At 34.7% G+C, this 144,179-nt stretch overlaps 1 protein-coding gene across 2 annotated transcripts; it reads left to right on the top strand.

Moving 5' to 3' along the window:
* The first annotated feature begins 52,762 nt into the window (after positions 1-52,762).
* KLHL4 (kelch like family member 4) lies at positions 52,763-137,089 on the top strand. Of its 2 annotated transcripts, none has more exons than XM_064483000.1 (11): positions 52,763-53,428; positions 103,027-103,194; positions 103,550-103,686; positions 106,605-106,801; positions 109,255-109,467; positions 114,241-114,427; positions 122,518-122,742; positions 124,652-124,814; positions 126,869-127,081; positions 131,536-131,707; positions 137,001-137,089. In XM_064483000.1, exons 1-11 carry the CDS (start codon positions 53,007-53,009, stop codon positions 137,064-137,066), a joined length of 2,163 nt encoding a protein of 720 aa, XP_064339070.1. In that variant the 5' UTR covers positions 52,763-53,006; the 3' UTR covers positions 137,067-137,089. The 2 variants fall into 2 exon arrangements, with proteins under 2 accessions (XP_064339070.1, XP_010974690.1); XM_010976388.3 differs by lacking the exon at positions 137,001-137,089 and adding an exon at positions 133,223-134,791 and having other exon boundaries at positions 52,765-53,428.
* Positions 137,090-144,179: the final 7,090 nt, after the last annotated feature.

Here is a 144,179-nt window from a genome sequence, read left to right as displayed (position 1 = left end):
TTCCTCAGCATTTTTTTCTAGAAATAAGACTAATGCCTCTGAATATTAAGCTTATTGTTTACATTTCTTAACATACGCTCTTTGCCATTTCTTTCTGAAAATTAGGAATAATATTATTTGTTTTATACTTCGGGATTATATTAGAATTAAATAAAACTATCAAGCATCGTGAAAATAGGAGACATCTATTATATTAGGAGGAGCAAAATTACTATTATTTGGCATACAAATGAAATGTGTTGTGTTTCTCTGAATACAGCTCCAATATGTGCAAGGGAGAAAAGAAATCACAAACAAATACAAAACACAAAACAGACAGATATATGAACTGTCAACATACATAGCAAATTATCAAAGGCACACAGTAAAAAGACAATTTTAAAAATTCTCAGTGGATTCTGTTAGGAAGAGCTACATTTATGGAAATTCTGACTTTAAGTTCCAACAGAGTGAAATATAATTTGATTTTCCACTGTGTGTGGGGCCCAAGCTAATGTTAGTGTTCAAGAAAAAATATAAGTTTAAAGGTTCAGAATGATCACACACTGACACAATGTTTTTATAGGATGTGAAGTAATTAATAGCTATTAACACTGTGTCTGGCACTAACTGCCTATGTGATCCTGGACAAGTCACATAAACTGTTTTATCCAAATACCTACTTCAGTTGTAAAGTTCCGTTATTCCTGTATATTCTTTGAAGTCATGTATTACATATCGTAAAGCCATCATTCAGCCTTAGCATTTAGTCAATAGTTAATATAAATGAAAACACATGAAAACCATACCACCATTCTCCCCTGGAGGCTTGAGTAATTGTATGTACTATGCAGAATACATTTAAGACAAATCATGTATATGCCAAGCTACAAGAATTAATATAACTTAAATGCAGAAATGCTTCTTTTGGTTGTTATCATCATAAGTTCAAAAGCACAGTTGCAGTTTTTGGAATTTACCACCCCCCAGAAAAAACAACTTCTTGGTTTGGAATCAACTGTAATCTGGTTTCTTCTGTGTATAAGTTACTTAAGTTGTAGGCCAAGCTAGTCATCTTTTTTCCTCTTTATTCTAGAAAAATGACTTCTATTCAGTAAATGTTTATTAAGTATTGTAATACATTGAATGAATGAATGAATAAATGAGTCTTATATTCTTTGGTGTCCTAGAAAGGAAACTGAGGGTCCCTTTTACTTTTTTCTGCCAAACTTAGAACAAACCTTAAATCTCTCAGTTTCTGCGTTCTCGCCCCTCAGCCTTAACCTGGCTGAGCCATCTATCTCTCCATGGTCTAAGTTGTCTCCCAAGTCAATGGTTCAGCTCCATAGGCCGTCAGTAACTCCAGCTCTTTGAGTTTTTCACTCTAATTGTTACCAAAGTTCCTGAACCCAAACCTTGTGATATGTTCAACAAAGAAGGTTAGGAGGAAGAAGGTGAATTTCACCCAGTCTCTGCCCCAGTGTTACTTCTCCCATTATTTATCTTCGTCTTATGGATTTATTATTTATTATTTTTTAATCTTTATTCAACATTTCTGTGATATCTCCTTTCTTCTCCTACAATTGGCGCTTGATGCTTTCTAGGACCACATCATTGGAAGGTTGGATGAGTAGAAAAGGACATGGAGTCTGTGTATTATTTGGTTACATAAATAGTGTTCCTCATGATCAATGTTGGCCAGGTTTCATTTGACACTTTCATCACTATTCTGGATACCAAGAAGCAAGCATCTTTGAGAGTAGGACAAGAATTTAAGTAGCTAATTCCAAAGGACAAACAAGAGTAAACAGCATTCGGAAAGTGTGTATAAACCCATGTATTGAAATTAGGTAAGGATTAGTATAGGTGTAATCTGTGTTTACAAACACAAATTATTTAAAATCATTTTAATGGATGGTGCATATCAAAAATCAAAACATTGCAGTATAGTTTACTTTAAAATGCAAGCATGAAAAAAAAAATGCAAGCATGCCAGCATTAATGATTAAGAGCCAGGATTTTAGACCTAGGTATAAATACTGGATTAACCACATCTTTCTTCTCTGTAACACTGGGAAGTTATTTAATCTCTATAAGACTCAGTTTCATCATCTGTAAAGTGGAGATAATATTGCCTCCATTACAGTAATTTTATTAGAACTAAAAGAGAGAATGCATGTAAAGAACATTTCCCACAATACCTGTTGACTAGTAAACAATACATAGTGGATGTTATTATAATTTCTAAAATCACTATGTCAATTTTAGTATAGTTTAATGTTAATTCTGGCTTCTGTGAATCATGAAGAATTTGGAAAATTTTGAGGAACTTCAGACCTGAGAAGAAAGACTCAAGTAATTTAAAGGTTGGGAAATAAGATCTAGAAGGAAGAGTATAAGAAACTGGAACCTTTTTAGCACGGAATGAACTGAATCCATCTTTGTTCTGTAACTACTGCTTTAATTTCCTGTTATTGCTTGGTGAACTACACCTTTTCAATTTCTAAGCTTCAAAAATCTGAAATAATTCTTGTCATTGAATTGTCGCCTACTATTGCTCCAACACAAACTCATGCCAGTTACCTCTGCAAAAACATTAGGATCTTGTTCTTCCTATGTTCACTTTGAAAAAGATGCATGAAAGTATTTTTGAAGTATAAAACCCTATACATGCTAAGATATTACCAAATTCATAATACTATGTCAATTCCTTTGGGAAACTTACCATCTTGTAATGTAGTTAACTGATTATGAATCTGTCTCCCTTCTTAGATTGTGAACACTTTGAAGCAAGATCTGTTTTTATATTGCCCGCATTTTCAAAAACTGCTCCCTCAATGGAGAAGGTATAGCTCACTGGTAGAGCTCATGCTTAGCATGCACAAGTTCACGGGTTCAGTCCCCAGTACCTCCATTAAAATAAAGAAAGAAACCTAATTACCTTCCCCCCAGAAAGAAAAAAGAACACAAAAACGGCTCCCCTAAAACACATATATACACAGAATACACACAAAGAACATATACACATTCACAGAGGCACACACACACAGATAGATGTTACTCAGGCTCAAGGTACTTAATAAATATTAGATAAATTAGTGAAGACTTCTAGCAATAGAACAGGATACAGTATAACATAGTGGTTCAAAACATGCATTTTTTTTCTTTTTTTTTAAAGAGGGGGAGGTAATTGGGTTTATTTATTTATATTTGGAGAGGGTACTGGGGATTGAACCCATGACCTTGTGCACACTAAGCATGCACTCTACCGCTTGAGCGATATCCTCCCCCCCAAAACATGCATTTTTAACACCAAATTTAATCTGAGCACCAGACCTCTCACTTATTTGTCTATGTGGCCTTGGAAAAGTTTCTTAATCCCTCCATTCCTCAGTTTCTTCATCTGTACAGTAGGATAACAGTGGTATCTACTTTAGGATTTCTGGAAAGATACAATTAGATAATGCATGGAAGGCACTTTGCACAATACCTCACACATTCTGAGTACAGGCATACCTTGAAGATATCCCAGGTTCGGTTCCAGACCACTACAACAAAGTGAATATTGCAGTAAAGTGAGTCAGATGAATTTTTTGACTTCCCAGTACATATGAAAGTTATGTTTACACTATACTGTAGTCTATTAAGTGTGCAACAGTGATACATCTTTTAAAAAAAAAAGCAATGTACATACCTTAGTTTAAAAATATTTTTTGGCTAAAAAATGCTAACCATCATCTGAGCCTTTAGCAAGTTATAGTAGTGACATCAAAGATCACTGATCATAGATCATCATGGCAAATATAATAATAATAATAAAGTTTGAAATATTGTGAGGATTACCAAAATGTGGCACAGAGAAAAGAAGTGAGCAAATGCTGTTGGAAAAATGGCACTGATAGGCTTGCTCAACACAGGGTAGCCAAAAAAACTTCAATTTGTAAAAAAAAAATGCAGTAATTATGAAGCACAATAAAACTAGATACACCTGTACTCAATAAATGTTATTACATTAATCCAGGGATCTCATCATGACACTCATTCATTTATTTTTAATTCAAGAAACATTATTGAAAACCAGTCAAGAAGGAACTGTGTCAAATTCTAGAAATTAAAAGTCCCACTCCTTGCCTGAAGGAATTCACAGTTTAGTGAAAGAAAAGGACACACAATAGTTACAGTAAAGTATATACAGGAAATAATGAGAGTACAGAGGCAGAGCACTGTACTCAGATTTGGGGAAGACAGCATGATGGCTTCATAGATCAATGATGTTGGGCTAAGTTTTGGAAAATGAATAATATCTGGATGAATGATAGTGGTGGCTGGAGGATAAGAAAGAAGTCTGGGCAAGGAGTATTTTAAATCTGAAGTTTTGCAGTGGCTTCCTAGTTGATTTTCTTGATTTACATCTGTCTATTTTTTAAGCTTATTTTTTAAATCATGTCCATCTTAAATCACAAAATTGTAGTAGATCCCTGCTGCATATCTGCTCCTGTTTTCATTATCTCTTTCTTCCATTTTATTTGGGTCTATTGTATTGCTCTTTTTCTCATTTCTTAAGATGAGCATTTGGCACATTAATTTTGAGCATCTAAAATTTTTTCTAGTATTTTTAAAGCTATGAGTTTTATTTAAAACACCCATTTTGTTATATCTCATGAGTTTTTAATAAATTATATTTTCATTAGCATTCATGTTTTAAGTTTTCATTTTGATTTTTTTTCTTTACCTCATGAGTTATTTAGCAACATATGTTCTTTTTAATTACCAGATGGTAGGAGTATTGTAAACCATATAGATTTGTCACTAATTTCTAACTTAATGTTGTTATGTTCAGAGATTTAATGTCTGATGCTTATTATCTGACATCTATTGAGGCTTTCTTTGTGGCATAGTACATGATCAGTTTTTGTAAATATTTCATGGGTGCTTGAAAATAATTGGTCCATCCACAAATTGTTGCTTCATATAACTCTCTATATGTTTGTCCATAAATTTATTACTTGTGTTTCCCAGATTGATTTTTTGTCTGTTTAAGTTATTAATAAGCAATAAAGATATGTTGACATTTTTCCCTATGATAGTGGATTTATCATTTTAATGCTATTTTTCTTAGGTGCACCCATAATTAATGAATCTTTTATCACTATTTAGCAACCCTTTGGATCTACAATAATGCTGTTTTGTCTTTAAGTCCATCTTACTGATACTAATCAGGATACACTAGCTTTACTTTGATTAGTGATTATCTGATACGCCTTTTTGCGGTATTTTACTTTCAATATACAGGTGTTAACTGCAAACAAGATATATTTAAATTTTTTTTCTTTTATCCCTACAGTGAACTGTATTATGTATCAACAAGTAAAATCCAAACTTCTTATCCAATGACTTCTCTAATTGTACCCTAGTCTTCAAGTTTACTAATCGTATTTCTTACTTTTCCTAATTTATCTCATGACTTACCTTATTTTGCTTATTTTTCTCTGAACATAATTTGTTTCTATGTCTTTGTGTATGTAATTCTCTTTGCCTCATAACTTGTCATTTATATTCCTCAAAATTTAGGTGAAACATTCACCTAATTTAGCTCTACAAAATCATACCAAATTTGTTCCACCTCATTTTGATTAGTCTCTTTATATGAATCTCCAAAGAAAACTTATGCCAAATTTCGATATTAATTTAAATATTTCTAATTATCTTTTCTATAGATTTGTTATAGAAGGCGGGGTGTTCAAGAAATTTAGGTATTCAAGCACCTAAATCATTTTGTGATTATGATCTGATTTGAAAACGTGGACCCATGTGATTATACTAGGATGTGTAGAATATGCCTGAGAAGTTCCTTAAGAAAGTGTTAGGTAGAAATACTTTGAATGACACCAGTTCCAGAAAATATTTAGAAAAATCAATGATCTATTAATAGTAGGTTTGAGCCATAAAAATAATTCTGTTATTAGCTGGAATGATGATTGCATTACTAAAGGAATACTAATTGTGTTGACAGAGAATGTTTCCAAAGCCAAAATTTGCATGATTTGGGGGTTGATGCACTACTATAAAGTATGATGTAAATTCCAATGATCATATTCTTTACAGTGGGATACAGTTTACATGTGAGTATTTAAGAAGACAGATACAAAGGGTCAGTGCCACCATTTAATGCAAAGAAGCCTGAAGATCAGTCAGCTATTACGTACTAAGTAGCTATTATGAATAAGGAACTTTACTTTGCATTGTGGGGAAAACAAAGACATATAATCACTTATGACCTAGTCAAAATGATGAAGAGAGTACACCTGAAAGGTAAATTTGCAGTGAAAGAGACCACAACTGCCCTAAACAGAATCTTTAAGACACTAGTTCTTGATCATTTTGGCTCGTTCATATCTTTAAAAATATGCTAAGCACTATGGGCTTCCTCCTCATAAGAATACAGACATTTTAGAGGATTCAAGAAACTCTTGAAACCCATTCATGAATGCTATAAGGAATAAGATAACCAAAATAACCTTTGCCTCTACTCATATAGAGTCTGTTCAAGTACCTCTCCCACCAGTTTTACTAGCATAATCTCTCCCCTCATTGCTCAGTGTCACTTCAAAAGTGCAGTTAGTGCCATAAACTTTAGGAAGTGGAGAATAACAATCCCAACTGGGTGCTGTTTCTACTTCTATTGCAAAAGAAATTTCTTGCCACTTCCGACTTAATTTAGGTCTAGCCTTTTAAGAGTCAGGCCTGAGGCATTATGTTTCTTCTCATATAGTGTGCTGTGAAAGATGTGAGCAATAATAGACCTGGCATTTACAGGAATTACTTTCAAAAGCACAGAAAATTGCCCACAGCTTTTACTCATATCAGAATTTCTCTCTTGATTTACTATGTTTTGAACTGATACTGGAGATTCACATTTTAGGGTGTTTGAAAATGTTGTTTGTTCTCTGAGAGAAAATGAGAGCTATAAATAGGCTGAGTCACTATAATACCTGGAAATTATAGTGATACCTATTACACTGCATCAAATAATTATAGCAGAAAGAAATCACAATTTTTTTATATTAATACAGAGAAGAGGTAGGGGGAAAACATGGAATAGGTAATCTGTGAAATCTCTTAGATTTTGTTTTGGGCTATAGTCAGACACAAATGGATGTGGATTCAGTATCTTTTCTGGTTCTCTGTCTTCCTCTGTCCCAAACACAGGATGGAGGTGAGAGGATTTGAAGACTTAGATGAGTTAGTTTTTGAGACAATTCTACTCCTCTTGCAGCATGTTCTTCCTCCCCTTGATTTCCTCCCTCCCAGCCTCAGGCTTTTCAAAGGTTTCATGCAGCATCAAGACCACATTGAAGTACCTATTCTCCCTAGCTCTCTAACTCTGCCACAGACAATGTAATTCCATCTGCCTACTGGACACCACTTGTATGTCTTACAGACACCCTGAACTCAACTGATTTGTTCATCAAAACCCCTTTTTCTTGTGACTCCATCTTGGTGAAAGAGGCCAAGTTAGGACAGAATTCTGTCAGATTGGGCATCTCCTCCTCACTCATCTCTCATAATAGTTAATAGATAAACAAGGACCTACTGTATAGCACAGGGAACTATATTCAATTTCATGTAATGAGCTGTAGTGGAAACGAATCTGAAAAAAGTATGTATGTATATGTATAACATCACTGAATCACTTTGCTATACACCTGAAACTAAGATTGTAAATCGACTTTACTTCAATAAAAAGAATTTTTAAAAAGTTTCAATGATGCTACCTCAGAAATGTGTCACACATTTGTCCTCACCTTTCTATTTGTATTTCCACTACCTTAGCTCAGGTCCATGTCATCTCTTAACTGTGGCTAATCTCTTTTCTGCCATCTTCATCTTGTAAAACCCTTCTCATTTCTTAAGACTCAGTTCAAATGCTCCATTTTCCAAGATTACTCTACCTCTATTTTTATTAATAGCTATTGTCTTTAAATGACTTTACAAAACTTTGTACATATCATATTCTGTCATAATATTCTAGCTTGGTGTACATCACTTTGTTTAAGCTACAACTAGATTACAGGATCTTCAGTTGAGACAGGCAGGAACCAGATTCTAAATATCTTTGGGAAAATAAATTGAATTTTACTTATTGTTATATATGTAAGTTTATAATTTTGTACTCTAGTGATTTTTACATATGATTTGTCTCCCCAATAAGACTGTATTTTTTAAAAAGCAAATTTATTAAAATGAGGTTGAACAGTGCATCATGAATCTCATGCTAAGAATAGACTGCATGACAAAGACAGTGGAAAATCATCACAGATTTTGGAGGAAAACAATGATGTGATTTATTCTCTGTTTTAGAAAGGTAGATCTGATGGTGAGTTGAAGGATGCAAGGGAATAGTGAAGACTGGAAACAGGAGATTAGTTAAAAGGCTAATACAGCAGTCCAGGTTAGAGATGCAATAGAGATAAAGAAGAGAGATCAGAGTGCTGTAGTTTTTCTGACTGGGAAGAATGGTAAAATTATTCTGCTAAAGAAAATTAAATTCTTTAAGTTATAAAGAAAATTAAATTCTTTAAGTTACTTTCATTTTGTTTGCATGGGTTAGTGTTATGAAAGCATATGACATTTCCTTTAGATTAGCTGATTAGAGGACTATTTAATAAGGATCATCAGGTATATGAAAGATATACTCATGCCATATTTCCAGTGAGCAGTGAAAAGAAATAAATGAAACTAAACTCTAACATGAGGGCTTAAATTAAATTAAAAATTACTGTGTATTAATATTATTAAATTCTAGATTATGTTTAACCTTTGAGTTCTTTTAAAAATCCTGGAGTATTCTTTAAAGATGAATTTCTTCTAAATTGCTGTGGCTTAGATATAAGAACAGCATTCTTTGTCAGAATATCTATCTGTGTGGAAATTTTAGTGGTGCCTAGAAGACCCTCCTCACATGTGCACATGCACACACACACACATACATCCTCATGTGATTCTCATTTTATCATTAATTTTATTTCAACGTTCATCCTCTATACAGATGTAGCTACTCTTAGGAGTGAATACGGCTAGATGAGAACAGGTTAATACAGACAATGAAGGAAAATGTAGGCTTTGAGAACAGTACATAGGAAGAGAAGGAAAACACAGGTTGAGTCTATCTGTGTAACCTAGGGCAGTATGAGGAGGATACCATGTATGAAGTTGTCACCAAAAGGCAAATGAGGGAAGGCACCAAAGATACAATTTACCTATGTCAAAGTTCTCACTCAAACTACTGGTGATAGCTCTACCTGAAAGAAGTCTGTGACTGCTAAAGGTCATATCCATATTTGCTTCTTGTAAACAACAACACCCATAGCTTTCTTCTTCCTTTCCATGGGTGTCCAGACAAACATTATGTCACAAAATAGGGAAGAAAGACAAACCTTTTAAGGACATGTGCAAAACTTACCATTCCTTATTTGTGGTTTAATTTACATTGATTCATTGTGGGTTTAGACCTGATAAATTCTGTAATGAGAAAATGAGACTTCATTGTCTTACTGGCAGTGAATTTTATAACCAAGCTTCTTGGGCCGACATGCATAACTAGAATTATTCTGGCTTATTTTTTCAGTTTGGACCTCAATGATTCTGGAACTGACTGAGAAAGTGCATACTGTTTTATAGTCTGTAGTTGAGATTTATTAGTGATAATAAAAACTATTGGCAAACTATCTTTAATAAATTATTTTTCTTCTAGAGATGAATTACAAACTATAACAGTGGTTGGAAGTGAAGAGAGCAAATTTCAAATATGACAATTCAGTTCAATACAGAACCACTGTCTAGAAATAATTAAAATTATAATGGTCTTTGTCATCTGATAAAACAGTTGAATATAATTAATTTCAATGTGCTCAGAGTGTGTAGGCAGATATGTGGCTTCTATATATTAGGAACTATGAGATCAAGGAATAGTCTTGAAAGTTTTTTGAATAATTTAAATTAGTAAAATATTTTGAACATATACCCACAAAAATGTATATTTGTTTTTTACAGTCATAAAATATATGATTAGACACTTAGGAATAAGATAAGGATGAAATAAGAAACATTTTGAATGTATTGACAGTTTTGATGATCCCACACTTTTGTTAGCATATATGTCAAAGTACAGTACGTACTTGAGTCAAGACTTTATCATTGAGTTTGAATTCATGCTTCATATAGTCTTTTTTTTTTCTATGTTCTGTATTCTGTATTCCATATTCTGTATTCTGAATTCTATATCCTGTATTCTATATTCTATATTCTGTATTCTATATTCTACATTCTATGTTCTGTATTCCATATTCTTTATTCTGTGTTCTGTATTCTATGTTGTCTGTTCTGTATGCTACATTCTATATTCTGAAATCTGTATTCTATATTCTGTATTCTATATTCTACATTCTATGTTCTGTAATCTGTATTCCATATTCTGTATTCTGAATTCTATAGTCTTGACAATTTGAAATTTTCTGGCTGACATTCTGTTATATCTGATTAGATATGTATTAGTTTTTTTTTTCTTTAACCTTCTAATGTGGCTGACCAATAGTGTTTTCAACTTGATTTTCCTGTTGTTTGCTTGCATTTGCATTATTTGTATCATTTTCAATATGCTATTTTGTAAGACACATGTACACAGACGCAAACTTGCATGCACGCATGAACACACAGAGTCAGTTTTCACTATTTGTAGTAGTTATGTTCTACAAAGTCACCATGAACATTGGATTAGTTAATACTGAAACATGGCTCCTTGGTGAAATTCAGGTCTAGGTTCCAGCGAGCCTCTAGTCACCTTTTCATCAACTTTTTAATACATAATCTTGTTTTATGTGTGTTTCTGTTTAAAGACACCTTATTTAATACCTAGTGTTGATTTGTAAACATTGAATTCATAGCCAACAGCAGCACTACAACTCATGGCTGAAGTAAAGTTATCCAACACACACATTTTTTTCCTCTGACGCACATTACAACCTTTTTGTGGTTAGCAAAACCAGACAACAATTCAGCACTTTGCTTGAAGACCATTATAAACAGTGAAATCATCAATAAAAGTGCAAAAATGCAAAAAAAGCACTAAATAGATTACAGAAGGGGCACTCATTTATACTGTGAGAGCCCAAACAAAAAGATAGAGCATTGCTTTCTTTGACCTCAGTTGGGAATATGCATGCACATGAAATGACTCAAAATGTATATATATACACACATATATACAGTTGATTCTCATTATAGACATACATATATGTATATATGCACATTAACTCTATATATAATGCTATATATACTGTAATTTATATACATACATTGTGTGTATATATACACAAACCCTATATATACTATATCTAAAATGCTATACTCTATATTATTTTATGCATTGCTGAGTATATTTCACCATGAAAGGTGTAGATATGCTATAATAATGTTACAGAAATATCAGAAATTTAAAAACATGATGAGATATCACCTCACACCTGTCAGAATAGCTATTATCAAAAAGACAACAAATAAGTGTTAGTGAGGATATGGAGAAAAGGGACTTCACTGTTGGTGGGAATGTACATGGGTGCAGCCACTATGGAAAATAGTATGGAGGTTCCTCAAAAAATTAAAAATAGAGCTACCATATGATCCAGTAATTTCACTCCTGGGTATTTAGTCCAAAGAAAATGAAAACACTATTTAGAAAAAGATATATGCACCTGTATGTTCACTGTAGCGTTATTTAAAATAACCAAGATATAGAAACAACCTAAGTGCCCATCCATAGATGAAGGAATAAAGAAGATATGGTATACATATACCATGGAATATTACTTAGCCATAATAAAGAATGGAATCTTGCCATTTGTGACAACATAGATGGACCTGGAAGCTATTGTTTTAAGTGAAATAAGTCAGACAGATAAAGACAAATATCAAATTATTTCACTTATATGTGGAATCTAAAACACAAAACAATTGAACAAACATAAAAAACAGAAAGAGCCATCAATACAGGGAACAAACAGGTGGTTGCCAGAGGGTAGGGGAGCAGAGGGATGAGAGAATAGATATGGGAGATTAAGAGGTACACACTTCCATTACAAAATAAATGAGTCATGAGTATGAAATGTAGTATGGGGAATATAGTCAATAATAATGTAATATCTTTGTATTTTAACAGATGGTAAGTAGACTTACCGTGGTGGTCATTTTGTAATGTATATAAATATCAAATCACCGTCTCATGCACCAGGAACTAATGTAGTGGTTTAGGTCAATTTTACACTTCAAAAACAAACAAAACAAACTCAGAAAAAGAGATCAAATTTGTGGTTACCAGAGATGGACTGTGGGGTGAGGGGGAATTGGATGCAGGTAATCAAAAGGTACAAATTTCAATTTATAAGATAATTAAGTTCTAGGGATGTAATTAATATACAACATGATGAATATAATTAACACTGCTGTATGTTATATATGAAATATATAACAATATATATGAAAGTTGTTTGAGTAAATTCCAAGAGTTCTCACCACAAGGTAAAAATTATTTTTCTTTTATTTTGTATCTATATGAGATGATGGATGTTCAGGAAACTTATTGTAGTAATCATTTCATGATATATGTAAGTCAAATCATTATGCTGTACATCTTAAACTGATACAGTTCTGTATGTGTATATCTTAATAGAAAGGAAAAAAGAAATTAAATATATAGATATCATCAATGTTTTCTGCTCTAATTTGTATGAAAAACAAAGTTAAAACATTTTTTGATATGAAAAAAATGTATTTTCTCAAAAAGATCTGTTTCCTTGTTGAATATATAGTTTAATATTTTACTCATGTTTACCATTTCTATTAATGTAAAAGAAATTATTCTTAGTAACATATAACATTCATTTAGTAAATTACCTGTTTTGAAAAGTAACCAGAGTCTTAAGAATCTTGCTGTAAATAAATGAGCTCTACTGTCCTCACACATAGAAACATTCCAGCTCTACACAGTCTTTATGCCACAAAGAACCAATTTTCATTTGCAGTGTTAAATGTAGAGGTGAAAATTCTGTGTTACTACAGTCTCTGGGAAGGGGAGAAGAAGGGGAAAAACGATAGATGGAAAGATGGAAACAGAAAATTTTCACTAACTTGTGAAGGTCTGGGAAAAAGTAACCTAGTTTTTTGTTTTGATTTGTTTTTGTTGGGGTGGCAGGGTTTGGTTCTGAACAGACACTATGATCATCCGACTTCTGGGGAGAGGGCAAGTTGACCCAAGCTTGAAAGACTGTAGTTGAAATTTATCAGCATAGCACTGAATAGTTCAAAGGCTTGAAGTGGAGAGCAAATAACAATGACTCAGGGTGAGAGAAAGATGCCGTATAACAAGCCAGCTTAGATCACAATTGTAAAGTGGCAGTTTCTCAAGCAGTAAAACGATCCACAAAGGCTGGAAATGTTTGATGTTTAGGTCTTTACTACCGTTGAATTTTGATTTCACCTGCAGTTGCTTTTGACTGTGTCATAATATTGGCTTGGTTTTGGAAAAGCATTTTAATATTGTGTTTATGAGGAAGTGGGTTTTTAAAAGAACAAACAACAGGTAAAGCTTTGCTGTGCTTTTTAGTTTTAGCAAACTTATTACAAAGAATTGCAATGAATTATGCCATAATTAAATTAATCTTAATGAAGTATAAGTGAGAGCATGCTCTCTATCACTGATAGTTAGAAATTAAAATGGATACACAAAGTTTACAAATTGCTGACATTAATTAAGAGCTTAAATTTTGGTATCTAGCAAATATTGGTATCTATCACTTGATTTTTATATTGTAGTTTTATATTTTTCTTATTGCAATTTATTATTTTATGTGGCTATATATATTTAGCTCGTATATATGGCTCATTGAATCAATTAATCCATTTCCCAATGTAAAGATTCATGATGTTTATGCATTTCTTATTCAGTCTCATCAAATTTGATTGTGAGAAATTATGTAGCAATAAATAAATGTAAGAAAGAGAAGAGTTTGGAGCCAGGCAGACCTGGTGCTTTGTATCTCTATTCCACCATTTAATTAAGTCAACCGTGGACAGTTGAATTAAGTATTGGTAATTGGGTTCCTCAACCATTAAAATGAAGGTGACAATACAACATAGAAAGGTTGTACTTAATATTAAATAATATATGTAAATTACCTGGACATGTGATGTAGTCAGAATGATCTATATCTCCCTTCTTTACATGTCCTTCTTCTTTCTTCCATCCCTGCTTCTCACTCAGGGGAATATGGCACCATATTCATATACTTTTTATGAGTCCTTAAAGAAGTTATATTGATACTGTACATGTGTCCACCCATCTAAAACATCAGAATCCAAGCTTTAAACAACAATTTTAGGAAACCCTGTGTAACTTTTTCAGTAACATTTCATTTTCATTCTCCACCAAACATTGATCTCTCTGGGGCTTCCTAATTTTAGATAAAATTTCAGTTGATAGTGTATAACAAATAGATATTTGCATAAAGGTCAAGTTTAGAGATTTGGATTTGGAATGAAAGCATAACCTTGAGCATATAACCTGCTTTTGTCAACTCTCTAACGTACGCTTCATGGAAGATATCTGTGACTGAAACAATTAGCTGTCCATGATGAAATTTATTCTATTCTCTGAGGTTTACTGACTAGCATTATTCATTTAGTCAAATGATCCATGCCTTGTATGCAATCTTTCTTAAGATTGATGGACAAGGTTGTAAAAAATATGCTGAATTTTCATGGTATTTGTGTGATTTGAAGTAAATTCTGGCTGTTCTTTTTGTCGTCATTGTATTTGCATGTGTTTCCTTTTTAAAAATAGCTTTATTGAGATACCATTAACAAATCATATAGTGCACCTATTTAAAGTGTACAGTATTTTTTGATATATTAACAGATATATGCAACCATCACCACAGTCAATTTTCAAACAGTTTCACTGTCTCAAAAAGCTACACTATAGCTGTCAACCCCATACCCATCTCCCCACGGTCTCCTCCCAAGTTCTCAGCAACAAATCTTTTATAGATTTGTCTTTTCTGGGTTTCATATAAGTGGATTCATATAATGTGTAGTCTTTTGTGACTAGATTTTTTCATTTAACATAATGTTTTCAAGGTTTATCCATGTAGCATCTAACAATATTTCATTCCTTTTTGAGGACAAATGACATTCTATTTTTTGGGTATACAATATTTATTCATCCATTCATCAGTTGATGGGCTTTTGAGTTATTTCCATACTTCGCCTATTGTGAATATTTGTGTATAAGTTTTTGGGTGGGCACATATTTTTAATTTTGGAGTATATACCTAGGAGTGGAATTGCTAAGTAATATGGTAACTCTATGTTTAATCATTTGAGGAACTCCCAGATAATTTTCCAAAATATCTGCACCATTTTACACCCCTACCAATAGTGCATGAGGGCTCTGATTTGTATGCATCCTCATCAACACTTGTTCTTATCTGACTTTTTGATTCTAACTATCCTAGTGGGTATGAAGTGGTATCTTATTGTGATTTCTTTCTCAATCTTTTATCTTTTTGAGGTGAAATTCACATAACGTAAAATTAGCCTTTTTAATGTACAATTCAGTGGCATTTACAACCTTTACAATGTTGTGCAGCCATCACCTCTATTTAGTTCTGGAGTGTTTTTATCATCCCCACAGGAGATACCATACTCATTAAGCAGTCGTTCCTCATTCCCTCACTTTCCTTAGCTCCTAGCAATCACTAGTCTGCTATCTCTAAGGATTTATCTATTCTGAATATTTTATATAAATTGAGTATCATAATATGTGGCCTTTTGAGTCTGGCTTCTTTCACTTAGCATAACATTTTCAGAGTTCATCCATGTTGTAGCATGTATCAGTACTTCAATCCCCTTTACGTGGCTACATAATACTACATTGTATGGATATACCACTTTTTGTTTATGCATTCATCAGTTGGTGGATATTCAGGTTATTTCCACCTTTTGGTTATAGTGAGTAGTGGTGCTATTTGAAAAAGCTTCTATGAACATATAAAAGTATTTTTTGACTGTGTCTTTTAATTCCTTTGGGGTGTATATCTAGGAATGAAAGTGCTCCATCATATACTAAAATCTATGTTGAACTCTTAGAGGGATCACTAAACTACTTCCCACAGCAGCTGCACTATTTTACATTCCCACCAGGTATAAAGAAGAGTTTCTTTTATTTTTTTAATATATCAATGTTAGTGGATGTGAGTGATAGATACCTCATTGTTGTTTTGATTTGGACTTTCTTAATGACTAATGATTAGTACTTTTCATGTGCTTGTTCGTCATTTGTATATTTACTTTGGGAAACATTACTCAAGTCTTTTGTCTGTACTTCAAGTATTTTCTTTGTCTTTTAGTTCTTTTCACCTAAGTAAACAAATATGTATGCATATAGTGTGTTCATAATATTCCTTATTATCCTTTTACTGTCCGTACAACCAGTAGTGATGAACTCTCTTTCAGTATTAATAATTTCTGGGGTTTTTTTTTCTTGGTTAGCCTGGCTAGAGGTTTGTCGGTTTTATTGATGTTTTAAAGAACCATCTTTTGGATTTTTTTACCTTCTCTATTCATTTATGATTTACAGTTTCATTTATTTTTCTAAAATTTTTATTATTTCTTTTTTTCTACTTATTTTGGATTTAATTTGTCTTTATTCTACTTTCCTAATATGAAAGATTAATTCTTTTTTCTAGCTTATTTAAGATATAGTTGACATATACCATTGTGTAAGTTTTGGGTGTACAAAACTTGTCATCATTAAAAAACCCACAAATGATAAATGCTGGAGAGGGTATGGAGAAAAGAGAACCTTCTGCACTGTTGGTGGAAATGTAGTTTGGTGCAGCCATTATGGAAAACAGTATGGAGATTCCTTTAAAAACTGAAAATAGACTTACCCTATGATCCAGCAGTCCCATTCCTAGGCATATATTCAGAGGAAACTCTAATTTGAAAGGATATGTGCACTCCAATGTTCATAGCAGCACTATTTACAATAGCTCAGGACATGGAAGCAACCTAAATATCCATTGACAATGTGATGATATGATACACGTATGTATTGTGAAATGATTACCACAGTAAGGTTAGTTAACACCTCCATTTACTCACATAAGTACCATTTATTTTTTGTGGTGAGAACATTTAAGATTTACTCTCTTAACAGCTTTAAGGTATATAATATAGTATTAACTATAGTCACCATGCTGTACATTATATTCACAGAACTTATTCATTTTATAACTGGATATTTGTGAGCTATGACTGACATCTCCCTATTTCACCCACTCCACAGTCCCTGGCAACCACCATTCTGCTCTGTTTCTGTGAACTCAACATTTTTAGATTCCACATATAAGTGATATCATATAGTATATGTCTTTCTCTGTTTGGCATATTTCACTTAGCATAATGCCAATCAAGGTTCATCAGTGTTGTCAGAAATGGCAGGTTTCCTCCTCGTGGCTGACTAATATTCATATATATATCTATACATATGTATTCCACATTTTCTTTATTCATTCATCAATAAATGGACAGAAAGTTATTTCCATATCTTCTCAATTGTAAATAATGCTGCAATGAGCATAGAAGTGCAGATATCTCCTTGACACCTGATTTCACTTCATTTGGATGCATTACCAAGAAGTGGGATTGTTAGATTGTATGGTAGTTCTATTTTTAATTTTTTGAAAAACTTGAGATATTTTTCGTAGTGATTGTAACAATTTATAATCCCATCAGCAGTGCACAAGTGATCCTTTTTCTCAATATCTTTGACAATACTTGTTTTCTCTTGTCTTTTTGATAATAACAATTCCGAAAGGTGTGAGGTGATACGTCTTTGTGATTTTGATTTTCATTTTCCTGGTGCTAAGTGATGTTGAGCATCTTTTCATGTACTTGTTGGCCATTTGTATGTCTTATTTGGGAAAATATCTATCAGTTCCTCTGCCCATTTTTAAATTGGATTATTGTTTTTTTGCTGTTGAGTTTTATGGGTTCCTTATATATTTTAGATATTAATCCCCTTAGATATTAACCCCCTTATCAGATGTGTGGTTTGCAAATGCTTTCTTCTATCCCATAGGTTACCTTTTCATTTTGATGATTGTTCCTTTTCCTGTGAAGTTTTTAGTTCGATGTAGTCCCACTTATTTGTTTTTCCTTTTGTAATTTATGCTTTGATGTCATTCCAAAAATCATTGCCAAGACCAATGTCAAGGAGCTTTTTGCATGTTTTCTTCTATGAATTTTATGGTTTCAGACTTACTTTGAAGTCTTTAATTCATTTTGAGTTGATTTTTGTGAATGTTGTAAGATAGGGGTCCAATTTCATTCTTGTTTCACCTGATTATCTAGTTTTTTCAACACAATTTATTGAAAAAACTATCCTTTCCGCATTGGGTACTGCTGCCTGGGCTCTGTGGTTTGGTGGGCCTGATGGCTGGGCTCTGAGTTCAAGCAGGGCCTCCCTGACCAGACAGGATGCAGACTGTTCCTCATGTTCAGATGGGAACACTTGCTGGATTCTGCAGTCACCTTCAACCAATTTGACAGACTTTTACCTAGACTGACAAAGAAAAGAGGGAAAACTTAAATTACTAGAATCAGAAATGAAACAGGGGAAATTACTACTGACCTTATAGAAATAAAAACATAGTTTAAAGGAATACTATAAACAATTACGCCAGTTACTAGATAATTTAGATGAAATGAACACACTCCTAGAAAAAAACTACTGAAACTGACAGAAGAAATAGACAAAATGAATAGACCTACAGCAAATAAGGAGACTAAATTTTTAATAATAATGATAATAATAGTAAACTACCTACAAGGAAAAACCCAGGACAAGATGGCTTCAACAATGTCCTTGGGACAATTTCCTGAGACTTAAAATGGTCGTTTTTGTTTGTTTATTTGTTTTAATAATTTTTAGCAGTTTTTCATAGAGGTGGATCCATGCAGCTCATGTTACTGTCATGCTGAAAGTTCCTCAATTCCTGCTACTCTTGGATATTTTTAAATCTAGCATAAGTATAAACATCTTTTAAAATATAATTAACTGAAAAGTTTGTAAAATCATTCAGTTTTTAGATATTAAGTGCCATAATTGCTAATTTACTATGAAGTAATTGAGAACCAGAAGAAAGTTTATGTGTCCTTCCTTTACCTGTGAAATAGCTTATGATCTTTTTTAAGAAGCAAGAACTATGAAAGATATAAAATGGTTAGATAATAATAAAATGTCTGAAAATGATTTCAACTGAATGGTATAGGTAGGAGTTTCCCAACTGTATTCTGGAAAACTTTATTAGAATTTCAGAGAAAAATGTGTCTGTGCTCAAACAAATTAGGAAAATGCTGCTTATTATAATACCTCTTAGACATTTGCAATGTATGTTTGCATATTTAATATTCCAGTAAGTGTTCCAATAAAGAGTCCTTTTAAATTTTGTTTTACCCAGTGTTTCCTATTCAATCATTGAAAACACCCCAACTAAGAATATTTAACCGAGTACTTATGGGACACAGTTTAAGAAATGCTAATGTAGATAAAAAGTGCTTGTTAAGAATTACTTTTCCTTTCAAATTATATTATTTGTTATAACACATGATTCCCTGTAGGTCAACTTTAATCACTGTGGTTCACACATAAAATTTTAATTTCCTATTGTGTTAAAATAGACTGAAAGCCTATAAGATATACTCATTAACTCTGGACAAGTGGCAAGAATGTGATAGGTGGAATTTGTTTGATAAAATAGATTGGGGAAGAAAAGATATTTGACCTACTTTGCAGCCTTTGGTAGTATATCAACTAACCTGAAATTAGATAAGGGATTAAAAGCAAAAAGTGGCTCTTGGGGGTAGTAATAGGAAACTTGTATTTAAGCACAGAAAGTCTAAGAAAAATAAACTCATTAAAGAGGTGTTGGATCAGAAACTAAGGGACTAACCTGGTCGTTGTTCATGTAGCTGTGGAGCAAAGAAAATAATTTTATTTCAAGCCCAAGGTGTATATACCTAGATACCGTAAGGGACCAGAGTGAGTCAGCTGACCAAGGTGTAAAGCAAAAAGAGACTTGAACTTGCCCACTTTTCTATAGTTTTCCAACTTCCTGATTTGTCATATGTATATACTAGTATGATATGTACAGAAATTATAGAAAAGTGACTGACTTCACCTGAATAAAATTAAAGGGATATACCCATGAGCTCTAAGGAAAATGAAAGATTTTAGTCACATAACTTTTTATAGATTAGCTTTCGAAACTGCTATGTGTTGGATATACTAGGCCATTAAATAGCTTGAGATCATATATAACATGCTTTCCTTCTCTATTGCTCTGTTTCCTTTAGCCAAATTATTTTACACTGATATATTTCCACTTATGCCTCTCTCAATAAGGATAATAACCACCTCATAGGATTATCATGATGGGTCATATATACAAAGGTATATAGATATGTACAAATGAAATCACTTACACAAGACACTTGGTATATATTTGGAGTTCAGTAAATGTTAGTTCCTATGCCCTCCTGCTCCTACATACCTCATTTTTAAATTCAGATGTGCCCCAGTAAAGAATTGGGTGGGATGATCACAGAGAAAGAAGACTTTTATGTATGCAACAGGTATATCCTAGGTCACTACCTCTCAGACTTGAGCATGCATCAGAATCACTGGGAGGGCAAGTTTTAAAAAAAAATTGCTGGACCCAACTCCCAGAGTTTATGATTCAGTAGGTCTGGAGTGGAGCCCAAGAATTTTCATTTCTAACAAGTCCCTAGGTGATCTCCTTCTGGAGATAGTCAATATATGTTGAGCTCACTACTGCATACACTTAGGAGACAGAAGACAGCATAAAATGGTAGAGGGCCAATGGTGGTGTTCTGAAATAAGAGAACACACAAAAAAGTCTGTTTTTTCTAACTCTTTTTTCTATACATTTTCTGTTTGATGATATATAAAGCTGTTCTTTCCTACCATAGGCGATTTTCCTAGGCATATTGTCCAGTTTTCTGCCTTCCTTATCTAAGTCTTGAATACTTTCTAACACTTCATCCGTTATTCGATCTGTAGCATCTGGCAAACTGCTAGATAGTCAGATTGAACTTCACTTTTGGCATTCTTTGACTTCTTGATCTGCTTCAGGCATATGGCCAAATAAGGCTATTATGCTTCATTTTGTTTAAAATACTGGTGACTTCTACAGTGAAATAAAACTACCGTTTAATTTTACATCAGGGAATCAACAGCTGTCTGAGAGTAGAAACTTACATTACAACTAATTGAAACCTAATTTGGTCCAGTGACCCAGAAAAGCAGCAGACGTAGGAGCCCACCACCAAGTCTCTGAACCATTTATTTCCCTGTATACTTGCAATGGCTGAAGAATTACTTAGTTAATGTCATATTCGTTTCTGAAGGATCTATCATCCAATGTGATTTACTATTAAATCAGTGAGTCCAGTGTTTTGTGATTAGAAACACAATGCAGTAAGGGATAGAGGGTAACATAATCATAATAATGGTGAGAACAATATCTCATTTTTTAGCAGCACACTCACTAGTAAAAAAGATAAATAAAATAAGGCTATTTCTAGGCCAAATAAACAAACAAGAACACATAGACAATGGTCGTTACTGAAATCTACGTATAGTATGTATTACCTCAGGAAAGCATTGTAAGAAAGAAGTTACTTCATATGCTGATATAGAAAAGACATTGTTATGTTTATCCACATGTAAACCTATGTTTTCAAATTGTTTTACTAAGATTGTTAGTTTTATTTTTATTTTCACAACTATTACTGCTATTATTAATCTAATATGATGATTTTCTTTAGAAGCTCCAGCTCTTAAATATTTTAAACTTTTAAGACTGGTCTTTAGAGAACTTTTTTTTTTAAAGTCAAGGATGGAGTTTTTTCAGATTATCAAATGCATTGTCGAGGAACAAACTATTTCTGGAAAACCGTGAGAGGAAGTGCCATCAAGATAATTTGGAGTATAGACAACTTTTTAAAAAGTATACTGGTATCTCTTAATTCCCTACCCCTACCACCTTCCCTGTCCCCACTAGTAACCACTAGCTTGTTCTCTGTATTAGTGAGTCTGTTTCTTTTTTTGTTATACTTACTAGTTTGTTGTATTTTTTAGAGTCCACACATAAGTAATACCAGACAGTATTTGTCTTTCTCTGCCTGACTTATTTCGCTTAGCCTAATACTCTCGAAGTCCATCCATGTGGCTACAAATGACAAAATTTCATTCTTTTCTATGGCTGAGTAGTATTCTGTTGTGTACACACACACACACACACACACACACACACACACACCACATCTTCTTTATCCAGTCATCTGTTGATGGACAGTTAGGTTGCTTCCATATCTTGGCCATTGGAAATAATGCTACTATGAACATTGGGGTGCATGTATCTCTTCAAATTAGTGGGGGGGGTGTTTTTTTTCTGGATATATACCCAGGAGTGGAATTACTGGGTCATATGTAGTTCAATTTTTGTTTTTTCTGAGAAACATCCAAACTGTGTTTTCCACAGTAGCTGCACCAAATTACATTTCCACCAACAGTGCACAAGGATTCCCTTTTCTACACATCCTCACCAATATTTGTTATTTGTGTTCTTTTTGATAATAGTCATTCTGACAGGTGTGAGGTGATAGCTCATTGTGGTTTTGATTTGTATTTCTCTGATGATTAGCCATGTTGAGCATCTTTTCATGTACCTGTTGGCCATTTACATGTCCTCTTTGGAAAAATGTCTTTAGTTCTGCCCATTTTTTAATCGGGGTTTTTTTTTATATTGAGTTGTATGAGATGTTTATAAATGTTGGCTATTAACCCCTTATTGGTCATGTAATTTGCAAATATTTTCTCCCATTCAGTAGGTTGTCTTGTTGTTTTGTGGATGGTTTCCTTTGCTGTGCAAAAGCTTTTAAGTTTAATTAGGTCCCATGTGTTTATTTTTGCTTTTATTCCCTTTGCTTTTGGAGACAGATAAAAAAAAAAATTGCTGCAATTTATGTCAAAGAATGTTCTCCCTATGTTTTCCTCTAGGAATCTTATGATTTCAGGTCTTACATTTAGGACTTTAATCCATTTTGAGTTTATTGTTGTATATGATACTAGAATGTTCTAACTTCATTCTTTTACATGTAGCTGTCCCATTTTCCCAGCACCACTTATTGAAGAGACTGTCTTTTTTCCATTGTATATTCTTGACTCTTTTGTCATAGATTAATTAACTCTAAGTGCCTGGGTTTATTTCTGTTTGTTTTCTCTTCTGATCCAATGATCTATGTGTGTTTTTGTGTCAGTACCATAATGTTTTGATTACTGTAGCTTTGTAGTTTAGTCTGAAGTCAGGAAGCATGATTTCTCCAGCTCTGTTCTTCTTTCTCAAGATTCTTTAGGCTATTCATGGTCTTTTGTGTTTCCATACAAATTTTTAAATTATTTGTTCTAGTTCTGTGGAAAATGCCATTGTTATTTTGATGAAGATTGCATTGAATCTGTATGTTGCCATGGTTAGTATGGTCATTTTAACAATATTAAGTCTTCCATTCATTTGTGTTGTTTTCAGTTTCTTTCATCAATGTTTTACAGTTTTCTGAGTATAGGTCTTTTACCTCTTTACATAAGTTTATTCCTAGATATTTTATTATTGGTATTTATATATTTTATTGTTGGTAAGTGGGATTGTTTCCTTAATTTCTCTTTCTGATAGTTCATCGTTAGTGTATACAATGCAGCAGATTTCTGTATATTAATTTTGTATCCTGCTATTTTACCAAATTCAGAGAACTACCATGTGATGCAGCAATCCCACTTCTGGGTATATATTCAAAAAAACCAAAAACACTAACTGGAAAAGATACATGCACCTTAGTGTTCATAGCAGCACTATTTCCTGTGCACTCCAAGTCCATCCGTGTTGCTGCATATGGCAAAATTCCTTTTTTATGGCTGAGTCATATTCCATTGTGTATATATAGACACCATGTCTTCTTGTACAAAATGGGGAATATAGCCAATATTTTATAATAACTATAAATTGAATAATTTTTACAAATTGTGAATCACCTATAACTGGACACCTATAACATGTAAAACTGTATATCAATTATACTTCATCTAAGTGATAAATTAAGCCACAGCCCTTCTTAGTGAAAGCTAGGGTTGATTTTGTAAGGCCAGTAAATGTTCTCAATCTGTAAAGAAAGAGTCAGATTTTCCTAATTGGATATTTGTAAATGATTTGTCAAACCTCTCACCCAATATTCTCTAGTAAAGAGGCATTGCACAAATTTTAGACTTTGCCTATGCAAGTATACTTGAATTGAATAAGGCTTATAGTGATAGGTAGGGCTCATTTCTGACACATATCTTTATATGAGACTCTGTTCTGCAGAGCAGAAATGTGAAAAACACATCCTGTAACTTTGTCATTAAGACATCCAACCTTGAATAATTACACCAATGGAGTATTTTAGTTATATGTAATAGATGTATCCAATAACCAGTTTAATAACTTTTACAAATTGCTTCTCTAAAGAAACAGCCTTGTATACACTGATATTTGCAAGGAACAAAGGAGAATAATCATACTGTTTCCTTAATTTAGGCTGAGAAGAGATGACTAAAATAATTTCTAAAAACTTTTTAAACTAAACTATTATCCACTGAAGGTAACTTAAAAAAAAAGAGTATTACTTTGATGTCTTGGATTAAGTCAATGAAAAAGACATCACTACCCAGTGATATTTCTTTATGTATATGAGCCTTCATATTTCTCCTTTCTATGAGCTGACAGATTTCTACCACATAAATTCCCTAAGAACTAAGATACTAACCATTGTGTTTGTGACTCATGAATTCTGTTTATGAATTTTGAAAGTATATTTCATAGTTTCTATTCATTAAATAGAGGATATACACTATGTGTTGAATTCACTCAAAAATCAATTCATAAAATATATATGCCATGTTATAGAAATGAAATATTTTGCAAGAAAGAAGTAAGTTTAATAATCCTTCAATTAAACTTAGTGATATATTTATCCTATTACCTGAACCTGAACTCAGTTAAAAAGAAAAAAAAGGCTCTTAATCTGATACAGGGTATCTCAACTTTAGCACTATTGATATTTTGGACCAGGGGTTGTTGGGGCTCTCCTGTGCATTGTAAGGTGTTTAGCAGCATACCTGGCCTCTAGTTATCAGTAGCAGCTTTTCACCATTTGTGACTACCAAATATGTTCCATTGTAAAATGTCCCTTTGATGAAGAATAATACCACAATTGAGCATCACTTATTAAAATAACCTTTAGGAAGTGAGAAATTGGGTCAAGATGATTGATGATGGTGTATTAGAACTGGTATTAATATCCTTAATCACTCATTCAACAAATATTTATGGATTTTTTATTATCCACAAGGCATTTTGATAAATGTTAGGGACACAATGATGAACATTTTAAACAGAGTCCCTGTTAACTAAAGTGGAGACCCATTAAACAAATAGTTATAAATTTATGTAATAATTTATGCTAAGTGCTATGGAAGAAAAAAGTATCACTTATAAGAAGACCAGAAAAGTGAATCTCCCATAGTCTATGGTGCTATGGATAGCTTCCCTGAAGAAGTGATATTGAAGTAGAGAACTGAAAAAATTGATAGATATTATCCAGGAAAAGATGAATAGAACTTATTTTTGCCTTTAAAAAATGCATTCATATTGATGGGACTCTCCCCACCCCCATCATTTAACATGTATGACAATGCAGTTTCTAAATTAGTAGTAAATTCAGTCATTTTTCTTTACATATTTTACATTATACTTTGGGGAGAGGTTACCATCTGCCATCAAAGCAAATGCAAACCAATGATGAATTACTTTTTTATTAAGCAAACAGAGACTTTGTTTTTCCCCAGGATCACAGCTTCTCTAATGTTAATTTAGCTATCAAGTTTTAAGAATACATTCTATCTCCTGGCTACCACCTTGGTTAATAAAAAGGTAGAAATTTGATGAAGTCTAAATACTCCTTTTCAGATTTAGTCTCATATCTTTTAGAAATTATACTTTTAATAAATTTTTGTCTAATTAGTTCACTATTATTGGCAATTAAGTATAGCTATACCATAGAGGTACACTAAGCATTGGCAAAAATAATGTTATTGCTTTGATCTTTTTTCTTACTCAGCATCAGTTTTTAATCCATTATTATCATTTTTACATGAATCTCATTTAGAAGATACTAAATATCGTAGCATATGCATGACTGCAGATTAAAATTAGTTGAAGAGATTGTCAACTACTCTGTGTATGTTATGAGGTATATAATATTTTTGTTATTAAAATTATATATCCACATTGTAAAATTTTCAAGCAGCAAAAAAGTGTATAAAGTCATAATTAAATGTCCCCTCCCTTTGTATATGGAAACATTATTTTATACTGATAAGTAATAAAATATTTTGTGACCAAAGGAACAACTAAACAAATGTTACAGCTTCTTCTATGTATATCAGTAACAAAGTGCTTTGAAAGAATAAAAGAATCATATTATACTTAATGAAGGTGAATAAAAAGGGACTTAATCAACTGGTGACTAACAGTGCCCAGAATAGATATAGATAATGTAATTTCCCCAGGTACTTTGACATTTATACACCTGAACTCAGTAAAGATTGCTTGTATTACTCAATTGATAAAAATTTTAAATTACTGGAAAGAGAAATACGACTTTAGAGAGTAAAGCTTAAGATAGAAAATAAATTTTAGAAGCTTTCAAAATTCCTATAAATCATTTAATTTTGTATAGTCAGCCTCAGAAAACAAAACCAATATCATTTCCAAAAGAATCAAGCTTATTAATTAAATAAGTTTGATTTGTATAGGCTCCTTTCTGATTCACTAAGAATTTTAATGGTTTATTAACATGGTCCTAAGGATAGGATTCACTGTTCCCCAGATAATGTGCCAGTTTTATTTTCATGTCTTCCATGTATTGTTTCTTCTCAAAATGTCTATAAAACTTTTCTTTATATTTACATGTTTATACTGCAATGTGCAATTTTTGAATTGTGAAAACAACTGTTTCTCTCTACTATTTGTTCATTCAAATGGAGTAATCTTATAAGCATCAAATTTATAAAAATGATAAGCTGCATGGCAGGACTGGATAAATGAATATATGGGATGAAAGAAACTTGCGCTGTTTGACTAAGCTTCTGTAAATATTCACAAGTGAGAGTAACTAGCAGAACAAAATGGCCAGTTACCTAAAAGATAACCAATCTTTATGGAATTACTCCTCCCCTTAATATTTAAACGGACTTGCTCTGTCCCTCATTCAATAACTGGTGGGAGGACAAGCATCTTTCACCTTCTACCCCAATGTTTTGGGCTGAATTGCGTTCCCCAAATTCATATGTTAATATCTTAACCCTCAGTACTTCAGAATGTGACTGTGTTTAGAGATAGAACCTTTAAAGAGGTAATTAAATTAAATTGAGACCATTAGGGTGGGCCTTAATCCAATCTGGTGTCTTTATAAGAGGAAATTTGGACACAAAGATAACAGGGATGCAGGCATAGACAAAAGGCTGTGAAAAGTTACAGCAAAGAGTTGGCCATCTGGAAGCCAAGGAAAGAGGCCTCAGGAGAAATCAAACCTGCTGACATCTCAGTCTTGAACTTCTTGCCTGTAAGAAAATACATTTCTGTTGTTTAAAGGCAATCTGTGGTATTTTGTGATATTTTGTTATAGAACCCCTAGTAAACTAATACACCCAGTATTTTGAGGGTCACTAATTTCCAGCACAGCAAACAGTTTAGAATATTAGACATCTCTATTCTTAAAATCCCTTGGACATTGCTATCACTGGAAGTTTCTCATTGCCCATATTTTCCACCATTGAGCTGCATCCTATCTCTTTGTCTACCTCATCTCATTTTTCAAATTTCTTCTTCTCTGTGCTTTTCTTACACCTCATTCCCACTCTCTCAGGGTGTCCCTAGAAATTCAGAACCACCCCCTTCTTATAAATTCATTAAGCAAAGCAATTCACTTCTTCAACTCTCTCCTCCTGCCCTTTTCTCTCTCTATGGGCTTCTGCTCCAGGATGAAAACTCATTTAACTCGCTCCCAGTTAACAAAGAGCAAAGGATTCCAGATATAAACTCTCCACCAAAATAAATAAATAAATTTTCTGACCTCACTGAGTATCAAATAAATATATAAATATAACTCATTATAAACTAATATGAATGAACATTAAAAAGTATGACTAGAAAGTTATGTGATTCACTATAGAGATTATTAACAGGGTGACCTGATTTAGTATAGTACATCTTAGAAGATTTCTTTGAGGAAGTGACTTTTAAGCTGAAACCTGAAGGATACTTAGGATTTTGCCAAGTGAAAAATTGCAAATAGAGTTGTCCATGAAGGAGAAATCAAATCTGTGAAAGCACTTGGTATAATTAAGGGACTGGAGCCAGTGTGACTGAAATTCAATGAGCTAGAGATAGAGTCAATCAAGGTGATACTAGAGAGTAGTATACATCAGACAGGGCAGCTGGGGGTGCACATTACTTCTCTTTTCTGAGCATCATTAAAGACAGTCTTAAAACTTGTCTTTACTGTTAATGCCTATGAAAGGTTATCTTGAATGGCCCTTCACTGGTTGAGTTGTTCCAGTGGATACATTTCTAGGTTTGACCCTGATAGATATGAACCATATCAAGGTAAGATTTTGTAGGCCATAGTAAATTTTTATATTTTAATAATTTTATCCTAAGTGCAATGAAAAGCCCTTGAAATAATGATGATCAATATTCTCAGATATCTCACATAGCACAGTTTCTGTTTTCTTTACCATATAATCCATTCCCTCTGGACAAGCTTCTATTCATCATGTATCTTAAGAGAAATGTGCCTAAGTCTGGTCTGACTAATAGCACAGAGTAGGTTTGGAGTATCATGTTCCTTTTCTGTACTTGATACTCTTATTAATTCGCCTAAGATCACATTGGTTATTTTTGCTGTCACATTCAACTATTGATGTGAAAAATCATAGAAATTTAGAATTTGAAGGAACCACTGAAATATTTTAATCCAGTCTCCTCAGTTTGCAGATACAGAAGCCAAAGCTCAGAGAATGAATTTATAATAAAATACAGTAGTAATTTTCATACTAGCTGTTTATATTTTGTACTTATTCTAGTAGAGGTATGTATTAAATCTCTTACTCATAGATTTGACCATTTTTTCAGCCTGTTAAGAGGTTTTTGCATATTAAATATGTCAAACAATGTGTTTGACCATCCTCTGAGCTTCATTGCATGTTTGAATGACCATTTCTGCCCCCAGTCAAGTCTTTCGCAAAAACTGTAAAACAGAATAGAGCAGAAGTTAGCTGTTGGCCACACCATAAGAAATGTTCTTCTAGTAAGACCTTGATACATTAATTCTTTGCCTAGTTATTCAACTAGTTACAGATAATTACCTGTTTTATTAACTTGCTCATGCACGTTATACCATCAAACAGGCTGTCTCTTCCCTGTACTCCACAAGACAGTACTTTCAATTCTGTGTGACTGCATATTCTATTTGCTTAGCTTGGAATAACTTCACTCATCTAGTAAGACTTCTTTATCTTTTAATGCCCAGACCGCCTCCATGCAGATTTCCTGGATGACTTCAGTCCCCAGTAACTTCTCTTTTTAAGGGAAGTCCCCTCTCCCCTTCTACTTCTAATCTGCACTAAATTACTCAACACATAGTTATATTCTGTCTCTTGTCTTCTCTAATCATTTCGTGTGTGAGTATTGTATTGTATTGTATTGTATCACTAACTTTTTTCATGACACTGAGTTGACTAGCCTTGCATTCCAAATTATTATCTCACAACTATATATATATATATCTTTGGAAATTAATTTATGGTGGGTCAGGACCACTTAAATCTTAAGTCATGTAGTTTTGACATTAAGAGCATGGGCACTATCTGGGTTTAAATCTTGGCTCTTCCGCATACTTCTTGTGTGAACTTAGGAGTGATTATCCTCTCTGTGCTTTAGTTTCTTCATCTGTAAAAAAGAAATAAAAATAGCACCAACCTTCTGGGTTATTTTTATTTGGAATGTTTAACAATTTACTCTAAAGTAATTCTTGTTATGGTTGAATTTGGACCTGCAAATTTATCATTTGCTTTTTTTTTTCTTTTCTCCATCTTTTTTCATCTTTCTGTCTCTACTCCCTTCTTTGGGATTAATTTGATTTTTTTAGAAATTCATTTTAATATGTTTATTAGATTTTTAATTATATTTTTGCATTTTACATCAGTTCATTTACGCAATATAATATACATCCTTACCTTTTTACCACCTAGTTAGTGTTAATATTGCCACTTCAAGTAAGATGTAAGAACTCTGCAACTATATATATCAATTTACTAATCCCTTCCTTTGACAATAATTGTCACATGTCTTACAACTACATACATTATAAATTCCATAGTAGAATGTTACATACATTTTTGGCTTTACTAGTCATACATAACTTAAAGATACTAAATTTATATTGACCGAGACATTTTTTTTTGGTAGCACAGTTCCATTAGTGATGAATTCTCTTTATTTTTCTGTAAATGTATATATCTGACCTTCATTCTGTTAGACTATTTCCTCTAAATACAGACTTTTCTTTCTTTCAGCATTTTAAAGATGATGCTACACTGTCTTTGGCCTTCATTTTTTTCCCGGTGATAACTCAGTGGTCAGGATTTCCTCTCTCTGTTTCTCTCTCTGTTTTCAGCAAGTTAATTGTGATATGCCTAAGTGTGATTGTCTTTGTACTTATTCTTCCTAAGATTTGCTGATCTTCTTGAATCTGTAGCTTAATGTCTTTCTTCAAATTTAAGAAATTTTTGACTATTGTTTCTTCAAATATGTTTGTTGTCTCACTCATTCTCTTCTACCCTTCTGGGATTTCATTTACACATATATAAGACATTTTCATATTGCACACATCAATGTAGCTCTTTTAAATTCTTTTTACTCTCTGTTCTGCAGATTGGATACTTCCTAGATTTCTATCTTCAGATTCTCTCTTTCTTCTGTTATTGTTTTATGCTATTCAGCCAATCCAGAGAATTTTGAATTTCAGATATTGTATGTTTTTTCAGCTCCATACTTTCTGTTTGATTCTATCTTATGACTCCATTTCTCTGCTGTTCCCCACTTTTATTTTCATCCTTGAATATAGTTTATAGTTTCTGCTTTAAAATTCTTATCTGCTAATGCAAACATTTGGTTCAGGTCTCCACTGATCTCCATTGGTTGCCTTTTCTCTTGAGTTTTGGTCACACTTGTTTTCTCATGTTTAGTACACTGGACATTGTGATTATACATCTGTATAGATTCTGAATTGTTATATTCTTTCAAAGAGTACCAACTGTTTCCTAATTTTAGTAATCACTAATTTTTGCTAAAATCAAAATTCAAACTCTGTCTCATTTGCAATGATAAACATGTTAAATCTTTATTCAGTTCTTTTAGCCTTAGCTGGGCTGCTGGAATCAACCAGCTCACATGCATAGTTCAGCAAAAACTTTGGGTAGGGTTTATACTCAGAATTTGTGGAACCATCTCTGTCCCTCTCTTGATGGAACTTTTCTCCCTTCCTATCCATCTTTTGTGGTTACCCTGAACTATATTCTCTGCTTATTGAAGACGGTAAAACCATAAGTTTATATCCAAGTGATAGCTACCCTGAAGATGTCTAAGTATGTCTTGCCCTCAGATTCAAATACATGAAAAGAAAAACTTATCCTGTGCTGTTCCCTTTTCCAGCTGTAGACTCCTCTCCAGTTTCTGATTGTTTTTTCTCACTCTTTAGCAACCTTAAAATACTTTTTTAAAAATCTTTTGTCCAGAGTCAGAGCTATTGGAGAATTGGTCAAATAAGAACTATTCTACCATTATTAGAAGTGGAACTACTCCATAGAGTAAATGATAAAATTCTTGGATAGTGTTTAGAAAAGTACTTTGCACAAAGTTAGGTACCAGCAAATGTACGTATTATTAATATTTAAATGTGAAATCAATCTAAGTACTGTCCACATCATCCAGTAATTATTCTGTCTACCAGGTTCTTGAGTGCAGGTCATGCTTCCAGCATGACAGGTGATAGACTAGCAACTAGAAGAAAAATATATACTTGGTCCAAAATGATTCTTATTAAATGAAAATTTAGAAATATTCTCTCAAGATTTTATTTCATCACACTTAAGCCAAACTGGTAAAACAATTCAGCAATATATTTAATTCATTTTATAATAGATACTTTGTAAAAGAGATGATTGCTACAACACTTATTTGTGTTATATTTTTTCATTAATTTAATTTAGTTTTATTGTAATAAGATGACTTAACATGAGACCTACCCTTTTAACAAATTTTTAAGTGTACAATACATTATTGTTGACTATAGGTACAATGTTGTGCAGCAGATCTCTAGAGCTTATGCAACTTATTTGCCTGAAACTTCATGCCCGTTGATTAATAACTCCCCAATTCCCTCTCTCCCTAGTTCCTGGCAAGCATCATTGCATTCTTTGAGTCCATTAATTTGACTATTTTATTGTGTTGTATTTTCTAAGTGGCTTCCTGATGCAGACATAAATCCAGTTATTCTATATTTTAGTGGTAATATTTTCCCCTTAATTTAATAAATTGAACACTTTTTTGTAGATTTAGATGCTATTGTTATAAATAATACAGAGATTCTGTATACTCTTTGCTCAGTTTTTCCGTTGGTGCTCTCTTGCAAAACTATAGTGTATCATCACAACCAGGATGTTGTCATGGATACAGACAAGATTAAAAAACAGTTCTTTAACCACATGGAACCCTTGTGATGCCCTTTTATAGCCAAATCCACCCTGCTCTTGTCCTTAACCACTGGCAATGACTAATCCGTTCTCCATATATATAATTTTCTCCTTTCAGTAAACTTATATAAATAAAATTATACAATATGTAACCTTTTGCGAGTGGATTTTTTCAGTCACCATAATTCTTTCAAGATTCTTCCAAGTTGTTATGTGTGTCAATAATTCACTGGCTTAATTGTTGAGTAGCATTCTATGGTTTGAATATACTATGTCTGTTAAAATACATCTGCATTATTTTCAGTTGGGATGTTACAAATAAAGCTGCTCTAAACATTTGTGTACAGTTTTTCTGTGAAAAGAAGTTTTATTTTCCCTGAAAAAAAATACCCACTATTGCAATTGCTGGGTAGTTGTACTATGGTGGTCACTCATTTAGTTTTATACAGAGCTGTCAAAGCCATCAGACTTTCTCAGAATGGCTACACCATTTTACATTCTCACCAGCAATATAGGAGTGATCTGCTTTCTCCACATCCTCACCGATACTAGCTACTGTTACAATTTCTTATTTTAGTCATTTTGATAGATGTGTTGTCAGTTCTCATTGTGATATAAATTTGCATTTTCCCAGTGGTTAATGATGCTGAACATCTTTTTCATGTATTTATTTGACACGTTTATATCCATTTTAGTGAAATGTCTAATCATGTCTTTTGCTCATTTTTAATTGGATTTTTTGTCTTTATATTGTTGAGTTCTTCATATATTTTAGGTTCTAATCCTTTATCAGACATGTGGTTTCAAATATTTTCTCTGTAACTTGTCTTTTCATCCTCTTAATGGGTTCTTTCACAGAGCAAAACTGTATAACTTTGACCATGTCCAGTTCATCAGGTTTTCCCCTCATGGATCATGCTTTCGGTGTCAAGTTTACAAACTCTTTGTCTACCACTAAATCCCAAAGACTTTCTCCTATTTTCTTTTTTAAACTTCTGTGGTTCTATGGTTTTTTAAAAATTTAAGTCCATTATTCATTTTGAGTTCCTTTGTGTCTAAGGTGTGAAATTTAGGTCAAGATTCATTTTTTTTTTTTTTTGACTGTGGTGTCCTGTTTCTCTGGCACTACTTGTTGAAAGGATAATCTTCATTTAATATTTTTCACAACTTTGTCAAAAATCAGTTGAGAACGTTTTTGTGTGTCTATTTCTGGGTTCTCTGTCTTGTTCCACTGATCTATGTGTAGTTCTCTCTGCCATTATCACACAATCTTAATTATTGTAGCTATGTAGAAGGCTTTACTATTAAGTATTTGGTAGTATGATATTTTCTGAAGAGTATTTTAGCTATTGTCCTAGTCTGCGTAGCTGCTATAACAAAATACCACAAACTAGGGGGCTTAAAATACACACATGTACTTATCACAGTTCAGGAGGTTGGGAAGTCCAAGATCAGGTTGCCAGCATTATCAGGTTCTGGTGTCAGCCCTCTTCCTGGCATGCAGATAGCCTCCTTCTTACTATATCCTCACATGGTTAAGAAGAGAGCACACTGATATCTCCTCTTATTCATATAAGGACAATAATAACATCATACAGAATCCACCTTCCTGACCTCATCTACACCTAATTATCTCCCAAAGGCCCCACTTCTTAATACCATCACATTGGAGGTTAGGCTTTAACATATGAATTTGAGGGGACACATTTAGTTCATAAAAGGTATTATAGGGACTGTACCTTTTCTTATCAACTTTAAAAGAAATATGTCTGTGTCAACAAAAGCATATGTCTAGTTTGCTAGAGTTTATAAGAATTTTATTAAATCTGTAGTCAGACCTCTGTATCTATAGGTTCTGTATCCATAGAGTCAACCAAAAGTGAATCAAAAATATTCAACAAAAATTCCAGAAAATTCTGAAAAGCAAAACTTGAATAGGGTGCATGGTAGCAACTACTTACCTACAATTTATATTGTATTTACAACTATCTACACAGCTTTTACATTGTATTAGATATTGTAAGTAACCTAGAGATTATTTAAAGTATACAGGAAGGGGTGTGGCCAAAATGGCACAGTACAAAGACTCTGAGCTTACCTCCTCCCATGGGCACACCAACATTGCAACTATTTATGGAGCAACTATCTAAGAGAAAGACCTGAAGACTAGCAGAAAATATTTTCCACTACTAAAGATATAAAGAAGGAACCACAAGACAGATAAGAGAGGCAGAGACATGGTATAGTCAAGACCCACATTCCTGGGTAGGCAACCTATAAATGGGAAATTAATCACAATTGCAAAGGTTATTCCCAAGGAGCAAGGGGTCTGAGCTCCACATCAGGCTCCCCAGCCCAGGGATCCTGCACTGTAAAAATGAGTCCCCAGAACACTGGCTTTGAAGGTCAGTGGAGCTTCCACATGGGAGAGCCAGAGGGCTATAGGAAATAGAGACTCCATTCTTAAATAGTGGATGTGAAATCCCACATGTTCTGAGTCCCAAGACAGGCAATAATTCAAAAGGAGCCTGGATCCTAACCATTTGCTTATCTTGGAAAGCCTCCCACAGAGGCAAGAAGCAACTGGGACTTCCCCTGGGGTTATAGACACAGGTGCTGCCATTTTGGGGACCATGTTCTACCACAAGAACACTTGTGCTAGCAAGAGCCATTTTGGAATCCTCCTTCTAGCCTACTAGCACTAGGGGTTTACCCACCCACCAGTGAACCAGCACTAGCCCCAGGCCCCTCCAGACCATGCAGCCAGCTGTGCCAGGATACAGCCCTGCAGACCAGAGGACCAGCACAGTCACAGGGTACCCCAGGCCCCACAACCAGCAGCATCAGGACCCAGCCCTGCCCACCAGTGGGCCAGCATCCACCTCAAGATGCAGGGCCTGGCAGCCAACCTGGCTTGGGGCCAGACCCATCTACTAGTGCAGCCACAGTAGTTGGCCCTGTAGCAACAAAAGAGCCCATGCAGCTCACATAGGGGGCGCCCCTAGAGCATATAACTTTGGTGAGCAGAGGAAAGTGTGTTGCTAGACCTTATAGGACTTTTCCTACATAAGGCCATTTCTCCAAGATCAGGAAATGTAATCAACCTACCTAACACATAGAAATAAACACAGAAATTAGGAAAAATGTGTAGACAGAGGACTATGTTTCAAATGAATGAGCAAGACAAAACCTCAGAAAATGAACTAAATAAAGTGGAAAAGAGCGATCAATCTGATAAAGAGACCTCAGGGACAGCATCAAGCAACCTAACATTCACATTCTAAGGGTGCCAGAGGAGAAGAGAGAGTAAAGGGCAGAGAGTTTATTTGAAAAATAATAGCTGAAAAATTTCATATCCTGGGAAAGAAAAACAGACATCCAGGTCCAAGAAGCATGGGGAGTCTCAAACAACATGAACCCAAAGAGGTCCACAACAAGACACATCATAGTTAAAATAAAAATAAATAAATAAAAGTAAAAAGAGAATCTTAAAAGCAACAAGAGAAAAGCAACTAATTACATACAAAGACACTCCCATGAGACTATCAGCTGACTTTTCAGCAGAAACTTTGCAGGCCAGAAAGGAGTGCCATTATATATTCAAAGTAAAGAAAGGAAAAGACCTATAACCAAGCATACTTTACCTGGCAAGGCTATCATTCAGATTTGAAGGAGAGATAAAGAGTTTACAGACAAGCAAAAGCTAAAAGAGGTTAGCACAACTAAACTGGCTTTACAAGTAATGTTAAAAAAGTTTTCTAATCAGAAAAGAAAAGACTACAACTAGAAATATGAAAGTTATGCAATAAATCTCATTGGGAAAGGCAAAAATATAGTAAAAGTAGTAGATCAACCACTTATAAAACTAGTAGGAAAGTTAAAAGACAAAGCTAGTAAAATTATCTATATTCAATATGTAGTTAAGGGATACACAAAACAAAAAAAAAGTGAAATATGGTGGCAAAAACACTAAATGTGGGGAATGGAGTTAAAACATAGGGTTTTTATAATGCTTTCAAGCTAAGAGATCATCAACTTAAAATTTTTCTCTATAGATTATTATATATGAAACTCATGGTAACCACAAACCGAAAACCTATAATAGAGACACCACAAAAAAAGAGAAAGGAATCCAACATAACACCAAAGATGGCCATCAAATTAAAAGAGAAAAGAGCAAAAAGAGGAGAAACAAACAAAAAAGTACAAAAACGACCCAACAGCAGTTAACAAAGTGGCAATAAGAATGTACATATCAATAATAATTACTTTGAATTTAAATGAAATAAATGTTTCAACCAAGAGATATACAGTGGCTGAATGGATAAAAGAACAAAACCCATATATGTGATACCTACAAGACACTCACTTCACATCTAAAGATACACAGAGACTGAAAGTTAGGGGATATAAAAAGCTATTTCATGCAAATTGAAGCAAAAGAAATCTGGAGTAGCAATACTTAGATAAATACACTTTAAAACAAAGACTATATAACAAGAGACAATGGCATTATGTAACAATAAAGGGATCAATCCTGTAAGAAGTTATAACAATTGTAAATACATATATATGCACCCCACATACAGATGGCCAACAGACACATGAAAAGATCAGTAATCATCAGGGAAATGCAAATCAGAACCATAATGAGATACCACTTCATGCCTGTCAGAATGGCTATCACCAAAAAGACAACAAATAACAACATGCCTGTTGGAGAGGATGTAGAGAAAAGATAATGCACTTACACTGTTGGTGAGTTTGTAATTTGGTGCAGCTTCTGTGGAAAACGGTATGGAAGGTCCTCAAGAAATTAAAAATTGAACTGCCAGATGATCCAGCAACTTCATTTCTGGATATTTACCTGAAGAAAACAAAAACACCCAATTCAAGATATATTCACTCCAGTGTTCATTGCAGAACCATGGCCAAGGTACAGAAATAACCTAAGTGCCCATCAATGGATGAATAGATAAAGAAGATGTGTTATGCATACATACATATATATGCCTACATGCAATGGAATATTGCTCACCCATAAAAATGAAATCTTTCCATTTGTGACAAAGTGGATGGATCTAGAGGGTATTATCCTAAGTGAAATAAGTCAGCCAGTGAAATACAAATGTAGCATGATCTCACTTAGACGTGGAATCTAACAAATAAAATGAACAAACAAAAATGAAAACAGACTCATAGATACAGAGAACAAACAGATGATTGCCAAAAGGAAGGATATGTGTGGGGTGGGTGAATTAGTAGAAGAAAGTTAAGAGGTAGCAGCTTCCAGTTATATAATAAATAAGTCCAGGAGATGTAATATACAGCATAAGGAATATGTCAGTAATACTATAATAACTTTGTATGGGTACAGATGGTTATTTGATTTATCATGGTAATCATTTCATAATGTATGCAAATATCAAATAATTACGCACTACACCTGAAATTAACATAATATTGTACTTCAACTATATTTCGATAAAAATTAATTGAGTCAAATATATGGCAGGATAGGCATAGGTTATATACAAAATACTATGATATTTTATATGAGGGACTTGAACATCCTCGGATGTTGGTATCTGTGGGGAGTCCTGGAATCAATTCCCTGTGAATACCAAGGGATACATACATCCCCCCACATGCACACGTGAATTCTTTCTCCTTAATATAGCTTTGTAGTAAGTCTTCACATTTTACCTTCATTATCTCACTGTGCTGCTTTGTTCTTTCATCCACACTCAAATACCCTTTCAGACTACAGACACTGTGCTACCATAAAGGAAAAGTCCTGAGTATTATTTTTGTACACACTTTATTGTATATAAGAAAGTTATTCTACTTTTCTACTTGCTCTTATGATTTTAAAATTTATCTTCAGGATTGGTTTATCTCTAGTTTGTTTATTTTCCCTTTTGTGTATAGTTTTATTGTATAACTGTATCAAAATTTATTTTTGTTGCCAAATCCATTGGCATTTGGTTTTTGTTCCAGTTTTGTTCTGTTGCAAACAGTTCCACAACAAGCAGTTTGGTACATGTCTTCTCATGCATAGGTATGAGAGCTTCTCTTGGTCACACATGTTTGGGAGAGGAATCCCTGGGTTATTAACTATGTGTATCTTCACCTTTCTTAAATGTTAGAGAAATGAAATTACTAATCACTTAAATGTAACCCTTGTTACATAACCTCACATCCTAGTCAATTCTTGGTATGTTAAGGCTTTTTAAATTTGTGCCAATTTTTTTAACATTTTTTATTGATTTATAATCATTTTACAATGTTGTGTCAAATTCCAGAGTTCAGCACAATTTTTCAGTCATACATGGACATATACACACTCATTGTCACATTTTTTTCTCTGTGAGCTACCGTAACGTTTTGTGTATATTTCCCTGTGCTATATAATATAATCTTGTTTATCTATTCTACAATTTTGAAATCCCAGTCAATTTGATGGGCATGAAATATGATTTCACTTTTAGTTTTCATTTGCATTTTTACTGATCATACATGATTCTGAGCTTTTCTTCACATTTTGGTGGAACTTTCAGGTTTTCTTCTCTTGCAGATTGTCTGCTTATGTACTTTGCCCTCCTTTCATACTTTTTGGCTAAATTTAATATATTTTTATGAAGGAGTTGCAGACAGTACCAATTTCCTATGTAGGAAACTGTGAGTGTAGGGTTGTGTGTGTGTGTGTGTGTGTGTACAGACAGCAGTTTTATGAGAACATAGTTTACATACTAAAGCAAAATTTAGTTAAAGGTTTTGAAAGTACAGATTTTTTTGTGTGTTTTAAACTAATAGTTTTAAAAATCAAGAGTAAAATGTTAGCTTTCTTATATTTTGTACTGAAAGAGGCTAGCTTGTTTTTTCCCTCTCTTCTTGGACAGCACAAATAGTGTGCTTTTCCACATTTCCTTACTACTTTGCTTTGATCATTCTAAACTGACAGGCATGCTTATGAGCTTACTTAGAAGAGATAAATGGCATCATTTAGGTGAACTGTTAACTCTTAAGAATATTTAATTTACCTTCTTTATAACATAATAGTAACTCCTTTTAACTCTCACAACTCTCAACCACCCTTCCAATCATTCCAATATGTTCTGCCCATACCATTAGCTAGCAATTTACTCAGTATTGAGGGCTATGAATTTTTGTGACTTTTCATGATATTCCGTAGGACATAGGGATGTGCCTAAAGAAATTTTTTCCAGCAACAAAATTCCCCGAAAAAATGGTTTTATAATGAGAAATTGTATTTTTACCTTGCCTATTACTAGACGACTATAAACACCTTACAGATTAAATTGCTTTTCTTATCTTTACAATATCTTCACAAGCTACAGAGAGGGCATATTGTTCTTTACTTTCTTTTACAAAAACAACCTGAGGCACAAGGCAGATTTTATGATTTTGCTCACACAACAGATAAGTAAGGGAACTGAGACTAGAATCAGCTCAAAGATTTCTTTCTAGATGACTATGTGACTTCCATTTTGTATCTTTATTTAATCCAGATATGACCTTGAAGCCACATGCCCTGATAAACCTAGGACATTCTTTACAAGTGGCATTTTATTTGAAACATTTTGATTATAAGCTAGCTATAAGCCTTTCATGGAGCTCATCATTTCTGTATGACCAAGGAAGCATTAATCAGATTTTAAAGAAATGAAACTGTTTAATAGAGCTCTTAAATTATTATTAACTTCAATATATACATGATTGTTCAGCCTTGATATTAACTGAGATTTCCAATTGCCTTTGGAAAGCTTCAGGGAAGATTTTAACATTTGTGTACACAGTTTCATCTGTCCTCACAATTCATATTTCCAAGGCAGCTAGAATTGTGGTTTACAGAATCTATGTCTTGTGAATTTCTTCAGCCTGCACCTTGGTATTCTAACAGATATTTAATATAAAAAATGACTCATGAAATGTGCTCTACTGTTGGTGTTTAGGTGAAACATTGTTATATCTAAGCAGCTACCAAGCACAGAGTTATCCTTAAAACTTCTGACCTTGTAACGATGAGCTCGTCTTCTGTCCTATATAACAGTATAATTTAAAACTGTATTAATATTACTCTATGAGCCTTGCCTATTATGCCTAGTTCATTTGGATTTCAGTGTAACAATTTTAATCTATGTTCTAATTCTGTATTTCTTTAGAGTGTTGAGAACCTTGGGCTCTCACTAAAAACATTTCTTAAATTTTTTCCTCTTTGTCCCTCGCTTTTCCTCTCCCCTCCACCCTCACAAACATCTCTGTGTGAATTGGTCTACTCATAAGCTTTGAATTATTAACTCTTAGGCTGAAAATTCCCAAATCCTCATCTCCACTCTTGCGTCTTTGTATCGAGCTCCAGATCCAAATTTATAAAAACTAACTGAACAGATCCATGCCAGTATTTCACTGGGAGATCAGACTCAGCCCACATCATTTTGCATCCTTGTCCTCTCACATTCCACCTAAGAAGTTGTTCCTATTTACTCTTGTATTTCCTGTTTCATCATCAACATCTCAGTTATGATGGGCAGAAATCAAATAACTATTTGTGACTCATGTCTTCATATCATCACCCATCTGTAATTAGTCATCAGATGCTGTTGATTTCTCTATGATTTTCTCCTACTTCCCATTTCCATCATTCTGATTCAGGCTCCTATAATCGCTTATCTATGCTATTGCAGCAGCCTCCTGATTTTCAGTTTCCCTCTCTTTATTCTGTAATCCATCCTTCACACTTTTGCTATATTTATCTTCCTAAAATTCTGATTTTTTTTTTCTGGGCTGTAAATATCTCCCATTACCTAGCAATGCTTTGTTCATAATAAGTAGTTGGTAAATGCTGCCTGAATTGAATAATCTGTGCAATCCTGGATATATGTACTTACTTCTCATAATCCATTGAATACAAGTATCTGTAGAGATGGTGAATACATTTATACCACGAATTTATACTCAGTAATTTTCTGGAGATATTTATAGTTAGTTTTTATACTTCAACTGTCAATTCTAAACCAGGTCTTGATAATCAACATATAGAGTAACTACTTGTGAAAGACATTACCAAAATGAAGTGGCATATATTAATGTAAATTGCTTTTCTATGTAATGACTATGGGAATGTACATAATACATATGCATATATGTTTAACTATTGTTTTGATTGAATTTCTTAAAGCCAAAATATGTTGCTAAACAGGTAACCGTGATTGTATAGGTTTGACTTGCATGTTCATACAATTGAGTTAGAATTTAGTAGATATTAAACTTCTTTATTTTCTTAAATTTCTAACTACCTGAAATCAATGTGTGTGTTTGTGTGTGCTTATATGTTTGCTTATCAGCATATAAATACATCTGTGTGCCTTTGCCAGAGTCTGTGTGCTTATCTGTGTACTTGTGTAGTGATGGGGAAAAAAAATTCTGTCATGATTTGGTTCATATTATGTGTATGTCTGTTTCTCTGTCTATGTTTTTACAAACATACATACACATCACATAAGCCTGCATTGCGAGATTTATATTTATGAAATATTATACTGTTCTGCACCCCAAAATTTTGGGGGTTTTGTTATGTTGACATTTCTAAATTTTCTTTCAAGTTTCTCTCAGTAGCTCTTTTCTCATTTTACAGAATGTTTGGAAAATAAATTTAATTAAAGTCCTTGTGGAATTTAGATTTTGACCTTTCATCTGTAACTGTGGACATACTAATACAAACTATTATAGATAATTCAAATTCTGCCTTTATTTGCATCAGTTGTATCATATGTTTTTCTTCATTTTATTTGAGGTATCTGGCATGAGGCTTCTAAAAAGGCTGAAACTAGCCTCCAAAGTAAAAGTCTCTGTTGAAAATAGCACACCACACGCACACATACATATACATGCAGAAAAAAAAACAAAACCTAAAACACTGTTCTGCCATTGTGTGCTGCTACTTTTTTCCTATCAAAGTTCCTTTCTGAAATTAAGAAATAAACTTCAGTTTAAAATGGTCCTGGAGAGAGAAACAAGGTGGTGGAATAGAAGGATGCTTGTAACTCACCCTCTCCCACAAATACACCAAAACTCACATCTACGGACCTACTCAGCCAACCAGACCACCTGCCGAACTCCGACAGAACATCGCCCTCTTCGAAAGGCAAAGAAGCCAAAAACCTGGTAGGAGAAAAGGGGAAAAAAAGAAGAAAAGGCAAAACAGTGCGAGACAGATCCTGCGGGGAGGGAGCAGCAGAGGAAGAATAGTGCTCATTTGCTGGGTCTCCCCTCTCCAACAGAGAGGCCAGTGGGTTGGAAGGGGAGCCTCTGAGGCTCGGATCTGCCCCGAGGAGATGGACAGAACTGAGTTAAATGGGCACAAAGGGTCCCCGCGACACCCAGCCTGAGAAGCCAGCCGGCAGCTGGGGCTGAGACAGGCCGCCTGAGCTGGGTGGAGGACTGGGGTGGCTGCACTGAGGCAGCCCTGGGGGACTGCAGGGTGCTGCATGCCGTAGCTGGGAGGGGATATGGAGCAGAACCACCTCAGTCCCCCATAAATTGTGAAAAAAGCAAAGGAACATGGCTGGTGTGCCCTGCGGGGAGGGGTGCTGTAGCCTTTGTCTCCTCAGACCTGTGCTGCCATTACTGGCGCTTCTCATGAGAAGAGAGGCGGGGCTCAGCCACAGCCACCATCTCCTCCAGTGCACAGCGCCCAGCCAGGGGCTGGGCCGAGACCTGAATCTGCACCCGGGGGCTCTGCAACCTCCTAGGCAGGACTGAGACTTGTTTACAGCCTGAGGCAGACAGGATCTTTCTGCCTTGGCACCTCAGAGAGCTCGTGCCGCCAAGACAAACAAGGAGCTGAGATTTGGCATGGGGCAGGGGTGGGGCCATTCCATGGTCTTCCCCGAGTCTGCCTTCGGAGCACTGACCCGAGGCAGAGCGGGCAGCTGCACAGAGCAGCAGAGCGTCCAGCACCGGGAGAGGGTGGGCGGCCACCCGCCTTCCTGGCAGGAATGCAGCACTTGACTGTGGTGCTGGGAGGGGGCGCGATCCGTCCACCTGCCTTGCCCCAGCGCAGCATCTGACTGCAACATCGGGAGGGGGAGTGACCCGCCCGCCCACTGGGTAAGAGCTCAGCACCTGACCCAGTGTTGGGAGGGGGCACGATCTGCTAGCCAACAGCCACTGGGAGCAGCACAGATGAGGGTGCCAACAGAGGGCCTCTGGAAACAGCAAGCTGAGTTCGTGAAACAGGGTGAAGACACAAAGACCTCTTGCTAAAATCATTAAGAACACACGTCTGCAGGAGAACTAGATAACTGATACTCCTTAAGCCACAGTGCCAGAGAGATATGAGCAAGATGAAGAAGTAGAGGAACCACTCCCAATTAAAATATCAAAAGAAATCACCTGAAAGCACAATCAAGGAAATAGACATTGATGGCCTAAGAGATCAAGATTTCAAAGAAGGAATGATCAAAGTACTGAAGGAACTAAAAGAAATCGTGTTTAGAGATATAAAATATGTCAAAAATGAAATAGAAGCTATAAAGAAGAACCGAGTTGAATTAGTAAACTCATCTGCTGAGATGAGAGCTGACCTAAAGGCTGTACAAAGCAGGCTAGATAATGCAGAGGAACGAATTAGTGACCTAGAAGACAGGACAACAGAAAGCACCCAATCAGAACAGCTGAGAGAAAAACAAATAAAAAAACAATGAAAACAATATAAGGGACCTATGGGATAATATAAAGGTGCCAATCTACACATAATAGGGGTTCCAAAAGGGGAAGAAAGAACAAAGGGGATTGAAAAGGTAGTTGAAGAAATCATGACTGAAAACTTCCCAAACCTAAAGAAGGAATCAGATATCCAAGCACAGGAAGTTCAGAGGGTCTCAAACAGGAAGAACCCAAACAGACCCACACCAAGACATATCCTAATCAAGATGGCCAGAGTCAAGGATAAAGAAATGATCCAAAAGGCAGCAAGAGGAAAACAAAGAGTGAGTTACAAGGGAACCCCCCATAGGCTCTCAGCTGATTTCTCAACACAAACACTACAGGCCAGAAGGGAGTGGCAAGATATATTCAGTCCTGAATGAAAAAAAGATGCAGCCTAGGATACTCTATCCAGCAAGGCTATCCTTTAGGATAGAAGGAGAGATAAAGAACTTCACAGAGAAGCAAAAACTACAAGAGTTTAGCAACACTAAACCCATGCTAAAAGAAATATTGATAGGTGTACTCTAAATAGAAAAGAAGCAGGATGCTACAAAAATGAGAAACTCATAACTGGAAAGGAGATAACTGCCATGAATCACAAATAGAATAAACACAAAATTGTAAAAGAAGACATCTAAATCATTAAGAGTGGGAGAGGGAAGCAAGGAAAGCCACTATGGAAAATACTATGGAGATTCCTCAAAAGACTAGAATAGACTTACCATACGACCCAGGAATCCTGCCCCTGAGCATATATCCAGATGGAACCCTACTTCAAAATGACACCTGCACCCCAATGTTCATAGCAGCACTATTTACAATAGCCAAGACATGGAAACAGCCTAAATGTCCATCAACAGATGACTGAATGAAGAAGCTGTGGTATATTTATATGATGGAATACTATTCAGCCACAAAAACTGACAACATAATGCCATTTGCAGCAACATGGATGGTCCTGGAGAATGTCATTCTAAGTGAAGTAAGCCAGAAAGAGAAAGAAAAATACCATATGAGGTCACTTATATGAGGAATCTAAGGGAAAAAAAACATAAATACAAAACAGAAACAGACTCATAGACATAGAATACAAACTTGTGGTTGCCAAGGGTGCGGAGGGTGGAAGGGACAGACTGGGATTTTAAAATGCAGAATAGGTAAACAAGATTATACTGTATAGCACAGGGGAATATATACAAGATCTTGTGGTAGCTCATAGCGAAAAAAAAATGTGACAATGAATATATATATGTTCATGTATAACTGAAAAATTGTGCTCTACACTAGAATTTGACACATTTTAAAATGACTATTACTCAATAAAAATTGTAAAAAAAATAAATAAATAAAATGGTCCTATTTTTTACTTATGATTAAATATAATGTGTACAATTAGTTTTTTAATGGATTCCATCATGATGGTAAGCAATTTGGGGTAACTTAGATATTCTTTCCTCAATAGTATGTTTGGTAGTCTAGTATTTCTGGATTATATTCTCAATTTTCCATTTCACATGGTCTTGGAAATGAATCTAAATCATTGTAATATGAAATTTTATGATTTTGATTTGTCTTGGCTAATCATATTTTCATTTTGTTTCTTTATGACTAAAGGTAGACAATAAATAGGAATGAATACTTGTTATCCTTTTGATAAAAATTAAGCATTTAGAAGTTAGAAGTAAAGGATTTTATTTTACAAGATATTAAAATAGGTTATGACTACATCTAAAAATATGTGTGATATTGAAAATGTATTTATTTATGGTAGCTAACATTAAAATATATCACAATTTCATGTAATAAAAGATCAGTGTCCATGTTTGTATTTACAGTCAGGTTCACATTGCTGAAGGCCATGATGATTTTTAAAAAATTCTCTTTTCAAGTAAAATTTTGATTCTCAAGCACTGAAACCACTTCTGTTTAATCCAAAGTCAGTAAAATTTTAAATCATGTTGACAGCCCTATGAAATAAATGATATTCCTTTTTCTCTGATACATTGTTACCTCAGCATACAGATTCTTGTGAGTTCATAGTCATGAAATAAACACATTTTTATATAGTAAGATCCTGTAGGCAGCTAGAGGACTGGAACTAAAATATAAATGATAGTGTGTCTTAAAAGAAAGATTTAGGAATCAGTGACATAGTGATCATAGCTCAAATCTGGGGATGAATACACTTTATAAGACAGTTAATGTAAATAAGTAAATGCAGTGATACAAGACTGAAACTTAAGACTTGCTCATTGGCAGATAGCAGGTGAAGAGGAAAGAATAATGAAAACCAGGGCACAGAGGGTAGGGGAAAGATAGTAATATTAAGAAAGATGAGTGAGGGTAATAGCTCAGTGGTAGAGCGTCATGCTTGGCATGCACAAGGTCCTGGATTCATTCCCCAGTACCTCCATTTTTTTAAAAAGCCTTTAAAAAATAAGGAGAAAAGATTTCAAAAGAGATGTGAAAAAAAGTGCAAAAGGTAAACTCTTGTGAGCAAGAACAATGGAATCATATTTGCATCCTCAAAGCCTGACATATTAAGCAGTCAGTAAGTTTTGTTGGATGAGTGAATGAGTGAATAAAGGCATAAACGAAAAAAAGACCTATTAAGGAAATAAGCAATGAGAAGAAATAGTTGTATTCAACTAGGGACATACCGTTGGTTACTTTTTTTTTTGCCACCTTTTTATGGATAGCATAAAAAAGAAACGGGAACTGAGATTGGAGATGGCATACCTAGCAATCCAAGATGCAGATAATGCACGTCTTCCCAGAGCAGGGATGCCCTTCCACAAAGTAATTAATTAGGCATTAATTCAGTGTTTGGTGGGGTCCTCGATGCCTATATGCCTATTATCTCACATGCGCTCTGGCTGCCCTCTCATGATCCCAGCCCAGCTTTATCCCTAGACTTCAGCTGTCAACCTCCTCCAATTTGAATGTTCCTCGAGACTGCTTCTCAACTTCTTGTTTCTCCATCACTTGTTTGTTGAATGAATGAATGAATGAATGAATGAATAAGAGTTAATCTGTTTGCTCATGATCACAGTACTACCAAGTGACAGAACCCTCTTGCGTCTCTGTTCAGCACTCTGTTACTTACTCAGGGAATAGAGGAGAAACACAAAATGTATTTGTCTCCTTTACCCTATTACCTATCTGGGTCCAAGTCAATTCTAGTTTGCCTGGAAAATTGTCATGTGTATATTCCCACAGATGTGTATATACCACTATTTATAGGTGACAACTTAATTACTGTTGACTTGTTAACTCAGCAGTGAATGATTTTAGCTTCCAGTACAAAATGTTAAAAAGAGAAAATATTTGTACATAGTGATGTACATCTTTAGGCAGTAAACTGAGGCCCCAAATGAATAAAAAATGTTCAAAGTATATGAGTTGTTATGGTGAACAAAAGTGGTACTTGGATTGTGATCACACCACAAGTTAATTTTTACCTCTCACTGTTCTTTGAACATTATTTAACGAGGATAATCATTCTTGTCTTCCAATTCCCATTGATGAACTTTTAAAAGACCATTTCTTAGATTGTGGCCAGTGGGCCATCTACAAAGGCAATCACCTAAAGTGATTGTTGAAAAGGCAGATTTCTGTATCCTACCTGAAAACTACTTAATCAGAATCTTAAGTTTTAAGAAGTAATATATGTAAAGTCTTGGTTCACTAAAATTTGAGAACAGTTGCATTGGATGAACAGTTTCCATACAGAGATAGGGACAGCAGTCAAATTTCAGGGGAATGAAGTGGGAGATAAATAGGATTTGTAGAAAGCTACTGTAGAACACCCCTAATTAACTTACCTGTGAAATGGAACAAAAAGGGGATTAAAATCAAGTTATGACCTTTAAAAATTGAGTTAGCTTTCAGCAAATGTTAGCCTTCAGCAAAATGTTGTCTTCATTTTTGCTCCATATAATCCCTACAAAAAGTTTGAAAAACAAAATATAGCCATGTATATTACAAAGATCACATTTAAAATATCACACCTTTAAATAGTTGCAAAGGGTGTAATTTCCAACATATTTGTAAATAATGGTATTTCAGAATAAATCTTTTAAATCATGCTTTCGAATGTATCCAATGGAATCTAAATATGATGGTGATTTGCTACCTCTATCATTCATTTAAAAATACATGGGAATACTTCTTTAGCAGCAGACATTTTAAATAGTTTATTTTCACCTTGAACCTATATTTTCATTTCACTTTCCTAAAATAATTATTTCCTAACATAATGTATTTTTGCTTAAAAGTATTTTATTGATTACCTTATAATTCCTGTGACAAAAATACATACATAAATTGAATTTTATTTTTTAAATTTCCTTTGACTCTATAATTTTTTTATTGAAAGAGCATTATAACTATCAGTGTAATAATTAAAACAACATATGTGCATATTTGTAAAAGATATTAAACAAATATTAAAATGCTGTTGGGAATTCATTGTTAGTACAGACAGATGAGAGTCTGCTTTTGTGCTCAGTTCAAGTATCAACAATGGATATTACTTTTTGCTGGAATGAGACAGGTGTTAGCAAAATTTATTTTTGTTTGTTTTTACAGATGTGAGCACTGAAAAAAGTTACTTCATCTAAATAAGTGGATGTAAATGGAGGCAGTTTTGTTATGGCAATATCATCCAATTCTTTGATCTCCTTTTGCAGGGTCAGGAAATTGACAGGGGCTATGAGTCAATGTTTTTTAACCTCCTTAAACATTTTATAGTGATTTTGGGTACACTGACTTAGGACAGGATTGGTTTAAAGTCATGTGTTTAGCATCGAAGCTTTCCAAATCAGACATTGCTTTTCTTTTTGCCATAGTGCTGCCTGATGTGATTTGTGCCAAGTGAATAGTTCCACATCAGGACCACAATAGATTGTTGATGTGCAGCCTTTAATACACAGAATGTCTATGACTATGTTATTTTTCTTTAAGTTGTATAATCAGATAATTATAAGAAAGACATAAAACTAAGTATTCCCAAGTACATTTGAATAATGTTAACTTCAAAAGTGTCCTAGTAGCTGAGAAATTTAATTTTCTGGCCAAAATTTTGCTCAGAATGCAACATCAAGAGAGAATATAGCTGCTAAGTTGCTGCGAGATTTCAACTGGTCTTCAGGCTTGTTTCTACAATATATAACCATTATTTAGAAGAGTGTTTTAGCCCATGATCATTTTTGCAGTTTCATTTTAAAATTCCAGCACTTTTTGAGACAGTAAATTCGTGAGGTAATAAAATCATTTAGAATTTGTCATTCATTAATTCTACATTGATTAAATAGTTACTAGATAACAAGTAGATACTAAGGCAATGGGTAGGAAATGAGGAATAAAATATGATTCCTATCCTCACAGATATCTTCTTTATTTTTGTTTGCATATGCATAAATCTTTCCTTTATGATCAGAAATTTAAAAGGAACCCTCATGCTTCATGAAATATTCTTTTGAATTACTTTCATGAAAATCTATCTACTTTCTTAGTCATTCTACAATTCTGTGTCCAAGATCTAAGAAAATGGCTATAAGCTGCATATTTTTAAAAAGCACATTCTCAAAGGAATCATAGAGTATTGTACTATCAATGTTTAGATTTTGACAGGTATTAGTTACAATTCATCTTATTAGAAAAGGCACACAGGGAAATAGGTAATTATATTCGAATTATTAACAAGCTCAGAGAACATATTAGAAAAATAAAGCTGTCATTCCAAGTATCCAAAAAGGTATTATTTAGAACTACTTACTAGATGGCAAATTTAGTAATTCTTCTCTAGCCTACCACATGTTATTTGTACTTCTATTATAATATTTTATTCATTCTGCATGGTATTTACAGTTTGCTTAACTCTGTGTCCAACATTGTGTTTTAGGCACTGTGGGGAATACAAAGGCCTAAATCACAGATCTTGACTCTAGAAGTTTCCTTGGAATGTTGTCTACCCAGATAACAGTAAGGCAATTCTTGCTTAGTTGCCAGTGTTTACTGTGCCTGGGGCTCATCAGAAGAACTATTTAAGATTTTCTTCAGTTATTTATATGCTAAGTACCAACAACAGACAACACACTCACCAATGAAAGATGATGATAGATGCTAACATTGATGTTTAAGGAGCCTATTGGAAAATAAGTTGGAAAGTTAGAGAAGGGAGTCACCTGTTTGTAACTGGTATAAAAATCAACTATATATCTATCTGTGTATGTTTATTAATTTCTTAGTATTAGAAAAGATAGATAGATAGATAGATAGATAGATAGATACTGATCTATTATAAGGAATTAGCTTACACGATTATAGAGGTTGACAAGCTCTGTAGTCAGTAAGTTGGAAACCCAGGAGAGCTGATGGTTATAGTGCTAGTCCAAAGGCCAGTAGGCTTGAGACCCAGGAAGAGCCAATACTTCAATTTGAGTCTGTGAGGGAAAAAAAAAAAAAAGGATGTCCCATCCTGAAGACAGTCAGGCAGGAGGAATTTCCCTCTTATTCGAGGAAGGGTAAGCCTTCTGCTTATTTAGGCCTTCAACTGATTAGATGAGGCCCAACCACACTAGGGAGGACAATCTACTTAGTCTATTGATTTAAACTCACCCAAAAATAGTCTCACAGAAATACCGTAAATAATATTTGACCAAATAGCTGGGCACCTTATAGCCTATTCAAGTTGACTCACAGATTTACCATTATACCTTCAAAAATAAGAAGGGAAAGAGAAAGGTATAACTAGATTTATAGAAAACTGCAGGTAAAATATCTACAAAACTTAGAAAAAGATAATCATTTCATTCTCTATTTCTAAGTTTTTTAAATCCCTTTTAAGTAGACACTCATAAATTTGTTCAGCCTCCCCATGTTATGTAGGAAGAAACCATGTTGCGAAGAAATAAATTGTCTGGTCCAAGATCATGCAGCTCATTAACCATCAAGCCAGAACTAAAATCAAAACCTTATAATTTCTATATTCTTTCTAAGGATACACTGGTACAGTTCCCCCATTATTGTGTGTATGCATAACATGGAAGCTGTAAAGTTCAAACGCAATTTCAAACTGGCATCGGTGACTACACTCCTGACGCATGACTGCTGTAGAAACATTTACCTCTGTACAAAGTAGTGATTCTGATTCAGATCTCAAAGTACTTTCTGCACAGTTATGACTGAGTTATGTGATGATTTGGAGTTACTTCAAAACAAGCCCTTTGCATCCTCTCATAAGGACTTTTGAACAAAGAAAATAGACCTTTAACACTGCCTGTGAAAGTAAAGAACATGATAAGGAAGTGTTTATACAGGCATGGAGCCAGGGTGGACTATTCGTTTTCAAGCTTTGGTTCCTAAGAGAAGACATCTCTTCTAACCTAACCAGCTTAGAAAAACACTGCTCTTCCTTCAAGTGTAGACTTAAAATACCGTTAATACATCCCCTGGTGGAGTGTGTGTGTGTGTGTGTGTGTGTGTGTGTGTGTGTGTTTAGTCCTGAGTACCCTACACTTCCTTCTGTTTCTGAAATTGTTCAAGTGTTCAAGCAAATGTTTATGTAAAGACACTCACATTTTCAGATATTTTGTAAAAAATAACTACAAACATCCACGAGGGGACTGATGACAAGATGCTTTCCGTAATGAACCACCTTCAAAATTTTCATAAGAACCTCAAAATAGATCATAATGAATTCCCTGTTACAAATTTTCCTAGGACAAAGTGCCACATTTTTAGAAGTGGGCTGCCAGGAAACAAAATCTGGCAGGCAGAGGGGGTGGGGTGAGTGGAGGGAATCTAGAAGGAATTGAGTTTCAACACTTTGCTTTTGCTCACTTGCCTGGGTTTAAAAGCGGAAGCTACTGTACTTCAGTGAGGAAGGAGCTGGGTTTGATATTTGCAAGTCCAGGCGGGAGGGCTGCGAGCATGCAAATCTAGCAGCTGGAGTGTGTTGTGGTAGCTGCTTTCCTGTGCTAAGCTGATTTACTTGTTTAAGGTCTGACCTCATCATCCTGTCAGTATGGGTTCCCACCTACACTGTTAGCGGCAGCTCTCTGCATCAGCTGGAAAGCTAGAAGTATTCACAGTGTACCACAGACAGCGGGGGAGGGGGGGGCGCAAGAAAGACAGCTCTGGCACTTGTGCTTTTGTTAGTCCTACAGAAGAGGCAGAGAAACAAGAGATAACAAAGGCTGTTTCCTTTCTGTGAGAGAAGGCTTTTGTCTTGCCTCCCGCAACGATGTCAGTGTCTGGCAAGAAGGAGTTTGATGTGAAACAGATCCTAAGGCTACGCTGGAGGTGGTTTAGTCATCCTTCTCAAGGTTCGCCCAACACTGGAAACTGCCTTCAGCAGGAAGGATATGAGCATAGAGGGACCCCGGTTCAGGGCAGGTTGAAGAACCACTCTCGGGACAGAAATGGACTGAAGAAAAGCAATAGTCCTGTCCACCACAACATACTGGCACCAGTGCCAGGACCGGCCCCTGCTCATCAAAGAGCCCTTCAGAATTGGCACCCACAAAACCTGATAGAACATCTTCGAGCAAATGAAGATACTCCTAAAGCAGTTCCAGAGAAGACTTTGTTCCAAGAAGCTTGTGAGAAACACTCACAAGATTTGGAGATGATGGCTGATGACAATACAGAAGATTCTACAGCAAGGTAGGAGTTTTCCATCACATAACTGAAAGTCATAGCCTAGGTTAACTTATCCTCTAAAACTCTCATTTAGTGTTGAAATAAAACTCTGAATTTGTAAGCAGCCAATCAGGGTCTCCGAGTAACCCCCTCCTCTAAGTATATAAAGGAAAATAGTAATAAAACAGACGTTTTGATAATTAATAGGAAATACGTTTTTGGGTTGTGAGTTTACTTTTCCTGTTCCATTCTGATTCCATTAAGACTTCTGTTTCAGTTCTAAGAGATGTTTATTATAATTGCTAATTTTCTGAAAATATCCTCTGTGGCTTGAATGTTCGAATAGTTGTGATTCTTTGTGTAAGTGTGATGAACCACACAGAACTCTTTCAGACTTTGTCAGTTAGGCCAACTCTGACAAAATAAAATCTCTGACTGCTCAGCACATCCTTATCTGTTCCTTAGTACACAGCTGCTATATTGACGCTTGATAAATGTTATCTTTACGTGAGAATACGGAACGGCTTCCGTCAGCATTTGAGATTTATTGCAAGTTGTGTTAGTTTCCTAGCTAGTTCGCAATCATGAAACTATTTTGCATAAAGCAGGTAATAAAATCCTGCTTACAGCAGTGAGATCTTGAAGTAGGGAATGGAACATGTTGGCTATTTCAAGACATTAAAATGGAATGTGAAGTGATAATAAAGTATAGTTTAAGTATAGTTTATAAAATATTTGACTTCATCTTTATTTTCATGTCCACCAGAATTGTTTGAGTGGGAGAAAATTATGTTCCGTCCTTGAATATTGTCTAATATAACTTCACCTAATAGATCTTTACTTTTTTTTCTTTTTTCCTTATCAGATTTTATTTCCCCAACATGTTGTAGACACAGTTAATGACCTTGGTAGTGTAATTAAAGTGTAAAAGGGCTATAGAAAAAGAAATATTTTTGAAACTACTTCATTAAGCTATGCTAATTTATTTAGAAATCTGGATATTTGGTATACTGTATCTCTATATAACTATAGAGGAAGACTGGTAAATCTGCTTCTGGATATAAGTTTTTCCAATATATCTATCTGACAGTTCCTTGCTTCCATAAATTCAAAACATAACATCAGTAGAAAAAGCAACATAACAACATTATGGCAAAAGACAAATCAGCTTTGAAAAATGATGCCTTTATAGGAATTCAGTCTTTCTGATGAAATGCAAACATGGGAAGATTTTATGAAATGACTTTAACTATAATAATAGATTGTTTGAGATACAGATGTCTTAAGAAACAAAATGTGTATGTATGAATTTTCCTAAATATTTTTGTGATTACTCCAGAAAATGCTATAAAACTATTGGTATTGAAGATTGTATTTAGTACAAATATAATACACAAGTATAATACAATCTATACTTTTAGATTCAGCAGGTTTTCAGATTATCTCTCCTCTCGATGAACAACAATTTTAAAAACCTCCTGAATTTGGAGCTTAATATTAAGCGCATTTGACTCTGTTGTAGAGAAGTTTAAGTTATGCACTGTGACTTCCTGACAGAATTCTTTGAGGATCTCTGAATTGATTTTTCCAGCAATGAGAATGTATTTACAATAAATTAGTTGCTAAATGAAAAATGCCAGATAAAATGTCAAATATAAAATAGTAATATTTTAAAAACATGTTTCTCTATTTTATTCTTGATAGTGTTCATGTTCTAAAAAATGTTCTGTTAAATATCCTATGGTTACAGTAGAAAGTTAATATTTTCTTAAAATAAATATAGGAAGTGGTTATATAGCTGTGCCAAGGATATTTTAAGCAGAAGAGAAAGGGTAAATTGAGGATCTTATTAATTGAAATATGATGGTTTATTAATCTATCACTACCCATGCTGAATTGTTTCGTCTTGGTTAAGGAGAATTTGAGGAGGAACTTTCTTATGCCCTGCTTCTTTTATGCCTCTCTCCTTCAAGCAGATTGAGGAAGAGGAGGAAAAGATCATGAGAAGCTGGCAGCAATGTGCCATCCCCTCAATAGAACTCTTGCGGTTAAAAAACAAACAAACAAAAATGACAGTGCAGTAGGTGTGGAGAATCATCACACTAGTACAAGGTGGGCTCTGACACTTGAAGCAAAGTAAGGGTCTTTAAACCATCCTGCTTTCTACAAATATTGCAGGGAGTTAATAGAGAATGGACTAAATTACTAACGTGTAATATAGTTGAATAACCTACAGTTATTCCTAAAACAGAAATTAAAGCCAAGGTATTAAAGTTATATGAGTATGTTGGTTAAGGGATTTAAAAACCCAAATACATTCATATGTAATTGACCGATAAGTAGATACTTCATTTAGGAGCAACTCTGTATCATGATCCCACTGTGAGAATACACATACCAGTATGCCTGCCATCAGAGACCTGGGCTCAATTATCATTTTCTTTTTGTCCTAATTATCTACTAATTCTGAATCTTTGCTACCCCGTAACGACCTTGCTCTATGTCGTTTCTTTTCTTTATTTCATCCCTAGAATTCTAAAATTCTGAATATTTTAACAGTGTATTATGATCATGCTCCTTACATGACAGTATTTTGTTATAAGATTATGTATACATATGTATATACTGCTCATAGAGAAATGATCACATAAGTCTCAGGTGTATGTCAAAGTGTTAAACTGCATTTGCTAAGACAAATGCAGTTATTTCCTTGTTCTGCTTGAGAACATTGAATACAATGCTGATGACCTGTGTATGGGCCCAGAACAACAAACATGTCCCTGTGCAAGATTGGAGGTTCACAGAGCTATTTAGTTTTAAGAAATTGGCAGGAATGGGGATCATACCCTCATCTTACCTGTCGAGGCTTTTGTTTTTTGCATAACTTACGTATGGTATGTGATTTTGTGTATCTTTGCCAGTGTTGCACTTTCAGACAAGACTCCATATTCCCTCTCCACTTGAGTCCTTTCCAATTTTCAAGTGAGATTCACCTAGAAAAAAAGAGCAGCTGTCATTGTATACTGTGATATCCCAAAGAAGGGGGCATTGGATGAATAAGACTTAGAATTCATTAATAATTTATTCCACAAATATTGAGCACCATTTGTGTGTCAGGCACACTTCTAGATGCTTGAGATAAAACAAGATCAAAACAGAGAACCTGATTTCATGAAGTGTACATTCTAATGGGAAGATAAATGCAATCAAAATAAACCAAAATGTAATACATATGTGGTTGTAATTAGTATGAAGGAAAAAATAATTAGAGGGCAGAGAGTGAAGAAGGGATACTCCTTTAGATAGGGAAGGCCTTTCTGATGAGGTAACATTTGAGCAGAGATCTAAATGAAGTGAAGGGGGAAGCCATGAGGATGTCTGACCCAAGAATTCAAAACAAGTGAGAGGTTACTGCTGCTGTACCGCAGGGGAGCCCCTAACCTCCACCCATCTTTTTCTATTCAAATCAGTGCCTCTTATCCCCACACAATCTTTTGATTAATGTCCCAAACATCCTTAACTGAACTGGTGAACTCAAAAATATGCCCTGACCTGTTGTTTATTATGGTGACTTTAAGAGCACATGCATGTCCCATGGCCACAGAGGTGACGTTCCAGCCATCCTGTAACCATGGTGCCATTTTGTCCTCTGGGGATCTGGCTATTCAGCCAGCAGACCATATGCCTCATGTACAGAGGCCCTTGTGCCCTTTGTGAAAACAGACACATGACAGTGTATTTGCTTTCTTAACAAAACAGTTCAGATGGGGCCAAATGTATTATGTGTCTCCATCCTCAACACAAATCCATCTGTGATATGGAATACATTTCAGAAATACTTCTGCATAAGAAAAATCTTAAATCTTAAACAGTGAAACTTACTTTAAAATCCTTTCTCATAATGTAAGAAGTAAGGTATGAGGGTATTTACAGGGAGAGCTTTCCAGGAAGACAGAACAGCAATTTCAAGAGCTCTGAGATGGGAGTGGGCTTAAAATGTTCAAACAAAAGGAGGCTAGTGTAGCTGGAGTACAGTCTTCATCTGGGAGAGTGGTAGGAGATGGTTTCAGAAAGGTCACAACAAGAATACAATATTAAAAATAGTAAGTACCTTTTGTAGACATTTGCTATGTGCCAGGCACTAAATACTCTACATATATTTTCTCATGTTCCCAAGGAAAATCTTTGAATGTAAAGGTAGTGTATGTGTCTACAAATGATACTTCTCAGGGTATTATTTTGTTAGCTATCTGTGGTTGTTATTGCTTATCTTCTAACAAGGCAAAAATATTGTGATTTTCTAAAGTTCAGAGCTAGGCCTGCTTTCCTTAATTGTACACGGCATTATTCAGTAGAAACTGTTACTTCAAAGAATAAGGAACAAACTACAATTTTATTCTTGCCTATAGAAAGTTTAAGGTTAAATCCCTTTGTCTATGGGTTAAAATGTCCCAAACAAAATTAGATAAGTTAGTCAATTGCTTTATTAAATTTAGAGCATTTTAACATATAATTTAAACTTAATACAATGATTCTTAACATTTTTAGAGTTGGAACTTCTGTTGATTTTGAATCCTTGCTACTCACAGCTTCTTTCCTGAGAGTGAGGTACCTTGGTCCTCATGACTCATTCCTAACAGGGTGGGATTGCATGTATATTTAAGTTAACATTAATTAAAATATATTTACTATCTGAGAAACTGGAGACCCCTTTGCATCTAGGGATCTGGCAATATGTTAGGGCCATGTTTCTTTAAATATCATGAGTAAGCACCTATAGTTGTTATTTCTGATATTTGAAAGACAGGTATCATTTACTTCTGCATTTGGAAATAGAAATAAAGAACTTTAAATATATGGTACTATTTGATGTGACTTCAAGAGCAATATATTAATTACATTGACCTGTTATATAGTGCCTAAATGTTCAGCTGCTTAGTACTTTAAAGTCTGTTTTTTAAACTTGTATATCTCCTTTCTGACTCCTATATCAGATGTAAGACATCTGCTCCTTAATACTAATCTTTTTTATGTTTTCCCCATGACTTTATAAGTGAAAATAGTTTCACTGCTATATATATATACATAGTTTCACTGCTATATATATATACATGCACACATACACACATGCACATATGTAGACACATATGTATACATGTATATGTGTGTATGTATACATATATTTCAGTGTGAAATTCTTATACTTGAAAGAGATAGAAAGCTGAAATCAAAGTGGAGGACTGGGGGACACTGGCTCCTTAATAAAGAAACAAGTCAAAATATAATATTCTGCCAGATGAACCTGGAAGATCTTGTGTTCCCTACAGTAGGAGAATCCTCAAAAAAAATAATGATGGGGGGTTATGTCAAAGGGACACAGGAGCCAACCGAAAAAGCTCCCAATGGCCAAAGCATTTTAGCAAACAAACAAAAATATTATAAACCTCAGTAAAAAATAAACTTTCTTAAGTTCATATTGATATAAATAAATGATTAAATAAGTAAGTAGGTAAATAAATAAATAAACAAGAGAAAAAAGAAATCTCTTGTGCAGAGGAATTTCAAATAATATACTCCACACTCTGTCCTCAAGGAGGTAGGGCTGAATACTATGCCTTAAGTGTGCGCTGCATAAGGCAACTTCTTTCCAAAGAGTGAGTATAGTATAGAAGTGTGGTGGGGGAAGTTCACATTTGCAGTGGAGAACCCTGAAGGTACTCTCTCAGCCAGGTAATCAAGGTTAACATCGAAACTGCTCCAGTATATACACGTGGTATGATGTGATGAGAATGGCACTTTACTTCTGTCCTTTAGCTCTGCAAAATCCATCATCTCCATCCCAGTCTAATCATGAGAAAAACAGCAGACTAACCAAATAGGGGAACATTTAAAAAAAATACCTAGTCTTTAATCCTCGAGCTGTCAATACCATCAAAAATGAGAAAAGTCTGAGAAACTGTTGCAACCAAGAAGAGCCTAAGAAGATGTGATGAATAAATGTGATATGGGACAGAAAAAGGACCTTAGGTTAAAAACTGAGAAAATCTGAGTAAAGAATGGACTTTAGTTAATAATGATGTATCAAAATTGGTTCATTAATTGTAACAAATGTGCCATACTAATAATTAATAATAGGGGAAATTAAATGTGGGCATTATAGGGACTCTCTGTACTATTATTATACTATCACAATTTTTCTTTAAAAAGGTACACTATTTTAGCAAGAGCTATCTTAGTAAATAGATTTCAGAAATCAATACTAGAAGACAATCCAGTTGTAAGAGCTGAGTTCTTGTTGTTCTTTTGATGTTGTTGTTCTTGTTTTCATGTTTTTGTCCTTTGGCAACTGATTAGAAGGATGCCAAATCAAAATCAGTGGGCTGTTACCTGCTTCATCCAAAAATCTTATACATTGGTAACAAGATAATATCCTAAAGGTAAGGACAATATCCTAAAGTTCTAACAACATCTAGAAACTGCTATTTTAAGTCCTATCCCCATGATACTGATGGTGGCTGTCATTTGGTGTGGACCAACTTTTAAGGAATGGATACTGATGAAAGGGCATATATTTATTTGGTGCTTTCAAATGAAAACATGGCCTGCCACTTTTTTTTTTCTACTTCTTTATATTGCTATCTGTGGTTTATCTCTCAAGAGGTAAACAATGGCACGTAGAAAACAAGCTTCCTTATATAAAAATCTTTTTTTCCTCCATGCTAAAGTGAAAAGTATAGCCATTGAGTATATTTTATTCATGATTCCATTAAGATTATACTTTCACTAAGGAGAATGGAAAATGTGTATCCCTAGTGGTTATGAAATAAGATTTTTTAAAATAGACTTAAAAAGAGCTATCTAAGAAAAGGTGACTAAAAGTGAGAAAATTGAAATCAAATAGTTTTCATTGACTGATGTTTTCTCATGAAACTAGTATTACTGAAATTTTATCCAGAAAGCATTACATAAGGTTTTGCTCTGAAAACACTGTAAAATATATATTTTCCAAATCAATATAAAGATATAATACTTAGATATCACTAGCATTTGCACTGGAGGAGAGCAATGCCAATGATCATGTTTATTGAAACTATCAGAAGTGAATCCTTTGTTATTCCTGGTTAATCTTTCTTAGCCTGTTACTGTTAGTCAGAGTGACTTATCTTTTGCATGCTTTCAAATGTCTTTGTGCAGAATAGAAGCCTCTTGCCCTACTCACACCGTCTCTCGCTATTGCTTCTTCAGGAGCCATACTAAAAAACACATTACAAATTTTTTCATCAGGTCTTAAACATAAAGTGATTGGTGCTTGGTCATTCCACTGCTAGCTCACTCAATAAAAGCTATCTGTTGAATCTTTTGCCCACCTTTTCCCTGTAAAACTAGATTGCTGTCAGCACAGTAACATTTAGATGTCATTTTTGGCTAATGTTGATTACACGAGCTATATCAATACTAATAAACAACTGCATGTTTGTCTGAAGTCTGTTGTAACATTCAACAAGCCAGTTGCTTAACTAAGACATTGGTTTTCATTTGTTTCCTCCATTCAGCAAGTGTAAATTGAACCCCCAACATATGCATTATGTGTTCTTAGGCACTCAAAAGATGAAAAGATAAATAATAGATGATTCCCTCTTGAGACTTAACAATACTGTTGGGGAGATAAAGTGTATTCACTTGAAAGGTTTTATGGCCATGAAACAGAGTACATTGCAAAAACAGTTTAAGTCACTTGGTCATTGAGACCTACAGGCATTCAAAGACAAGAAATAATTCTTCTGACCAGAGCAACCTTGGAATGCTTCATGGAGGAGCATGATTTGAGATGAATCTTAAGGATGGATAGCGTTTTGCTACAGATATGGGGAAGAATGAATTCTAGGTAGGAAGGAAAACACAGAGTGCCTTCAAAAACACACTGAAGCATGGAAATTTAATGTGTGCTCAAACGGCAGATTTCAGTTTGGGTGAAGTGAATGCTATACATTGGAGAATAGTATAAAGTTAAGCAAGAAAGAGAGGTCAGACATAGATTATGGAGGATCTTAAAACAATAAGGGCTGTCTAGACTTTATCTTAGAGGTCCCAGCTTAACATCCAAGAATTTGCTGAAATATTTTGTGTCTGTGAATAATTTTAGGGAGAATTTCCACTTTCCTCAGATTCTCAAACAGTTCCATTTCATGGGAAAAACAAAGTAATGAATGGTAGCAAAGAAAGCATGTTAATAGATATAATACTTTAAGGAACAAAAAATGTCATGAGAAAAAATAGAAAATATAGGACTTGACATGTGCCATATCCATTTAAGACGTTTAGATGTAAAAAAGTATGGTACATTTTATCAAGGTCTAGTTGAATGGGATTCCAGGACTCTAGACAGTTCACTTATACATTTGAATAAGTGATTTTTAATTTTTTTTAGATCATTTAGCTTTTTATTTTTTATTATGACAAGAACACTTAACATGAACTCTATCCTCTCAACAAAACTTTAAATACACAATATAGACACAAACTTGTATAGCAGATCTCTAGAACCTCTTCATGTTGTATAACTGAAACTTTATACCCATTGAATGGCAGCTCCCCATTTCTGAGTCCCCCCAGTCCCTGGAAACCACCATTCTACCCTGTTTTTGAGTTTAATTATTTTATGTAACTCATATAAGTGAAATAATACAGTTTTTGTCCTTCTATGACTGGCTTATTTCACTTAGCAAGATGTCCACCAGGGTCATCCATGTTGTTGCATACGGCAAGATTTCTCTCTTCTTTAAGGCAAATAATAGTCTATTGTATGTATATACCACATTGTCTTTATGCATTCATCTGTTAATGGACACTGAGGTTATTTCCATGTCTTAGATATTGTGACTAATACTGCAATGAACATGGCAGTGAAGATATGCCCTCAAGAAACTGATTTCAATTGTTTAAAAAAGACATATACATAGAAGTGGGATTGCTGGACCATATAGTAGTTCTATTTGTAATTTTGGGGGGAAGCTGCAAACTGACTTCCACAGCAGCTGCACCTTTTTCATTCCCACCAACGTTGTACAAGGGTACCAATTTCTCCACATCCTCGCGAACACTAATCTCTTGGGATTGTTTCTGTTTTTGTTCTGTTTTTTGATAATAGCCATTCTAACAGGTGTGAGGTGATATCTCATTGTTGGTTTGATTTGTATTTCCTTGATTATTAGTGATGTGGAACACCTTTTTATATACTTATTGTCCATTTGCATGTCTTCTTTGAAGAAATATCTGTTTAAGTTCTTTGTCCATTTTTAAATCAGGTTGTTTGCTGTTGACTTGTATGAGTCCCTTATATAGTTTGGAAATTAGCCCTTATCAGATAGATGGTTTATAAATACCTTCTTCCATTCCATAGGTTGTCTTTTCACTTTTGATTATTTCCTTTGCCATTCAGATGCTTTTTAGATTGATGTATTTCCATTGGTCTCTTTGTGTTTTTGTTCTCTGTCCTTTGGTGCTATATCCAAGAAGTCATTGCCAAGACCTATGTCTTGAAGCTTTCCCCTATGTTTTTTGCTAGGAGTTTTAGAGTTTCAGGTCTTATATTAAAATCTTTAATCCATTGTGAGTTGATTTTTTGTATGGTGTATGACAAGGTCCAATTTCATTATTTTGCATCTAGATATCCAGTTTTACCAACATTATTGTTGAAAAGGCTATCCTTTTCCCATTGTGCATTCTTGAACCCTTGTTAAAGATTAGTTAACCATATATAGGTGAATTTTTTTCTGGCCTCTTAATTCAGTTCTATTGGTCTGTATGTCTGTTTATACTAGTACCATACTGTGTTTTTTTTCCAGTTATATATTTAACTTATTTAGTTATTTTGTATATATATATATTTTTTATTGAAGTATAGTCAGTTTACAGTGTTGTGTCAATTTCTGGTGTACAGCATAATAGTTCAGTCATACATATACATACATATATTCATTTTCATATTCTTTTTCACCATGTTACTACAAGATATTGAATATAGTTTCCTGTGCTATACAGTATAAACTTGTTGTTTATCTATTTTATATATATTAGTTAGTATCAGTAAATCTTGAACTCCCAATTTATCCCTTCCCACCCCTTTCCCCCCGGTAACCATAAGTTTGTTTTCTATGTCTGTGAGTCTGTTTCTGTTTTGTAAATAAGTTCATTTGTCTTCTTTTTTTTTTTTTTTCATTCCACATATAAGTAATATCATATGATATTTTTCTTTCTCTTTCTGGCCATACTGTTTTAATTAGTGTTGCTTTGTAGTATATTTTGAAATCAGAACGTGTGATGCCTCTAGGTTTGTTCTTTCTCAAGATTGCTTTGGCTTTTTGGAGTCTTTTGTAGTTCCTATGAATTTTAGGATTTTTTTCTATTTCTTTAAAAGAGAATTCCATTGGAATTTTGATAGAGATTTTGCTGACTCTGTAGATAGCTTTGGGTTTTATGGGCATTTTAACAATAGTAATTTTTTTCAATTCATGATCATAGGATGCCTTTCCGTTTATTTGTGTCTCCTTTAATTTTTTCCATCAATGTTTTGTAATTTTCACTGTACAAGTCTTTCACCTTCTTGGTTAAGTTTATTCCAAAGTGTTTTATTCTTTTTGATACTTTTGTAAGTGGAATTATTTTCTTAATTACCTTTTTAGATAGGTCATTATTAGTGTAGAAACAAAATGGATTTTTATATGTTGATTTGTATCCTGCAACTTTACTGAATTTGTTGATTTGTTATACTAGTTTTTTTAGGAGTCTTTAGGGTTATCTACATATGAGAGAATGTTGTCTGCAAATACAGATCGTTTTTCTTCTTCCTTTCTGATTTGGATAACTTTTATTTCTTTTCTTCTTAATTGCTTTGTTTAGAACTTCCAGTATTATGCTGAATGGAGTGGCGACAGTGGGCATCCTTGCCTTGTTCTTGGCCTTAGAAGAAAACATTTACATTCATTTTTTCACCGCTGATTATGTTAGCTGTGGGCTTTTCACATATGACCTTTATTATGTTGAGGTAAATTCCGTCTATACTTCTAAATACTTAGTTTATTGAGAGGAGCAGTGATGTTTTAAAAGTTTTATTATCTATTATCACATTTCCAAATTTTACTTTAATAAAAAGATGCTTGTATCATCTATTAGCAAGTCATTTGCATTTTCTCAAGAGTCCATGAAATGCTAAATTAATTATAAAAAAGACCAGGCAAATTTTAGGATACTCATATTAAGTATACCTACAGTTGTATTAAAGAATATACTATGTTAACTAGAAAAATACCTCTTTTGACTGAAAAATTAGTTACAAGAAAAATCAGAAAAACCTTGCTGTATTTTATTAGAATAGTTTCATTAATCTTGAGCTTTTATTATTAAATTCTGTATATATGAAGACTATAATATAGACTACATATTGCTTGAAAAAGAAAATGTTACTTTTCAGAACAGTCATAATATTCAGCATTATTATATTTTTAATGCTAGATAAAGCAGATAGTCTTATAAAACACTTAAAGACATTAAGTCATACTCTTTTCAAAGTCAAAGGTATGAAATGGCAAAATATCTTGGTAAGACAATAAAGATGTTCATTTTCTCTGGGGAAGTAAAGTCCAACTATAAAACCTCTAGGTCAATACAGTTTAAATAACTCTAATCCTGAAGCACTTCGTATTCCTGGTTATTTAAGCAACCAGGATTCTATATTAGAAATTTCACAAGTATAAGCAAAGAATTATCACAGGAGGCAGCCCAGTGTGATAATACCAAACTTCTTAAAGATGTAATTTAGACCTTAAAATCTACTGTTTCCCTCTTGCTAGTGATGAGCCTTTAAAATTTCCACCTCCAAAATGTATCAGTAAAAGCCTTTCATGAGGGAAAGTAACTTGAGAGGTTCTTGTTTAGTCACAATGAATGAATTAACTAAAATCAGGGTATAGTCATAGTGTTGAGAACATTAAAGCCAGATCATTAAACAAAGAGAGATTCAATTAGGAGTTACAGTCAGTATACCTGGCCAAGGCCACTAAACTGGAGATCTGAATTCAGGATAAAGGTAGCACACACACACACAAACAAGAATTGGAAACCAAGGTTAGAAACTCTACAAGAATATAAAGAAAAGCACCCCTGTTAAATCTCTAAGGTTATGATGGAGTGTAGGAGGCAGATCATTTTCAGAGACAATGGTTGAATGAGCTATTCATGGGGCAATTCTCTTTCCTGATAGTGCAAATAGGATTTTGGACTTCACTGTGCCCAAGAATCATCTGGGGAGCTTGTTAAAAATGTAGTTACTCTATATCGACCATCAGAGAATTTTTTTTATTAAAGTATAATTGATTTACAGTGTTGTGTTAGTTTCTGGTGTACAGCAAAGTGGTTTCATATATGTATGTGTATGTGTGTGTGTGTGTGTATATACACATATATATATATTATTTTTCAGAATATATATATTCTTTTTCAGATTCTTTTCCATTATAGTTTATTACAAGATATTGAATATAATTCCCTGTTCTATATAGGAGGACCTTGTTGTTTATCTGTTTTATCTAGGGTAGTTTGTATCTGCTAATCCCAAACTCCTAATATATCCCTCCCCCCCAATTTCCTCTTTGGTACCCAAGTTTTCTATGTCTGTGAGTCTGTTTCTGTTTTGTAAATAAGTTCTTTTGTATGTATTTTTTAGATTCCACATATAAGTGATATCATATGATATTTGTCTTTGTCTGTCTGACATCACGTTGTATGATCATCTCTAGGTCCATCCATGTCGCTGCAAATGGCATTATTTCACTATTTTTATGGTTGAGTAATATTCCATTGTATAAATATATACCACAACTTCTTTGTCTACTCTTCTGTCACTCCATCAGAGAATTTAACTTACTAGTTTTGAAGTACAATTTAGGAATCTGAACTTTTTTTTTTAGAATAAATATATTTATTCAGTATTATTTGACACAAAGAAATATAGAAAAACTCATATAAACTCACACTGCATGTCTTTTAAGTCACTTTGAATTCAGTTTTTCTTAGATCAGATAATTTTTTTAATTTTTTTATTGAGTAATAGTCATTTTACAATGTTGTGTCAAATTCTACAGTAGAGCACAATTTTTCAGTTATACATGAACATATATATATATTCATTGTCACATTTTTTTTTCGCTATTAGCTACCACAAGATCTTATATATATTTCCCTGTGCTATACAGTATAATCTTGTTTATCTATTCTGCATTTTAAAATCCCAGTCTGTCCCTTCCACCCTCCGCACCCTTGGCAACCACAAGTTTGTATTCTATGTCTATGAGTCTGTTTCTGTTTTGTATTTATGTTTTTTTGTTTTTTTAGATTCTTCATATAAGCGATCTCATATGGTATTTTTCTTTCTCTTTCTGGCTTACTTCACTTAGAATAACATTCTCCAGGACCATCCATGTTGCTGCAAATGGCATTATGTTGTCAGTTTTTGTGGCTGAATAGTATTCCATCATATAAATATACCACAGCTTCTTCATTCAGTCATCTGTTGATGGACATTTAGGCTGTTTCCATGTCTTGGCTATTGTAAATAGTGCTGCTATGAACATTGGGCTGCAGGTGTCATTTTGAAGTAGGGTTTCTTCTAGATATATGCCCGTGAGTGCGATTCCTGGGTCATATGGTAAGTCTATTCCTAGTCTTCTGCGGACTCTCCATAGTATTTTCCATAGTGGCTTTCCTTGCTTCCCTCTCCCACTCTTAATGATTTAGATGTCTTCTTTTACAATTTTGTGTTTATTCTATTTGTGATTCATGGCAGTTATCTCCTTTCCAGTTATGAGTTTCTCATTTTTGTAGCATCTTGCTTCTTTTCTATTTAGAGTAGACTGTCAATATTTCTTTTAGCATGAGTTTAGTGTTGCTAATTTCTTTTAGTTTTTGCTTGTCTGTGAAGTTCTTTATCTCTCCTTCTATTCTAAAGGATAGCCTTGCTGGATAGAGTATCCTAGGCTGCATCTTTTTTTCATTCAGGACTTTGAATATATCTTGCCACTCCCTTCTGGCCTGTAGTGTTTGTGTAGAGAAATCCACTGAGAGCCTTATGGGGGTTCCCTTGTAACTCACTCTTTGTTTTTCTCTTGCTGCCTTTTAGATCATTTCTTTATCTTTGACTCTGGCCATCTTGATTAGGATATGTCTTGGTGTGGGTCTGTTTGGGTTCTCCCTGTTTGAGACCCTCTGAGCCTCCTGTACTTGGATATCTGATTCCTTCTTTAGGTTTGGGAAGTTTTCAGTCATGATTTCTTCAACTACCTTTTCAATCCCCTTTAGTCTTTCTTCCCCTTCTGGAACCCCTATTATGTGTAGATTGGCATGCTTTATATTATCCCATAGGTCCCTTATATTGTTTTCATTTTTTTTTATTTGTTTTTCTCTCAGCTGTTCTGATTGGGTGCTTTCTGTTGTCCTGTCTTCTAGGTCACTTATTCTTTCCTCTGCATTATCTAGCCTGCTTTGTACAGCCTTTATGTCAGCTCTCATCTCAGCAGATGAGTTTACTAATTTCGACTCAGTTCTTTATAGCTTCTATTTCATTTTTGACATATTTTATATCTCTAGACACGATTTCTTTTAGTTCCTTCAGTACTTTGATCACTCCTTTTTTGAAATCTTGATCTAGTAGACCATCAGTGTCTATTTCCTTGATCGTTCTTTCAGGGGATTTCTCTTGCTCTTTTAATTGGGAGTGGTTCCTCTGCTTCTTCATTTTGCTCATATCTCTCTGGCACTGTGGCTTAAGGAGTATCAGTTATCTAGTTCTCCTGGAGATGGTGTGCTCTTAATGATTTTATTGAGAGGTCTTTGTGTCTTTGCCCTGTTTTGCAAACTCAACTTGCTGTTTCCAGAGGCCCTCTGTTGGTGCCCTCGTCTGTGCTGCTCCCAGTGGTTGTTGGCTAGCAGATCGCACGCTTCCCCTCCCAACACTGGATCAAGTGCTGAGCTGTTAGTCGGTGGGCGGGCAGGTCACTTCCCCTCCTGATGCTGGAGTCAGATGCTGAGCTTGGGTGAGGCAGGTGGGCGGATCGCACCCCCTCCGAGCACCGCGGTCAGGTGCTGCGTTCCTGCCAGGAAGGCGGGTGGCCGCCCGCCGTCTCCCGGTGCTGGTCGCTCCACTGCTCTGTGCAGCTGCCCACTCCGCCTCAGGTCAGGCGCTCTGAAGTCTGGCTCAGGGAAGACCACAGAACAGCCCCGTCCCTGCTCCATGCCAAATCTCAGCTCCTTGTTTGTCTTAGTGGCGTGAGTTCCCTGAGGTGCCAGGGCAGAAAGATCCTATCTGCCTTGGGCTGTAAACAAGTCTCAGTCCTGCCTAGGAGGTTGCAGAGCCCCCGGGTGCAGATTCAGGTCTCGGCCCAGCCCCTGGCTGGGCGCTGTGCACTGGAGTAGATGGTGGCTGTGGTTGAGCCCCGCCTCTCTTCTCATGAGAAGCGCCAGTAATGGCAGCACAGGTCTGAGGAGACAAAGGCTATGGCACCCCTCCCCGCAGGGCACACCAGCCATGTTCCTTTGCTTTTTTCGCAATTTATGGGGGACCGAGGTTGTTCTGCTCTGTATCTCCTCCCAGCACCCTGCAGTCCCCTGGGGCTGCCTCAGTGCAGCCACCCCAGTCCTCTGCCCGGCTCGGGTGGCCTGTTCCAGCCACAGCTGCTGGCTGGCGTCTTGGGCTGGGTGTTGTGGAGACCCTTTGTGCCCAACTAAGTTCTGTTGGTCAAGGGGTGCTTGGGGCAGATCTGAGCCTCGGAGGCTCCCCCTCCATCCTGCTGGCCTCTCTGTTGGAGAGGGGAGACCCAGCAAATGAGCACTATTCCTCCTTTGCCGCTCCCTCCCCACAGGATCGGTCCCACACTGTTTTGCCTTTTCTTCTTTCTTTTTTCCTACCACATTTTTGGTGTCTTTGTCTTTCAAAGAGGGCGATGTTCTGTCAGAGTTCAACAGGTGCTCTGGTTGGCTGAGGAGGTCCGTAGATGTAAGTTTTGGTGTATTTGTGGGAGAGGGTGAGCTACAAGTGTCCTATTCCACCATCTTGCTTCTCTAGGAATCTGAACTTTTAAAAACTTCTGAACCAAACTTTTAAAAAAACTTGGTCAACTACTGCAAGACTAATTGTTTGGATTCCTTCAAGATCTCAATACTTGATATATTGGTAAACATGCAATAAATAAAACACCAAGGCTTTCTATAATGTATAATAGATTATACAGCATAATAAGTGATTATACTTTACGTAAAGAATGTAGATACACTTGAACCTTTAATTTACATTAACAAGTTCTCAGATGTTGACCGAGAAAATGCTTTAAAAAATAGTCAACAGCATTAATTTAGCCTTGCTCTCTTCCACGTGTAATGAATTTTAAGTTCTCTGAATGGGTGGCAAATGAGTAAAAAACATAGATCCTACCTTTATGGGTTTCATAATCCATTGGGATGGAAAAACACACCCTGGCAGTAAAAATTTTAAGAGTAATTACAGGGCAGTGACTCAGTTCAGATCTCCTAGTGTTTAATATAGAGGCTACCCAGGAGTCCAAGGATTCCAAGATGGAAGTAGGGTTAATGACTCAAGACATCTTGAAATGCAAACATAGAAAGGTTAATTCAAGAACAGAAACAAATTTCAACCACATGGAAATTTTTAAAATTATTTTTAATTTTTCAAACTCAGAAACAAAATAACCAATGACAATTTACCATCACTGTGGTCCCTCAACTCTCAGGTGAGTTATTTGAAGACTGGACAATGATTACTAATACAGTGTTGTATATACTATAGATATTATTTGGAAATACTGATTATATTCTGGCACATTGCCTGCAGACCTCCCTTCTCCCCTCAGTTCCCCAAACTAATTGGCAGCTCTTTTCTTACTTTCTCCTTACTTTTTTTGGTACTTGAGAGTTGCTCTCTTCACCTTCTGTGTTTTCTTTGCTCTCTGTATGAGCAAATACATTAAAAGTACATAAGTGTAAAAGTGTAACCCAAAACAAAAACAATAAAAAGGTGAAATGGTTTGTCATTCCTTAAGTGAGCTGGAAAATGAGATGAAAAATTAAGCCTTTCTCTACAAATTATGAATCTGATTGAGATAATTAATATGTTAAATTAATTACATTTCAGAAGCATTTGGCTGATCTTAATAACTTGGCTTGCTAACATATAAAGGAAGTTTAATAGCAGTTAGCATACATCTTGCTAATGTATCAAGATCAAGATGATTTTTATTTCCATATAAAGCATTGTTCAGAAACTTGAACTTGCCACATACAATCAAAGCAAGTACGTATACTATAATCATTTTCGTAATAACTATATATCTGAAGAAAAAGGAAATTTCTCTTCTGAATTTTTTTCATCCTTTTTCATTTGACTGAAGTGTCTATAATAATTGCACATTTACATATATCTTAAGATTTTGGTTAAAAATGACATTTAAAGAAATGGACCAGTGTGGGAAAAACCTAAAACATAGAATAACTACAGCTAATCAGTGGCAGAACTGAAACTATTAAGGCAAATTTCTTAACTCCTGAACTTCCACCACACTGTTCTCTCAAAAGCATATTCAACTTCTTCATTCTGATAAAACTGAGTGTCCAATCATCATTATAACTGATGTTAAAAAGTGTCTATGTTAAGCTGATTACAGAATTTCTTGGAATTAAATATTTGCAGTAATCTTGACTTTTAAATCAGATAACTGCCACATCAAAGATATAAATTAGGACATTTTACAAACCTTTATATCATAAAAATCATTAAATCATCTTGTTCATTCTATGGTTTGCAGAAAATATCTAATAAATTCAATTTAAGAGTAGATGTTATGCTCTGTAAATTGTCTGTCACCTCACAGGGGCTTCTCTATACACTCAGGAGTTCAAGAACAAGGCAAGGAGTGTCTGTGGTCAAGGAATAATCTACTCTTTTGGCTTCTACACATTAGTAGTCTGGGTAATCAAAAACTGAATGGGGTCATATTTATGCTGTTACTATTAAGTAGATCAGTTTTGCAACTTTATTCAAAATGAGGAGGTAATTCAAGTACCACAGACAGTTTCTCTGAAAGCTGACCAACAAATATACTAAAACAATTTTGGCCCTATTCTCTTATTTTCCTGTCAGCAGTATAAAACTGGTGATAAATATATCCATGTAAAACCTTTAAGGTCACTTTTCAAGTTATCCTGTAATTTTTTTCTTCTTCAAACCCAATTGTCAAATTGACATAGGAGTATTAAAATTTCCCTTTTTACCCTCTAGATAATTTAGTTTTCTGTTGACAGCTATACAACTAGTAAGGGTCTGTCCATTGTGGTTTTTTTTACTGTTGTGTTGAAAGAAGCTTACAGAAACAAATGGATAAAAGTTGCTAGTTGTCCTCAAAGTTCTAGGCCATTAAAATGAGAAGAAAATACTGGTAAACCATGAAAATTCATGAAACATCTGGTATTGTTTCCAGTCAAACTCAAATAATAGATATTTCCCCTTTCATAAAATTATTTCCTTTTGTCCTTTCCAGCATAGCATAGATTTTTACAGGTGCATGAGAATTCTAGTCATTATTTAGCTAAAACATCAATCTGCCAAAACATGTGGAAAAGGCCCATGTGGAGATTGCAAAATTAGTGCGTAATGTTTCATTGTCTCATTTTGAATGAATAAAATGATGGACCTTCTAATGTTCTGTTAAAATTGCATTGGTAGTTGATTGTCATTCATAAATAGCTTGCTCATCACATACTTTTTTCAGGGGAGGGGGAGGTAATTAGGTTTGTTTGTTTGTTTGTTTGTTTTTAGAGGAGGTATGAGGGACTGAAACCAGGACCTTATGCATGCATTCTACCACTTGAGCTATACCCTCCCCGCCACATACTTTAAAAACATAATATAAAAGTGTTTGCAAAAATTAGAATTTAAGCATGTCCATCTGTTTTTTTTTTAATTTTACACTAAATCACATTTATTAATTAAAAGTAAATAGAAACATAACTGTTTTTGTTTGTTGAATGATGATTGCTTAATTCTGAAAGTGTAAGAAGCACTTAATGAGCTAATGGACTATTAAGCGTTTTTAATGATTAAACCATTTTTCATCTTTAGTATTTTTAAGGCTTTCCTTATTTTTTACTGATGTATGCAGTACCATTAGTGAAGCACACTGAAGGCAATAAAGCACAGGATACATGAAATGGTTTATTAATAGTAGTGAGAACAGTATACGTTGTGATATCATAGCACACTCTATTTATTGAATTCAAGCCTGATATTTAATTTATTTGATTTGTAAAATATCTTTATGTTGAGAAACATCTTAATCACTCATCTGTACTATCACTGTATTATGGTGCTATTTCCTAGAAGGCATGATTTGACACTTGTGTGCAAGCAAAAGAAATAAAACTCATTATTTCTGATACAATAATCTCTCTTCTCCTTCCTAGTTCCATCACCCTAAAAAGAAGAATGTCTCTTGAATTTATAATAGCAGTGCTCCAACCACTAAGAGAGCCATTAAGGTCAAGGTCACACCTACACTGCTGAAAAATAATCAAGTTAATGTGTGGGTAAACAAGTAAACTAAAGATTTCTAGATATTTTCGGAGCCATTTTGCTTTAGTTGATACGTGGGAACCAAGAGATCTTAACTTGGTGCAAGTTGTCCTCTAAAAACTCATCTCTTTGACCACATCAAGAAGATATAATAAAACACAAGAAAATTTTTCTTTATAACATTAATTTGAATTCTAAAGAATGTTTTCTCCAACGATTTTAATTTTTATATTTTAAATGATTTTCTAGTTTTTCAGCTTTAAGTGGAAATTCAGGGATGACTCTGTGACCTTCATCTCAGAGGTCCCATAATAGCATTCAACCTACACACACACACACACACACACACACACACACACACTTCCTAGAAAAGGTCAAGCTTTCAAAAACTATGCCCTCTTCTCAAGAAATATGATTTCTTTTACTCATGAAATGCTTAAATGATTTAACTAGTTTCCATATCATGCATACCCTTCAGATTTTACTTAAGCATTTTTAAAAGTTCTTCTATACTTATTCAGTTATTTCTGTCAATACCTATAATATCAGTCTTCTCATTATTGGAAACTAAGAGCACATGGCCAGAAAAGGGGAAACACAGCTAACTTTCATAATTATTTGGTTCCTATAATTAATTAAAGTATTCCAAGAATTGAATAGGAGACTACCTGATATCAGTTATTTGATATTTCATTAAGAAATGTTTATTGGGGCATTCATTTAACTGTAAGTCCATCCAGTGTGCTGGAAAGTCCCAACCCCAAATAATAAAGTAGGAAATAGAAGATTAAGAGTCTTACTACAGATCTCAGTTCCATGCTAGGTATAGGCAATATCTAAGCTCTTGTAGTTTTCCAGTGTCTGAACTTTTCTCTGTCTTCTTTTCCTCTTTCTTTTCTTCTTTTTCACTATTTTGTTTCCTTTTCTAAGAGAGATACACAGGAGTAGGAATTAACATATGGAGGGAAATCTCTGATGTAGTTTGCTTCAAAGAAGTGACTCCAGGGTGTTACAGAAGTCAACATGAATTAGAAGGAGATTCAAATCTGAGCCCCAAAGATGTTCTGGCTGACTATATCATAAGGTCAGAGTTGCATCAGGAACGAACTATGTCAAAAAGATCATTTTTACATAACTGGGTATGAACTGTGAGGATTGTTTATATTTATTTCTGGAAATGTCTATATTCATCCCACTAATGTTTGCTAGGTATGATTATTTAAGTAGCAGAGCAAAAGCATAAGTTAAGGCGATACAGTTGGCCTTAAAAAAAGTGGCAATTTTTGGAGGACTATTACTATAATTAGAACATCTAATTAAAAAAGAAAATGATTTTTAGAAGTTTCTACTTAGTAAATTCTACTCATACTTGATCACCTTGGGAATTCAAAATCTGAACTCATTTTATTTTATTTCTTTAAGGAAGATGTTTATTCTGTGAAAGCTTGCTAGAGTCCCATGGTGAAATATAAGGGAATACCCCAAATTCTGCCACAGTATATCGTGCACTTCTCAGTGTGAGCCTCACCTAGTTCTACATCATTCACCCTCATTCCTTTGCCTTTCTCTTCTTAAATTACAAAGAGTTACATGAGAAAACTTGGAAAGAGGAGAGACAACACCACAGACCTAATCTTGTGTTTGAGTTGCTTCTCTTGCTGGACATTATTGCCCAAACCTTTGACTTTCCCAGATTTCATTAAAGAGCATAGACTCCTTAAGTACTAAAACAAAGCAAATCGCATGAGATGTTCATTTTACTTTCCTACTTTATGAATAATTATGGCTGAAATATACATTAACATTTGAGAAGACAGTAGTGCACAGTAGATACAGAACTCATCATTTTCGTGACATTAGAAAATTCAGAAAGAACCAAGAATATATAGGTTATATTCTACATATCATATATTCAGTATAATATACAGTATATATATATTCATATATTCTTAGTAATGATAAACTCTGAGTCATTTTTGGTTTTGACTGTTTTCATCCTGGTTTCTCTGTAATCTTCTACGGAGAGCTTCTCATCATTATCCAGTATCTGCTGCATTTAATAGAGGATAATAAGGAGGACATACACTATTTTTTTCTCAATTAAAACTTTTTGCCATCAATTCTATTTAAATATAAAATGTGCTCTGTTTTTTTTTCCCCCAGTGTTTCTAGTGCCCTTTACGTCTCCTGCCTATCTGGAAAGCAGCTTGATCTCTTCTGCTAAAACATCATATTCATGGCAATTTCTTTATCTCTGTTTTGTTTGATGTATCTGATTTTTATGCTCCATGATTTTGTCTGGGATTCAGCAATACTAAACACCCATTTTGATGATTTTTTACATAATTTACCATTTCTCTACAAAACATATAAAATAATATGCCATTATAAAAAAATATACCTAGTTGCTTTTCTGAGTGAGCTGTGACTGAAAAGCAGCAACGTAAATTTGCCAATATTAGTTTCTTGAATCAATATCTATGAATTTTAAGCAGACATCACTGAAAGGTCAAACCCGAGCTTGTACATAATAATACTCTCTTGCTGCGGTGCCAAATGCAAGCCAGTTTTCCTCCTGTCTCTTGATCTGCTCTATGTTGCTGGCTGCAAACAGAGAATAATTGTTAATTGTTATAGACAGCAGACAAAGTGTGACTTTGTAGTTTATGGTTTGTTCTCACTAGAATCTTTATTTTTGTAGTCTTCTGCAACTTGTATTCGATTTGCTCAAAATATCAGGCCTCACTTATTTTCTAAAACTAATGGGAATGAAAAAGCATGCAGATGAAATGACTAATATGCTGAAGAAAAAATTAATTAATTGTGATGAGCAATGAAATTTAGTTTATGCTAACAAAGCTAAAATGCCCATTGTTTTCTGCAAAAAAAAAAAAAAAAGCCATTTATGGCCTCACACCCAACCCAACTGTGTTTGTGTCCTGGGAAATTTTCCTCCCATACCATTTATCAAAAGCATGATAAAGGTGCACTTTGGAGTCAAAGTATAAGTCATTGTTAATTTATGAATCCCTTCATTTAATTTCTCCTTTGAGGAGATTTCCACATATCTTCATAATCTAGTCAATTATAAACATCCTTTCCACTTTTACTAAAGTGGTTATCTGGAATGCTAATGTTTAGCAAGTAACATTTTCTAGTAACCCAAGCAGTGGATGGAGTTAAAGAAATTTAAAGATCCACTTTAATAGATCATTGTGCTATTTGAATTGTGGTAAAATCAGACTAACAAAATATAGCACATAAAGTAATACAAACTTTTATGTCTTTGTTGATGTTCTAGAAACACACTGTGGACATGAATGCAATGAATGCTTTAGAACAAGGATAGGTAAACTTTTTCTGTAAAGGAACAGAGAGTAAATATTTGACGGTTTTGCAGGCCACTCAGTCTCTGTTTCAACTGCTCGTTTTAGCTCAAAAGCAGCCTTAGATAACATGTAAATGAATGCACGTGACAGTGTTCCAGTTGAGACCATAATCAGGAACGTTGACTTTGGAATTGTATATAATTTTCCTGTGTCCTTTTGATTCTGTTAACCAGTAAAAAATGTAAATTCCATTTTTAGCTCATAAACCATACAAAACAGATGGCTGGCTGGATTTGGCCCATGGGCCATAGTTTGTCAACTGTTGTTCTAGAAACACTTTGTGAGACATGAAGGGAATGTTTTCCACAACAGACAACCATGGAAATTCTGTCATGTTGACAGCCTTAGCTGAGACCCTTTGAGCCTTGGACCTTCCCACTAGCTAAGTCTTGCTTATTTTTCATAAGTGTTTTGATTTCACACTCTATTTAGATTCAGTTTTGTATGTCAAGATGCTCCCACTACTCTTAAAGAAGCTAAAATGATTGCACGTTTTTTATGCTGATAGAAAACAGTTCATGAAAGTCAAGAAAGTATTACTGTAAATTCCTCTAATGTCTGGAAAACAAAAATCACACGAAAGTAAAAATCCCCCCCTACTACTACTTCATTCATATATCAATAAACATTTAGAATGCATAATATATCCAAAGTACCTTGACAGAGGTAATTAATTAATATGTGAGGTGATAGATATGTTAATCAGATGGGAGAAACCCTTTCACAATGTGTATGTATATCCAATCATCATAATGTGCACTTTAATATCTTACAATTTTATTTGTCAGTTATACTTCAATAAAGCTGAAAAAAGGAATGGTACATATATTTAATGATTTAGCATATCCTGTACATTTTAGCATACATTTTAATATGTTGTAATCTAACACAATATAGCTGAAAGTCCCTAGTGTGTAACTTTATAACGCTATTGCAAAATGTTAAGTTCCCTAATTAAGAAGATAACATTTAAAAAACTTTTCATTTCATATGAGGAGTCAATCAATATCATACTTAAAGGCCAATCATTTATTGTTTTCTCCTGAACTAGATTTATTGTTTTGTTATTTTAATGAAAATACACTCTTAAATATATGAGCTTTCTTTTCAAACTGTAGTGTTGAACTAATTGATATCTAATATTTGGTGAATATTATATATATATGTATTATATATTATATATGTATATTATATGTGTGTGTACTATATATATATTTATATATTTTTATATATGTGTGTATATATATATATATATATATATATATATATATAAAATAAATGATTCAGGATTCTGCCTTTCACCCAAAGCTTTCCCTGACCACTCCAGCCCACAGTGATCTCTTCCTCCTCTGAAATTACACAATATGCTATATGCAGCTTACCTTCTTCAACTTTTCCTCCTTATATCACATGTTTTTCCAGGCCCCTGCCTATCTTAGATACTCTCTTCTGGATATTCTTCAATTTCAATATACCTCAGTTAAAGGATGGTAACTATAATTAGACCTAAAAAGGCAAATGTAATCTGACCAATGAGAGTCCAGTAGGTCTGCTATTACCCATATCCTGCCCCCAACCCTGTATCAGGAAACTTCTAGTAGAGTATCTAAAGACTGTAGTAGCCTATTTCGTCAGCCATATTACACTATCGGTTTATAATGTGATGTAGTCAACTACTCTTAGTAGGACTTTTTAAATTTGAACTACTAATTATAAGCCAGTCCTCCTGTTTCATATGTTTTGGACCTAAACCTAGGACTTTTATATTAATTCCTGTTATATCACATCTTGTTGGTCCTGTCATATAGTCTAGGTTATAAATAATTTCTAGTGATAACTGTTTCTCCATTCGAGTGCTTTACAGTTTACAGGACAGTGGCACACATTTATTTCATTTGATCCCCAACACTGTGAGGTGTGTTATGATTGTTACTCCGTTTAAGTTGAGTTAATAACAACTGGCAGATCTCATATTCTTACTCAGTTCTTCTGACTTTAAATCCAGTATTCTCTTCACATATCATGCAAATGCCAACCATTTTACAAACACACACGTGCACGCACACACACACAGTAATTATCCAGTCTTAGTGTTCTGCTTGCCACAAATTTGAATTTATTTATATTTTGTCTCATTCCAAAAAAGAGTTGAGTTGAATTTAAATGTGCACACTGAACTGCATGCCCATTTCAAATAGGTGAATTCTATGGTATATGAATTATAACTCAATACAGATGGTTAGAAAAAGCTTATTGTCAGTTTTCTTAACAAGTTAGATCTCTGAATATAATTTGTATTTGGAAAACAAGTATGAGTTTGGCCATCACTGCTGTTTTATTTTACATGGAAAATTTACTTAAAACAACGTTTGATTTTAAAGCATGGTTTGAACTCTTTTTAGCCTTGGATTCTGTAGTCTAGAATTACTCATGGCCCAATTATATACTTTCAGTATATATGGGTATTCCAAGTTCTTAAAAGCGTATACAATAAAACAAGCCTTCTAGAATCATTATGGCTTAGGTTGTTAGTTGGACCAAATTTCTATGTTAAGGACTTGTTTTAATACACCTTAAAAATTTAAATTGCATTCACTGAACTGGATATATGCATACCCGCTATTAGGAGTTAAGTATTAACCTCCATGAGAATAATGAGTTCTTTCAATTGTGAATTAGGCTTGACTTTAAGAATCAGACTAATCTGTTAGCTATCTGTTGTCACAAAGAACAGCTTACATTAACTATATTTTAATGATATTGTTGCATTTAGCGTATATTTTTCAGTAATTTAATAGGCAATATTAAATGACCCCCATCTAATTGCTCAAATCATTCAGTCCCTTGAGGTTATTAGCTTACCATGCTATATCCATGAATTTGGAGACACACTGAGATTCTTTTAGGACTTTTCTTTACAATCTTTAGGCCCAAAATATTTTTATGACTTAGTACTCTGGGGTCTTAGCCATATGTATTAAAATTATCAGGTGTATTAAAGGCTCTTCATTGAGCCTACATTTTTACAAAACCTACAAGTATTTCTGCAGTTCATTTCTGTACAGATTATGATGTATCACACTAAATAAAAGTAAAATCTATCTTTCAATCTTTACTACAGAAATTAAACCCAATACTGGGTCTCAATTATTTAATCAACAGTATACGCTACTAGTACTTCAGGTACTTATCTTCCCTGCATCAACTAATCAGTTCCCATCTGTTCATTCATTCTCTATCTTACATTGCCTTGTTCTATTTTCTTCATAACCCTAGTCACTGTTGAAAGTATTTTGTTTGTTTTCTTGTGTGTGTTAACACCCCTAACTCTAAAATACAAGCTCTATGAGGGCTGGAATTCTACCTGTCTTGTTCACCTAGATTTCTGCATGCTTGGTATATAGAAGGTGCTCGATAAATATGTGTTGAATTGTACTTTATCAGAGAATTCAATCATGAATTAATATGTTCAAGTAGTTTACAAGTTCAGTGATATTTGAGAGAGACTATATAAGATATTAAAATCACCTAAGTACCATTTTTAAAAAGAGGATTCCTGGGCCTTGCACTAGGCATACTGAATCAGAATCTCTGGGGGCATGTGCCTCAGGGACCTACATTGTGTGAAAAGGTCACCAAGTGATACTGATGTAACAGCTCCCCGGAATAGATCTGACTGGTGTTTGAGAACCACCACTCCAGGGCACATGCTAATTTTCCACTCATCAGGTTTTGTAAATTCTGTCTCTGTATTATGTTAGCTCATCCAAAAGCAACAATCCTGAATTCTATGATGTGGAAACTCAAAGTTTACCCAAACTTTTCTGAATTTATAATTCAGTTTAATGCCTTCGGTTTTTATAGAAAAGCATTAAGAGAAACCTTGGGTTTGTGAAGTCTTTTTGTGTCTTTTATAAAATTAGTCAAAAAATTATCCTTTGAGTGACAAATTATTTAGTGAGTCAACAAAAAGAGTCCTCTCTAGCTTTATATCAAGAAAAAGCCTGTCTCTCCCAATGAGCGTGTATGCTTCTGTTTCTTAGAAAATTATAAGACAGAACATGTTTTCCCTTTTTATTTGGCTTACAGCAAACTCAGAATAAATTTCACTGTTCAACTATAGTAACTAATTTACACCAAGTGCTCAGTAATTTACTGTTAGTTTCAGTTATTTCTTTGCTTGTTTTGAAAGCTATCCTTTATAATTTTATGTCAGATTACAACGGTTCTTTAGTATTTTAGTATTTCCAGGCACCACAATCCTTTCTAGAAAAAGTAGAATATAAATGATAAATTTAGAACTTTTGATGTAGAAATAGTAAACGTGTATTTTCTCATTTCTTTACATTAAACTGCATGTGTAGATTAATGATCAAATTGCAGTTTATACCTGAGGAGGCAGAGAACAACTAGACAATTTGTGAATTTTATCTCTGTGTGGGCTTTAGTTTCCTTTGGCTCTTTGCATAGTATTTTATGCCTTATTTAGAACTGGTGTGTGTGAAAGCTTTTGGAGAACCTAGGTCTCAGGTTCTGAAATGTAAAAATGGTTATGCAAAAAGGTACGCTTTTGTTTACCAAGAACCACAAATCTTCACTTTAAAACTGTTATCCTTGGAAACAGAAATACAAATAGAAATTCAACTTACTGCTTAGCTGTCATTTTCTGCTGCAGTTACAGCAAGTGTTTGTTCTTTAGCTAGTGCATCTACCTGACCCTTCTCCAAGCAAAATATTACCTTTTGTACAGTATTTCTCATGGTGTTATTTCGGCATATCTGTTTTTGAATTCTAGGAAACACAGTAGTTGGTGCGGAAAGATAGCTTCAGTAAAATAATCAATGACACTGACATAAAGAAACAGAAATCAACAACTCCATTGAGGATAAAGACACTCATAGGAAAATACCTCTATAAAAGTTGACTTCTCTGGGAAAATAAGTAACAATCACCTATGTTTTACAAAGAATGGCTAGGCTGTGGTTAAAAAAAAAAAAAAGTAAAATTAAAGAATGAGGACGAAAAAAAGTATATGCTATTAAAAAACTAAAGAAAACTATGGGTTTTTTTTTTTTTTGAAGCACTTAAGCACTGTTAAAATTAGAAACATTTTTTATTATCTTCATGATCCTATTTCATGCAGTGATTTCTGGTCTAAATCAAAGCAGTGAACCAACACATTTTTCACAAGACTGAGGCAAAATAGTTCTCCATATTGTTGAATTATTTGGCGAGTACCAGACTTAATGAAACTATGAAATAGCTTAGATTGTCTATCTACTTAATAAATAAATTTGAGGGGTTTTTTTCTGTGACCTTGTTATCCTTTGCATTTTGACTAGTGATAGGAAAATTTAATCAGGGTGCTTAAATCACCAAAAGAGGAGTTTGAAAGGGCATTTTTTGTTATAGCAAGGAAAAAATAGTTTAAAAAGAGATCCATTAGAAATTTAATAAAATTGATGGAGAATACATTCAGTATTATAAAACTATTAAATTCACAAGTAATTGACTACAAATTTATTTATAACTGAAGTTTAACCCTTGAAGCTCACAGAGGTAATAATATGTGGCAAGTAGAATATATTTCCAAGAGAGATTAGTCCTAAGATTAAAAAATATGTACCATGAGAGCTAATACAAATTAAAAATAAATTACATTGATAAAGGTTTACGTGAGTTTCTAGATAATTTATTCCTTAAAATTAGGTTATTAAATTCTGTTTATGGTACTGCCCTTTTTGAAAACTGTCAATGAATCCCAATTTTCTACTAATTTGAGCACAAAATTGGAACAGAGCAGAGTCATTATTGTTATCGACTGTATGCCACACTGCCTTCCCACACCTATTTTCCAAAATGCAAAATGGTATATGAAATGGTATCTCATTGTGGTTTTGATTAGGATTTCTCTGGTGACTAATGATATTGCATATATTTTCATGTTACTGTTGGCCATTTGTGGCCAACAAAAAAATCCTTTGCTCATGTATTGACTGGGTTGTTTGTCTTTTGGTGTTTAGCTGTGCATGTTGTAGATACAAGTCCTGTATCAGGTACATGGTTTGAAAATATTTTCTCTCATTATGCAGGTTATCATTTTTACTTTCTTGATCGTGTCTTCTGGGACCCATTTTAATTTTGATGAAATCCAAAGTATTAATTTTTTTCTTTTTCTTTGCCTCACTTTTGGTGTCATATCTAAGAAACCATTGTGAAATCCGAGGTAATGAAGATTTACCCCTGTGTTTTTTTCTAAGAGTTTTATAGTTTAGATCTTTGATTCATTTTGAGAGTTTTTTTTTTTAATATGGTTTGAGGTAAGCATCCAAATTTATTCTTTTGCATGTGGATATCCATTTTTGCCAGTGCCATTTGTTGAAGAGACTGTTCTTCCCACTTTGAATGGTCTTGGCACCTTCGTCAAATATCAGTTGACCATAGATAATATGGGTTTATTTTTGAGCTCTCAATTCTGTTCTGTTGGTCTATATAGCTTTCCTTATGGAAGTACCACATGTCATTACTGTAGCTTTGTAGTAAGATTTGAAATCTAGATTATGAGTCCTTGAACTTAATCCTTTTGCCAGATTGTTTTGGCTGTGCAATGCCCCTTGTTATTACATATACATTTTAATATCAAGTTTTCCATTTCTGCAAAAAAAAAAAGCTGTAGCAATTTTGACAGGGATTGAACTGAATCTATAGATTACTTTGATAAGTATTGCCATATTAAAATATTGTTTTCCAATCCAAGAACACAGAATATATTTCCATTTATTTATATCTGTTTTAATTTCTTTCACCATTACTTCTTTTTACTCATTATTATAAAATTTACCATATTAACAATTTTTAAGTATATAGTTCAGCAGCATTTAGTATACTCACACCATCACTGCTGTCTATAAGGGGAACATTTTTTCATCCTAAAATGAAAGTCAGTACCCAGTAACCAATAACTTCCTCAGACCCTGATAACCACCATTCTATATTCCATGTCTATGAATTTGAATATTCTAGGTACATTGTATAAGTGGAACCACACAATATTTGTCTTTTTTGTTTGACTTATTTCATTTAGCATAATGTCATCAAGATTCATCCATGTTGTAACCTATATCAGAAGTTGAAATCCTTTCTAAGTCTAAATAATATTCTATTGTATGTATATATCACATTTTTTACATTCATCAGTTGATGGATATTTGGGTTGTTTCTACCTTTTCAGTATGGAATAATGCTGCTGTGAACATTGTTGAACAAATATCTGCTTGAGTTCCTGCTTTAGGTATATACCCAGAATTGGAATTGCTGGAATATATAGTACTTCTACGTTGGTAACTTTTTGAGAAAATGTGATACAGTTTTCCTCAGTGAGATCATAATTTTACACCCACAGGCAATGTACAAGGGTTCTAATTTCTCCACATCCTCACCAGTATTTGTTATTTTCTGGTTGTGTTTGTTCATTTGTTTTTTGTTTTTTTTAATGGGTATGAGGTGGTAACTCATTATGGTTTATTTCAGCTTTAAGTATCATGTTAGCCATCAGGTTTTCATAAATGCCATTTATCAGGTTGAGGAAGTTCCCTTCTACTCTTAGTGTCTTATTTTAATCATGAAAAACTGTTGGCATTTATTGAATTCTTTTTCTCCATCAACTGAGATTATCGTGTATTTTCCCCTTCATTCTTATAATATGCTTTATTATATTGATTGATCTTTTTATTGTTGGCTCAGCCTTTCTGGGATAAATCCCACCTGGTCATTGGGTATAATTCTTTTAAATATGCTACTGGATTTAGCTTGCTAGTATTTTGTTGATTATATTTATATCTATATTCATGACAAATGTTTTTCCTGTTTTTTTTTTACTTGTGATATATTTGTCTGTCCTTATTAATATGGCAATGCTCGCCTCATAAAATAATTGTGAAGTGCCCCCCCCCTTTAATTTTTGGAAAAGTTTAAGAAGGCTTAATGTTAATTCTTCTTTATATATTTGGTACAATTTACCAGTGAAACTATCGATCCTAGCCTTTTCTTTGTGGGAAGTGTTTCTTTTTATTTAAGAAATTTGATTTACAATATTGTATTATAAAAAAAATTTTTAATTAAAAAAATTAAAAAATTAAATATAAATAAATAAATAAATAAAATATTAGTTTCAGGTGTACAGGATAGTGATTCAATATTTTTACAGATTATAATCCATTAAAAGTTATTATAAGATAATGAATATAATTCCTTGTGCTATGCAATATATCCTTCTTGCTTATCTATTTTATACCTAGTAGTTTGTATCCCTTATTCCCTTCACCCCTATCTTGCCCCTCCCCCATCATCTCCCCATAACCACTAGTTTGTTTTCTGTGTCTTTGAGTCTGTTTCTGTTTTGCTACATATGTTCATTTTTTAGAGTCCACATATAAGTGATATCATGGAGTATTTGTCTTTCTCTGTCTGACTTATTTCACTAAGCAAAATACTCCCTAGGTCCATCCAAGTTGCTGCAAATGGCAGAATTTTTTTTTTATGACCAAGCAATATTCCATTATATATCAGATCTTCTTTATCCATTTGTCTCTTGATGGACATTTAGGTTGCTTCTATGTCTTGGCTATTATAAATAGTGCTGCTATGAACATTGGGGTGCATGTAGCTTTTTGAATTAGTGTTTTCATTTTTTTCTGAATATATACCCAAGAGTGGAATTGCTGGCTCATATAGTTCTTCTATTTTTAGTTTTTGAGGAACCTCCATATTGTTTTACATAGTGCCTACACCAGTTCACATTCCCACCAACAGTGTGCAATGGCTCCCTCTTCTCCACATCCTTACCAACATTTGTTATTTGTAGACTTTTTGATGCTAGTCATTTTGTGCTTCAGTAATCTCAAACCAATCAGTGTGATACACAACATTAACAAAAGAAAGAATAAAAATCACATGATCATCTCAACAGGTACAGAAAAAGCATTTGACAAACACTTGGTTGCCACGGGGAGGAGGATGGGAGGATGAGTAAAACAGAGGAGGGAATTTAAGAGGTACAAACTTCAGTTAAAAAATAAATGAGTCATGAGGATGAAGTGCACAGCATGGGGAATATAGTCAATAATATTGTAATAACTTTGTATGGTAACTAGACTTATCATAGTGATCATTTTGTAATGTATAGAAATATCGAATCACTACCTTCATGCCTGGAACTGACAGTGTTGCACATCAGTTATACTTCAATAAAAAATTAAAAAACAAGCAAATTAAACAAAACAAAAACTGACTCATAGATACAGAGTACAAATCAGTGGTTGCCAGAAGGTAGGAGGCAGGTGAAAAAGGTGAAAGGGATTAAAAAGTATAAATCTCCAGTTTTAAAATAAATAAACCATGGGGATGTAATAATGCAGCGTTAAGAATATCATCAACAATATTATAATAACTTTGCATAGGGACAAATGGTGACTAGACTTTTCATAGTGATCATTTCATAATGTATGCAAATATTATTATGTAGTACATCTGAATTTAATGTAATATTATATATCAACTATATTTCAATAAATAAGAAATTAGAAAAATGATGCAAATTATTATGCAATTAGATTGCTGAAGAATAATAGCTAACTGAAATATAATAATGCAAACTAATTATATTAAACATAGATATAAAGTATAATGTTATACAATGCATTTTAAAAATATTTTTACATAAAGTATAATGCTGTGAAACTAAAATTGCTGTTTACTGACGAAAATATGGATTTTGGATCTTTTTCTCATTTTAGTTACATAATTCCTCTCATGAAACTATGGATGCGGGAAGATCTTCCATGTGTCCCTTTTTGAATAGGCATTCAATAAATGTTTAGCTGGATGAATAAATTCCTGTACTCTTTTTAGAAAATCTTTCAGTTAGCATGAGACTAAGTAGCCTTCAATAAAGAAATTACCTAAATGTGTCTCAAAGAAGGTAGTTTACTTCCAAACATAGTATAGATATAATATATAGTATGGATACAACCAGTTTCTTCAACAGCTGTGAGTTAAAGTGCGGCTATGGGGATACAGAGCAGAACCTAGTGGGACTTTTGAAGTCTTGCTTCTGTCTGCAACTTTTATTACAAATATACATGTAAGAAAATTGGAGCCACAGTCTCTCTTGTGCAACCTTCTAACTTCTGGAATGCCTGAAAGAATCTGACGTATTACAGTTGTTATGATTATCCAGATCCTAACAAGATTTAACATATGATTAGTCATTATTAGTCTGCATTTAATCTCTGAAATTAATCAAGAAAGAGACAAATGAAACAAGATGCTTTAGAAAGAGAAGTGAGTTTGTTTAGTAGTTAAGACTCTGACTCTCTGGATAAAGACTGGCTGTATTCAAATTCTGATTGTGTTGTTTAGCAACTTTATGACCAGCAGTTTACTTAACCATTCTGCATAGCCTATTTCCTTATCAATGAAATTAGTATAAGAATAGAGTTGTTGAGAGGATTAAATGAGTTATTTTACATGGGCTATTTTACATGGGAACAGTACTTGTCACATAGCAACTGATCCTTCAGTGTTAGCTATGATATTGACACTGCAGCTAGAATTCATTCCAGAACATAAAGATTGCCTTAACAAAAGGAATTGAAAATCTTATACATGCTCTTCACCTTTCTATGAATAGGCAGAATAATAATATCAAGATTTGTCTAAGCTTATATTTCAAGGTGGCACAGGTGTTAGCACAGACCTTTTTGATATAAAACCTATTCAAAGATGCCATGACAGTTTCAAGCTTAACTTTTATCAATCCTTATTCATCTTGAGTTTCTTCTCAATATTCACAAAGTTAGTTTAACTGAAATTCAGTGAAAAAAAATTAATTACGGTAAGTTTTAGGCATACAGAATACATGTGGAGAAGGGCTAAGATGATAGTTACTTCAAGGCAACAGTATTCACTTTTGGTTCATATTTGTTTTAATGGATGTAGAAAGATAGGAAAACACTAAGCTATATACATTGTTTCTTGAGAATCTGACCATAAGACTGTCTAAAGAAAGTGGTGGGCTGTTCACATGTGCTATAGTGCATGATACATCAGCACTTGTACATAGTAGGCTCTCGATAAATATTGACTGAATTAAATGAATCAGCATTTTACATATTATTTTCCACAAGGACTGAGAAAGTACCATCTTCCCATCATCTGATACTTGGTGTAGAGGAATCATTCCATAGACAAGGTCATTAATTTTATAATGCTTTTCCTGTGTAGAAAAGTCTGTTCATTCAAATTTGGTTCCTTTTCACTCATTAGTCTTAGGTGATAGGGCATTATAGCAATGGGATTCTGATTCTGTTTTGAAAAAAAAATGGTTTTAAATGCATATGACCAAGTAGGAATATTTATTCAATATATATTCAAGAATTATTTGTAATGAGTATATCAAAACCCAAACTGTTCTTTGTTTATGAGGGTTATATTTTTGGTTTGTAAATAATTGTTTCTCATATATCTGAAAACTGTGTCTTCTCTTGAAATGGTATGTCTTTCCCTTTGGCTTGATAACTTGGTAACAGTATTACTCTTTTCAACAGTATTAGTCTATCATTTGTTTGAAGTATTACAAGTTCTAAATTTGTGAAATCCAAATTAAGAAGTTTGACAGGACAAAAAATGTTAAAAAAAAAAAAAAAGAAGTTTGACAGGACAATTAAAATAGTTAATGTGAATATAGAAAATATTGATAATTTAACATTCCATTTAGTAAAAACAGATGGTGATATATCCACGAATTAACCATGAATAAGTTAATTATGTAAAGGAATCCAATAATTTAATGGAAAGAAAAGCATAGTTTTATTTTCTACTTCCTTAAATTTTGGCTCATTTAATATTTGCAAAATAATTAGAAAGGGGATAATTTACTAATCTAGGGAAAAGACAGGAGTGATAAAATCATATTAACAAAAAATAGATGTCATTTTAAAGATTGTTGAAACTCTGAGCTTAGCTTTAACCCAATGAAATGAGGAAAGACAAAATTAAAATTTCCGGTGTTATGGAAATGTGAGAAAATATACAATCCTAACAAAATAGATTCTGATACTTTAATTTTGATATTCTTTTCATCCAAAGACTAGTAAAATGCTACATCCTTCTGTACTTCCATTTTGACTAGTAGGGGGCCTTGAAATATTTTATGCATAGTAAAGATGGGAAACTGAAACCTCTAAAAAATGTGTGTACAGTAGAATATTTTATAACCTTGTATAGGAACCAGAAATAATAACCATCTTGTAGCTAAGTCATGGGAAATAAGACTCAGACATATTTGGTCATTATGTTTTTAGGTGGCTTCATTTGCTCTATGGATTATTACATTTTGGATAATAATTTATAATATGATATGGTATGTAATGTTTTATTGTGACATTTTTCTTTTTCATTGATTCCTTCTGAATACATGTTCAGTCTTTTAACTCTGTGTCTTGTCTTTCCATAAATCTCTGCCCACTTCATCCTCCTGTCTGCATGTATTGCTGGCTCTTTCCTTTCTGAGGCTATCGTTTCATTTGTCCTCCTGAAGTCCCTAATGACTGACTGGATTCTGACACATTGCCTTACCTATATATCTAGGGGCCAAATTCATAAGTTCTATGAAAGGAGAAACAAAAAACAAACAAATAAAAATTTCCCAGATACATTCAACTCAGTCTCAAAAATATATTTTCCTTTTTTAAATTTAAATTTAATCAAGCTTTGAGAATTGAATAATCTGTTACTTTGTTTTTCAAAAACTTACGTGCCATGTCTGAGACATTTATCTTTTAATTCTATTCACACAACATCGTTCTGAAAAATACCAGTGTGTTCTTTCTATAATCACAGATCCTGAATATTTTAAACATCTGAAGTAAACATGTAATCAGATGCACTGATCCTATGAATGATTTAGAAATATGAAAAATGTAAGTAGCAAACAAAACAGTGATTCTCAGAGAATGCTGAACATGGCTTTAGAGGATTGTACTGTGCTGCTTTGAACAGAGCATTCTTAGATCACTGAGAGGGTGCGATTATTTCAGTTCATCATTTCTACATCTCTCACTACCTCATCAGCAGCTCTACTTTGGGTTTGGTGATAGCATCACCCTCTGAAAAAAGAATCAAGAACACAGTGTGTAGCCTGAGTATTCAAATAAAGCATATATGCAAATTGCAATAAAGCCACACAACTCTTATCAGATTAATATGAAACCCATTATCCTGCTTTTCTTTCTTCTTGTAGTTCCTGTTTTCCAAGTATGCTACAAATCAAAGATTTGATACAAGAGTCTAAAAAATATAAATCAAAATCAACACATTTCATTATCAATCTGGAAATATTATTTCAAAAAGAAACACCACTGTCTCTTTTCATGTATCTCCTCTGAAATCTGGTAGTGAAGAAAATAGTTTTCCTTTTAAAATATCCATAGATACGATTTTTTTAGAGGACAATAAATGACATAGCTTCAAGCACCCTCTCTTCCTGAAGCAAGTTCTAAAAGTAAAGACTCTAAAAAGCTAAAGTGAGTAGGTCAGCCCAGGAAATTAATGCAGTTCTCAAATGACTTCTAAGCTAAGCAATCCCCAGATCCCTTGTCTTCCTACCTTAAAATATCTTGAGTTAAAAATGTGATTTCCAGGTCACTAATTTATAATCCTTACATTTTATCATATAATAAATGATTTCAGGTTTCAAAAGTTACAATTGTTGAAATTATAGTTCAGAAATTATAGAACTGCTGTCTTGACAAATTTATGTTTTCTAAGATTTTCTTTAGAATAAATATATACTTTATCTGTACCAACTGTTTAGAAGACAATACAAAGATTCTAACATTCCCTAAATTAAACGTGCAATGTAATGTAAGTACTTACATGACCTTGCGGAATACTAGAAAGAAATGAATCGTAGGATCGGACAGATCTTGGGTTGATATGAAACCTAACTCTCCATTTGCTAGCTCCATAATATTAGGCAATTTTAAAATCTTTCTGGGCTTGAGTTTCCATATCTGAAAAATAGAGATAAAATTTAATTTACAGGCTGTGAATATTAAATGGGTTAATATGTAAGAAAAGGCCTAGCATATTGCCAGGCTAATAACTGACACTCAGTATTTTATGATTATGATTATTATTACTATTATATTGGTAACGTATGAAGATGTGTAAATCTTCCTTTTCTGATTAGTGAAGACCAAAATAAAAGACTGTTTAAAGACTGTTTTATATTTACTTGGGAACTTGTGCCATATTTAAAATTATAAAATACATAGTTGATTAAAATATGAATTTTGATATATTGCTGTTCAAATTGTGTCTCCTACTTCGTAGCAACTCTGAAGGGAAATAGTTCATAACAGGTACCCCATAAGGTAGGTGTCAGTTCAGTCAGCTCCCACTTCAGCCTCATGAAGTTTTTGTTGTTATTTTTACAAAAGGTCTTTTGGATCTAAAAGAGCAAAAGTTCTTTTTATCAATGAATCTTTTCACTTGGTTAGCATATTAACATTTATTTTACTCTGCTTGAAGAATGCATACTTGGAAGACATTTGAACATTACCCACAGTAAATATAGTACCATGATACTCAACCTCTCCCTATTACAAAGTTAATTATAGGTCATTTAGGCATGTAAAACAGATAGAACATGTTTAACTGTATTTTAGAATGAAGAGAGAAAGTACATAAGTACAACAAGAAAAGCAATTATTTAAGAGCTAACATGTTTCTATAACAACTATCATTAAAAATCCACAATCAGTAGTTTTCTATACTTTGTCCCGTGGATTATTTCTTTCATTTAATTTTATTTCAATACTAAGAAAGACAACAGCAAAATCAAATAGCATTTGGAGTATAGGGTACCCAGGTAATAACACTTCAGTTTCCAGCATTCTCTTGAGAAGTTCTTTTAAAATATATTCTTCCGTCTTTATACTGATATGCAAAGCCTTAGTTTTGTATTCCACATATATATCTTTAATACAGTCTCTAATTTTCATTTGGGATATAGATGAGGGTATACATTTTTCCTTTTATTCGAGATCTAGGACTTGATCTTGACATTGACTTAAAATACTTGGTAGCATCCTTTCACTAAGGTAAGTAGAACTGTGATTGTGTATCTGCACACACATAAATTCAGACAATTTTTGTAAGACAACTTTAAGTCTATACCAAGAAAGCTTGGGAAAGGAGGGTGCTAATGAGTGTGTGTGTGTGTGTATGTCTATGTATATCTCTATATCTATCTATCTATCTATCTATCTATAACAAGTCGCCTTCCTTGATGTTACCAAAAAAGAAAAAAAAGATACTTGCACTCCTGGCAGATTTATAAACATATTGGAAACAAATATAGCTCTTCACATTTGAAATACTTCAGTACATTCTATTTTCAGCTCTAACAGCTTTTCTGCTTATGTTAAATGAAATACTTGATAGACATCAAGACTCAATACATTATGGGAAATATGGAAAATATGCCATAATTACAATAACTTATCCAAAAAGAATCTTCTACCAGCATGTACCAATGCTTAGTGAGTGATTTGGCTGCACTATTTGCAAATGATTATACCAGATTTCATAACTTATTATTCAGCATTCTATAATTGGTCATTTCTTATTAGTAGCTTAGATTTTTTATTTTGAATAGAAGTATATTCATAGATAATATAAAAATCTTGGGTAGAATTACAAATGTAATTCCTATAAGAAAAAAATATATTTTCTAGAATAAGGTTGTTCATGATAAAATATGTTTTTATATTTTAAAAAATAAGCCTTATTAAAAGAATTCTATCCTTAATGCAGAAAGTGGAAGGCTGTATTTAACATAAATCACTCACAAATTTTGTGAATCTTATAAAGCAAGTGAACAACAGTAATGTTACTGTGTCCAACCTCATACTGTTCACTACATAACAGCCCAATAAATTGAGAAACAAGGTATTGAAGCAATGAATAGCAACTTGATTTGGAAAGCCAGCAAACCATGAAGATGGTGGACTAGTGTCCCAAAGAACTATCTTTCCTGAGTTAGAATTCATGCTTCTTTTATACTAAAAAGGGAGGAGGTGTGGCTATTTGTTGCAAACTTCTTGCTGCCAGAATCCTTTGTTCTTATAGCTGTCCATGTAGGTCAGGTCAAGATGTACCAACAAACCTCCAACAAGACAAATGTTGTTCTCTGTTCTGCAATTTTTTTTCTCTATGAATGAAAAGTGCTATATCTTTAAAGGTCAAGCCTGAGAGGCAGAACTTTGATAATGGCATATCATGTATATTTCAGGTTTGTTCTTCTCTGTCATAGTAACATTATAACAAAATACTATCAACAGTATTTAGAAAAACATTTAAAAATAAATAAGCAAACATTTTAATACCATATTAAAAACTGGTTAGGTGACTGTCTACTTCTCTTTGCCTTACCCACTGTTCCCATTGGAAACTCCAAAAGTTTAGCAACTGCTACATAAGTCTTTCAGCAGCCTCCAATAAACTTAACACATCAATCTTCACATCTAAGGGACTGTCATTTATGTATAGATTGTATGAATGTCTCATCATTTTGGTTTATAAACCTCTTTTCAGATACTTCTTACCCTGCATGATGTAAACAACAACAACAACAACAACAACAACAACAACAACAAAGCATGAGATTCCCTTCAGTTAAATAACTTTTCTCCAAATAAAACACAACAAACGAAAAAGATCACCAACTTCTCTTAACCCTGCTGCTGTTTAAAGCACAATTTTGTATTATTCTCTTTCTTGTCCTTGCTATAGCTCATTTAGTCTGTGATTGTTACTTGCTGCTTTTACTTTCGTTTCACGTGTAATCTGTGTACCCCAGTGAAGTTAGTCACATGCTGATGCTGAACATGCTGTACACTTTTCTGCTGCCAAGCATCTCGCTCAGAATTGCCATTATTTCACTCAGGGAAGACCTTCAAAAGCGGTCTCACTGCAGCCAAATGCTAACTACTTTCACTCTCCTTGCTTCTTTGTCAAGTCATTATCAGCTGTAATCTAGAACTACCCATCAGACTAAGTAATTCTGAACAAGTCCTTCCTATTGACTCAGTTCCTGACCCCAGATTTCCTTTTTCTCACTTTTCATTGCCCATACCAGGTCTGGTAAATGGCCTGTGATTTTCCTGGTGTTTAACCTCTGCTCCTAGTGTACTTTTTACTTTGCTGCGTCTACATTACTTCTCACATATAAGAGAAACTTAGCTGGAAAAAATAATAGCAGTTACCACACTTAAGCTTTTGTTCACCTTGTTCTCTGTTCCTCAAATGCCTTTCTCACTCTTTTCTGCTCATCCAAGCCATGTCCATCCTTCAAGGCTAAGCTCACGTGTATTCCTTCTGTATCCTTCTAAAGATATCCTGTATTTTTTCTGTTGCTTTTGTTGCCAGAGAAGAGGTTCTTGTCTCATGCAGGAAAGAATTCAAGAGCGAGCCATAGTAAAGTTAAAGTATGTTTATTCAGGGAGATAACACGCGCCACAGACAGAGTGTGAGCCATCTCAGAAGGCAAGAGAGGCTGCCCCAGAGCATGGAGTTGTCTAGGAAAGTGAGAGTGCCTGCAAGATTTGGGGATGGTTATTTTATGGGCCGGGTAATTTCATATGCTAACAAGTAGGAAGATTATCCCAACTGGTTTAGGGAAGGGGCAGGGATTTCCAGGAATTGGGCCCCACCCACTTTTTGGTCTTTTATGGCCAGCCTAGGAACTGTGAAGCTGCCTGTGGGTGTGTCATTTAGCATGCTAATACATTACAATGAGCCTGTAATGAGGCTCAAGGTCTAGTGGAAGTTGAATCTTCTGCCATCTTGATTCTAACCAGTTTATGTCCTGTCTTCAATTGCTGTGTCATTCTTTTAACGGTTGTGCCCTGCCCCCTTCCCTCACGTCTCACTTTCCCAGCCCTGAATGGTCATTATGATGATGAGAGGATAATAATGACAGTAGTGGCAATGCTGGTGCTGCTGGTGACTACAATGTCTAGTATTTCATGAGTATTTCCTGTTGTATTAAAAAAAAAAAAAACCTCTTTGGAGTTGGCACTGTTTTGCAGATGAGAGGAGTTGAACATTAGGGAAGATTACAAAATTTCTTAAAATCACTTAATTAAGTGAACTGAAAGTAAGCATTTATCTCAGTAAAAAGCCTAAGTTCTTAATGACTATGCCACACTATCTCTTCTCAAATTTTATTAATTTTACAATACAATTAATGCAATATTTAATAATAGGTTTTTGACATCTCTTATGATTTTGTCATTTATTATTATTAAATACATACAGCTGTTTTCAGCAAGTGCTTATAAGCTAATGGAAAAAAATTACCTGACCTTATCATATTTAAGTTTATATATAGCTTACATCAGTTTGCTAGGACTACCATAATAAAATACCACAGACTTGATTACTTGAACAACATAAATGTGTTTTCTCACAATTCTGGAACCTAGAAATCCAAGATGAAATAAATTTTAGAGTCCAAGATGAAAGTGATTTCAACATTGATGCCATCATAATTTATTACAGTTAAATGCCAACAAAAATTTAAAATATATTATCCTAAATATTAATAACAGATAAGCCTTTATAGATGGCAAAATGTTTTGTATTTAATGAAAATATTGTCGGCTCTTGCTTCATATTATCCATATATAATATTTCCTTCCAAATAACAATTTCAGTCATTTACAACAGATAATATCTTAAAATATAATCACATGTGATATATTAAAATACTTATTTCACACAAATAACATATAGGGTTAGAATGTTGGCTTAATTTATGCTACCAGAATCATAATATTAGCTGCATGACTATAAGGTTCTCAATATGTACCACAGCTATCTGAGCAAGAAAAATCTTTAAGTTTGTGATTTGCTTTTTGAGATTTAATTCATCCACTTCCAAGACTCCACAAATGTAGTAAAGTTCAAACTACAATAGCATTAAAAATGTGCATATTTTTCCTGAGTGCCTTCTATTTTCCAGGAGAAGCACATGGATGAAGCTTTATCAGCTTTCCAAAAGAGAGTCAGTACAAAAATGTTATTTAAGTAATAAGGTTGTCCTGTGGATTTAAGAAAGCAGTTTTTCATACAGTCAAGCATTGCCATTTATAAAAAAAAATTTTTTTCTGTGCAGTTTTATATTCCCTCAGTAAGAAGATCTTTTCTATAATGAATTTGGGGAAGTTAAGCAGCACCATTAGAAGAAGGCTAAGTTTCCATTTAATCTCCATGGCTAACTTGAAAAAAGGAACTGACAAAAGAAAAACAGGAAGAAAAATTATGAAGCTATTTGAGATATGCCTAAGTATTAAGTTATGCACTCTGTGTTAACACCACCTGGTTCTGTGCCTTTACACTTGAACTATGGTAAAAGGCAAATTCTCTAAAATAACTGCATTCAGATTTTCAACTTCAAACTTGGGAGGCTTCTGCGAGGCTCTCCAAGAATGTCTTTACAAAGTATCTATTGTTTAATTTTTAAGTTATATTTCTAAGTAGCCTTCCAAAGTGGCCTTCCAAATTAACAACACCCTCAACAGTTTTTAAGATAATGCCTTTCCTTCTTTCTCAAAGTAAAATTGTTACAAAATAGTTTTGCAGCAGAAGCAATCTCAAAGGTCTATTTTTCTGATATCTGTTTTACTGCTACTCAGAAAAACATTGGAAACTCAAATATTCTCCTTAAAATTAAATATAATCAGGCAGCAGTAGCTTCTGTGATGTTAGCACAGTGGTGGATTAAAAAGCTCCAGACCCTTTTCCTCCATGGAAACATCAAGTAAACAACTACAGATTGATTTTAAAAGCTTTGTGGGAGCTTTGGAAACAAACCAAGGATATGCAGCAAACAAGAAAATGCTTAATCAAGGAAAAGTCACACTCAAATCAGTAGGAAATTTCATGGCATTTATGCTTGCTCTTGTAGCAAGATGGCATGGCATAATTGGAAGAAGGCAACTAATTTCCTGATTTCCTCCTCAAGGCACAAGGAATGAGTGGAACTTGTATGCAACATTCTGGCCTATCTGTAGGCTACCCAAAGAACTGATTTCAGTATTGCCTAACTTACTGCTCAGATGAGAATAACAGCATGGTTTGGATCTCAGGTTGGAAGCCACAGAAAGCAGTGGAAGGCACCACAGCACATGAAAGTTGCAGAAGGACTACAGACCCATGGACACTTGGAGCAAGGGATTATGAGCAAAGAAATAAAACAGAATATCTAAGGCCCCACAAAGAAGCAGGAGTGAGATTCAGAGAAATTAAGACATATATAAGCAGCTGTATATTTGAGACAGTGGGGTAAAAACCATACATGTAAGTCCACAAAAATGCATTCTCAGAAAAGACCTGAAAAGACCTCAACCTTCATGCTGGGCTAGTTAGTGAAAGACTTCCCCACACAGAGCCATTGTACATACACATGAACATAATGGCAATTTTAAGTCCTTCCTTATCAGTAATTACTTTAAATATAAGGGGATTAAACTCTTCAATCAAAAGATATGGATTGACAGAACAGATTTTTTTTTTAAAGGATCAGACTATATGCTGTCTAAAGAAACTCACTTCAGATTAAGGACATTCCAGAATGGAGAAAGATAGTTCATGCAAATAGCAACCAAAAGAGAGCAAGGCTAGCCATATTATATCAAACAAAATTGACTCTAAGTACAAAAGATTAAGGAGTTTATACTGATAAAAGGGTCAACTCACCAATAAGATACAATAATTATAAAAACAGAAGCAACAGATATTAGGGCTTCTAAATATATGAAGCAAACATTGACAGAATTGAAGGGAGAATTAGATGTACCTACAAAAATATTAGGAGAATTCAATACACCAATATCAATAACCCATAGAACAACCAGACACAGGTTCAGTATGGAAATAGAGAACTTCAGCAACACTATAGAATAATTGGACCTAACAGACATAAGGAACAATCCATCAAACAATAGAAAAATACAGATTTTTCTCAAGTGCACACAGAATATTATCAAGGTTAGACCATATCTTAAGCTGCAAAATGTCTTAGTAAATTTTAAAGATTGAAATCATATAAAATATCCTTCCTGAGCACAATGGCATGAAAATAGCTGTCAAGAGTGGAAGAACAATTAGAAAACCCACAAATATGTGGAAATTACAATATACTTTTGCTTTCACTTAAATAAACCTTTTATTGTGATTTTGGTTGAGATCCTAGGATAAGCACTTTTTATTGAAGTATAGTTGATTTACAATATTATATTAGTTTCAGATGTACAACATAGTGATTCAAAATTTTTATAGATTATGCTCCATTTATAGTTATTATAAAATACTGACTGTATTCACTGTGCTGTAAAATATATCTTTATAGCTTATTTATACAGTATACTCTTAAACAATCATTAGGGCAAAATGAGATACAGAGGTAATTAGAAAATATCTTGAGCCAATTAAAATGAAATCTTAAAATACTAAAACTTGCTGTATGTATCAAAAGCAGTGCTAAGACGGTAATATATAGCTATAGATGCTTACAGTAAAAAAGAAAAAGGATGTCAAATCAAAAATCTAAATTCATTCCTTAATTAAGAAAAAAACCAAACTAAACCTAAATAGAAGGAAAGGAATAAGAAATATTACCACAGAAATAAAATCAAGGATTAAAAAGTGAAGTAAACCAATGAAATCAAGAATTGGTTCTTTGAAAGCATCAACAAAATTGGCAAACCTTTAGCTGCATTGACTGAGAAGAAAAGAGAGAAGACTAACTAAAATCAGAAATAATAAAAATTATTGCTATGAACAACTGTATGCCAGCTTTTGGATAACCAAATGAAGTGGACACATTCCTAGAAACATACTACCTGATAAGAATGAATCATGAAAGAATAGAAAATATGAACTGACTTGTAAATAGTAAAAGTGATTGAATTAGTAATCAAAAGACCTCTCAACAAAGAAGAGCCCTGGACCAACATGGCTTCACTGATGAATTCTACCAAATATTTGAAGAAGAATTAATACTTATCCTCCTTAAACGCTCCTGAAATATTGAAGAGGAGGGAGTACTTTCAGACTCATTCCACAAGGCCACCATTAACCCTGATTCCTAAAGCCAGACAAAGACACTATAAGAAAATAAATTTGCAGACCAATATTTCTTATGAATGTAGATACAAAGAATCTTCAACAGAATACTAGCAAACAGAATGCAATAGCACATTAAATGGACTATATACCACGATAAAGTGGGATTTATTCCTTTAATGTGAAGTTGGTTCAACATGTGAAAATTAATCAAAGTAATATCCCACATTAACATATTAGGTTAGTATATACACATATACTCCCTTTCTCTGTCGGCTGAGAGAACCTAGAAGCAATGATACCCAGTAATGATGAGTATATATAGTGCTCAGATCGTGATTTCTAATACAGTTCTTCAGTAAAAGGAATTAAGGCTCCCTGGAGAAATGGCTGATTCTGCACTAGATGAGCCTAGGGCCCCTTCTTGTGTCAGAAAGTAAGGAAGTGCTAAAAATGACCCCACAATGACTGGGTATGGCAGAGGGACATAGGAGCCAATTGCAAGAGCTTCCAATGACCAAAGCTGGAACAAGTTAAGCAACAAAATTAATAAGATAGTATAGGATTCTAAGCCAAAGTATAAAAGAAATTCCCATGAGTTTATACTTGTATAAAAAATAATTGGATAGGTAGATAGATAATTCAGAAAAGACATATATCCCATGCCATAGAATTCCAAATAATTTATGTATCCTACCCTCCAAGAGGTAGACTATAATGTCTCACTCCTTCCTTAAGTGTAGGGTGTACATAGTGACTTCCTTCCAAAGAGAACAAGACGGAAAGGAGGCAAAAAGAATACCTTTACAGTGAAGAAACTTAAAAACACTACATTAGCCAGGTGATCAATGTTAACATCAACAGTAATGTGATGAGAATGGCATTTTACCTCTGTGGTCTTCCTCCTGAAAAGTTGTAACTCCTGCCTACTTATAAGAAAAAAGTAGACAAATCTCAGTTGAGGGACATTCCATAAAATACCTGATCAGTACTCCTCAATGTTTTCAGCATCATCAAAAATAAGGAAAGTCTGAGAAACTGTCACAGCCAAGAAGGGCCTAAGGAAATATGTTACTTGGATGACATTTTGGGATAGTAAAAGGACCTTAAGTAAAAAGGGAAGAAATCTGAATACAGCATGAACTTTAGACAATAATAATATATCAATATCTGTTTATTAATTGTTTAAAAATGTACCATACTAATATAAGATGTTAATAATAGGGGAAACTGAGTGTGGGCATATGATAACTTTCTGTTATCAACTCAATTTTTCTGTAACTCTAAAACTGTTCTAAAAAGTAAAGTTTAAAAATCCCACCATTTTTTAATATGGTAGAATTTCATTTAAAGTAAAAGTTCTTTGAAATGATAGCCCAAATTTCACTCCTCACTCTCAGAACTCAATACATTTACTCATTTCACCACAGAAAAAAAAAAGTGTAGTGTAATATTTAGTCACTGAAATTTGGCTTGAATATTAAATCAGCAATTACATGTTAATTGTGTGCAAAGTATTTTATTACGTGCATTCTTACAAAAAATTTAAACATAGTCCCTGCTTTCAAAGGCTTAAAAAGTTAATTGTAGGCCGCTCTTCCTTCTGAGTGAGACAGACCGCACTCTGTCTATGGAGTGTGTATCTACTTTTATTTTGAACTAAGCACCCAAGCCCCACACCTCATGGCCTTTCTCTTGCCTTCAGAGACAGCCTGCACTCCGTCTATGGAGTATGTATCTCTCTGAAAAAATCTACTCTTATTAAAAAAAAAAGTTGTACAATTAAGAGATAAACCAGTTTCTCAAACTTGCACCAATGACATTTTGGGCTGAATAATTCTTTATTGTAGGATGTTTGCTAGCAACTCTTGTCTCTACCAACTTGATGCCAGTAGCACCCTTTCCTAGCTGTAAAAACTAAAAACATCCTCTTACTTGTGTAACCAAACATAAAGAATTCTCAAATCTTCTGTAATCTTACAACTTCTCTAAAGATAGAGCCTATTAATTAAAGAAATAGCAGTTTGAGACCAAAACAATCTTTAAAATAATTATGGAAATCACTACATCTTGGTAGTTAGGACTAGCTTAGCATAAGACTTAACATTTGTACAGAGATTTTATATACATTATCTCATGTAATCATCTGAAGAGTCCCATGACATAAGCATTATTGTTAGCAGCATTGGTATTAGTATTATTTCCATACCTATTTTGGAGGAAAAGATTAATGCTTAGAAAGATAAAGTGGCTTATTCAAGATCACTCAGCTTGTAAATACAAGGGCAGGAACTTAATCCAGGTATTTTGATGCTCTTTTCATTCCACCATGCTGCCTCCCATGTCATAATCTGTAGTTATCATACAAAAAAGAAGAAGGAAGAGCATTCTCTAATGCAATGGCTTCCATTGTAACATCTGACCTGGCATTACAGTATCTAAAATGGAAGCAAGAGAATTATAACTTATGAGCTCTGGAAACTTATTAAGATCAGGCTAAGTGTCAGTAGTTTAGTTTAATTGTTATTGTTTTGCTTGTTTATTTTATTAAACTCTGCTTTTTAATGATCAAGAGTAGACTATAATATTTTTATATCTTTATATGAATATGTCAGTTATATTTTGGATGCTATAATTTGATCTACCCATATCTCTTTAAGTACTAATTTCTTATTTCTTGATGACACACAAGATAGAGTTGCCTGTCTTTTGAAACCTAACAAAATTAGGATTGGTTCATTTTGATAGGATTTTTAGATTCTAAAAATCTGCATTTTAATTATAAAAAACACTGCAGATCTAATAAATGTACTATGCCCAGGTAGACATATAGACATATCACAAACTAGCCACTAATTAAAGACTTTTTTTTTTTGTCCTTAACCAAATTAGGCTGAAGAAAATTCACAGAATAAAATTATTTCCTGGCAAGAACTTTCCAAAATATATTCCTCCTTTAGAATATGTCCCTCTTCAGTACATGGTGGAATATACATGAAGACAGCTAAGATAATTAAACATTTAATGTTTGATTGACTCAATGGGAATCAAACCATTTGAGCAGAGGAAAGATTAGGATAAGTGAGTTTAGTGAAACCTGAATGCTTTCCAGTCTATGGTGCCAAGGGATTTTTCTTTTCCAAAACAAACAAGCACATTTTGTAGCAGACAATTTTAAAGGATATTCATACCATGTTACTCTGATTATCTATACAATATTGTGACTGAATGTTCCAAAGAAACTTTAAAGGTTAAGAAGATTAGGAGACTAATCATTCATTTGAATTGTAATTCAGACAAAAAGAGAGTAACATCTCCCTGGACCACTTGTCTTCAAATAAACGGGCTAAATGGAAGGTCAGGGAACCTAAAACTAATCCTACCTGGTGGCTGGGAAATGATGCCTGGAAGCAAGAAAGGCAACAAGCAAAGTATTTAAGTGTGTTCATCCAACCATCACATTTTTAAGCTTTTACTGATTGTAAACCTCTCTGTGCTTGTGTTAGTATTTAAATTCCACCATTGTGTGATGTTGAAAAGACATGTTGACAGCTTTCATTATTGCACAGTCAACAGTCAAAGGATACAAATACCCAGTTAGAAGATGACTGAGTTCTGGGGATCTAATGTATGGCATGGTGGGGACTATGGTTAACAATACTGTATTGTTTGGTTGAAAGTTGAGAGAGTAGATCTTAAGTATTCTCATCAAACACACAAACACACACACAAAATGGTGACTATGTGAGGTGATGGATGTCTTAACAAACTTTATTGTGGTAATCATTTCACAATATATATGTGTAATATATACGTGTATCATATAAGTACGTTGTACACCTCAAACTTACACAATGTAATATGTCAATTGTATCTCAATAAAGCTGGAAAATGAAAAAAAGATGGAAATATGTATATTTTCTGGATAAGAATACCATAGTGTAAATAATGTTATAGAACTGTCAGGCTTGAGATTCTTCAAGGAATATTTCTGATGTATAAGGAATACTCCACGGAAAAGCTTCAGAACAGAATCAGATTTGAAAAATATTTCGAATCATGCATTTCATGCCTAATGATGTAATTATGATGTCAATAAAAATCAAAAGAAAGAGGCTTGTAATTTGAAGTTTATGTTTGTGTATATAACAACTACCACTAGCCCTACAGATGAACCATACATAGTTACCTTCATGATTACATTCCAGATATAAGTACTAACCAGGACACTTCACTTTAATGGAGGTTAGGGAGCAATAATAACAAAATATTTAAGATCAGAGGGCAAATTTTATCTTTACTTTAATTCAATATATTTCCTTTAGAAGTTGATATGCCTAAATTTCCACTGGACATTTGCACATTCACTAGGAGAAAAAACTATATTCTTACACTTATCCCCCTTTCAGATTAGATACACAACAGCCTGAAGAAATGAATGTCAGCAGGTCTGAGGAGCAGTTCCATGCTGTAAACCATGCAGAACAAACTCTCCATAAAATGGAGAACTACCTGAAAAAGAAACAACTGTGTGATGTGCTACTCATCGCTGGACACCTCCGAATCCCAGCCCATCGGTAAGTATCCTTATGCAGACAGATCATTTGTTGAGTATAGCACTGATTACAAATTAGAGCACTGAGAAAAATAGATTTTTATTTTTTTTATATTGAAAAACACTATCCTATATGATCCATTTCCCTGTGTGATATATAGAAAAGTCAAACTTAAGAGAAATTGATGAAGAAAAACAGCACAAATTCTCTAAAGAAACTCAAATTACTTAATTTACCTTTCTAATTTCACTACACGTGACTGAACTGTGAAAGATTTATGCAGAAAACCAGTGTCACAAACTTACTGACTGCATTTCATACTTTTCAATGAGATTATGGACTGATTTCAGTTCCTGTGAAACATTTCTATTTCCAGGTTGGTTCTCAGTGCAGTGTCTGATTATTTTGCTGCCATGTTTACTAATGATGTGCTTGAAGCCAAACAAGAAGAGGTCCGGATGGAAGGAGTCGATCCTAACGCACTTAATTCCTTGGTTCAGTATGCTTACACAGGTAAGTGCTTAGCATGTATTACCTAATTCAATCTTCACAATAACCCTACATTATATAACCCACATTATTATTATTCTGACTTTACAAGTGAGAAAATTGAAGCATAGACCAGTTAAATAAGTTTCCTAAGGTGGCAGAATCAGTATTTAAATTCACTGGTATAAAAGAGCAAGAGGTAAATAATATTCTAGAAAAAGTTTGGCCATGAGAAAACAGAGCTATTTCAACACAAAACACAAGAACATGTCTAGCTTTCTCTCTCTTGAATGGTGTGGGTACATTCTCATTTGTAAAAATGAGAACAGAAGTGGGGTTTTCTAACTCTTCTTTATTTATTTCAACTTTATTGAGGAATAACTGACAAATATAATTATGTATATTTAAATATTTAAATATATGACTTGATTTCATATATACGTATATGTATATGTGTATATAATATATATTCTACTATATATACATATATAATATACATGTATATTATATATATTACATGTATATAATACATATATATAGTGGAATGGTTACCAAGATCAAGATAATTAATGCATACATTATCTCATATAGTTAACTTTTTTTTTTGGTGAGTACACTCTCAGCAACTTTCAGGTATACAACACCCAATACTGTATTATTAACTGTAGTCACCATGCTGTACTTCATATCCTCAGAACTTATTCTTGTAAGTGATAGTTTGTACCTTTGACCTACATTTCCCCATCTTCCCTTTCCCACCCCTATTCCACATACAAGTGATACCATACAGTATTTGTCTTTCTCTGGTTGACTTATTTAACTTAGCTTAATGCCTTCCAGGTTCACCCATGTTGTCACAAATGGCAGGATTTCCATCTTTCTCAGGGTTGAATATGTATGTGTGTGTGTGTGTGTGTGTGTGTGTGTGTGTGTATTTCACATTTTATTTATTTGTTCATCTCTCAAAGGACATTTAGGTTGTTTCCATATCTTGTGAATAATCCTGCAGTAAACATGGGAGTGCATCTATCTCTTTAAGAACCTGATTTCATTTCCTATGGAGTGGGCTTGCTGTATCATATGGTAGTTCTTTTTTTTTTTTTAATTTTTTTTCAGGAACCTCCATGTTGTCTTCCCTAATGGCTGAACCAACTTACATTTTCACCAACAGCGCTTTCTCCAAAGCCTCACCAACACTAGCTATCTCTTCTCTTTTTGATAATAACCACCCTAACAGGTGTGAGGTGATATCTCATTGTGGTTTTGATTTGCATTTCCCTGATAATGAGTGATGCTGAGCACCATTTCATGTACCTGTTGGTCATTTGTATGTCTTCCTTGGAAAAAAGTCTATACAGGTTCTTTGCCCACTTTAAATTGGATTGTTTGCTTTTGTGCTACTGAGTTGTATGAGTCCTTTATATATATTTGGATATAACCCCTCATCATATATACAGTTTGTAGATATTTTCTCTCGTTCTTTAGGTTGCCTTCTCAATTTATTTTTTGTTTCCTTTGCTGTGGAGAAGCTCTTCAGTTTGATGTAGTCCCACTTGTTTATTTTAGCATTTGTTCCCTGTGCAACTTACCCATGAAATCATTGCTGAGACTAATTTAATAATTTCTTCTATTAATTTTACGGTTTCATTCATTGTGAAATGAATATTATTCTTAATAATGAGGCCAAATTTCAATGTTTATAGCAGGTGAATCTTTAGATCTGAATCTGAGAATAGTTCATACTTCTCTGAGTTTCGTCAGATACAGGCAGGGCTCTCCCTTCAAAATCCAGTATAAGAAACAGCACAAGAAATTCCACTGATGGATTGGACCCCTTTACAACACATTTTGATGTTGAACCAAATACAAAGCAGCTCACAGTATGTATTATTCTTTGTTTAAATGGTTATGCAATCATATAGAATCCACATTAAGGTATTTTACAAAGCAAAATTATAAAAGAATAACTTATAGTTTATTTAATCCATATGAAATATCATTCTTTATAACTTCCCTATAACATAGCTAAAACAAAAATATAGGAATATAACTTATAAAAGTAACTTACATTTGCGGGAGATGTTATAGCTTAGGGATAGAGAGCCTGCCCAGCATGCACGAGGTCTTGGGTTCAATCCCCAGTACCTCCGGAGATTAAAAAATAAATGAATAAAACCTAATTACCTCCCCTTGAAAAATAAAAAAGTAACTTACATTTGCAATAATTCATCAATAATTTTTGCTCCAGAAATAATACAGCTATATTAATGAAAGAAACAACTTAAACTGCTCTGATCTCGGCTTTTAAAAATTCTTTACAGATATTTTTAAACAGAGTCTGTTTTTATACCTAGGAAAATCATCATATAAGCAATCCTTTATCTGAGGACTCTTGGCAACGTTTTATCTCTTTTGAGACAGTGCCGGGCGTTAATTCCAGGCATAATATTTGGGAAAAGTCATCCTTATCAGCTAATAAATGAAGATACAAAAAAATGGACATATAAACTCAATATTCTTATTTACAAGATGCTTTTTCCACACAAATTACAGTTACCTGTACGGCCCATTGTTTGATCCTTATGCAATATGACATAATGCTCCTTGAGTCATGATGTAGACAGTGTTTTATATAAGATTTAGACGCAGGTCTAAGAGGATAAAGAAACAAGAAGTTGCCATTCTTTGCAGTGGTGGTATTCACTGTTCACATGTTGCAGTTGTTTTTGATAATCTGGTCTGGCTCCTTTCAGCCATCTTATTAGTGTTTGTACAGGCTCCATTGCATATATTTACCTCAAAAGGTACTCCCTGAGTAGTTACTGGACGCTGGAAAAAAACAGCCCTATTAATGAGAGAAACAGAAAAATTCAACTATCTAGCATCTGTTTGTCTTACTTTATGGAACATATAATCATTCTTTACTTTTTCAAACCATCTAGGTGTCCTGCAACTGAAGGAGGATACTATTGAAAATTTGCTGGCTGCGGCTTGTCTCCTGCAGTTGACTCAAGTCATTGAAGTCTGCTCCAATTTTCTCATAAAGCAGCTCCACCCTTCAAACTGCTTAGGGATTCGATCATTTGGAGATGCCCAGGGCTGTACAGAGCTCCTGAGTGTGGCACATAAGTACACAATGGTAAAGGCAATTACTTCATACTAATTTGTAGTTATAAAATAAGTATATATATATATAATATATATAAATGTTTTAATACAATATCTAAATTATTGATATGTTTACTGATGTGTGTGTGTGTATGTGTATTGTGTGTGTATGTGTATTGTGTGTGTATAAAACCTTTCCAAGGTAAAGATCATAATGTTGAGGTAAAATTAAGCAATACAAATTTATATAGTTTTCAAATAACTTGCACATAATAGGTATTAGATTAAACTATTTGGTTGAGCTGTACTCAAGCAAGTTTCACATTTTTGAAGCTAAAAAGATTGAATTAAATCTCAAAGCCTGGAGAAATAAAAATAGTGCCAAAAATCAAACTGTACATGTTTCAAGTAGAATCCACAGTATTAAGAAAATATAATTTCCCTAATGTTTTACTTTGTAAAATTGTACAAATATTGTTTCTAATGAAAGTTAAATATCATTCAGTAAATAAAAAACTAATATTAATGGATCATATTAACTGGAAGAGCTTCATAACTATCAAAATTAGTAAATCAGACAGTTCTATTGAATTGAATTTTTATTTTTTAATGAAACATGTATTTTGGTTAAAAAACAATTTGCAGTTCAATCTTTTAACTTAAATAACTTAAAATCCTCTCAATTCTATTAGTAATTATAATAAATTAAATGAACATGTTCATATGTGATAATTCTTTAAAAGTGTCATGGGATAAGACTATATTTAGTCAAGTGACAGTGATATGAAATATAGATTGTCTGTAGGGAGGCAAGGAAAAATAGAGGATATTAAATAAATCTTTACCATTCCTGCTAATAATTCCCTTATGCAAAGAAGAAAATGAACTTGTTAACCTCTGAAGCAGAGGACAACACGAGATGTAGCTTTCTGTGAAACCCAATCAAAAGATAATATTTCAAGCTAAGCAAATAGCTACATTTATTTAATATTCAAATATAAAAAGCAAGTACATAAAAGTGAACAATAGAATCACAACTAAAAAACAGCAATAAAATTAACATTACAGTTTTAGAATTGAGATGCATATAATTAAAGAGTATTTTCTGGAGTTTTATACAAATCTTAAAAAGTTTAAATTTGTAATGTATGAATCCTCTAAATATTTGTTGTAAAACTTCCCTCCTCTTCTTCCCAACCCTGATCATTTTCAAAATTTGAAGTTTCAAACATATTCCTGAAACACCCCCCATTATGTGGCAAATCACTTTATAATGGATTGGCATTTTAACATATGTCATTTAATTATGCTATTTATATTCCTGTGTCCTAAATATAGATGCCATATAATCTATAGGAACAGCAGTTCAAAGGTTAATCCTACCGCAAAGGCAAAACATGAAAACTTCCTGTTAAATTACTTAAATTCTTGAACTCAGTATTAACAGTTTCCTGTCTGGTATCTTACTCTTGCAGACAAAACACATTCTGATAAACAGCTTGAATTATTTTTGTTGCTCAAAATGAACCTGTCTTCCTTTTCCTATTATGTGACTGAAACTGAGTGTTAAAACAGGATGTGCATAAAAATGCAATACTGTTGTCTCCTTTAATCCTTCTTCTTTAGTTATTTTAGTACCTATTATAAAGGCAGTAAAATATGTAAAGATCTTGCCATAATGCTTGTGTACTACTGCACTGATAATATACAATGTAAATAATTTTAATGTCTAAGAATAATGCTAAACTCTAAGGATTTAATTGCAGTCATTTGAATCATAGATTGAGTAAAACAGATTGCCCTCCTTAATGTGAATGAGCCTCATCCAGGAATACCCTCACAGACACACCCAGAGTAACGTTTGGCCAAAATCTGAACACTCCATAGCCCAGTCAAATTGACACATAAAGTTAACCACCACAATCATACAAGCAGTAGCCTGCATTGATGAAACATTCAGCAAATATGTTATATTCATTTATTACACTTTATAACAACGTAAGTGTGGATTTTTAAAAAATGAATACCAAACCAAGGGCACTAAAGAAGCCTTTTGGGAAAGCACATAGAAGAAAGGGTTTACCTTGAAATTAGGAGCAAAATAATTCCAAAACAAGATAATTTAAAATTAATCTTTAAGCTTAACTAAATATTTCTCTAAAGTGCTGAATACTGCAGTGCATACATAGATAATTTAAACTGTTCTATGACCCACATTAGCCATTGAGTAGGGAGTAGGTTTTACGATTTTAAACACTGTTTTACTCCCTTTTTTAACACATAGGTTTACACACGATTTTACTCCCTCAGTTTCAGAAGGCTCCCCCATTGCCCTGTCACGGGCAGCAACAGCACCTATTTGTTATAAATGCATACATCCGTCTTGCTGGCTTTATCTGCAGTTTAACAAGGGGAAATACTTCAATAAGCGTACTTTGTTAAGAACTTTCTAAAGTACAGTTTCAATAGATCTTTCTCTTCTAGGAACACTTCATAGAGGTAATAAAGAACCAAGAATTCCTCCTGCTTCCAGCAAATGAAATTTCAAAACTTTTGTGCAGTGATGACATTAATGTGCCTGATGAAGAGACCATTTTCCACGCTCTCATGCAGTGGGTGGGGCATGATGTGCAGGCGAGGCAACGAGACCTCGCAATGCTGCTTTCCTACATCAGACTGCCCTTACTTCCACCGCAGGTATGGAAATTTACCCAGGTTATGCAAATCATAGTTCTAAACTACCACTAGGCATTAATCCAGTCCTCATTTATTTTATTCAGAGTGTGTCTGGTACAGGATTTGTTTCACAGAAGGACATATACAGCCTTCAATTAACAATATTAATGATGAAGAGAGAAGGAAAATGGTTTTTTAAAAAAACCTATAGATAATCCCTAAATTTCAGTATACTTGTTAGTTTCAATTTCCTCTCTCACCAAACAGCACCTGAAACAAGCAGAAGACTAGGCTCTTTTTCTTTTCCTGACACCTTCTAGGCAAGGTGATAATCATTACAATAGCATAACACAGTAGTCATCCTACAGTAGTCTCTAGAAAAGAGTTAGATTCTGGATAATGCCTACTAATATGAGTGATTAGCTGCTGTGATTGAAAATATATTACAATAGTTTCAGATGCTCTAGAGCGTCATTATAATGGCATCCTCATCATGCATTAAGGATTATACTAAAAATGATTCTTAAAACAAATACTCTTGTTGATGGACATTAGGTTGCTTCCATGTCTTGGCTATTGGAAATAGAGCTGCTATGAACATCAGAATGCATGTATCTTTTTGAATTAGGGTTTTTGATTTTTCCAGAAATATACCCAGGAGTGGGATCGCTGGACCATATGATAACACTATTTTTAGTTTTTTAAGCAACTTCCATACTGTACTCCATGGTGGTGACACCAATTTACATTCCCATCAACAGTGTAGGAGGGTTCCCTTTTCTCCACATTATCTCCAGCAATTATTACTTATAGACTTTTTGATGATGGCCATTCTGGCTGATGTGAGGTGATACCTCATTGTAGTTTTCTTTAATAATTAGTGATGTTGAGCATCTTTTCATTTGTCTATTGGTCATCTGTATGTCTTCTTTGGAGAAATATCTATTTAGGTCTTCTGCCCATTTTTTTTATTGGATTTTTTGATATTAAGTTGTATGAGCTATTTATATACTTTTGATATTAACCCCTTGTTGGTCACATCATTTGCAAATATTTTCTCCAATTCCATAGGTTTTCTTTTCATTTTGTTTATAGTTTCCTTTGCTGTGCAACACCTTATAAGTTTAATTAGGTCTCATTTGTTTATTTTTGCTTTTGTTTCCTTTGTCTTAGGAGACAAATCCAAAAAAATTCTATTTATTTCAAAGAGTGTTCTATCTATGTTTTTTTCCTAGTATTTTTATAAGTTGGGGTCTTAGATTTAGGTCTTTAATCCATTTTAAGTTTATTCTTGATTATGGTGTGAGAAAACATTCTAATTTCACTTTTTTACATGCAGCTGTCCAGTTTTCCCATCCCCACTTATTGAAGAGACTGTCTTTCTTTTCTCCATTGTATATTCTTGCCTCCTTTGTCATAGATTAATTGACCATACATGCATGGGTTTATTTCTGGGTTTCTATCCATTGATCTATGTGTCTATTTTAGTGCCAGTACCATTCTTTCTGGGAACCTCTGTAACACGAATGTTAGTAAATCCGATGTTGCCCCAGAGTTCTCTTAAACTGGCCTCATTTCTTTTCATTTTTCCTTTTTTCTTTTCAGCTTTAGTCATTTCCACTACTCTGTCTTCCAGCTTGCTGATCCATTCCTCTGCATCATTTAGTCTACTGTTGATTCTTTCTAGTGTATTTTTCATTTCAGTTTTATATTTCTCATCTCTGGTGGTTCTTTATATTTTCTAACTCTTTGTTAAAAACTTCTAAATTCGTGCCCTGTGCATCCATTCTCCTCCCGAGTTCTCTGATCATCTTTATGATCATTACTCTGAATTCTTACTTGGGTAGATTGCCTCTCTCCATGTCACATAGTTCTCCTGGGGTTTTATCTTGTTCCTTTGTCTGGAACATATTCCTCTGCCACCTCATTTTGTCCAAGTTGCTATTTGTATTTTTATGTATGTGATAGGTTAGTTATGTTTCTCAACCGTGGAGAAGTAGCCTCCTGTAGGAGACGACCTTTGTGTCTCAGCCGTGCACTCCCCTCTAGTCACCCAAGCCATGATCTCGGGGGTCCCCTAAGAAGGCTGTGTGGGTCTTTCTGTTGTGGTGGGCTGACTGTGTGGATGGTCTGGTAGGCTTGGTTGGCCCCTAGTCTGGTTGGTTGCCAGGTCCTGCCTTGTGTGAATGCTTCTGGCTACTGTTTAGCAGGGCCTGATCATGGGTGCTGGTTGCGGAACCCTAGGTGGCCCTGGGGCTAGTTCTGGCTCCCTGGTGGATAAAGTCAGAGTTCTGAAGGCTCTGGGGCTGTTGCCCACCCACTAGCAGGTGAAGCCAGATCCTGGAGTTAGTGCCGGACTACTGGCAGGCAGAGCTGGTTCAGGGCCCAGGGGTGCCAGAGCTTATTTCAGATTGTTTGTTAGGGGTTGCAGAGAGAGGGTTTTGCCTGCAGGATCCTAGTTTTTTTGCTTCTGGTGTCTGCCACCTGGTGGGTGAGGCTGGTCTAGAGGCTAATATAGGCTTCCTGGAGGAAAGGGCCGATGCTTGCCCACTGGTGGTGGAGGTGGGTCTTGGCCTTCTGATGGGCAGGACCATATCTAGCGGTGTGTCTAGAGGCAGCTGTGGGCTCCGGAAGTCTTTAGGCAGCCAGTCTGCTGATGGGTGGGGCTGTGTCCCTGACCAGTTAGTTGCTGGCCCTGATGTATCCCAGCACTGGTGCCTACAGGCTGTTGGGCTAGGGCAGGGCTAGGTCCTGAGGCTAATAAGCTAGAAGGAGGATTGCAAAATGGTGATTTCCAGCACCAGTGTCTGCATGGTAGAATGAGCTCCCCAAAATGGCTGCCATCAGTGTCTGTGTCCCCAGAGTGAGCTCCGATTGCCTACTGCCTCTCCTGGTGACTCTCCAGGATCAGCAGGTGGGTCTGACCCAGGCTGCTTGCAAATTACTGCTTCTGCCCTGGGCCGCAGAGCATGTAAGATTTTGTATGTGCCCTCTGAGTGTGAGGTCTCTATTTCCCATAGCCCTCTGGGTCTCCTGAATGTATACCCTGCTGGCTTTCAGAGCCAAACGTCCTGGGGTCTCATCTTCCTAGTGCAGGACCCCTGGGCCATTGCGGGGCTTAGACCTCTCACTCCTTGGGGAGAGCCTCTGTAGTTGTAATTATTCTACTGTTTGTGGGTCGCCCACCCTGGGTTATGGGTCTTGACCATACTGCAACTCCACCCCCTCCTACCCATCTTATAGTGGTTCCTTCTTTATATCTTTAGTTGTAGATCTTTTCTGGTAGGTTCTGGTCTTTTTCATCAATAGTTGCTCTGTAAATAGTGTAATTTTTGTGTGCCTGGGATGGGAGATGAGTTCAGTGTCTTTCTACTGTGCCATATTTGGAACTCTCAGTACCTATTTACTCTAAAGCCTCGGGGCTTGTTTGAAACTCAGTGTCTCGGGCCCCCACCATAGACCTACTGAAACAATTTATGGGGTTGAGGCCAAGGAATCTGTGTTTTAACAAGTTTTCCAGATGATTCTTAGATATGCAAAAATGTGAGATGCACTGGTATAAAGAATCAGAGGCCCTTAACTTTATACTGCTTTAAGTCTATATGACATTCTGTCAGCAGAGGGCTTAGTTTGGACTTTTCTTACTTTATTGGAATGACAGGAAATTTCCAGCCTAAACACACAACCATTGGAACCTTGGCCTCCCACTCCTGAGTATGCTTCATGTCTAGAATGTGGACCATGTGAAATTTCCTGATGATGGTAGTGGTGGATAAAAGTGATCTTAAACAAATATTCCAGAAATGAAATATATAAAGAGAATGGTGATAAATGTCTGAAGAATATTTTTGAAAGAAAAAATTATATACCCTAGTTTTCAAACCTATTTACAGCAGCATATTCATTAAGGAAATGCTTGGGGTCTCACCAGCCAAGTCAAAACAGTGATCCATCAGAGACAACAGGTGGGATTAGAATGGAGCTGGGTTAACCAGTGCAGAACAGAAACTTCAGGGACCTTTTATAGAGTGAGATTAGCACTTCCATTCCAACAACCTGCTTGTTGTTCTCCCAATGTCCTATGATAGCGTGGATCCAAATCTCCAAGGACCCAATCTAAATGACCCTTGGAAAAATTCTGAAACCAACTCTTAACTTCTCCTCAACTCATCTCAGGAAGAAAAAAAAAAAACTTTACCTAGTTTTCATCCCATTCAGTTAGGGTCGCAGTTTCTGCCAGGCAATAATGGTTAGAAAGGATTGATCTCATATACGATTGCTGATACACGATTGCTGATGAACTTTACCCACGTATACACACACGTACAGAAAAGCGCCTGCTTTGTGCTGTGATTTGATTAGAAAGATGCAGCCCCCTGTGAGTAATATTATTTTATTTTAACCGGTCATGTTTATGCCACCTTCTCTCAATCCATCTCTAGCTACATGCAGTAGGGCGGGAGATGCCTGCTTTGTGTAGACACAGCCATTCTCTTTGCTTTCAGTAACACATTTTATGAGTGCTTTTTCAGTTTCACTCCTTGAGGTTATATGTACATATTCAAAGATGAATAGCATGTCAAATAAATGTGCATAGATAAATAGCTACCCCCAGGAGGCTTTTAATCTTAAATCCTAAGTGAACATAAAGATATGTTACTGAGTAACTTAAAATATGAAATAATGACACACATTTGAATTAGCTTGAGTTTTCTCCAAAGTTATGTAAATGAAAATGTGTTATTTCTAATGGTTTGCTCATCACTTCATACACCCTGCATTATTACTTTTCAGTTACTGGCAGATCTTGAAAACAGCTCCATGTTTACTGGTGATCTTGAGTGTCAGAAGCTCCTGATGGAAGCTATGAAGTATCACCTCTTACCTGAGAGAAGACCCATGATGCAAAGCCCTCGGACTAAGCCTAGAAAATCAACTGTGGGAGCACTTTATGCTGTGGGAGGCATGGATGCTATGAAAGGTAACAGGAACGAATGAATTAATTTAGAAAGCATTATTCAAAAAAGAAAATACATTCTCAACACCCTCCAAATTATGAGGGTGGTATTGAAGCCATATTTAAATGTATATATCTAAAGCTAATTTTTATAAACAAGGCACTTTATGTGATTTTCTGACCTTTTTTTCCTTACCTTGTGGAATATAGCCCTTTCATTAGTGTTGGCTAAACTCTTAATAGGTACTTATATTTTATGACAGCGATTTTTATTTATTTATATATTTTTTGCTGTCTAGGATAGATTTCTTTTTTATTGAAGTATAGTTGATTTACAGTATTTTATTAGTTTCAGGTATACAGCATAGTGATTCAGTATTTTTGCAGATTATACTCCCTTATAGGTTATTATAAGATAATGGCTATAATTCCTTCTGCTACAATATATCCTTGTTGCTTGTCTATTTTATACATAGTAGTTTGCATCTGTTAATCCCATACCCCTAATTTGCCCCTCCCCTCTTCCCTCTCCCCTTTGGTAACCACAAGTTTGTTTTCTGTATCTGAGTCTGTTTCTGTTTTGCATATACATTCATTTATATTGTTTTTTAGATTCTACATATAAATAATATCAGACAATATTTGTATTTCTCTGTCTGGTTTATTTCACTAGGCATAATATTCTCTAGGTCCATCCATGTTGCTGCAAATGGCAGGATTTCTTTTTTATGGCTAATATTCCATTGCATATATACCACATCTTCTTTATCCATTTGTCTGTTGATGGGCACTCAGGTTGCTTTCATGTCCTGGCTGTTGTATATTGTGCTGCTATGAATATTAGGGTGCATATATCTTTTCAAATTAGTGTTTTCACTATTTCAGGATATATACCCAGGAGTGGAATTGCTGAATCATATGGTAGTTCTAGTTTTAATTTTTTGAGGAACCTCCATACTGTTTTCCATAGTGGCTGCACCAATTTACATTCCCACCAACAGTGTATGAGGATTTCCTCCATATCCTCTCCAACATTTGCTGTGGACTTCTTAATGATGGCCATTCTGACAGTTGTGAATCTGTCTCCTAAGGCAAAACAAATAAAAGCAAAATACACAAATAAGACCCAATTAAACTTAAATTTTTTTGCACGGTAAAGGAAACCATTGTCAAAATGAAAAGACAACCTATAGAATGGGAGAAAGTATTTGCAAATTATGTCACTGACAAGGGATTATCTCATTGTGGTTTTGATTTGCCTTTCTCTAATAATTAGCAATGGTAAGTATCTTTTAAGACTGTTAGCCATCTGTATATCTTTAGAAAAATGTCTCTTCAGGTCTTTTTGATTGGGCTGTTTGTTTTTTTGGTATTGAGTAGTATGAGTTATTTATTTTGGATATTAATCCCTTGTCAGTGACATCATTTGCAATATTTTCTCCCATTGCATAGGCTGTCTTTTCATTGTGCTAATGGTTTCCTTTGCTGTGCAAAAGATTTTAAGTTTAATTGGGTCTTATTTGTTTATTTTGCTTTTATTTGTTTTGCCTTAGGAGACAGCTTCAGAAAAATATTGCCACAATGTATGGCCAAGAGTGTTCTGCCTATGTTCTTTTCTAAGAACTTAGGTCTTACATTTAGGTCTTTACACCATTCAGTTTATTTTTGTATATGGCGTTAGAGAATGTTCTGATTTCATTCTTTTACATGTAGCTGTTCAGTTTTCCCAGCATCACTTATTGAAGAGACTGTCTTTTCTCCATTGTATATTCTTGCCTGCTTTGTTGTAGATTAATGGACCATAGGTGTGTGGGTTTATTTCTGGGCTTTCTACTCTGTTTCACTGATCTGTGTGTCTGTTTTTTGGGCCAGTACCATGGTGTTTTGAGGACTGTGCTTTTGTAGTATATTCTGAAGTCTGGGAAGGTGATACCTCCAGCTTTGTTCTTTTTTCTCAAGATTGCTTTGATATTTTGGGGTCTTTTGTGGTTCCTATGGCAACAATTTTTAAATTTGAATATTCACTTTGCAACATAAGATCTTTCCAGGGAAAACTTTTTAATCAAATGGAAAACCATTTATCATGCATGCAAAAGATAAGGATCCTCCAAATTTATTTTTTGACAAAAATAGAAGAGTGGCTTCTAACTTCTTGCTGTCAATTTCCTGATAGATGTTCAATAAAATAAAGTAATGATTTTATACAGGAATTTTATCAAAAGGAATAGGGAAAAATTTCTGAAGCCATTATCTCTACCCTGAACCCTTCTTAGACCTTATTTTTCTATAGCACTGTCTTTTTACACTTGATTTCTCAGTCTGTAGACCCATGCTGCCAAAACAGTGAGGGAAGTGGTGGTGGTGGTGGTGGTTATTATTATTGTTGTTGTTGTTGTTGTTGTTATTATTATTATCACAATATCCAATGGAATGGAAGGGAGACATACAACATTACTTAACAGTTACTTAAATAGTCCTTTTCATAGTTCCTCACAATTGTGACCCCCCAATTGGGTTGCTTCTGCTTCATCAAGTCATCTATTCACATTTTATGATCAAATAGTAAGCATAGCAAGAATTTTACTTCTCATGCATTTTGCACTTTTTGAAAGGAAAAAAAACTACACTTCTGTAAAACTAAACTGTCCAGGTCTGCTTCATCACAAAAGATTCGATTCCCCAAATCCTGTCAGTTTTCTAACCATTCTGCATGATTCCACATTGAACATCCAAAATGAGGTTACACAATGGCATTGCCATAGAGGAAACTGCATAGTTAACTCAGTTCTCTCAAGAACTTTCATCTCATCCTTCCTGGTGACCTTAAGCCTGTCCCAATATTTTAATAACAGAATTATTTTCACTGAAACTCAGAGCAGAAGAGCTATATGTTTGCTCAAAAGAAACTCTGCCTATTTAAAATTAGTTCATAAAACTAAGTGTAATTTAGTTTTGAAGGCTTAGCGTGGTTTCTCTAAGAAGCTACACCCTAACTATATACTCTATTCTTAGGTTGCACGGCATTAAATTTTTATGAGCCTAATTTTCATCAGTTTCTTAAATTCAAGAAGCAATTCAGTAAAAGTATGTGTGCTTCATAAACAAGTGCATATGCATAATGTTATTTAATCAAAAAACCAAAAAGTTAAATTTTCTGTGATCCTTTCTCAAAAGGATTTTTTTCTTAGGATGGTATAATTTTCAGAACTTTGTTGTGGGTGATTTTCTTCTGGTACTGTTGAATGATACTACATTTAGCTTCAAATGACTAAAAAAAAATCTAGCTATGTGACCAGAATGTTTCTCTAAAATTTGCTAAAAGTATATTTACAAATGTAGCTTACATTTGAACATAATGTTCTGCTTCAATTGACTTTAATTCTAGTCAATAAAAACAATTGTGTAACTCCAAAAAAAAAAAAAACCAGTGAGGGAAGGATTTTGTAATTTTTTTTGATGTGAATTTTATTTTATTTATTTTTTAACATTTTTTATTGATTTATAATCATTTTACAATGTTGTGTCAAATTTCAGTGTAGAGCACAATTTTTCAGTTATACATGAACATATATATATTCATTGTCACATTTTTTTCTCTGTGAGCTACCATAAGATCTTGTATATATTTCCCTCTGCTATACAGTATAATCTTGTTTATCTATTCTACATTTTGAAATCCCAGTCTATCCCTTCCAACCCCCCCCCCCTTGGCAACCACAAGTTTGTATTCTATGTCTATGAGTCTGTTTCTGTTTTGTATTTATGTTGTTTGTTTGGTTTTTTTTAGATTCCACATATGAGCAATCTCACATGGCATTTTTCTTTCTCTTTCTGGCTTACTTCACTCAGAATGACATTTTCCAGGAACATCCATGTTGCTGCAAATGGAGTTATGTTGTTGTTTTTTATGGCTGAATAGTATTCCATTGTATAAATATACCACCTCTTCTTTATCCAGTCACCTGTTGATGGACATTTAGGCTGTTTCCATGTCTTGGCTATTGTAAATAGTGCTGCTATGAGGATTTTGTAATTGAGAGTTGTCTGTGTAGGAAATAAAATCAACCCACTTAAAATTTGCCAGATCATACACAGAAATGTTGTAGAAAATGATGCAAAAGCAAAGTTCTGTGATTCTGGAAACCGTTTCCTTTTGTATGTGTAATTAGAAACTGGAAAACCATATAGGATGTGTGTCAATTAACCATAAACCTATACAATGAGAACTTGCAAGTGCAGTTATTTCCAAAGTATTAGAGTAACGTCACAATTAGTATTCTTCAGAAAATACGTCCATATTCCCATTGTATTCCTTCTTTAAATGAAATCATCAGCTTTGTTAGAATCATCTAGTGTTTTTATAATGAGATAAATTTCTTTATTGCTATTTTAAAAATCTCTACATATAAATCGCAGGTCTATAGTATTATTATATAAATCATGGAACAAACCCATGCCTTACTCAGCCTTCTACCACCCAACTGTTAAGAATATCTGCGTTCTCTTCCTAAGTTACCCATATTATAGTGTCTTTGTAATGCTGAGCAAGCTCAAGTTCAACTTTTTCTTTTTTAGGCTCTACCAATCACTGAATAAACAGTTCATTAACTGTCTTAAAAAAATAACAAATACAATGAGACCTTATAATTAATTTCAAGTCTAGCAACTTGATATTTTATTGAGTTTTGTTCAATAGAGTGAATATTAACAGCATTTTTAAAGGTGTCTTTGATATTTGATATTTAAATTAAAAGGGCACTAAGTACAAAATGTAAGCACAGTTATCCTTAGTTTCTATTAAAAAGGGCTTAGCCTGCAAAATGAGAAATGGACAACTTTGTGTTTGTTTTTTGTGTTTGTTTACTACTTTTGTTATTTTTTTAGGCTCCTGTTTTTTAAGTTAACATTATACAAATGAATGTATTACACAAGATGGTTATAAGTATCTACAACTCCTTATCAGTTTCTAAAAATGAGTGAAATTTTAGCCTATAGTCCCTTGTCTCTGTTACCACAGTTTGATATGGAAGGAAGTCAAGGCATCATTTTGAGACTCTTGGAGTACCTAGTGTATGGAAATATAAAAGCTTCTATGGGAAGTTGCAGACAACTACAATACTAGTAAAAACTATTCCTGATCCTTGATTGGCATTTTGCATACATCATTTCTAATTTTCACAGTAGTGCTACAAGATAGATTTTATTACCCCAATTTTGCAGATGAGGAAACTAAGGCTTTTAAGGTTAGACAGCCAAGCCAAGGACAAATATCTAGGAAGAGTGGAAACAGAATTCTTACTCAAATTTTATGTTCCTTTTTGCTATACTGCCACTATTTTAGAAGAAAGAGCAGCAACAAGAAACAAGAAATTGACCCCTGTCTTTGAGGGTCCTAGAATCTATTGAAAAACCAGAGTGAGCACTTAGGAACAAAAAAAAAGAAAGGAAAAAAAACCTAAATAAATCAGTATTACATTTAAAAACATACCAATTTACATTCTTACACAAAACTATTAAAAATTTCTATATACATGCCTTTTCTTTCAGTGTGTTGTTTCATTTATCTCTTTTTAAAGATACTTTCTGAACTTTCACCTTTTGATGTTTAGGAAATACAGTACTTCCTCAGTCTTTAATTTCCTTTCTGACTCATACAATTAACTTGGAATTAGTTGCTAAATATAGATATCACACAAGTGGCTGAGGTTAACTTATAACTCTCACTGTGTTTATTAAAAGACTCACAGAAAGTTGTAAGCATGATCACAGAGTCAAAATTTTCAAATGGTCAAATGGTAAACATTGGGCTTTTGTGCATACAAGATATTCAGTAACTTTTCATTTATTAAAAACAATGAATTCTGACAGACAGTATGGCAGGCGACAAATGAAAGGCTAATATAGTGGGGTTTTTTTAGATCGTTTTAAAAATAGATGGAGGAAATCACTAAATCAGATATATTCACAACTGCAGGAACTACTGTGTTCCCAACAATACTACAAAGTTTGGTCGGTTTTGTTCCCTCTTGAATAGATCATAAATGAAGGTTGAATAGAAGCTTTGAAATGAAATAAACAATATTTGCAATGTTTTAGGACAGAAGGTTGATTTACACAGAAAAATTATAAAGTGAATCCTAAGGAGAGAGATTAGTAAAAAAAAAAAATCTCATTTAAGATTTCCCATCAAATATAGTTTCCAGTACACTTGATCTTAGCCAAAAGGCTAAGAAGCGATAATAATAAGCCAACTAAAGGATTTACGTCTTGATTAGTTGGAGCAATTGTGGAGGTAGGCAAATGGACTAAAGAAATCTTCAGAATTCAACATATAGAATTACCAGCCATATATGTTCATAATGCAAATAAGATATGTGTGGTAAGTTTATCATCTTTTATATTTTATCTAGTGCCTAGGAAAATTAACTTACATTAAGCAGACTTCTACATCTTTTTCAATGTAAATCTTCTATATTACAGCTAATTAATGTAACTTTGTACAATTTCCTAATTACCTCACCATTAACTCGTCCATAATCTCAATAATTAGTGCAGCCTAGCCTTCATTTCCTAATCTAAATTGGCTCTTAAGGTAAATTCCAGTAATGAAAAGAGTTTAAAATAAAAAGTTAAAATAAGAAGTAGTAGGTAGGAAGACAGATTTGGGAAGATTGGAGTGAGGAAGTAGAAAGATGAAAACAGAGAAAACTGACTGCTTGACAGAGTGAAAGTAGGTGTGAATTTGTTTGTGGATATTCCAGTTTTAACACGATTATCCAGAGACATTTATTGTATAAAAGATGCTCTGCTAGGTGGTATTATTTGACCTCTCAGCAATATATGTGGTCAACAGAGCAATTGCTGTTCTGTAGGTCAGCATTCAGCCAAATCCACATTATTAGTGAAAGATGCAGGGATTAAAGAGAAAGAACAAATGAGTGCCTGTGTATTCACAAGGTTTTTTTTGTAAAAACTCTTGAGACATAAATACTTACAGTGCACTAGTTACCAGAAAAGATTTAAAATTAGAGAAAAGATACAAACCCTGTTTCCACCAATACAATATAAATAGAAAGACTTTGAGAAGCAGCCATAAATATAATATACACTATGCTTAAATTTTGACTTGATATGTCCCCAGACTCTAGCCTTATAATTGGCCAGTGAATAGGCTTCAGATGTTAACTATATTTTCATCATACCTAATGGATTATATTTTCTCCAGAAATCTCGCAGTGTAAGAACAACTGAAAAGTGTTTTTGCTTATTCCTATAGTTGGCTTTGTGCAACTGGGTTGAAATTCCCTAAACCTGTCACAAGCTATCTTAGGTACACTCTATGTGTGAATAATACTTCTTTCATTTCCCACTTTGGTTATTAGTCAGAAACTTTCTTGTGCAGAATCAACTTTTACTAAAAAAAAAAAAATAGCAGCAGCTAATAATGATTGGTAAAAAGCATTGCCTAGAGAGATAATAATTTATTATGAAGTAGTGACAATTTACTATGGCAGTGTGACAGTTTACTGTGATAGTAAATTTGATATTTCAGTAATTGAGTAGAAAATGAACTTTCATTCATACATAAAGAAGGTAATAGCTCAGAATTATGTTCTTAATTATAATAAATAAATAAATAAAAATAATAAATAATTATATTCTTAATAATAATCCTTTGTGTTACCATCATGGGACATTACATGAATAAACACCAAAGGACCATTTAAAAGGAGTTTTCATTTCTGTTCCTTTAGCCATTTGTATTTTAAATCAACACACACAGATAATTTTTGGTTGTAAAATATGGTGTTTGACACCTGCGTTAGTACTGCCAGTAGCGTATTATAGCCAAATAAGCCGTTATAAGCAGATATGTCATGTATGTTAAATAAACTATTTTATTCTGATTCTTCCATTTGGATTCGAGGGTGGTGAAATATTACCCTTCCCTTGTCTCCCAGGTTGGAGAATCATCTGGGCTATTTACTTTAACTTGAGCTGCAATCACTGAGTCTATGCTATAAATTACAGGTAAATAAATATAATGTGAATGATGCCAATTAAGAAATTTTTATACAAGCAGTTTTAACCATTGTTCAACATCTCTTTAACAGGTACCACTACAATCGAAAAATATGATCTAAGGACCAATAGCTGGCTACATATAGGCACCATGAGTGGCCGCAGGCTTCAGTTTGGAGTCGCAGTTATTGATAATAAACTGTACGTTGTGGGAGGAAGAGATGGTTTAAAAACTTTGAATACTGTGGAATGCTTTAACCCAGTTGGCAAAATCTGGACGGTGATGCCTCCCATGTCAACACATAGACACGGCTTAGGTAAGGGCTTAATGTTACATAGTTTCTGAAGAATGTACAGTTAGCAGAGCATTCTAAAAATTAAATTCAGCTGCACGTCATTGGGATTTAGTCAAACCCTTAGTCAAAATGTCTCCAGAATGCTTAAGCAAATGGTAAAAGCCTATGAAAGTTAGTTCTTGTTTCAGATGTCATACATGTTGTAATCCTGCCTCCCTTCCATTGGTATTTTAAAGGGGTCCCACTTCAGGAAGGATTAAAACTTTTAGAAGGAATACGTGATTGAGGAACATAAAACTACAACAGGGAGTTTCCTTCTCAGCTCCATTTAGAGAAAAGAACACTTGATGATGGAGAGACATTGTGTTTCTAGTTTCCAATGTCCCTTCCCATAAGAGGCAAATCTATGTTTAGGCAAAAGCCTTAGGATGCAGTCCAAGGCAGGGATATTTAGAAAAACTTTGGTTGAGGGCAGCTCTGAGTTATACTTAAGCCAGAGATTCCTAAGAAGTTTAAGAAGGAATGGAGACTTCTGGTACAGTGGGAAACTTTGATTCTTCTGAATATTTGTCAGGGTACATGTTTCTTTATGCTAGACTCTGTATGTTTCAATATCATAGAGTTTGCTTTTTTAAGAACTGACTTTTACACAGCTAAAATGTAGGACTAGTATTGTTTGCCCAAAATATCTTATAAATTGCCTATGTCAAATGATATACTATATCATTATTCATCTCAGTTCTGTCAGTGTGATTCTTAGATGTTGCTTAGAAAACGTATCTTACAGAGAAATCAGAGCAAATTTTTAAAAATCTAATTAATATTACTAAAGAGATAAAAGAGGTGATGAGACTATACCACTGAGATGGGGACTGAAATGGAAAAGATGGTCACGGGGGTGAGGGGTGCCTATTAACGTGAATTCCCAGAGCAGATGAGAAACAGTTGAAAAGAGGCTATTCATGGTATCTAATAGGACAAATTTCTAACTAAACCTCAAAAATCCCTGTCTATTTAGTTATCTTATGGGAGTCTTTTTTATCCCTATAATAAAAATCAGGAATTATTATTACACAGTTAGTCTATAATTGTAAGATTTATCTAAGGTTCAGTATCATATCTCATTTATCCCTTACATTCAAAAACTGCCATTGAGATTATGCCAGAAGAAAATCAGTTTCCCTCTACTATGAATGCTGAGAAATGGTGCGTTCCACTGCCTCCTTTGACTTCAGTATTACAACAATGATACCCTTCCATCATAAAGTAACTATGCCTGAACATTTCCTAGGGCTAAAAGACCATGTTAAGTTTCCTATCAAGATCAGTACATTATTCATGTATGCACAAAACCATTTAAGAAAGAAAATCAAAATTTTAAGAAGTCAGTTCCTTGCAACATGAAACAATATTGCAAAAGACCTGTATGCTGAAAACTGTAAGACACTGATGAAGTAAATTGAAGACTACGTAAACAAATGGAAAGATATACCATGTTCTTGGACTAGAAGAATCAATATTGTTAAAATGCCCATACTGCCCAAGGCAATTTACAGATTCAGTGCAATCCCTATTAAGTTACCAACGACATTCTTCACAGAGCTGGAACAAAAAATGTTAAAATTTGTATGGAAACACAAAAGACCTCGAATAGCCAAAACAATCTTGAAAAAGAAGAATGGAGCTGGGGGCATCATGCTCCCTGGCTTCAGACTATACTACAAAGCTACAGTAATCAAAACAGTATGGTACTGTCACAAAAACAGACACATAGATCAATTGAACAGGACAGAAAGTCCAGAAATAAACCCATGCGTGTATGGTCAATTAATTTATAACAAAAGAGGCAAGAATATACAATGGAGAAACAATATTCATTATGTGTGGCATACCTACCTAGGGGAGCCCTTACGCTATTTTTATCCTTTAGGTGTAGCCACACTTGAAGGACCAATGTATGCTGTTGGTGGTCATGATGGATGGAGTTATCTAAATACTGTAGAAAGATGGGATCCTGAGGGACGTCAGTGGAATTATGTGGCCAGTATGTCAACTCCTAGAAGCACAGTTGGTGTTGTTGCATTAAACAACAAGTGAGTAAACCCAAACATGTATGTTTTTTGATCCCATTTTATGTGGTACAGCCCTTCAGTGATGTGATCCATCAATCAAGAAGCATTCCCAGGGGCCAGGACAGCCTAGTTATCAATAGTAAAAGGCCTTCATTGGTACTGTCCCTTCATTGTAACAGAAAACACTTGTCTAAAAGGAACATTTAATTATTCTGTGGTCCCTTGCTACTCCAGTGTGGTCCTGGGACCAGCAGTATCAGCATTACCTGAGATCTATTTAGAAATGTTGAATCCTAGCCGCACCCTAGACTGTCTGAATCAGAACAGGCATTTTAACAAGATCCTCAAGTGACTTGTGTGCACATTAAATTGGAGAAGCACTTTTGTAGGCAAACCAGTTACAGTTTCACCCTCCAATTTTATCTTTTTTTTCTTATATTATGACTTATTCCTCACTTAACAAAACTTGGTCTGTCTTTGTAATAGGGCAAGTCTTTGTGTTCTTTACCATTCACTCTCCTGAGTGTTCTAGAATTACAACTAGTCCCATCTTTCTGAATCTTTCCCTCCTTCTGAGCATTTGCCTATGAGAGAAGCTAATATATTGAAACCTGGTGATGTTAGAGGTTTCTACGAGTTTAGAATTGTTCTTCTTTTAGGTAATTATGTGCTTTCTGACAAGGGAACTTTGGAATCAATGACCAGCATATAAGAGGGACTTGACTGATGAAATTTCAGACACCAGGATGAATCAATGGCAGGAGACAGCCTTGTGTGTCTGTACTGACTATGCACAAAGCCTATGTCTCATCATATAATCAATTGGGCTCAGTAGACATTTCAACAGAGATGCTTTTTATCCCCTTGTGCAAGAAGTAGGAAATGTCTATTGTTAAGAGGAGCCCAGCCTTATAGTGTCTTAGAGCTTAAAATACTCATAAATCTGATTATATCTGGCCTATCCTGAATGATATTAGGTGACTCAGTAATTTCCTACCTACTGCAGAACAGACTGAAATCACTGAATTTGGCTAATTCAGGTGTTTTATTTATTTACTTATTTAATTGAAGTATAGTTGATTTACAATGTTGTGTTAGTTTCTGATGTACAGCATAGTGATTCATATGTATATCTAGATTTGTAGATATCTATCTATATATTCCTTTTCATACTGAGTGAAATAAGCCAGAAAGAGAAAGATAAATACCATATGATATCACTTATATGTGGAATCTTAAAAAATGACACAAGTGAACTTATTTACAAAATAGAAACAGATTCACAGACATGAAAAACAAACTTAAGGTTACCAGGGAAGAAAGTGGGTAGGGATAAATTGGAAGTTCAGGATTGACTAATTTAGTTTTGTTTTGCTGACTTGCTGTTGTTTACAACTGAGCATGAAGGGCAGTCAGAGACATATGGTTTAATAAAAGTTTATCTTCTTTATTGATGCAGGATTAAATTTAAGTTGGATTAAAAATACTGCTCATCAAAAGAATTGGCATTTTAAAGTTTACAGGAGAAACGTCATAGCCAATATATTTTCCCAGGGAAAAAAAATCTGGTTTCTAGGTTTTATCCTATTCCCTTAGTTGTTTATTAAATTAATGTCTTCTTAGTTACAAATATTTTTTACACTAAATAAAGTAGTTCATATAAACAACAGGGATCCTAATGCTAGTCAGTCAAACCTAGCTAAAATTGTACGATTGCTGGACTTGGTTTCGGGAAATATTCTACCTTTTTAAAATTTGCCAGCTTGATTGAGGTATAATTGATAAATACTAACAACACTTTTGATACCTGCCTCCTTTCTCTGTACTTCATTTCCCATGGTATCTTTTAATCTATTGTGTCAAAGTAATTTTCACAAAAATGATGAAGTGGGGAGGTTTGGGATAGGGTAGATCTTAATAAGTGCTTTCAGGTAGATACCCACTCACAAATTCAGGCCATCCACTGCAAAGTACTATGGGCATAGAATATGTAGTTTGGAACTTGTGCAAGGTTTTACTTTCATTCTGTACACAAATATACACACACTTCTTTCTTTTTTTTTTTTTTTTTTGAGGCTATATGCTATTGGTGGACGTGATGGAAGTTCCTGCCTCAAATCAATGGAATACTTTGACCCACACACTAACAAGTGGAGTCTGTGTGCTCCAATGTCCAAAAGACGTGGAGGTGTGGGAGTTGCAACGTACAATGGATTCTTATATGTTGTTGGGGGTCATGATGCCCCTGCTTCTAACCATTGCTCCAGGCTTTCTGACTGCGTGGAACGGTAAAATATTTCCATTTACTTACATATGTGTTTATTTCGTGGGTTTTTTTTTTTTTCAGAAATGAGGATTTTTAGATTACCAGAAAGTAGTCTTCCAAATAAGGATTAATCCTTTGTAAAATCGTACACTTACTCCTAGGCTCAAAATATTTTGAAGAAATCCTCCTTATGCTTTTCAGATTCATCATAAGAAATGTATAAAAAGAATATGTTGTTTTACTGCTTGATAGTCACCCTATAAAATGAGACAAAAGAGATGTAAGAAATAATAAATTTTATTCCAAGCTGTATCACTCAACCTATTCACCAGCTCAAATCAAAACTTTACTGTTTGGAAAACCAAGTCAATTCTCAAAGGCTGAGGGTTTACTACCACCCAAAGAGAGGTGTTAATAATGTTCTGAACAATGACTCTATTATATTAAGTATTTAATTTCCCAAAGGTAACTTCTTTGAATGGGAGACATTCATTTGGATGAACCAAGTGCAATATGTTTTTAAAATAAGTCAATCATATAACTATAGTTTTATACCATTCACATTCCCTTTCAAGATAGAATATATATATATATATATATATATATATATATATATATATATATATACAAACATACTAGTTGAATAATATTAACCTAAGTCCAATTGTCAAATTTACAATCAGTAGGATTATGAGAATTTATAAGACAGAGATCAATATGGGATGGTGTCCTCAAGGGAAATTCATGAAGTAGGTAGAATTTGTACTTTGTAAGCAAACAAAAGAATGGAGGGAACTTCAGTTCTAGAAAAAAGCACAACCAAAACCAGGGAAGTAAAAGAGAAAGTTTTATAGATATGAGCAGAGACTTTAGGTTGAAATGTAATTTGGAAGAGCAATTCAGAACACAATTTAAGTACCAGACTGTTTGACAGCCCGAAATGTCAAGGTGCAAACCTTTGGATTTTATCTTGTAGGCAAAAGGATAATTAAATTGGGGGAAGTGGAATGCCACAAAGAAAGTAATTTGGGGGAAACTGATATAACAGTAATATATGGGATAGAATGTAGGCAGAAGAGACTAAAGGAAGGAATATGAACATTGTTATTTTTCTTCTGGGAAGCATAACTGATAATGCTAATATTGTGTTTCTTACAGGGAATACTTGATATATGGTAGGTTTGTTTTTTAAGTTAATCTTAAGTGACCAGCTCCATGCTACTCAGTGTATATCTGGAATGCTTCTCCTGAAGATGGTTCTTAAGAGAGGCAAACAAATTTTAACATTATGCAAAATATAAAGTCAATTATTGCCTCAAATGTAAAATATATTATAGCCAAATATACGTGACACTGAGATTATCTATACTAGTTCTCATAGTTAGTAAAGTAATAGTTGATCTCCTCTTCATTATGCTAGATTATTTTTTAGTGTGGCAAAATACACATAACATAAAATTGATCATTTAACCATTTTTAAGTGCACAGTTCAGTGGCATTAAGTACATTCACATTGTTGTGAAAGCATCACCATAATCTGTCTCCAAAACTCTTTTCATCTCCTCAAACTGAAACTCCGTATCATTAAACAATAAATCCCCATTCGTCCCTCACCTCAGTCACCGGCAGCCACCATTTTACATTCTGTTTCTATGAATTCCACAATTCTAGATGCCTGCAGAGTGCTCACCATGAAATTAGCCTTACAATGGTTTGAAGTGCCTCTATCAATTTAAATAGGCATTTACACACACAACTAGGAAAATATAAACTCAGTTCTTATTTTTGATACAGAAAAGTTCATAATGCAGACTACAAAATTAAATATTTACAAAAGTAGCCTAATATTGAAATGCTTAACCTTATTTACTGATATAATTACATTTCCAGATATACAGTTTTTTAATCTGGTTTTTAATTTAAAAAAATTTAAATGGGGAAAAAAGTACTTTGCACATATCAAAAATGTATAGTATACTAGTTAGAAGCACCGGATTTGGAGTCAAGTAGATCTGAGTTCAAATCCCAGGTCTATCATTTACAAGTTATTTGACCTTGACCCAGTTACTTTACATCTCTAACCATCAATTTCCTCATGTGAAAAATGGAAATAATTATAGTATCAACTTCACAGGGTACAATATAATAAATGTTAATGCACTTAGCACATTGCCTGGCACAGATTAAGTACTCAGTGGAAATCAGCTGCTAGTATTATGTTTGTATTATTGTTGTAATCGGTATTATTGTTATTACTGTCATTATCCCCTTATTGGCATTTTCCTTGAAAAGATCTTGAGAAAATGATGCTAAAGTATAATTTTCAAACAATTATGACTTTTATACAAATATAAGATTAACATGTGTCAGAGATTTTGTATGATTCATTAATTAATGAGATAACCCATATGATGTTAAAACTGTGTCAAAGAATCTTTGAAGAAAAGACATAAAGACAATTTGGAACGCTGAAAAAAATTAATAGATGCAAAGGTAGTTAATATCCTATAAGGAATAAAATGTAATATTTGGGAGCCCTCATTTGGGGTTGGGAATTAATCTGTCTCTATCAGGCAAATTTTTTTTATTGTTATGTATAAGAATCACAGTTTTCTACAACTTAATTCTGTACCAAGAGTTGTAAAATAGCCTTGTCAGTAGATAGTCAATCAAAGACACACACTCCATGGAATCAGATAATCCTCATTTCCATGTCTTAGACAATAGACCTGACACTATTTTCTACTAAAACAATGTTGGCCTACTCAGTATCTTAGTCATCTCATCCCATTATTTAAGATAATCATTTAAATTGAAGGCTCTGAAACCACATAAGCTTATGTTGGCTGGGTCAGGGATTACTATTTCTATAATGTTGATGAGAAAATTAAGGCAAGGAAGTCAAGCAAATTCTCTGTAATTACTCTAAGTAGAGAAATAAGGCCATGACTAATTTTCTTTACTTCAAGCTCCATTTTATTCCCACTAGAATATACATACTTATATCCAAAGTAAAGAGCGATAGAAAAGTAAAAGAGAAACAAAAGGAAGCGGGATGCTATTTTAAGTTGAAAGTGAAGTAGTGGCTAACTTTTTCTTCAATAACTGCTTCTGTGTGTCTTTACAGACAGTAACCATAGTGCCAATTTTTTTTCTTCAAAAGATTCAACATTCCCCAAACATCTCTTGTTAATCAAGCAGTATCCAGACAATATTAATATTAGCCAGATTTTTAAGCATTAATTATCATGCACGTGCAGAAAAATCTTGGGTTTTGGATGCAAATCTGTAAGGGAATCCTTCTGTGAGCCCTGGTTCACCATTCATATACGTGTGTACTCTGTTATCTGAGTGCAGCATCAGTTAACAATAGCAATTGTGTTGACGATTCAACTCAGCTAAAGCATGCAGCTGTGTATTTTCTGGTTCTGGGTTTATTAGAATTTAAGGTGATATGCTACATAACACTCAACAATATGGATATTGAGGGTATCTTAATTATTGCTGATTTCAGATATTATTAAAAATATTACTGGATATGAGATCAAGTTGAAATAGAAGCTGGGATCAGGTAATTTAGAATATGATTAAAGAGATAAAAACAAGTAAGACGAGTAATAGAAATATAAGGAAATTAGTAGATAGCAATAAATTAGTAGACAGCCATAAAATAAGTGGTTTTCATTGGGATTTATAAATAGGCCAATATAAAATCAGAGACATTTCCACAGATAATTCTAAGAGTTTTCTTTTATTGTTCACTTCTTTTAGATTTTAGTATTATGTATTTTTAGATGGGCTTCAAATTTTAGGAAAGAACTCCTGGAGAAGATTTTAATTAATATTAGCTACTGAATTCTCTTTCATTTTGCTTACAGAAAAGATTTGGTGATAAGGAATTAACTTCAAATTAAAACGGAAAAAAATTACCAGGCTCCTGAGAAGACAAGTAGGAACTCTCATATGAGAAAAAGAATAAAACTGTAGTCATCATAACCACAAATAGTATTAAAACCGGGGTACTACATCCCATTAGAACAAAAAGGCAATTATATTCAGATTTACTTAAAATGTGAGCTGTCATATAAGCAAGATCAGGCAGATGATGTATAACTTTGATAAACAAAGAATAAAAGAAAAACAAAAGCCATCCAACCAGCACACTAAATGAGAGGGGGCATTTTTCACAAAATGTTAAGATGCCAATATATGAAATTTCCTCATAATCTGAGTACTGATCAAAGAAATGCATGGTATTTTTGAAAGGAAGTACATTTTCCCTGTGCTTTGAGTGACCTCTGGTGGCTGAAGAGAATTCTGTTATGCAGTTATCCTTAACATTTATAAGTCAGACTACATTTGCTATGTGTAAGGTGTCTTTAATGTGTTAGATAAGTGTACATTATTAATGTTTTATTATTTTAAATGTTAACACCATTGGAATTCCCTCTGAATTGTCTTCCTAAACCTCTTCAGGTATGATCCAAAAATTGATTCATGGTCAACTGTGGCACCTCTGAGTGTTCCTCGAGATGCTGTTGCTGTATGTCCCCTCGGAGACAAACTCTATGTAGTTGGAGGATATGATGGACATACTTATTTGAACACTGTTGAGTCATATGATGCACAGAAAGATGAATGGAAAGAGGTAATCTCAGTTAAAGTATTCAAATTGGTATATTTCAAGATAAGTATCCCAATTGACGTATTTTAAGTTTTAGTTAAAAAATTAAAATATATGTTTGGAATTAATCCCATTCTCTTCCTCTCCAGGGACTAACCAAATCCTCTTAGTGAACTTTATAGCATGTGCTTTATTTATGCTCTAGAGAATTTTCATTGATTGAGCATTAGCAGGATCTATCAGTGCTTATATAAAAAGGGGGACAGGACAGTCTCTTAACTTCATGGGCTCATTCCTTTTACAGAAAAGTTCATCAGATTCAATAATCCAAGAGATTTATTCTCTGGCCAACTTTCTATCTATGTATTATGCCTTGAGAACCAAAGAATAATGTCCTTATCCACAAATGTCTGCCCTTTCTTGTTAGCTGGTGCCCAGGAGAAAAATCAGTCAGGCTCCTCCTTACAGATATTCTACAGAGTGCAACACTTCTAACTACAGATCAGTCATTCAAGGGATTTAATGCACAGGAAGGGACTGGAATTAGACCCTTCTAAGAGTGCTGGGCATCTAACAGAAGAAATTCTATGGAGGGTACAAGAAGGGGCACTGAACGGACATCTTGAGGATGCTAAAGGCAAATTTGATGCTTCTGATGGTTTTTGCAGTGATAGCTCTAGAGTTATTCCAAAATATCTAATGGTGTTTTGTTAATTAAATGATGGATTAATAAAATATGAAGTATGATTAACTTCACCATTTCCATAAACAGGTGAACCTTGTATTTGGTATCTAACGTCACTTTTCCTTATACGAACTTTATGCTGTTCTGATGCTACATAGTAAGCTGGTTACTATTCTAAATAAGTATGTGTTATTATAATGACACCTGATAATGGGTTTCTATCTCTTTCCTCCAACAATATGATTCATCAAGACCCTTGAGAAACACTCAAATTCTTCCATGTAGGCAGCTCCTCAATTTACAATGGTTAGGACCAGCTAGAAATGGAAGAAAACAGTTAGCAAACAAGGCTGTAGGTCAAATACAGTAATCAAAATCTTTGTCTAACCTTGTGTAATTTACTTTTCTGAAAAATTCTAGACCAGTGTCTAAGAGACCTAGATTCTATCCAGGCTTTTCACTGTTTCATTGTGTGACCTTGGAAAGGGTGAAAGAGAATTAACAGATAATGGAATTATGACTACTATATGCCAAATTATTTTTATTCATTATCTTGCTTACGCCTAACAAAAACCTTGAATGATGAGTATTATTAGCTGTACTTTTTCAAGTGAGAAGATTACCAGAGAGGTGAAACTTAGCCAAGATCAACTGCTCCTCAGTCTCAGGTCTACATCATTTTAAAGACGTGTTCTTTCCATGCTGGATTGTTATCTGTGCTGTCTTTCCCCTTATCTTTATGCAAGGTGTAGGCTGGACCAGGATAGCTAAGGACTTTCGCAACTCCAATATATTATGCCAAAGACAGAGTTCATTCAAACAGCATTTCTTTCCTTGCTTTTGTTTCCTGTTAGGAAGTTCCTGTTAACATTGGAAGAGCTGGTGCATGTGTTGTGGTGGTCAAGCTACCATAAAGCTCTCTTTATCAGAGGGAAAGAAACTGGATAATTTCAAGAGCTGGAATAGGAAGAAGAAACCTGTTCTTTCCTTCCATTAGTAATCAAACATGAAAATTCTCGTGCCATTTTCATATGTAGTTATAAATGCTTTCACTTGTGAAGCCAAAGCAAGTTTTCAAACAATTACACGTAGGTGTTAAGTGTATATGTTGTTGTAGCTGATAATATAAATGGAAATTCACTAGTCTAGGTTTAGCCTCATTACTTTAAAATGTTAAAATGTTTAAGGGAAATTGATAGCGGCCAAAGTATAAAAGGTTATAAAAGCAATGCTCATTTTAAGTTAAGAGTCTGCTAAAAACATTTCCTATTTCAAAAAAAATAGGTACTCTATCAACATAACTAATATAAAAGAGACCATCTAAAGTTTAAACTGTAAGTTTTGATTTTCAGTAAGACATCATTCTCTAATTCAAACAATATCCCAAATAGCTAAATAATACTTCAGCTTTACCAAGAGGCAAGCTTTTATTGTGGTGAGGCTAAAAAGAAAACTCATTGACATAATTTGTTATGCTGATCACAGTATGTTAAAATTTTCACAGACTTACACTCTTTTACAGTACTACCTTCCAAAGCACACATATAGATTTGGTATTCCTTAATATGTTGTCTTGTTAGATTTGTTACCAGGATAATAATTATTATAATTTCATATACACAATCTATACAATAAAATGGTGAATATTTATCATATTGATACAAACTGTGACCTCAGCTTTAGAGTGTCAGGGCCTCACTTGTACAGAAAGTAATATTCTCCTCAGACATTTCTGTGAACTCGTTAAACACCTTCCATTAAGTTAAACAGGTTTTCAAAAGCAAACCAATTTTTAAACTGCAGTAAAATTGAGATGTTCTACAGTATTAATACATGGAAACACCAAAATGTTCAACATCCATAGTTAATTCTATAATTGTTTTTTATGTACCAATACATACTTTTCTGTTAACTTTGTAATCATCCAGTAGAGAACGTTAAGGATATATGAGCTACAAAACTTTTTAAATTAAAAAAACAACAAAAAAGGCTAGCTGGGTAGCATTTTACCTTTAAATTCTTACTTCCATTTATCCAATTATAAGAATATTTAAGATGAACTATTGAGAAAACTTCTTTATGAAAGTACCTTTTCAAGTAAATTACAATTTTAGAATTTCTGCAATATGTTCTTTTAAATGGGCTTTGTATTGTCGTATGTAAAGCCAACAGATAAAATCCAGAGAGATGCTTATAAAATGTACTATTACCCTTTAAGTTTTAAAAAAGAGCACCATAAGTTGTACAAAGATATTTGTACTTTGACAAACCGAATTTAAATAAAATCTATTTCCTCTGGTTATAAAGAAAGTGGCTTTTGATTATGTCAATCAATTGCAGCCTGAATTGACTTTTTGTTTATTATTTTCAATAGCTAAAATATTTAAATATAAAAAAATAAAATTCTCCTGCTTCATTTCTAATTCCTGCCATTGTCTTTAATTCTAAATAAAGGGCTACAGACATCTTTAGTTGTCAGTGTAGAGATGGAGATATAGAGATGCTGTAAAAACATAAAGACACACACACACAGAGTTCTGTTGGATCTTTAAATTCATACCTTATCCAAATCAATGCAGAAGCAGAGTTACTTAAACCTTTAGCCCCAGAGCTCAACTTAGCCTGTCAAGTTAAATCAGAGTGTGAGCCAGTGGGAAAAAGAAAGATCAAAGGACCGAACACAGCCCAGCTTACCAATGCTCCAGTCACAGGTAGATGGCACCAATAGGGAGATCGTGTCCAGAGTCATGCCTGGTCAGACAAGCAGAGAGAGAATACTACCTTCTTGATGGTCCAGCTGGCCTTGCTTCATTTTGATTAGGTACTGACTAGTAGGAGAGGTATGGATATGTTGCTCAGGGCTGCCGCTGCACAGCTGCATTTGAGGGTCATCCTCTGCAAGCCAAAAAAACTAGAAACAGGTGGGACTACATCAAACTAAAAAGTCTCTGTACAGTAAAAGAAACCATCAACAAAATGAAAAGACAACCTATGGAATGGGAGAAAATATTTGCAAACTATATATCTAATAAGGGGGTAATATCCAGCATATATCAAGAACTTATACGACTCAGTAGCAAAAAAACAAATAACCCCATTTAAAAATGGGCAAAGAACCTGAATAGACATATTTCCAAAGAAAATACACAAAGGGCCAACAGGTACATAAAAAGATGCTCAACATTACTAGTCATTAGGGGAATGTAAATTAAAACCACCATGAGATGGAACCTCATGCCTATTAGGATGGCTATCATCAAAAAGACAAGAGAGAACAAATATTGGGGAAGATGTGGAGAAAAGGGAACCTTAGTGGGGTTGTAAACTGGTACAGCCACTAAAGAAAACAGTTTGGCAGTTCCTCAAAAAATTAAAAGCAGAATTGCCATATGATCCAGCAATACCACTTCTGGGACTATTTCCAAAGGAAATGAAAACAGTAATTTGAAAACATACCTGCACCCCCATGTTCATAGCAGTGTCATTTACAATAGCCAAGACGTGGAAACAAAGTAACTGTCCATTGATGTATGAATGGATAAAGAGGCTTTGAGGTATATAGATCTCAAAATGGAATATTTGGCCATAAAAATGAGGAAATCTTACCTTTTATAATAACATGGATGGATCTTGAGGGCATTATACTAAGTGAAATAAGTCAGAAAAAGACAAATGCTGTATAATCTCACTTATACATGGAATCTAAAAAGAGAGAAACCAGACTCAGAAAAAGAGGTCAGTCATGTAGTACTAAAGGTGGAGGGTTGGGGAAGGGAGAATTGGAGGAAGGTGGTCAAAAGGTACGATTTGTGCAGTGAACATAACTCAGTGGTAGAGCACATTCTTAGCATGCATGAGGCCCTGGGTTCAATCCCCATTACCTCCATTAAAAAACAAAAAAGGTATAATTTTCCAGTTATAAGACAAATTAGTAGTAAAGATATAATGTACAACATGATGATTACAGTTAACACTTTTTTATGTATATAGGAAAGTTGTTGAGAGACTAAATCTTCAGAGTTCTCATCATAAGAAGACACTTTTTTCTTCTTTTCTCTTTCTTATATCAATATAAAATGATGGATTTAGCAGAGCCTATTGCAATAATCATTTCACAATATATGTAATCAAGCCATCATGCTATATGCCTTAAACTTATACAGTGATGTATTTATTATTTCTCAATAAAAATGGAACAAAACTGTGTTTGGGCCACCATGGCCTAGCTGGGCTGCCAAAACCTGAGCAGATCTGAGCAGTCAGAATGGAGAGCTGCAGAGGCTCAGGGTACTAAAACATATACTGCACATGCCTCAGCCAAATCTAGTCCAGAAAAGGAATTACGGGGCAGGCCCCTGGCTACCATGGCATAGTGCTGATGACGATGTATCAAGCTGATTTAAACTAACAAGGATAATACAGGGAGTTCTTAATTTACACAATTTTTTCAATAAGTGTCAGGGCTGACACATTTAGACATGATGTACTTAGATTGGAAAGAAAATATTGGTTCTGGAGTTTTCTGTCATCACTGTGACCTTGCTGCCAGGGTCCTCCACCCTGAAGCCCTCGGCCTGTATTAGGATGACTCTCCAGACAACACCATCAGCTACTTTCCCTGTATTTCCACAGGGCGTGCAGGACCTTCTAAACACCTTCTATACCACAACAGAGCTGAAGGAGACTCTGGGACACTAAACTCAGTTCCCCTCTCTGCCTAACTATGCCAACCACCAACTCGACTCAGCAGCCCTGTTTTGATATGGAAGGAATGCCGAAGGGAAGTCTCCCATAGTCCCAAAAGGGATATAGAACAAAAATTCCTCTGATTTCAGATTTTTCTTTAAGCTCTGTAAGGGGACTCCTACCCCAAAATCTTATTCCAAGAAAAGAAAAAAGATCATAAAACAGGGACAAGTTTTCCAGTTACTTTTCCTCTTTGTAATGGACTTTTTAAATATCATGTCCCCCTTGCTAGAGATGCTGAGCCCCAACCTGAATAATGGAAGGAGTATCCCCTCTCCGGTCTGTGGACGATACCACGTAAACTTCCTATTTCATCAACCTGCCTTTCCAGGTGTCAAAGGAAACTACAAAAATTGTTATAGTTTTTTTTTCCTCTTTTGACAATACTTGTTTTTCATGATTACTGCTTACTAAAGACTAGGAAAAATTCCTATTCTACATGCTAAAAGTTAATGTTGATAGCCTCTTTTTTTTGCATTCCTGTTATAATCCTAATTCCCTCCCTTATACAGACACACAAACGCACATACATTCAGAGCATACACAAACAATGGGGGAAATGGGCATAGTTAGCAAAATACGGGGAATCTCATACACAAGTAAATGTTGAAAGGTAAACATACATTAATAATCTTCAAAAATAGTATCCCTGTGTCACATACATTGATTAAGAATCTACTGTGCCTTAGGCCCTAGTGATATGTTATACATAAGTTACGGCTAAGTTTATGAAATCTCTACCAAATGCAGCTCTATATAATTTAGATTCTATTCCAAGTGATGGAGAATCAGAATTTGATGGCCTCTCCTCTACAAAGGCCAGCTGAAGTATCCAAGCTCACATTTCATCTAAGGTCATGGAGACCCTCATATAAATAGCCCAATTCCATAAGCTGAATTCAGTGTCTATCTGAGTGGTTAAATAATCTTCTCTGGATCATAACTAATTAGACTTTGCTAGAATCGGAACACATAGAGGTTCTGGCCATTGGAGAACAACTAGCCTTATTTAACGATAAGCCTGAAAAGACAAAATCAGAAGCCCTTTGAGGAGAGTGATGATGTCAGCAAAATGGTGGCAAAGGAATCTCTGCCTTTTCTATGTTCCTCTCCTCCTCCTCGCCCAATATCAATTTGAACTATTATTCATGCATGAAAATACCTTCACAAGAGCAAATATTCTAGGTCAGGGAATCACAGCACATGAATGAAGCACAGGAATAAGAAAGGATACACTGAGGAAGGTAAGAGATTCACACTACATCATGGCCCCTCCCCTAAGCCAAGGCAGGCCAGCATGGAGAGATACCTTCCCCATGAGAGTAGGGTAATATGAGGGCCCAACTTTGCCAAAGACCCCAGAGAGGGTCTACCCCAGTACCAGGCTAACTCCCACAGCTCTAGCTGGCTCCCTGCAGGCTCCTGCAAACACAGGCCCCCTACTCATCCTGGTATTTGTTGGCACCAGTGGCCACAGGTAGCTCCAGGAGCCCCAAATAGGGCATCCTTGGCACTAGGCTCCCAGCGGACTCCCATGAATCCAGACCCCAGATCACCTCAGTGCGCGCCTACTGCAGCAGCCTCAGGCAGCTCGCACAGCCCCAGGCAGCTTCCATGACAGGACTCCTGGAGTGCTCCCAGGCACCAAGGCCCCTGCCTACCTCCTCACTTGTGAACTCCAACAGCCCCACGTGGACCCCATGGCACCAGGCTACCTGAAGGCTCCCAGGAACTCGGGCCCCCATCTCAACCTGGTGCTTACCAGCTTCCGTAGCCCCAGGGGGCATCTTTGGCATAAAGTTCCTGGTGGGCTCCTGTTAACCTGGGCCCAGGTTCACTCTAGCACTGTCAACTCCAGCATCTCAAGCAGCTTCCATGACAGGGCTTTGGGTGGCTACCACAAATCCAGGCTTCCAGCTCACCCTAGCACCTGCCTATGCCAGTGGCCCCAGGCACCTCTCACATTTCTAGGTGGCTTCCATGGTAGGGTCCAGTGGGCTCCCAGGAACCAGGGCCCCCCATGTCACCCAGGATCTGACAGTTCTGGTGGCTGTAAGCTGTACCTGTGGCCCCTGGTGGCTCCTGTGAGTCCAGGCTCCCAGTGGGCTCTGAGGAACCTAAGCCCCCAGTCACCCTGGCACTCACCAGCTCTAGTGGCCCCAGGTAGCATTTTTGGCACCAGGCAAGAGATGCGCGCCTATGAATCCAGGCTCCCCCACCCAGGCCCTGGCACCTGCCAGGTGGGTCCTGCTGCACTGGGTGGCATCTGTAGCACCAGGCTTCCAGCAGGCCCCTAGGCCATCCTGACACCTGCTGACTCCAGTGGCCCCAGGCAGCTCCCAAGGACCCAGGTGGCTTCCACAGCTCCAGGCTCCCAGCAGGTTCCCAGGAGGCCAAGCTCTTATCTCACATTGGAGCCTGCTGCTCCAGCAGCCCCAGATAGCATCTGTGGCTCCAGGTTCTGAGTGCCATGCAAACTCAGACTTCTGGCCCACCAGGGAACCAGCCAGCTTCTGCAGTCCCAGGTGGCCAGTGGCCACAGGTGATTTTTTCCTCTCCAGGCAGCTTCCTTGACTCCAGGTTCCTAGAATGGTTCCATGAACCAAAGCCTTAAGTCCGCTCTGTTGCCTGCTGGCTCCCATCCCACAGTCCTAGGCATCTTCAGTGGCCCCAGGATCCCAGCCCACCAGGGTGCCAGCTGACTCCCCTGGCACCAGTTTCCAGACAAGCTCCTATGAATGCAGACTCCCAGCTTGCTCCCGTGGCACCAGATGTCAATCGGGCTCCAGCAGTTTTCCCAGCACATACCAGCACTGACTGGCTCCTGCTGCCCTGGGTGGCTCTTGTGGCCTCAGGCTCCCAACCAATGCCTGTGGCACAAGTTCCAAGGGGGATCCAGTAAGGCCTGGTGACAAGCTGATTATCCAGTCCTAGGCTTTCACAACCCACTCCAGCACCATGGCACCCAAGGACTCCAGCAAGGTGGAGGAAACACTCCCAAACTCATTGTATGAGACCAGCATTACCCTGATACCAAAGGCAGATAAAAACACCACAGGAAAAGAAAAGTATAGGCCAAAGTCTCTAATAAATACATATGCAAAAAAAAAATCAGTGCTCTATAATAGATGAAACAAACATAGAACTGAAGGGAGAAATACACAGTTCTTTAATAATAATAATAGGAGACATCAATACCTCACTTTCAATAATGGATAGAACAACTAGACAAAAGATCAATAAGTATACAGAAGGCCTGAACAATATTATAGACCATTTGGACCTAACAGATTTATAAGGAATATTCCAACCAACAATAGTAGGATTCCTATTTTTCTCAAGTGCTCATGGAACATTCTCCAGGATAGACCAAATGTTAAGCCATTAAACAAGTAGTAATAAATTTAATAAAGTTTAACATCATACAAACCATCTTTTCCTAGCACAATGGAACAAAACTAGAAATCAATGACAGAATGAAAATTAGGAAATTCACAAATATATGGAAATTAAGCAATATACTCTTAGACAATCAATGGGTCAAAGAAGAAACCACAAGGGAAACCAGAAAATACATACTGATAAATGAAAGTGAAAACACAACACACCCAAGCTTATGGGATAGAGAGAAAGTAGTGCTAAGAGAGAAATTTGTATCTGTAAACACTTACATTAAAAAAGAGAGAAAGATCTCAACTAAACAACTTAACTTTAGACACTTAGGAACTAGAAAAAAAAGAAAGAACAAACTAAACCCAAGGCCAGGAAAAAGAAGGTAATAATACAGATTAGAGCAGAGATAAAATAGAGAACTGCAAAACAATAGAGAAAATAAAGAAAATTAAAAGTTGGTTCTTCAAAAAGGTCAACAAAATTAACAAATCTTTTTACCAAAATGTAATTTTCCTAGGCAGTTCTCTGTTTTTCTTATTTCTCAAAGACATTCTGTATCTGTCTGTAACTCCCTTTCCTCTAAGGATTTAAGATTTGACAGTCCCAAAGTCAGAAAGAATTTCAAGCTCTAACTGCTTTCCCACCTGCCACATATTTCACCTAAGCAAAGAAGGTCAAGTTGCTTTACTGTCTTAGGAGAAGGGAAAGAGGGAAATAGAATGAGAAATAAATAAGTTAATAACCCAAAATACTACCAAATGACACTAATATCTGTTCACTTGGGAACAATAGAAACTTTTCTGATTGCATCAGTGCATTTTTGTATGATTCATGTGGGCCTAGGCAAAATTAGTATAGAATATATAACTTAACTAAATTACATGAAAACCTATAATGCTCCACTGATACATAAAAAACAGCTTTTGTAGCTAGAAGTGGAAGGAAGTTTTTCACTTGGTGGACATGCGCTGGGCTGTAAGGAAGAGAGCAGACGGGTTAAAAAGGTAGTATTCCAAACTTGGCATTTTGGATGATTCTATCTTCTGAATGGTTGTGTTCCCCCAAAATTCATGTGTCAAAATTGTAATACCCAATGTGATGGTATTGGAATGCGAGGCCTTTGACAGTTTGTTAGGGCATGAGGGCAGAATCCCCGAGAATGAGATTAATGATCTTATAAAAGAGAAGCCAGAGAGCTCTGTTTTGTCCTTCTGCCATGTAAGGATACAAGAAGTCTGTGGCCTAAAAGAGAGCCCCCACCAGACCGTGCTAGTTCCCTGATCTCAGACTTCCCCAACTTCAAAACTGTGAGGAATAAATTTCTATCCCTTATAAGCTACCAGTTTGCGGTATTTTGTTATGGCAGCCTGAATGAAGCACCCCCAAAGGATAGATGGGGTTTGACTCACTGTGGTTACAGGGATGAGGGTTGAAAGCTTAGAGGAAAAAAATCAAAGGAGACTTTGGGATACACTGGACACAACAGAGATATTTCAGAACCAGATATAAAGGATGGCTCAGAGCTGCAGGCAGGGGCTGGGGTGGAGATACCATTTAGTCTGACACTGCCACAGCAGGAGCAAATTTAGGAATATAGAGATGCCCATCCTTGGCACACAATGATAGGTGGTCTCAGAAGTGGCAACACTGAGGTTCAAAGACAAGTGGAAACTAAAGAAGAGGGATCAGTGTGGAGAGGAATGCCACCTGGTGTCTGTAACTAAGATGCTGGTTTGGGGGTACACGTGAGGTCCTCTTTGAGGATTCAGAAACAAACTGATACAGGGAAATAAGGGAGTTGGTACTTTAGTCATGTGGATGGGGGCCCAAGCCATTGTAGTTTCGAGACAGGAAAGAAGGGGGCAGGGCACAGACATTAAAGGAATGGCACAGCAGTTAGCACACAAGATGGCAGAAAAGTCAACTCCCAGTAGACCTTGAGGCCCAGTATGGTGGGAGATTTGACCTCCAGAAGACCTTCAGCTTCATTATACACATTGTAATATTAATATATATATATGATAAATGGCACTCCCACAGGTACCAAGACAGTTCTGAGGCTGACCATAAAAGGTCAAAAAGTAGGTGGTGGCCTACTTATTGGTAATCCCAGCCCATTCCTCAAAGTAGTTGGAATACTTTTCCCACTTGTTAGCACAGGAAATTACCGAGCCCATAAAAACTAACTATCTCACACTTGGTGGCTCCTTTCCCTTCTGAGTGAGACAGCTTGCACTCCGTCTAGGGAGTATGTATCTACTTTTACTTTAAACTAAGCAGTCAACCCCTCATGGCCTTTTCTCTTGCCTTCTGAGACTCGGGCACTCTGTCTATGGAGTGTACATCTCTGAATAAATCTTTTACTCAACTATGGCTCGCTCTTTAATTCTTTCCTGCAGGAAGCCAAGGACCCTCACTCACTTGATAGGGTGTGTCCCAGGGACTTGCCTAGGACCTGGGACGTGGCCATCCTCTTGTGCCCCATTTTCCTGTATCAGTTTGAAAATTAGAAGTTAATATGAGGAGACTGACATCAGTAAGATGGCAGACTAGGAAGCTCTGTTAGCACAGGCAGCTAGCTAGATATGAGCAGAGAAAGGGGGGGTGCAGGCCAAATGGCAGGAATTGGACAGAAAGGAGGGGCACAGGCCAAATGCAGGAAACCACACATCATGTAAGCACCAGGGGTCCCTGGGCAGAGAAAGAAAAGCAGGAACCTCTGGGCTGATAAGTGGCCACTCCCCTGGGCGAGATAAGCAGTCCTGAGGCCAACAAAGAAAGATGGGATGAGGCCAGAATCTCCAATGTCTGAATGTAACCTTTGGCTCATTATGCCCTCGTTTCAATAAAATTAGCCTTGCAGATCAGAAGCACCCATCACGCACCAATGCCATGGCACTTCCAATCCAGACTAAACAGGGACAAAAATCCCTCCTCCCTTTGGGAAGGGGGAGTTGGGATGAAAATCAGGGAATATGACCCCAAACTCTTCCCTCCCCAGTGAATATTCCGCCCATGCATTTTTGCAGCCTATGTAACTAACTTGCCAAAGAAACTCAGGGCAGCTGCTCACCTGAACCTGCCGGCTCTCCCCTTGAGAGTGTATTATCCATCCTTTAATAAATCCTCACTTTACTTTTTTTAACCATTATGTTTTGTCTCTGAATTCTTCCTGGGACGGCACAAGAACTGGAACACCGGCTACATCGACCAGCAACAGTTTCGGTATCAGGTTGGATGCCAATAAAAGCAATGGGTGGGGGCCTCAATGCCTGAGAGCTGCAAAGGAACTGCAGATAAGTGGGTGCCTGGGGCATGGAATTACAGAGAGAGGAATACAATAGAACATCTAAGGTCCTGAGAAGAAGCAGAGGTGAGACTCCTAAGGAAATTAAAGACATTTAAAAAGTCATGTATTTGGGGAAATTAGAAAAAAAAAAAAGCATGCACATATACTTACAGAAGATGCATCTTCAGAAAAGTCCTGAGAGAACCTTAAACCTTCACGTTGGGCTGATTGGTGAAGACGTTCCCCTGCACAGAGCCAGTCTGTTAAGACTGGGAAAGGTGAATGTCTTTTCAAATACTCAATTTTTAACAAAACATGGGTACCGTTTCATCATTTCCATTCAACACAGTACTACAAGTCCTAGTTGGAGCAATTAGACAAGA

Source organism: Camelus dromedarius, chromosome X (genome assembly GCF_036321535.1).
Source record: "Camelus dromedarius isolate mCamDro1 chromosome X, mCamDro1.pat, whole genome shotgun sequence".
Taxonomy (NCBI): domain Eukaryota; kingdom Metazoa; phylum Chordata; class Mammalia; order Artiodactyla; family Camelidae; genus Camelus; species Camelus dromedarius.
This window is presented reverse-complemented; position numbering and strand designations above follow the sequence as displayed.

Bases quoted from the DNA above. Each gene is read 5' to 3' on its own strand.
- KLHL4 (XM_064483000.1), top strand. From the start codon at position 53,007: ATGTCAGTGTCTGGCAAGAAGGAGTTTGATGTGAAACAGATCCTAAGG. The intron at 114,428-122,517 runs GTAACAGGAACG...TCTCTTTAACAG, and splicing joins AGGCATGGATGCTATGAAAG to GTACCACTACAATCGAAAAA. The intron at 127,082-131,535 runs GTAAAATATTTC...AAACCTCTTCAG, and splicing joins CTTTCTGACTGCGTGGAACG to GTATGATCCAAAAATTGATT.